At 42.4% G+C, this 111,849-nt stretch overlaps 2 protein-coding genes across 2 annotated transcripts; both read right to left on the reverse strand.

Annotated features, from left to right (window-relative positions):
• Positions 1 to 19,324: 19,324 nt before the first annotated feature.
• Positions 19,325 to 108,669, reverse strand: ITGB7 (integrin subunit beta 7). Its single transcript, XM_040340677.1, has 16 exons — positions 108,538 to 108,669; positions 96,444 to 96,528; positions 82,054 to 82,127; positions 61,869 to 62,070; positions 49,202 to 49,372; positions 48,089 to 48,330; positions 44,344 to 44,502; positions 40,848 to 40,943; positions 36,178 to 36,267; positions 35,254 to 35,391; positions 34,511 to 34,710; positions 28,975 to 29,186; positions 28,520 to 28,748; positions 26,368 to 26,576; positions 25,615 to 25,775; positions 19,325 to 19,799 (listed from the first exon to the last, which is right to left on the reverse strand). The coding sequence occupies exons 2-16, from the start codon at positions 96,523 to 96,525 to the stop codon at positions 19,734 to 19,736; spliced, it is 2,331 nt and encodes a 776-aa protein (XP_040196611.1). The 5' UTR covers positions 96,526 to 96,528; positions 108,538 to 108,669; the 3' UTR covers positions 19,325 to 19,733.
• On the reverse strand, positions 91,272 to 91,577 carry LOC120929313 (ribosomal biogenesis factor-like). The gene has a single exon (XM_040340678.1). The coding sequence runs from the start codon at positions 91,560 to 91,562 to the stop codon at positions 91,272 to 91,274; it is 291 nt and encodes a 96-aa protein (XP_040196612.1). The 5' UTR covers positions 91,563 to 91,577.
• Positions 108,670 to 111,849: the final 3,180 nt, after the last annotated feature.

Genomic DNA, 111,849 nt, shown 5'->3' on the forward strand with positions numbered 1-111,849 from the left:
CTGTACCGGCATCGTCATCTTCCTGACAGATGACAACACTCCGGGGAGCATTGACAGCCACCTGAATTAAGTGGTGCCTTCCTAGAGCTGCCGTGTTCCTTCCTTTTAGCCTGGCCGGAGCCCCCTTGGCACTTCTGAGTCCTGGAGTGGATTGCAGATATCACGGCAGCCTGTGTCCTGCTACACATGCCTGCCCTTTCATTGTTTTGTGAGTGTATTTTATATATTCTTTATGGTTGCATTTTAGTACTACACTATGAGCTCCTCTGCACTGAATTTTTTTTTTTTTTTTTTTTTTTTTGAGGACTAGGTGTGACCAGATGTGAATTAGCAGTAACTGTTCCATTAACCACATGCCTGCTACATCTTTTCATTTTACTGTAGTTCAACCACATAAGGCTACATTAAGTGGACTTCACTGGCAGGGTCAGCAGGTATTTTGAGACTTTGCAGGAGGCCTAAAAGAAAGCTGATAGTGCTGCAAAACACACACATTATATATATATATATATATATAATGTGTGTGTTAACTTTTTAAAGCATAAGAGGTTAGGTGCCTATCAAAAGGAGGTCAAATGTACATGTCCATGAATGGTGCGTGGTCCCAGAATAGTCTTGAACTGATATCAAATGTGAGCGAGATGGGGGTGATTGCAAGCTGCTTATCGTCAGAAGTCCAAATCTGAATTACTAAAAGGTGCAGTTGGAATAGAAGGGGTGGGGTGGAAGAACCAGGACTGTTTTGGTGATATAGGAAGCAGATTGGCAATTGAACTCACTAGTTTCTACTTAAAACTGAAATACTGTATCAGTTTTTAGTGGACCCATTTAATATATAAGCTTTATCTGTTAACTTGTTTAATGAGCCTGTTATGTGTTACTAAAACAACTCCGCCTTCTCTAAATAATGGTCATTGATGAAGAACACGACTTATAGCATGTTTCACTTATCGCACATCATCAGATGTGGCTGCAAAAACGCATTATTTTTTATGTTTTTACTGTGTAATGATTACTGTATTTATTTTGACAAATACAACTTTAGCTCATTGCCTTACTGCATTTCTAAAGCTGAAAGAGAATGTTGCTTCATTAGTGGCAGACAGTAATATTCATATGCCAAATGTATAACATGGATCATTTAAAGTTGAATTCAATTTGATGGGGATATAATTTGTTTTAAATTTGCGCTCAGACAAGTGTCTTAGGTGCTTTTGATTGTAGTGGTTCCAGATTACCTTTACCTGGCATATAGCAGAAGTTGAATACATTAATACTCTTGCACCGAACCTGTATAGAATTTTTTGTTCATGGACACTGAATCATTTGTGTTTTTTTTTTTTTTCATGTAATACAAAGTGGATACATTTGTAGCCTTATTTCAGTTCAGTTTTTGAGACAACTTTCTCACGTTGCTAACTCGTTTAGTATATTTTTCCCTTTGTTGGTTAGAAAATGCATCACATCTTTGTAAAATGTACTGCGCTGCTTGGACCTTGAAGAATGGGGTATCTCCTCGAAGCTTAGGTTGTTGGTGCAGATAAAAAAAAAGTATCATGGACAGAACTCAATTGTTTTTGTAGAAAATATAAAACCAGCTGCACCTGATGGAAGAAAATAAATTGTAATGGTGACATGTAGTATAATTGTAGTAAATATATCCAGGAATAATCCAGATGGATCCAGGGTCACCAGTCTATGGTGGGGTGTAAATCGTTGCGCCTTTATTGATAACTCTCCCCAGTTAATGCAGGAATGTGACTGATTCTTTAAGGTTTTTCATTTTTTTTTTCTTTTGGGGGTAGGGGGGGGGGGGTATCAAACAAGCGTATTGAAATATAGAAAAAAATTATTGTAGAAAGACTTATTTTTTTGTAGAATACTAATGAAAGTAATTTTTTTTTTTTTTTTATATATATATATATATAAAATCTGACTACTTTTGGCTAAAGGGGACTTCTTGTTTGTACACATTAGTCAGCCATTTTATTTAGAGAATCCAGCCTACCAATTCACTAAGAAAACGTCTCTAAGTTGTGGTAAACCAGTAGACTGTCTGGTACACCCCACAAAATGGCTGCCTTTTTGTAAACAAATAACTGGTACACTTAAATGTCTGCTTATCTGTATTATGTCATTTATTTCTTTTATTGCAGTATTGTGTGTTGTAAATTTTGTATGCCTGTTTTTTTAAATTCATTTTAAATATTAATCATGTATGATATTTTGTAAAAAAAAATAAAAAATTTAAAGTGCCATGACATTTCACAATAAAATTAACTTATGCTTTAGATTGGACAGCAAATACATCAACTGTGACCCTTTTTAATCAGCACTTCTGAATGAGGTACAATGCGAAGGCTTACCGTTTAATGTGCTTTTCTCCAGTGAGTTGAGGGCCACACTCCCCCTTGTTGCTCTGTTGCTGCTGCCATCCTGCCCTGGTCCTCTCCTGGGTCTGAGGACTTTTCCATTGGTCAACCACAGATGCAATATTATTTACTTTGTCCTGCCACCTGGTTCTTACTCCCCAGCATCTGTTGGCTACCAGGATTGTACACTGAGCTGTGCATGAACTAGTTGGTGTACAATTGGAAGAAAAATTGTTAGTAAGCTAGGAAAGGCATTTTGGAACAAATAGTCTCTCCTGCTATAAAACCTATCTGCTACCAGTTTTATCAAATTGAACTTTAATAACAAATCTAAATGGTAACTGTCACTTTAAACACAACGTTGTTTGCAGGATTTAGTAAGCTTCACGGCTGCTTGAAAGTGATTGAAGCCTGCTATCAGCTTGTTTAAATTGACAGCCAATTATATTTGTTTAAACATCCTCAGCGTGGAGCAGAAGGGTGCTTTAAGAGCTTCAACAAAGCTGCCTAAAGCAAGTGCTTTATAAAAGCTAAGGCCCCTTTCACACAGGCAGACTGATTGGGTACGCCTGTCAGGTTTTTAGGTAGACCAGATTGAACCATCCATTTCCCTCTTTGGAACAGCAGATGTAAACTGATGTCTTTTTGCACCCGCCAACATCCAATCCTGTCTGCTAAAAACAGAAGGACGGGGGGTCGGATGGTAACGGAAAGGCAGTCCGTTTTGCATCCGACCACCCATAGACGAAAGAAGGCTGTGTCCATTCTGCATAAGCAGAGCGGAGACGGACTTGTCATCCGACTGATCAGTGGGGATCACTGGATAGATTCCCTGCTGAGCATGCAGGGTGTGCCCGTGTGAAAGATCTTACTGTAAAAACTGCTCCTAGGTCTTTAGAGTGCACCTTTCTTTAGAAAAGCATGTAGGCTTCAAATGTGGTGCTCTTCCTTAAATGCTTGTTGCCTGCTTATTATGTAGACACTGGTTTCAGCATGTTTTTGAGCTGATCTGGAAGTATGGAGATCATGAAGGTCAGAGTAAATTCAAAGCAACTTATCTGCTTATTTGTTCTGGGTTAGCGACTTGACTACACACAGGTAGCGCATGACAGACGGATATTCAGAATTTGCAGAAGTCAGTACTGGAAGCCTCCATGTATTTTCCAGGAAGATTTAACTTAACATGTTCTAATTATTGCAAGCCATGCTCATGATTAGTAGCCACAGATTTTGGCGAGCATTTTAATCTTAAGCCTAGGTTCACACTGATGCGGGTTTGAAATGGTGCAAGTTCAGGTGAATCGCCCACAGTCGCCAAAAGTTGGTACAGGAACAACTTTTGGGAATCGGTGCTGCACCGCAAAGTCTGCTTCGGACGGTGCCATTACCAGCAATCGCCCCAATGTGAGCATGGGCTTAAGGTCAGTTTTTTTTTTTTTAGGTGACTTATGTGCACCGTGCAGTTGGATGGTGGTTAATGTTGGCCATTCACTTTACAATTTCATTTTAAAATCTCCTTTAGATTACCGATAGTTGGTACTGCAGAACCTGTCTGGATACAAAATTAATGCATTGTTTAGGTTGGCTCTCTCTGTTGCACATATGGTAAATCAAAAGGGAGATCATAACGAGCATGGGGCAGCTTACATCCCAAGTGAACTTTCAGATCAAATCAACCTAATTTTTTGTGCTTCAAAACAAAACGTGTTCAAAGTCTTGTAGTCCCTTTTCTTTAAAAAAAAAAAGCAACCACAATAGAAATACCATTCTCCTGCTGGAAAAAGTCCCTTGCTCTCTGTATGCAAGCAGTAGTCTTTCTGCAGTGGGCCGACAAGCCTATTACAAATTTAGAGCTGCATGGAGAACTGTAGCTGTGACTAAGACCACTGCTTATTTATTATATTATACAAAGTGCAAAGGTTGGTCTCTACAGCATACTAGTGGGAGGCAGACTGCTTTTCAGGCTGTAGCTTTCTAAGGAAATCAAACTGTTAGGGCTCTTTCTCACGGAGCGGATACGTATTGATCCGCTCCGTTAGCCCGTTTGGCTCAGCGGGGATTCCTCCGTAAATCCCCGTTGAGCTGTCGGCGGACAGGGTGGTCCCCTGTCCGCCCTGTCTCTCCTCCGCTCTCCCCTATGGGGAATCGGATGAATACGGACCGTATGTCCTTGTTCATCCGTTCCGCCGGACGGAAGAAAAATAGGGGTTTTCTTCCGTCCGCAAAAGCGGATCTTTGCGGATGGTTGCGGACGTTAGCGGATGCATCATCCGCTAATGTCTGCAATCCCATAGGGATACATTACAAGTCCGTAAACGGACTTGTAATAAACGGACCTTTTGTCCGTACGTGTGAAAGGGCCCTAAAGCTTTGAGCAGCTTTTTAAATTGTTACACCTGGATTATTTAGCAGATTTAAACTGAAAGCTCTAGGTGTAGAGGTCTTCATCTTTTATTGTTGCAGAATGTGACCGTAGCTTCTGGTAGGCTATAGTTGGTGCACTGCTAGGCTGTGGAAGCAAATTTCATGTGGATTACAGTAGACTCGGTCCATTTCAAGCTCCCATTATGGTATTTCAAGAGCAATGGTTTTATATGCTTCTCATAACTGATACAAAATGTAAAGGTGACTTTTGTGCTCTTTGCCTACTCTGTTGCTAGCATGTGCTCATTTCGGATGATTGCCCCTTGAATACGTTCATTTTATGTCCAGTTTTTTAAATCTGCTGTTGTAACCCTCCCCCAACAGTATTGCTACATTTATATGTACATATGTATATTGAGAGCATAATAATAAAAATAAATAAATTGATACCTTGATCTAGGCAAGGCTCTGCTTCTGTAGCCAGTGGTTTAGTCCAAGGCTTATATAGACTTATTTCTAAAACGAATTCTCTATCAGTTTATTTTTACATGTATTTTACTACAATTAGCGGATTCTTGTTTTGTAACACTGTGCAGTCTGTTGTACTTTATTTTTTTACTGCCAGTGTGTTTAGAATATTTAAATAAAGTTGTGTTTTTTTAATAAATATTTTGTGTATTTTTATTTTGATTTACTATTTTATGTACAGTGTGTGTATAATATGCATATATTATTTGTAACCAAAAACAAAAGCCGCGTACTCTGATACTTGTTTTAATATGCACCCTTGAGCATATGTAAAATTAAAACAAATTATTACATCTCTGCATGGCCATTTTCCCATTTATGTTCCATTTGACATAACACAGCTTTGAATTCCTAAGTATATGGTGTCAGCCCTGCCTACTGAGGTCACAGACCCATCATCCTCTCCACAACCCATACTTCTGCACAGGCAGAAAGCGCCAGTAGTTATCAGCACACGTTTTCAGGCAAAATGAACAGGTATTTGTTGCACTTCTTCTAAACACGAATAAAACAAAACACTTATTAGGCAGACCAAAAGGGAGCAAATGAGAGATTTATGGTGGGGATTTATATACACTGAGTTTTCACATCAAATTATGTTGAGGACTGAAAATGACTATATATGAGTATTCATATGTTCATCAGGCTGACCAAATGCCAGAGAATTAAATTGCCCAAAAAATTCCTATGGCTCTGTGGGACTTTATTGTTAAAAAATCTATGTCCTGAGGTTGGATACCTGCTCTAATTGCAACATGTTTTATTTGAGAATGGGGGGGGGATGCATACCAGCACCTTATGATATTGTCTTGCAGGGTGACTTTTTTTTTTTTAACAAAGTTTACTACCACTTTAAGAACCTATATACTACCCCTATAAGATCTTGCTGGCACACACCAAGAATACTTGGGGGATACATTTTATTTAGCAAGGTTGTCATAGAAAATATAGGGGCCGCTCCTCCAGACCTAGGTCATGCTGATCCTATAGAATCAATACTTTGATTCACTGACCATGTAAGAGATGTAAAGAAAAAACCTCATCTATGGACTTATTTTGGGTCAATTAATCATTGTTGAAACCTCAGCAACCATCAAAACGAATGCCAAAAACCTAATTTAAAGCATTCAAAGCTATGAGAAATATAATGTATGCTAAGGGTTACAGCAATATTATTGAATATAGAGATAAGCAACCTTTGGCAGCTATTCCTGTCACCTGCTGAGTTCTCTGGATTCTGTCATACAAAACCGGTACTGAGAACAATGAATCAATATATATACAATTGGTTTTACAGGCTTCATTTGTAATTCATAGTGCACCTCATTCAAATAATTGCAGGGTATAACAAGCCGGCAAAAAAGTAAGCAATTTACAAGAAGATGGCCTCACTGGCTGACCTGACCACAGCTAATGCAGCGTTTAGCAACTCCAGTTTACTGCATCCCTATCTAAATCCTACATGTATACTATGCAAGAATGGGTCCTGCTATAGAGAGTGATATACAGTGTTTACAGGGAAAAAATATGAAAATCTGTGTCTGGTGCATGCACGGGGTATGAAAAGGGAAGCAGCGGGCTTCAAATAATACTATTCTGTGCTGTAAATGGAGGCATCCAATGAAATTTACCTATAGTAACCAATATCCAATCCCAACACCCAAACCAAAAGGGGATTGGAAGAGGTATAAAAAAATTGTGACTTTAAATGTACCTTACAAAAACAATAGACATTGTAAAAATATAATACCAAATTTTATTACAAAGTTTAACAAATGCTTAATGCATATACAGTGTGACCACCAATCAAATCATCAATTATATCATTCTATAATGTACAATAGTTTAGATGTGGCACACATGATCAACGTTGGCAATCAATGTGCTTCCTCCAGGATCCATTTCATAGACTGTGTATAGATGATGGTATTCTCATAGAGCCTTCAGAGTATAGAGGACTGCTTTTTAGAAGATGTAATAAAAGGGGGAAAGATATCTCAACATCAGAGCCCCATAAGTTAGAGAATGAATGTAACCCCAAAGAAAAGTGGGATGATATAAGCATGCCCATGCTTCACACAGTACTTCCTAACCTGATGTAACTTTCCCTTGCGTCCGCAAGCAGCGTAACTCTAGAGCATGGAATCTAAATTCAAAAAGACATCTACAGTCTACTGGAAAAAGATAGTGTCCTGGCTTTTTTTTTTTTTTATTTATATATTATTTAGAGAGAACTGGGGGGGAGGAGGGAAAAGGCCAAGGACGATTAAAAAAATCTCATGTTTAGTATTACAAAATTGGCAAATTCTTACTTTTAATCCTGTAAATATACAGTACATTTTTAATATTTTTAATTTATCACTTGGAACGTAGCCCTAGATCCTGAAGTTAATGCAAATTCATGAATCTAATACCAGTTGAAGTCTCCCTGTAGTCCTCTACTGTTATATGTTATTAATTTACAGGATTTATTTAGCGCCAACAGTTTACACAAACGGCTCTACAAAATGAAGGCAGACAGTACAATTCAATACAGGAGTCGTTGGCTTTGGCCTAAATATTGGCCATAACCATCATCAAAAGTGTACTCGTGCAAACTTGCCAAGCTAAGGAAGAGAGGCCTGTTAGAATGTGGAGTGCACAGAATAATGCAGTAAATCTGTGGTGTCTATATATTGTGTGCACAATTATTAGGCAAGTGAGTATTTTGACCAAATCATATTTATGCATATTGTCCAACGCTAAGCTGTATAAACTTAAATGTTAACTGGATTTAAGCATATCAGGTTATATGTGTAATGAGGGTGGGTGTGGCCTAAGGAGATTGACACACTATAAAGATGTGCATAATTATTAGGCAGATTCTTTTCCTCTGGAAAATGGACCAAAAAATTGATATTTAACTGACTCTGAAAAGTTAAATTCTTTCAGAGGGATGCAGCACTCTTGAAATTGCTAAGATATTGGAACATGATCACAGAACCATCAAACGTTTTGTTGCAAATAGTCAACATGGTCACAAACGTGTTGAGGAAAAAAGACACGTTAAATTGGATGTAAACCCTCTCTTATACCCGGTGAAGTGAGCAGTCTCAGGTGATACACAGATTAAACAAATCTCCCTTCATACGTTTTACATGTATATCTGCTGCCTTCAGTTTGCTATATTCTTTAGCATTCTTACATCGTAGGAGTGGATTCTTGGCATACACTGTGTGACAGCTGATTGGAGGAAAGGCATTCACTCACACACATCACTGCCCCTCCTCTTTATAGGTAGAGGACCGAAGATACTTTAAGGCCAGGTTCACACCTATGCGAATTGAGTGCGGTTTAAACCGCATCTAATTCGCAGGACATTTCAAAATACATTGTTTTCAATGAGGCTGGTTCACATATGTGCGATGCATCCGCACTGCGTATTGCCTCCAAACCGCATGCGGTTTTTATGTCTTGCGGTGCAGCTCAGGTGCGAATTCAGTCCCATTATCTTCTATGGGTATGCATCTAATTTGCACATGTGTTCAGTTCTCTGCAGGAATTTCTCTCATTCAGCTCAATACAATTCTCCCCCACTCTCCTCTCACCCGGAACTTCTCCCAGGTCTCCAAATTCGCACCTGATCTGCAGCTAAACCGCAGTTGATCTGCAGAACACCCTCTAGAGAAATTTGCAACGACAACGCAGCTCAAAAAAGCAACACTAGTGTGATTCCGGCCTCAAAGCTGTACTATGACAAGTCAAGCTTTCTGCTAAGCTATTTATAGCACCCATCTCGACACAAATTTAAGGCTGGTTTTATCTCCCGTCTCGGGTAACTTGTCAGAAGTTATACAGATTACAGAGGAACGCAACAGAAAGACATGGGACTCTGGGCTTACACGATATGTGCTGAGGTCAAATTTCTTGAATCGGGTTTACATTCACTTTAACTCAACCAAAGATTTGAGAAGCAACAACCATGAAGCTACCAATAACCCAATGCTATATTCCTGAACTGCAACCTACCTGGAGTGCCTAGAAGTACAAGGTGTTTAGTGCTCAGAGATATGGCCAAGGTAAGGAAGGCTGAAACCTGGCCACCACTGAACAAGTTACACATAAGTTGAAACGTCAAGACTGGGCCAAGAAATATCTGTAGATGGATTTTTCAAAGGTTTCATGGACTGATGAGATGAGAGTGACTTGACGGACCAGATGGAAGGGCCTGTGTCTGGATCAGTAACGGACACAGAGCTCTACTTTGATTCGGACGCCAGTAAGGTGCAGGTGGGGTACTGGTTTAGGCTGGTTATATCAAAGATGAGCTAGTCAGACCTTTTCGAATTTAAGATGGAATCAAAATGAACTTCCAAACCTACTGCCAGTTTTTAGAAGACACTTCAAGCAGTGGTACAGGAAAAAGTCTGCATTTTTTCAAGAAGACCATAATATTTATGCATAACAATGCTCCATCGCATGCATCAAAGTACGCCACTGCGTAGCTAGCCAGTAAAGATCTTAAAGATGGAAAAAATGACGACATGGCTTCTTCCTCACCTGACCTAAACCCTATTAAGAACTTGTGGGCCCTTCTTAATTGGGAGATTTACGGTGAAGGAAAACAGTACACCTCTCTGAACAGTGTCTGGGAGGCTGTGGTTGCTGCTGCACATAACGTTGATTGTCAACAAATCAAGAAACTGACATGAATGGAAGACTTATGAGTCTTATTGAAAAGTAGGGTGCCCTATATTGGTCACTGATTTCTTTTTTGAAACGTCAGAAATCTTTATTTTTAAATTTTGAGTTAATTATTCTCAAGTGAGATGGGAAAAGTAACATTTTTCATTCAGTTGTATAATAATTCTCCACACTAATAGTTGCCCAATAATTGTGCTCCCATAGATATTCTCCTAGAAAAGCCAAAACCTCACTTTTTTACTTTCTTGAATATTCAGGTTTGAGGTTTATTAACATTTTGAATTAATCCTCAAAAATACAACTTGACTAATAATTGTGCACACAGTGTAGAATTATACAGTCATCTTTAGACACCGCACAACTGTTGTAGTAGAAAAGTGAAGGTATCTCTTGCTTGCAGCTGCTTTGCACTAAAAAAAAGAAAAAATCAACAAAGCATATGACCCTCCATCTCTGCAAGCAAAAACAGTAATATCCTCGCTAGTAGATTGCATGGACTGCCAGGAAAGCATCAGACAGTTCTGAGCTTTCTTACTGGAAGTCATGCTTTTCAGACTGGGTTGGCAGCACCATATTTTATACCTTAAAGGGGTTGTAAAGGTTCATTTTTTATTTTCTAAATAGGTTACTTTAAGCTAGTGCATTGTTGGTTCACTTACCTTTTTTCTTCGATTTCCCTTCTAAATGTTTTTTTTTCTTTGAATTTCTCACTTCCGGTTCTTCCTCAGTAAGCTGTTCTAAATGACTTTCCACTGCTCGGATGATGGTGGAAAGCTTACTGAGGAGAAACATGAAGTGAGAAATTCAAACAAAGAAAAAAACATTTAGAAGTGAAATCGAAGAAAAAGGTAAGTGAACCAACAATGCACTAGCTTAAAGGAACCAATTTAGAAAATAAAAGACGAACCTTTACAGCCCCTTTAATTTGTAAAATATACATTATTTCCTAACCTTTTATACATTAAAATTTGAACAAACTTTTTTTTCGTTTCCCTCAAGTGTACTTACTATTTAAATAACAGGTGAACCCAAAGTGGGAGACGTACTAAAACTTATTCACACAGAATCTCATGAAACTGTGCATAGTAACCAATCATCTTTTAACTTCAGCTTGTTCAATTAAAGCGGAGGTCCGGTAAAAAAAAGGTTGAAGAGGATAAAGTAAAAGGGAGAGAGGGATACATAAAGTATAGATTAAATGTCAGATTAAATTGTATGGATGTATAAAATAAGGTATGTGTTATACCTGTACATTTGTAATATTCAGACGTGGAGTTCTTTTTCTTTTTGATGGCATATGTATTCTGTTATGTATGTTTCTCCTTTTGATAAAATAAAAATGTAAGATATAAAAAAAAATTTAAAGTCAGCAGCTACTAAGGACACTTACCTGTCCTTATCGCCAGCGATGTTGGCCCCCGACGAGGCCGATCCTGGCAGCTCCAGGCGCCACCATCCACAGTAAGGGAAACAGGCAGTGAAGCCACGCGGCTTCACTGCCCGTTTTCCTACTGTGCGAGCAGCTGCTTTCTGGGATACACACAGTTCCCAGAATGCAGGGCGCCCCATTCACAAAAAGAAACCGAGTGTAGGAGGAGGAAAAGGATCCACCGTGGAGGATGAAGAGGCAGATTAGGGACTTCCGCATAGCAACAGCTATTTCGGGTAAGTAAAACCTTTTTTTTTTTTGTGTTTTTTTTTTTTTTTTTTTTTAGATTTTTGGAGTAACATTTTTTTTTCAGGGTGGAACTCCACTTTAAGCTTTGACAATAAAACCTATAAGCTGGCGTGGCCTAACTCCGGACCAAGATGGACGTGTGAATCCCGTCCTCCGGCACACAGGAGCGGCTAACTTGTGCTTTACAGCCAAGAAAAGCAGCACCACGGATGGGTAAGGGGGACCGCAGCACTCCGACCTCCCGCGGATCACAGGACGCGACTAAGCCGCAAAACGGCACCGTCCCCGCGATGTTCCGTCCCTCGCAGGGAGAAGGCCTCACAGCCGCGGCCTCAAGTAAGCAGCCTACGCCGCTCAGCGGCTCCAGCCCCATCGCCGACGGAGGCGCGCAGGGATCGTGCTTTAATACGATCCCCGCGATGTTCAGACAGTCACAGGGAGAAGGACACACTACAGCTGCACCCAAGCCACACATCCCACTCGGAGGCTCCTGCCCCATAATGGATGGCTCACATAGCCTACCTCATGGCACTCAAGGGATGCAGGCCCAGCCATTGCAGGTGAATCACCCCCCTCCTCAGCCTTCACAGCCTTTGTGCCTAGCTGATCTACAGGCAGTTGCTTGTGATATAAAATCTGCCATATCTGATCTTAAAATGGACATCCAGAATATAGCAGGACGTATGGGGGCAGTAGTGCAATTCACAGCAAGGCATGCAGATGCCATTAAGCAGGTCCAGAAATCCTCGGACCTCCATCTCTCCCATCTAATTGATATTACCCGCCATTTGGAGGACCTAGACAATCGCGGAAGAAGACACAATGTTAGAATAAGGGGTGTCCCTGAAAACGCTGACCAGAACCCAGTAGAACAAACTGCGACTCAGATATTTAATGATCTTCTGGAAAGACCCCCTGACTCCCCCATTGAATTCGAGAGAATACACAGGGCCCTCAGACCCAGGGGAAGAGACAACGACCCTCCCAGAGATATTGTATGTTGTCTTGTGAACTTTCCACTAAAAGAAGCCATACTTAAGAAGGCAAGAGAGAAAAACAGGATCCTTTTTAACGGCGTAGAGGTCAAACTCTACCAAGACCTCTCTAACATCACTCTACAGCAGCGCCGAGCCCTAAAACCACTCTTGGAACAACTAAGATCTAGAAACATCCCATATAGATGGAAGTTTCCGTTCTGTCTCTCTGCTACCTGGAGAGGACACACGGCACTGCTTCGCACGCCAGATGAACTTCGTTCGTTCTGTGAAGCCCTGAATGTCCCGCTTGTGGATGTCCCTGATTGGTACAATTCCTTCATGTTAAATGAAAGCTGGATCGAAGTGACCAACGCTTACAATCCGAGAACACAGAGGACCGGAGATCGACGCCGTAGACCCTCTTCGCCCCAGCGCAACAGAGGAAGAGCAGCCCGAGGAAGTCCCGACCTATCCCCACCGAGACGCAGAGACTGTCTAGATCGTCCTGATCAGATGGACACTTAACCACTCTACCCCCTTGCTAAAGCACAGACTGGTATGTTACCTGTGACCACTGTTTCATGAGCTGGAGAACATTCCACCTTCTGAAGGGAGGAAAAAGCTCTACGTTACTCTTGTGATTTTGTCCGAGCTAGGATGAAAAATACAACTCAGACATACTGTTGAATTGTTTTTTTTTTTTTTTTGTGGTCTGTGTCCCCCTCTTGCCGCTTGCTCCCCCCTCCCCCCTGGCTCTCAGATTTTTTCTGTTTCCCCTTATTTCTTTTATTTTCTTTTTTTTTCTCCTTCTTTCTGTTTCTCTATTTGCCCCTGCAGGTAAATACCGAGCTCTGTGAAATGAAGATTGCCTGACCTCCATGACTTCTTAGTCTTCTGCAATTTTGGAATCCACTAATTGACTATCAGGATTCTGTCTGCTAGCTACCAGACGGGGCGACCAACTAGTTGTAAGTAGCTCGTTTTGCCTCTGAGTTGCATTTTATACACCCGCACAGAAATTGCGTTACGCAAATTAATTCCCTGAGTGATTAACTCTGAGTAGTCTTACATTGCAGATATATGCCCTTCTACCACTGGGGGCCAATCTTGTCTAGTTGTTTACTTTTGTCTCGTAGTTTTCTATATATGTTTATTGAATATACACCTGCCTTAGGGGGCTTTGTTATAGAGGGGGGGGGAGATGGTGGGGGGGGGGGGCGCTGGCCTACCTAAATCTATTTACTATTGATGCACTCACCACATCCTAGACTAGCTTACATCGGATTGCATTACGATATTCATATAACCATACGGTAGAGAATGTCTAGTCCAGTTATAGATCTTATCGTTCTGCCATACTCCCGTAGTTTCACCAGTATGGTTGCTTATACTACTAAATAGACACAACCTATCTTCAACCCCTGAAGAGTGTTGTCTTCTGGGGGGTAGAAAATAGCGATACCCTGCGCAGAGGAGGGTGCCATGCACGCTTTCTCTCCCTCTCTAGTAAACTTCTTTAACGCAGCGGGAGTCTCGTGGTACTATTTACAAAACAACATCTCCCCTTTAGCCACACCACAAACAGTAAGATAGACTCTGAATCTCTATGTGAACATTGAAAACTATTCAAATTGTCACTAATGTCACAGGGAAAAGTTACATTACAAGTTAATTAACCAGTCTGAGACCTAGGTTTTATCTCACAATGAATAGCTGACAGGAAGTTGGTAGGCCTGGAGAAGCAAAAGAGATGGGAAGGGTGGTACTATATCATTTTGAGGTTCTGCTACTGTTAAAAGTTGTTTGTCTTCAATACGTTGTCAGTTTTCTGTTCACAAGGGTTGTCTACCTGTATTCTACTTAGTGATGCACACTAATGTCCTCTGAATATAACTCATATACTGTAAATGTTTGACATGTCAAAGGAGTAAAATGTCTGTAAACTGCAGTTGTCCTTGTGTGGCAGAACATGTCATGTACCTTTGCCAGAGTGATTTCTCCCTGCATACGTACTGTACTAAGGAACCTGAAGCGAACTTGAAGCCCCTCCCCCTGTTACTGATCAGCCCTTAACCTGAGCTTGATATATGCCACAATTTGATAGCCGCTCCACAGTGCCCATACATATAGTACTTTCTGAGGTGCAGAGAGACCTATTTTACTGGTCTTTATTGTTCTTCACAACTTTTACCAGTATTGCACTCCGTCTAATCTATCTTGGTCCGCCTAGACACTGTACCCACACAAGGGGTGTAACTTGTTGCACCCTTTGACACTGCCGGATTGTATTATTAGAGTAGACCTTCAGGTTTAAGGTCTACTCCCGGAAGTCCTTGACCCATTCCCCTCCCCCCCTCCCGTTCCCCCCCTTTTTTTTTTTTTTTTTTTATTCTCTTTCTTTTCTTCTTCTCTGCAGAGATTTTGTTAGATTACAAACATGTCACCAGATAGTCATCACTCCACTCCTTTGTCGCTGAAGCTGCTCTCTATAAACGCGAAAGGACTAAATATTCCTGAAAAAAGAACTAAACTCCTTAATAATTGCCATAAACAGAAAGCCGACATTATATGCGCCCAAGAAACCCACTTTAAAAAAGACATGATCCCGAAATTTAATGATAAACGATTCCCTCTAGCTTTTCATGCATCCAACCCTGACGGTAAAACAAAAGGAGTCTCGATACTAATAGCAAAGCACACCCCATTTCAAATACTGGACACTATGTTAGACCCGGAAGGGAGATACATATTTCTAAAAGGAAAACTTAGATCACATCCGATCACTATTGCAAACATATATGCCCCTAACACAAAACAGGTAACATTCTTTCGTAAGATTAAACACCTACTGACCACCTTTGCCTCGGGTATGCTCATTCTGGGAGGGGACTTCAATGTACCCCTCAACCCTATCTTAGATACGTCGAACGGAGCGTCGAGCCTCCCCTATAGCGCGTTGAAACAAATCAAACTTCAACTGCACGGATTAATGCTACATGACGCCTGGAGAACTTTAAATCCGCAAACTAGAGATTATACATTCTTCTCGGCAGTCTGCCAAAAGTACTCTAGGATAGACCATTTTTTTTTATCTCAAACAGACCTAAAAGTACTAAACAGTGCCACGATTGAACCTATGTTGCTTTCTGATCATCACCCAATCACTATGACGTTAGTATTTCCAGACCGAATCACTACCACAAAAACGTGGAGACTCAACTCATCTATCTTGAAAGACCAGATGCAGGTACATATATTTAACGATATATTGACTGACTACTTCGCACGGAATGAAAATGAAGATACTTCTCTTCTGACCCAGTGGGAAGCACATAAATGTGTCATGAGGAGTGAATTCATCGCCACACTGGCCAAACAGAAAAAAGACCAGCAGTCGAGGATTACATCCTTGATCGCCCGAATAAAGACGTTAGAGACAGCACACAAACAAACTATTGCAGCAAATACCCTGGAAGAACTGACGAACGCTAGGCTGTCCCTGTCTGAAGAATTAAGCATAAAGACTAAAAGACAATACATATTACGCCATAAAATATTTTACGAACAAGGCAACAAGAGCGGTAGATTATTAGCGAAAGCGGTCCAAGATAAAAAGGCTGCTGCCACTATCCATCAAATTAGAGACAATAGAGGCAACATACACTCTTCTAATGAAGATATAGCCAAGCAATTTGAATTGTACTATCAATCCCTGTATAATCTACCCTCCAACCCAAAATGCCCCCATAATACGGTTAAAAGATCTCAAATTATCGAAGACTTCCTACAAAAATACAGCCCACCTAAGATAGCAGAGAACGTAGCACAAGATCTTGATGCGCCCATATCGGAATGTGAATTCGACAAGGCCATTAAAGACATGAAAGTGGGAAAAGCCCGGGACCAGATGGTCTGCCTCTATTATACTATAAGACCTTCAAAGATGTATTGAAGCCCAGGTGTCTGAAAACCTTCCGGGCCCTCCACTCTGTACAAAACCCACCAGCTCAGCTCTTAGAAGCCCATATATCTGTAATACCCAAGGAAGGAAAGGATCTTACCCAGGTTACAAACTACAGGCCAATATCCCTGATTAACGTAGACGTTAAAATATACGCAAAAATACTAGCAAATAGACTTATCCTATTGCTATCATCCCTCATTTCCCTTGATCAGGTAGGGTTTATCCCAGGTAGGGAGGGGCGCGACAACACAATTAAAGCTTTAAATATACATCATTGGCTTACCTCTAACAAATCTAAAGGTTTTTTTTTGTCTCTAGACGCTGAGAAGGCGTTCGACAGGGTGGCCTGGGACTATATGGATGCGGTACTGGACCATGTTGGTATCCCATCCTTAATGAGATCATATATTCGAGCCCTCTATGCAGACCCAGTTGCAAAAGTACGCGTCAATGGCCACCTGTCGGGCGCCTTCAAATTGCGTAATGGTACAAGACAAGGTTGTCCCCTCTCCCCTCTATTGTACGTACTAACGCTGGAACCCTTGTTAAATAAAATAAGGGAAAACCCAGATATCAAGGGAATCCAAATAAATGAAAAAATGTACAAGATAGCCGCATTCGCGGATGATATGCTTCTTTTCCTTTCAGAGCCCCATATATCCTTACCTAACCTACTGAAAGACTTGGAACAATTCCAGGCCATATCTAACCTAAAAATCAATCATTCAAAGTCGACAGCGCTGAACATTACGTTATCTCCAGGCGAGATTGATCTCTCTAAAAAAAACTTTCCCTTCACTTGGGCAGACAACTCCTTTACCTACTTGGGAATTGAAATTCCTAAAAACCTGTCAGATCTGTTTAGATTAAACTTCACCCCAATTTTAAAAGAATCTAAAGATGATCTCAAGAGATGGAACTCCTTAAATGTATCTTGGTTTGGAAGGGCCTCGTTGATTAAGATGACAATTCTACCCCGCTTCCTCTACGTTATGCAAACGATCCCTATCAAACTTCCCCCCGCCTTTTTTGTCTCTTTTAGGCAAGCCTGCTCCTCTTTTATTTGGAGAGGCAAATCTCCAAGAATACGCTTCATGAAGCTGAATTTACCCAAACACAAGGGAGGGATTGCACTCCCTGACCTGCGTAAATACCACCAAGCGGCCCTTTTAGCGAGAATAGTTGATTGGAACAATCACCACTTAGTAAAGGACTGGGTCACATTAGAACACTCACAATTTATCCTACCAGTCAGAAATCTTCCGTGGATCCACCCGAAACATCACCCTCCAGCTGCTAAATGTCACCCTCTCATTGGCCCCACCTTAGAAATATTCCGTACCACATATAAGACGTCCTGCCCATCACCATGGCTAGGCCCTCTCACCCCGCTAAACAACAATCCTGACTTCCCTCCTGGGTTAGAACGAAACTTCTTCCCCAAAACTTGGCCTCACAGAGACAAATTGTTTTTGCACTTCTTTAAATCTGGTACCTTGCTAACTAGAGAGGACTTAAATAGAAAATTGAAGTCGAATGTATTTTCACACTGGCAATACTTGCAAATCAAGCACTTTTTGAATGCGAAAGAACATATCCGTATATGGTCAAGACGCCCCACGGCTCTAGAAACCTTAGCCTCGCAAAACCAGCCTCAGAGGCACACTATCTCTATACTGTATAACTCACTGTTTGAGACCGTTGCTGACTTCTCCAGTGCGTCATGTCTGGCTTGGGAAAAAGATCTTAACCTTAACTTATCACGAGCGGAGTGGGAAACCATCTTTATGCATACCCACAAGGGATCTCTAAATGTTGCCACCCAAGAGTGTGGCTTTAAAATTGTAACCAGGTGGTACAGGACTCCCACCTTGCTCCATAAGTTTTCATCCCAAATTTCTAACAAATGCTGGAGATGCGGTGACGGGGAAGGCTCGATGCTCCACATATGGTGGTCATGCCCAGAGATCCAGTCCTTCTGGAAAATGGTACATGAGACTATCACTGCAATCACCTCAGACGATCTCAGACTTGAACCGGCACAATACCTGCTACACCACAGCTCAATCCCCAGAAGGAGATACTTGAAATCCCTCACAATGTTCATGATAAACGCTGCTAGGCACTGTATCCCATGCCACTGGCGTTCAACTATTACGCCAACAAAGATAGAGTGGTTTCGCAGACTTATCAACATAGAGAGAATCGAAGAACTCATTAGCATTGCTCAAGAACGGATTATTACATTCAATGCGACTTGGTGCAAATGGCTTGAGTTCAAAAACACCCCAGAATTCAAAGCCTATAACTTGTAAATCCCCGACCTTTAGATCTGAGTGCTTCACGATAGATGGCTTTGCTGTTTTTTTTTTTATCTTACACAAACATATGTCCTTTCTAATCGCTTAGCCTTTTTTTTTTTTTCCCTCTCCCCCCCCCTTCTATCTCAATCCTCTCCCTCCCCATATCCTTAATACTGGTACACAAATTAAAGAAGCTATGTCTCATACCAACACATCAAGCGAGCTTCAAACTGTTCCATATGCATAACGTTTGCACCATTCTTATTGTACTGTTCAGACCTTTGAAAGTTTCTATACTATAGAGTTCAATATTCTTTTTGTACACAAAATGTATATTTACATTGTCTTTTGCAATATTTATGCCTAATAAAACTTTATGAAACAAAAAAAAAAAAAACCTATAAGCTGATTGGTTACTTTGCACAGCTGCACCAGATTCTGTGTGCTCACGTTTTGGTAAACCTAGAGTTTTACAGGCTCCCGCAGTGGATGGTACCCTTTGCCCACATCCAAATGCCAGAGTCTCATGCTCCAGGGCTAAACTATAAGGGTGCAGTGGGCCTTGGGATAAAGGACATAAGGCGAGGTCCTTTCACATAAAAAATAACCTTAAAGTAGAGGAGATAGATTAACACACAGATATAAAATACCTGTCTTCCCTAAATGAAAATACTGAAGTCCTTTGATAATAGTCGCATACATACCAGATACTTGGTTTTGCTCCTAAAGTATTTTGGGTACTTTTAGGTTTATAGGTAAAAACTATGTATTTTGCTTTCTTAAATATGTACATCATTGGGTCATATGAACAATCAATCTGTATCGTTTACTGGATTGATCAACTGGCTCCATATGTAATCCATATTAATCCTGGTGAAAATTTGGGTTCATCACAGTGGTAGTTGCACTTTGGTAGAGTGGGTTTTGTGCCTGCCATCAGAAAACAATGTTTGAGTAAAGTCATAACTGCAACAAATGAAGCAGGAAATTTGCAAATAGGCTTGTATTACATAAGGTTTAAAATTAATGTTTTTGACTAATTATTGTGACTAATAATTGTGCACACGGTGTAGAATTATACAGTCATCTTTAGACACCGCACAACTGCTGTAGTAGAAAAGTGAAGGTATCTCTTGCTTGCAGCTGCTTTGCACTAAAGAAAAAAAAATCAACAAAGCATATGACCCTCCATCTCTGCAAGCAAAAACAGTAATATCCTCGCTAGTAGATTGCATGGACTGCCAGAAAAGCATCAGACAGTTCTGAGCTTTCTTACTGGAAGTCATGCTTTTCAGACTGGGTTGGCAGCACCAATTTTTTTTTTTTACCTTAAAGGGGTTGTAAAGGTTAATTTGTTATTGTACATATTGTGATTGTTGGGTATTTGCACACGGACCTTTCATTCAGTTCTAAAAATCAGAAAAAGGGTCCTAGTACAGGTATACATTTCTATAGTATGTTGAGATTCTGACTCATAACATGCTAGCTTAATCGTACAGTACAGGATATAGTAATTCATTCTTGGACCATGGGCTATATGCTGCTTCCTTCAGATGACACTGGCAAAATCCTGTGTATTGATATTACCTGCCCCCTCCATGAGGTTCCACTTTTTACTAGTTTCCTTTCGTGATGTACCCCTTCTCCTGTAGCAGTTTTTTTTTCTATTTTTTTTTTTTTCTTATTTAACTATCAAGATAGGACCATTGACGTAGACATAGTACAGGGAAATCCTGTTTTACAATTTCATACCGGTTCCTGGTGTGCATAGCCTATTGCATTACATGAGGGAAGCAGCACCACACAGCGTGATTAGGGTGTGCCCAGGCTCACCTGGCACCCCCCCTGTGCACACCTATGATTATAGCGTGTAAATACTGTATTTAGATTTGGTGGTCCTTTTATTTCCACCTCACTATTCGAAGTTCCTCTCTGGTTAGTGATGTAGTGCCTTTAAAGCGGAGGTTCACCCGCACAGGACACTTTTTCCCCTTAGATGGATGCTCGTTTTGTCTAGGGGAATCGGCTAGTTGTTTTAAAATATGAGCTGTACTTACCGTTTCCGGGTATGGGTCTTCGGGAGTGGGCGTTCCTTCTTGATTGACAGTCTTCCGAGAGGCTTCCGATGGTCGCATCCATCGCGTCACGGTTTTCCGAAAGAAGCCGAACATCGGTGCGCAGTATAGAGCTGCACCGACGTTCGGCTTCTTTCGGCTACTAGTGACGCGATGGATGCGACCGTCGGAAGCCTCTAGGAAAACTGTCAATCAAGAAGAAACGCCCGCTCCCGAAGACCCATACCCGGAAGCGACGGAGAAGATGCATCTCGAAAACGGTAAGTACGGCTCATATTTTAAAACAACTAGCCGATTCCCCTAGACAAAACAAGCATTCATCTAAGGGGAAAAGAAAAAAAAAAACATAATTGGGTGAACTCCCGCTTTAAGACTGCTTACTGCGCATTTCCGCACAACATCTTTCACCAGCAATGCAAGCTGATCATTAGCTGTCTCACATATTGTGAAAAAAATATATATTCTATATATATATACTCGTGCTACAAGTCAAAAAAATTGTGAACAAGATAATGAATAATAAATTATATGAATTGCAGCTGATGTACACAAGGTGCTATTCACTTGGCAAATGTTAAAAATAGATATATTACAGCGCTCGCAATAGTGCAAAACAATGATCTAAATAAAACCAAATAATAACAATTAATAAATGGGACAATGTCCGTATATAAGTGAAAGATGTGCTCCAATCCATAAATTGAAAAAGTGCTCCAAAATTCGAGGTGCGTCACACCCACTCACTGGATGGAATGGACCCCTAGCTTTTCAGTCTAGGGGTCGTTCAGGCTAAGAATGTTGGCCAGGGATGGCAAATTCAAATCAGTTTGCAAAGTAGATCTTGCATGATCACAGTAGTCATACGTGGATAATAGTGCCCAAAATGAGATAAAAGAAGGGGACTGTAGTGAAGTACTGCTTGGCAATGTATTTATTGTGCAAATAAAAATGGGTACTTACAAAATGTATGTTAAAAACAAGCATGTACAGTGGAACCTTGGATAATCCGTTCCAGGAGAATGCCTGTAATACAAAGCACTCGCATAGAAAAGTGAGTTTTCCCATAGAAGTCAATGGAAACAAAGATAATTTGTTACGCATTGACTTCTACTGCATGTGGCCAAAGATGGGGTGAGAGCCGGAGACTTGGAAATACTCAGACTGTTCAGATGCAGTCGGAAAGACTCTGGAACTGAGTATTACCGAACAGCTCAGAGTGTCACCGGCGCCCCCCACACCTCTGGCCAAATGTGGTACTGCACACCGCAGAGGCTTGAATCCTGCTCATTTTGCGAGACAACACTCACAAATTGAGCCAGGGTTTAGAAAAAAAAGCTTGTATTGAAAACGCTTGTTAACCATGTTACTCGCAATCTGAGGTTCCACTGTATCGGCAAGAGATTGCAAATCGGAATCGCCCTTGTTGGGGTGTGTTCCATTGACAACCGGCAGTGACGTCGTCTGGACTCGAAACCGGAATTTGTGTCAACGCATATCACCCTCCCACAGGGTGTCATCAAGGACCTCACCTATTGCCTGATACCTCAGAGACACAGTCGTAGGAACTCAGTTGGTGACTGAGTTATTGCGATTTCCTCATACTGGACACAGTTTGCATCCATTCCATGATTATTCTTACTCAGCAATGGAGGACTACAGGCACTTGGGAGCAGGAGCACATGGGATTAAAACCAAGTATATTGATGCAGGCCCCCAAAGAAACTCCAAGTTCCTCTCAGGTTGATACAGTGGAGAAAATAATTATTTGATCCTCTGCAGATTTTGTATGTTTTCCAACTTACAAAGAAATAAAGGGTCTATAATTGTTATCAAAGGTGTATTTTAAATGATAGAGACCGAATATCAACCAAAAATCCAGAAAAAAACGCATGATACAAATGCTATAAATTGAGTTGCAGTAAAATAAGTATTTGATCCCCTATCAACCACTAATAGTCCTGGCTCCCACAGACTGGCTACAGTATGTTCTAATGTGGTACACAGATTAGTCCTGTCAATTTAGGAAGGTATTCCTAACAACAACTTGTTATGTGTATAAAAGATACCGGTCCACAGAATGTCTTTCTTCTATTCAAAGCTCAGCATCATGGGAAAGAACAAAGAGCTGTCAAAGGACATCAGGAACAAGCTTGTAGACCTGCACAAGGCTGGAATGGGCTACAAGACTATCAGCAAGAAGCTTGGTAAGAAGGAGACAACTGTCTGAAGAGATTATTTGCAAATGGATGAAATACAAAATAACCATCAATCGCCCTCGATCTGGAGCTCCATGCAGGATTTAGCCTTATAGGGTAAGGATGATTATGAGAAAAGTGATGGATCAGCCCAGAACTATATGGGAGGAGCTTGTAAATCATCTCAAGGCAGTTGGTACCACAGTCACCAAACAAACCATTGGCAACACAATAGGCCACCATGGATTTAAATCCTGCTGCGCCCGCAAGGTCCCCCTCCTCAAGAAGGCACATGTACAGGCCCGTTTGAAGTTTGCCAATGAACATCTAAATGATTCAGTGAAGGATTGGTAGAAAGCTCTGTGGTCAGATGAGACCAAAATTGAGCTCTTTGGCATGAACTCAACTCGCTGTGTTTGGAGGAAGAAAAATGCTGACTATGACCCTAAGAACACCATCCCTACAGTCCTGCAGCACCCTCAAAGGTCCTCCTCAAGAAGTCACATGTACAGCCCATCTGAAGCTTGCCAATGAACATCTAAATCAGGGATATGCAATTAGTGGACCTCCAGCTGTTGCAAAACTACAAGTCCCATAATACCTCTGCCTCTCGGTGTCATGCTTGTGGCTGTCAGAGTCTTGCTATGCCTCATGGGACTTGAAGTTCTGCAACAGCTGGTCCACTAATTGCTTATCCCAGATATAAATGATTCAGAGAAGGATTGGGAGAACATGCTGTGGTCAGATGAGACCAAAATTGAGCTCTTTGTCATTACCTGGACTCGGCACCCATTGTTGCCAAAAAGAATGTCAAATTTCAATTTGTCTGACCATAGAACAGTTTTTGCTCTGCAGCAGATCAATGAGCTTTGGCCCAGAGAATGCACCGGCGTTTTTGGATAATGTTCATATATTACTTCTTCTTTGCATGATAGAGCTTTACCTTGCATTTTTGGATGGCACAGCAAACTGTGGGCCAAATCCACAAAAGGGATACGACGGCGTAACTGCTGTTACTCCGTCGTATCCCTGGTCCTAACTATGGAACTGATCCACAGAATCAGTTTTCCATAGTTAGGGAGAAGATCCGGCATGTGTAATTGAATTACACTGCCGGATCTTAGGATGCAGTACCGCATCCGCCGCTGGGGGCATTTCGTGTCGAAATGCCGCCTCGGGTATGCAAATTAGCACTTACGGAGATCCACGAAGCTTTTCAGCTTCGTTTTTTCTCCGTAAGTTTTAGTTTGCATACGCAAAATTAGGGCTGCTTTTACAAGGTGTAAAGTTATTACACCATGTAAAAGCAGACCTTTCTGTCCAGTGACGCGATTTTTTTTGAATTTTTTTTTCCCGCCGTATCTTTTTTTTTTCCCAACGCAACTTTATTGACCCGTCGCAATCCACAAAGCTCGACGTAACGTAATTTCGCGCTATGCACGTCGGGAAAATGACGTCACGAGTATGCGCAGTATGGCCGGCGCGGAAGCGCGCCTCATTTAAATGGGAATCGCCCCCATTTGAAGAGGAACGCCTTGCGACGGCGGAATTTAAGTTACACAGCCCAAAATTTCTAGGTAAGTGCTTTGTGGATCGGGCACTTAGGTAGAAATTTTAAGGCAGTGTAACTTAAATGGAAAAATTTACGTTAGGCACGATCTTTGTGGATTTGGCCCTGTGTTCACAGACTGATTTTTGGAAGTATTCCTGAGCCCATGCAGTGATGTGCATCACAGAATCATGCCTGTTTGCTGTCTGAGGGCCTGAAGATCATGGACATCCGATATTGCATGTCGGTCTTGTCCTCAGAGATTTCTCCAGATTCTCTGAAGCTTTTGATGATATTATTTATTGTAGATGATTTATTTAAAGTCTTTGCAATTTCATTCTAAAATTTTAGATGCCGCTTTTCTCAGGTTGGTGAACCTCTGACTATCTTTACTTCTGAGACACTCTGAAATGCTCTTTTTATACTCAAACATGTTCCTGACCTGTTACTAACTTTTTTGAAATGTGTTGCTGCCATCAATGTCACAATTCACTTTTTTTTTTTCTCAGTTCAAACACTTTATTTGTCTCTATTTTCCAACTTTTTTTGAATTAGGGTTGTAGATTGATGTCAAAATTGTCGGTAAGAGGGTGAACGAGTGAGCACATTTCCCTCAATATGGCCACCTAATGCCAGGCACAAGGTCTCAATACAAAAGTTATAGGGTGGAACCCCTTTCTTTGCTGCTCACTCACTCTAATGTACTATGTATATTATACTGGCTTTATTTATTGTATGCTTCTATACTAGAATGCATTAAATGCACATTTTCATTTATTACGTGCTAGTCCTATGCTTATCTTATAGTTATTACATTTAGGGATTTTTAGGATTGTATCCCTGTTTAGGATTGTAGCGCCTGATTTTGCTAATATCTCTTAAGGTGTGCTAAAATGTATTCATCTGTTAGTTTTTACGTTTCTAACCTCATTCCATTGCTCAGAACTCCGTGCTTTCAGGAACCGGTTGTATTCCTGCCGGTCATACATCTCCACGATGATTCGATACAAAACAATTAGGAGGAGGCCAAAGAACGCAATTCCCAAAACCAATCCCAGTATTAGACTTTTTGTCTGATCTTTAATCTCTGTAACAAGACAAAAATGATTTTCATTGTAATGCTAAAATATAGGCCTTTGATACTTTGTGATAAAAACGATATTCTTACAATTATGTATTACAGAAGCCAATAACCATATTACTTCTTGTATATTACATTCCATCAGAAGAACATATTTGCACTGGGTAATAAAATATAACTACAGGGCAGAAATATAGAGTTTGCTTTAGTGAGATTTACCCAACTCCCCACTTATGTATAAACTCGTCAATAGTATGTAAGCAGGACTAAAACTAAAATCCCAGTTCATCTTCTGACTGTATGTTGGCACTGAATTCATGAAGCTTGATGATGCCAAGATACCTATGCTATACTGTCCTAGCATTCTGTTATACTTTGATGGTACCCCACATTTCAGGAACAAGCTGGCCAGCATGTAAGGACAGCACAAACTGAGATGTATGGTTTGCATAGATTTTGGCTACTGCTTGTTGTGCTGTGTTTGGACAGTTAGAACAAAATGTCACCCTGTTTCTTTGCCATTGCCAATTTGAGTAAGTATTGTTTTGGCCTCAGGCTTTTAGAATTATATTTTTCAATATACACTTTTCGTTATCACCTTCTCTTTTCTTCACAAGAATATGTATGCGTCCGGCCTCATCGGTATGGGTCACAGCAAATGTGATGTCTTTCTCTGAACACCAGTCCTTGGTTTCCTTCCTTCCAGACGCTGAGTCTTCTTCAAAGGTGATGACAACATGAGAGCAGGAGACGGTGCAGTTATCTATCATTGGTCCTGAATTGAATGCCTTGCATTCTGCGCAGTCTCTACAAGAAGAGATCCACATGAGATGAACATATTTGTTAAACATAAAACCAGTAATAGATATTTTTGTATATATACCATGAAACATATTGTAATTTCCAATTTTTTTTTTATTACATTTTTACAGTTCAAAAGTACAAAATGCAGAAGTGCAATGGTAAAGTAAGGGAGCACCATAGTAAAAAAAAAAACAAGCTGTGGAAACCACACATTAGTGCTACAATAAGGTGACCAGATTTTTTAAATTAAATCTGGGGACATATTTTTTTTACTAGTAATGACAGTAATCAGTGACTCTCTGCCCGTCCCCGCTGCTGCCCACCTCACAGCCTGTCAAGTCTTATGCTCCGGGCCCCGGCTACTACTGGGTGGGGAGCGGAGGAAAATCACTCCGCCAGGGAAGGCAAGGAAATAAGCAGGCAGGCGGCTGGCTGGGACTTGAGCCAAGGCAGAAGAATATGCGAGTGGAGCTGAATAGACATGCACCCGAAACTGAAGAAATATTTCCTCCGCTCCGACCAGCACATGATCATCAGAAAGGGGCACAGATAATGGAAAAAATACACCCCCTAAGCTAGAAGGAGCGGCAGAGCAGGGGGGTGCAATTAAGATTTTTATTTTTATTTTATTCTACACTGACTGTCTTTGAAATGCCCCAGTCCCTATTCAAATCCAATCCGGGGACAAAAACAAGGGACATACTTGGTCCGGGGACAGTGTCCTCAATCCAGGGACTGTCCCCGGAAACTGGGGATGTCTGGTCACCCTATGCTACAATCCAATTAAATGTACAAACAGAAGTATTTTTCCTGAGTTTTGCCAAACACAATATTCAAAAAGAATCAGCAGCACATGGTTACCCCTCTTGGTAGTCTCCCAGTGCCCTCATTCCTGTGAGCAGGTATATAATGTGATTATCCAAAATAATCGTCTACTGTGAAATATATTATAAAGTCCACTGTGATTCCCATTTCTCACACTGATGAGAAGATCTCTAAGGTATAAGGAGGTCACATCTGTTACATGCATACTCTGCAGCAAGGTGACAGAAGTTTGCTTCTGCAGAAAACCACACACAGAGTGTCTAACCAACACAGGAAATGAATTGTTTCATACAACCATTAAACAAACAAAGTTTAATCTTTGCGCAAGCAACACATTTGTTCTCTCAGCTAAATTAAATCTGATTATGAGACAGTCTCTCTTGACATTATTGTTGCAACAAACACAAGGCACCACATACACTATATTACCAAAAGTATTGAAACACCTGCCTTTACACGCACATGAACTTTAATGGCATTCCAGTCTCAGTCCGTGGTGTTCAATATTGAGTTGGCCCACCCTTTGCAGCTATAACAGCTTCAACTCTATTGGTAAGGCTGTCCACAAGGTTAAGAAGTGTGTCTATGGGAATGTTTGACCATTCTTCCAAAAGCGCATTTGTGAGGTCAGGCACTGATGTGGACGAGAAGGCCTGGCTCACAGTCTCCACTCTTAATTCATCCTGAAGGTGTTATATCGGGTTGAGGTCAGGACTCTGTGCAGGCCAGTCAAGTTCCTCCACCCCAAACTCACTCATCCATGTTTTTATGGACCTTGCTTTGTGAACTGATGCGCAGTCATGTTGGAACAGGAAGGGGCCGTCCCCAAACTGTTCCCACAATGTAAGGAACATGAAATTGTCCAAAATGTCTTGGTATGCTAACTTAAGAGTTCCCTTCACTGAAACTAAGGGGCCAAGCCCAACACCTGAAAAACAACCCCACACTATAATCCTCCCTCCACCAATTGATTTAAGCCAGTGCACAAAGCAAGGTCCAAAAAACATGGGTGGGTGACAAAATAAGCACTAAGGCAGAAACGTCAGAAAGAACACCAAAAAATAGGGGGGACGGGTAACAAACCCCAGTTTGTCACTAGATTACCTTCACCACAATCTTACCTGTATATCTGACATGGGGTCTTACACTGAAAGCATTCACTACACTTGTCGCTTGATTGGTATCCACTTTCACAGACACATTTGTTACATATACAGGTTCCATGACCACTGCATATCTTTCCACCTGGTGTCTCACATTCTTTGGTCTCCAAACTGCATTCACAAGCATTGCCCGTATAATTTGAGTTGCATGTGCAGTTTCCACAGTTGCAGACCCCTCTGGAAAGACCTGAACATAAAATTACAAATAATAGTTATTGATTTCCATATCTAATAATGTCTGTGATTAGGCTGAATTAATTATGTTGGCTTGCATTAACAAGCTCTAAAAAGTGTATTTTTACCACGCTACTGCAATGCATGGCTCTATATATCTTGCTAACGCACTTACGTCTTGATTGAATTTCTAATTTTCACTATCTTTTTTTAAAATCTGTTTTTGCATTTTTAAATACCTCCACAAAGCTGGCCGTCATGTCTTTCACAGCTGGTATCATCACACTCGCAAAACGTTCCCCGGAAATGTTTATCACATGTGCAGAGTCCGCATTCACACCTTCCATGCCCATTACAAGGCAGCAATGAGCCGGGCATAATGCAGTCTTCCTCTGAATCATACTTGTTTTTTGGACATTCGCAATGCTTTCCTCTATACCCTTCAATGCAGCTGCAAAAAAAAACAAAGTATTTAATCATGGAACTGCAGCAACACAAAAATGGCTGTAATAGTGGAATATTTTCTTTGCATTTCATATTTTGCACACTTTGAATTATATCCTTCTCTTATGATACTGAACATGAGCATAGCAGTTCAATACTTTTTCCCAGCTAATTGTATTAATGATGTGATGTTTACAAACCATGAGATCCTGGATTCAGAACATTAATGCTGGAAGTACTGGTTCAGAATGGGAATTAATTTGTTATCAGTGCAGAGGGCCCTGGAGAAGGAAAGGTGAGTATGCAATAAAGGGGTTGGTTTACGGGGTGAAAGGTGTTGTGACTGTGAGCGTTACAGCGACAGGGTGTGTAAAGGCCCATACACACTGTAATGCCCCTCACTACATGTGACTGAGGTGTATTCGGGCACACAGTTAACTCCTCTCATACCAATGCATTCCAGTAGGCGCAGAATCCTTTTGAACTTTTATTGATACAAGACAGAGTAAAACTGTAACAGATACAAACAAAATGCAATTAATAATCACACAATTAGTGCCTCCCTATCTATCTAGCTGAATACAGGCATACCCCGCTTTAAGTACACTCACTTTACATACACTCGCGAGTAAGGACATACCCGCGAGTGTATGTAAAGTGCCTTACAGACATTTTACAACCGCAGTAGAAGGAGCTGAAGCTCCGAGAGCATAGCCCGCTCTGTTCCAGTGTGCCCCTGACACCCCCACTAAAGCCGATGAGACCTCAACTACAGCTCCTGACAACCCCACTACAGCCCCTGACCCCCCACTACACCCTAGAAGTGAAAAAAGGTATTGTTTCACTTTAAGTACATTTTCGTTTTACATACATGCTCTGGTCCCATTGTGTACTTAAAAGTGGGGTATGCCTGTACACAAATGATAGACATACCGAAGATGAATCTGAATGGGTAGCGTAGAATTCAGCAGTCCATGTGCTTGCTTCCAGGGTGAAAGGGGAAAAGGAAAGACTGAAGAGGATGATGCAAGGCCTGATGGGATTGAAAGTACGGAGGCTTGCATGTACCAAATCTAATAAGCTATTCTAAATGACTGCAATGAAATAGAAATGGCGCAGTTATACAAAATGGCCATTAGATGGCAGCATAGATTTAATTAACCAAAAGACAATGAGAAGATTATGAGCCTTATTAAAGAAGGCATGACACTCCCTGCTTGGTTTCCCACAGATACCACATATCATGGCACTCCGGAGGAGAGTAACAAAATAAGTTCGGAAACAGGTTTGAGGAAAAGTTTAGGCTGGCCTTGCCTAATGCCTTTGAGTTCAACTTTCCTGACGTGTCCATCTTCACTGGGTTATTACACCCAAAGGCCACTCGTTCCTCCTTGATTGCGAGTCTTTCATGAGAACAATGGCACCAGGCATTAAGTTGGGCTTGCTGTCTTGCCATTTGTTCCTGGTCTGTAGTTTAGACAAGTATTGTTTCTTCCACTTGTTCCAAAAGGTGTCAGCTAACACTTGTACTCTTTTCCATTGACATCTGTATAAGTCCTTTGGGTCCAGATTGACTGAAGGAGCTGTGATCACCTCAACTTTCTGAGTGAGCAAAGTGGAAGGTGTAAGCAAGAAAGGATCTTCGGGATCATTGGGTATAGATGTCAAGGGTCTGGCATTCATTATAGCTGATACTTCAGCCATGAAGGTTGTCAGAGTCTCATGTGTGGGTTTTGAAGTTCCCAATTGTAGAAACATTGAATCTAGGATTCTTCAAGCTATACCAATCATACGCTCCCAGGCACCTCCCATGTGAGAAGAGTGTGGGGGGTTAAATGTCCATGTACAACCCTGTTCTGAAAGATATCTCTCTACATGTTCTGTGTCAAGGTTTGAAGTGATATTCAATTCTTTGCAAGCTCCAACAAAGTTGGTTCCTCTATCAGAGCGTATGTGCTTGACAGGGCCTCTAATAGAGATGAAACGTCTCAGGGCATTGATGAAGCTGGATGTGTCTAAGGACTCAGTTACTTCTATGTGTACAGCTCTGATGCACATGCAAGTAAACATGACAGCCCAGCGTTTGCTGTTGGCACTGCCTCCTCTGGTTTGTCGTGTTATGACAGCCCAAGGCCCAAAAACAACAAGAACAACGTTTGTGAAAGGGGGTTCTGTACTGAGTCGGTCTGCAGGAAGGTTGGCCATTTTCTGGGTTTGGAACATACCACGAAGCTTACGACAGGTGATACATTTGAAAATGGTTTTACTCACAAGTCTCTTGGCTCCCACTATCCAGAGTCCAGCCGCACGCAAGGCTCCTTCCGTGAACAAACGTCCTTGGTGTTTTGTCTCTGTGTGGTAGTGTTCCACAAGTAAAGAAGCAACATGGTTATTTGGTATTATGACAGGATTGCTCTTTGACCACTATCAAGTCCTGCATTTGAGATACGCCCTCCAACTCTTAATAGTCCTTCATTGTCTATAAAGGGGTTGAGTTTCCTTAGAGAACAGTTCTTTGGAATGCTCTTGTAATTTTGAAGACATTCTAGTGCTAATGCATAAGTCTCTTGTTGGATACAGCGGAGGATTACATTTTTCGCTTCTGTGAGCTCATCTACTGTATATGGCTTGTGACAATAATGCCAACCTTTACCACAACTTGGTCTTGTAGGGGTGCCTCTAAAGGATCTGGCTATGTGAACCAAGCAAGCTGTAGCTCTTTGTAAGTACTTCCAAGTGGAGAACTTATGGAAGCGCTTGGATCCCAACAGTTGGTTAGAAATTGTTGTATGTAGTGTGGAAACCTGAGGACGGATATGGGAGTCAGATTCAGGTTCTAACTGTACATATGCCTAATTTTCTGGAGTGGTAGGCACTGGCTTGTACAGAAAGGGTGATCCTGTGAGCCATGTAGTGTCTTTGAGACGGGATGCTGGCACAGACCTTGTGGCATGACCTGCTGGGTTATGATCAGTTGAGACATAACGCCACTGGGTGGGCTGTGTAGACTTCCTTATTCTTAGGACTCTGTTGTGTACATAGACATAGAATCTCCTTATTCCGTTGTAAATGTAGCCCAACACTAAAACTCGGTGTCCTCGGGTTCTAGATCCATCTTAGATGTAATAAGTTCTGCTAGTTCTACTGCTAGAACAGCAGCACACAGTTCCAATCTTGGAATGGTGGTTTCAGGACATGGTGCTAGGTTGGCCTTCCCCATAACGAACCCAATGTGAATTTGGCCCTTGATGTCTACTGACTTGAGGTAGGTTACTGCTCCTATTGCCTTGACTGAAGCATCACAGAATACACATAACTTTCTAGACTGAACCCTTGTAGGAGGAAAGTGGGTGTATGGTCTGTGTATGTGTAGGTTGGATAAAGTCTTTAAAGAGTCTCTCCATGTTACCCATAATGTCTCTTTCTCAGGAGGTAGTGGAGAATGTCTGTAGTAAGCTCTCTAAGCAGAATCTTACCTTGGACGGTCACCGGTGCTGCAAACCCGAGTGGATCATACAGGCTGTTGATGGTGGATAAGACACCTCGCCGAGTGAAGGGTTTTGGCTCTTGGTCAACCTGAAAGGTAAGGGTGTCAGTCTTGAGGTCCCAGTTGAGTCCTAGGCTGCGTTGCATAGGAAGGGAGTCTGTAGCTAAGCCAAGATCTTTGAAGTCACTGGCATAATCTTGAGAAGGGAAGGCCTCCATGACGACCTTGCTGTTTGATGCTATCTTATACAGTCTAAGATTTGAAGAGGCAAGTGTGTTTGAGTCCTCTTGAGTAGACTTATTGCAGCTTCAAGTGAAGAAAGTGATTTCAGACCACCATCTACATAAAAGTCTCTTTCAATAAACTGTGTAACGTCTTTCTCACCTTCTTGGGCAGATAGCTTAAGTCCATAGATGGCAACAGCAGGGGATGGACTGTTACCAAAAACGTGCACTTTCATGCGGTATTCTGTAATGTCTTTAGTAGGGTTATTGTCTTTGAACCATAGGAATCTCAAGAAGTTCCTGTGTTCTTCCTTGACTTGGAAGCTGTGAAACATCTGCTGTATGTCTGCAACTATGGCAACTGCTTCCTTGCGGAACCTGATGAGAACACCAAGAAGTGTGTTGTTGAGATCTGGTCCCTTTCGAAGGACATCATTTAGTGAGACCCCTTTGTGCTAAGAGCTGAAGTCAAACACTACCCGGATTTTTTTCTTGTGAAAAAAAAAAACACTACCCGGATTTTACCTGGCTTCTTGGGGTGGTAGATGCCGAAGATTGGTAGGTACCAGCACTCTTCATTGTCTTTTAGAGGTGGGGCTATCTCAGCATGGTCATCCTCAAACATCTTACTCATGAATGAGAAGAAATGCCCTTTCATTTCTGGCTTCTTTTGAAAATTGCGTTTAAGGGAAGAAAAGCACTTCAAAGCTTGTTCTCTGTTGTTAGCAAGACAGGGTCTCTGTGCTTTAAAAGACAGGGGTGCTACCCAGCTGTTTTCATTGTTTTTGTGGAATCCCGGTCTCATTATTTCCAAGAAGATATGATCTTCAATAGATGGGGCAATTTTGTGATCTTCTTTAGTCTTTTGGAAAACTGAGCATCCTAAATGATCTCTGTCTTCATCACAAAGAAGATTAGCAGTGTAAGGGTTGGAATGAATTGCACTGGCAGGCTTCTCTCTTATGAGGAATCTGTTGGTGCAAGTCTGAAATAAGGATGGACGCCCACCCTCTAGTGTCTTTGTAAAGAGAGAGTTCACGCTGGTTGGTTTGTGAACACTCCCTAGGCATACGTTGCCTATGATGACCCATCCGAGATCTAGCTTCTGGGCATAGGGGGAGTTGTGGGGACCATTGATTTTTTTTCTCACCTTGTGAACTCTGATGATGTCCCTCCCAAGGAGAAGCGCTATCTCAGCCTGGGGATCCAGTTCAGGGATAAGGTGTGCTATGCCCTTCAGATGTCTGTGATGAAGTGCCACCTCTGGTGTAGGGATCTCCTCTCTGTCAGTTGGGAACTGATTGCACTCGACTACAGTTGGCAGAGGCAGGGTTGTCTGACCATCAAAGGATTCAATTTAGTAACCAATGATAATATATAGATGTTCTGCTGGTGTTTTTATATCCGAAGGTAACAAATATCTAAAGTTGTGGTGTGTCTAGGCAGTATGCCTCTCAATCTCACTATCTAAAATTCATGCTGAGAGACCCACTACTTCTGCATTCCTATTGTGTTTGGCTGAGCTTACAGCACAAATAAATGTGTGAACATTAATGTATCATGTCAGTTAGAATTTAGTACATAGTCATGCATCTAAGGAGAGTAAGAATTCCTAATTACCTGCAAACTCCACAGCTGTAGTTACCAAGTCCTTGACTGCAGTGGCTGGATAAAATCTCTTCGTCATTACAGTTACAGTCACATACTGGCTCAATGTCCACACTCAGTTCCTCGCTGAATCCAAGCACCCTTAGATGGAAGCTCTGTCTTCCGTCCTGGCAGATCTTCTCATCTATCCATAATGTCACATCAAAATCTACCTGCAAGGAAATACACGGTATACATGGTACATGACTTATAGAATGTATCTTTAGATGATATGTTCTTACGCACAGGAAAATGTCAGTCTACCCATAGGTGATAATGTTATAGATTTTAGTGGGCTGTACCAAACACCGGTACTATAGATCTTTGGAGGAGTAGGATTGCTGCCAAATTCCCAGATACAAGCGCCTATCACTTTCTAACACAAGGAGTCTCATTTTTAAAGCTTAATTGTAAGACACCTGGGCATGGAGGAGGAGGGAACCAGGCTTCATTGCAGAGATATGGAAAAATACTACACTGGGAGATCTGCCCACGAATATTCACCCATAAGTGAAAAAATCTGATTGACATTTTAAATATTGAAAAGTCCACAATTTTCCATCCCACTTCCATCTAGACTTGACATGCTATTATCAGTCTCCCTGGCAGTGTATTAGATATGCTTGAGGTTTTTACACTTAGCATAACCCCCACATACTGGAATAAACCATTCAAGCTGCATAAAGTTATCATTGTTCCATCTAAAATTCACTTACCATTTGGTTAATTTTGACGCCAGAGCACTGCCCTCTTGGTTGTCCCTCACTAACAAGGGTAGGGCAGTGAGAATCATAAGAGATGTGAATTCCTTTTGGTAAATTTACATGTTCTAGGTTTACTGTGGAGGATAAACTCTGAAAAATAAGAAAAAATAAGAATCAAGGTAAAAAACAAAGTGCTGCAAATAATTAGAAATCATTCTGAATTTATAAAAGCTAAGATCAGATTGGTCACTGGTGCTAAGCATTTGAACAAATTACTGAGAATGGTCTTAAAGTGTAACCTTTGATACAGATATAATTATTAAGAATGTTAAGAGAGGAGGTTTGTAAACGAATCACAATATCCGCTGTATGAAAAATGGCCACTAGTATATGAACAAGGGAGATGTTGGGCGTCTTTTGTCATTATGGCAGATTGCCAGTGCAAAATTTATGCTGAAATGACAGTTTACAGAGACATAATAGTTAACTATTAAAAATAGATAAAAATCAATCATATAATGTACCTGTAGTTTCTAGTTTCGTTTTTGCATGTTGTTTCCTGCCTCTCTGCCTTACAGAGCATACAGAGCCATAGAGCAGTGATGGTTTGGAAAACGAAACTAGAAACTAGACACACAGTAATCACACCTCCTTGAAGTTAGTGACCACAGAGAGAAAGCTCCCAGCACTGTGTTCATCAGGAAACAGACAACCAGGAAGTGTGGAGATCAGAGAAGAATTACAGCAACTTGAGAGCAAAAACGTACAATGAGGACATGAAAACAGCACTGCATTAAGGTAAAGGAAGCTATTAAGATAAAAAAAAAATTCCTTTACAAACCGTTTAATCTAAAAATACATTACTACAGATGATCAGTAACTGTATGTTTTTTATGCTGTTTGGAGATGAGCTTTAACAAATTACAAACTGCTTACGTTATATGCTTGAGATATTAAATTAACCACATTACTGGAATCCTCGGTCAGTTCTCCAACTGCAGATTTAGGGATCAAATCACTCAGCTCCTACAAAGATATAATAAATAAAAAAGGAGAAAATAACCCTCCTATGTACCATGATGATATTTTCTTACTAAGCCCACAAAGCTATTATCCCACAATCCTACTCTCTTTGGGATCCTCCACATCTGATTTTTAATCCCACAGTGTTCCTGCAAACCTCCGTAGCCATGAGAACTTGTGAGTAAGTCAATGGAATCATTATAGAGTTACAGGGAGGAGAGGTCTTGAAACAACAATTTGTGCTCATGATTTTTTTTGTGGCAAGGTGTTGGACTTTCTTACTTACTTAAAGCGGGGGTTCACCCAAATTTTTTTTTTCTAAATTACATCTATCAGAGCCTGCATAGTAAGGACATTACATTTTGGCAGGTCATTTTTTATTTTTCTCTGTACATACCTTTGTATCCTGATGTTGTCCAGGGCTTCCGGGTTCCGATGACTGCGGGACTGGGCGTTCCTATTCTTCCGTTCGATGATTGACGGCTTGTGAAACAGGTGACCTGTCGCACAACAGCTCGTCAATTTCCGGAAATCTGGTGACGCGCGTTGTGCGACAGGTCACCTGTTTCACAAGCCGTCAATCATCGAACGGAAGAATAGGAACGCCCAGTCCCGCAGTCTTCGGAACCCTGGGGCTGTGAAAGGAACGCCCAGTCCCGGAGACATCAGAACGCGGAAGCCCTGGACAAAATCAGGATATAAAGGTAAGTGAAAAAAAAAAAACATGCCGAAATGAAATGTTCTTACTATGCTGGCTCTATCGTAAAAAAAATCGTTTTTCGGGTGAACCTCCATGTGACGGTATCGGTATGATATCCCCGTCAACGTTCCCTTCTTCCCATAACGAAAATCACCCCAATATTCCACGAGGAGGGATATCCCTGGAATCGCCCAGAAAGCCACACATGAGTCCAGGCTTACTGCTTGAACAACACAGACCTTAATGTTATATCACACAGCTTATATGTCATTTCCAAAACTGTTACAATGACAAATCTCCGCCCCCCTCACACTGGGGCTTCCATACAGATGAGTAGGTAGACACGACGGGGCCGATGCTGAAACACATTTTCTTTAGACAATGACATCAATGACGCTGAGCACTAGCTGTACTGAATACATCAACCAGACCGCTCGACCCCGCATATAGAGAGATAATTACCACAATGAAGCAATCAGAATAATTAACACAAGCCACTTAAACCCAGCTCTCCTTCACACAACACAATAGATCAATTAACCTTTAGAAATAGTGAGGGGACATTAGCACATCAATAACCTGGCTAGCAGGGAGCAGTAAACTGAGACATATAGGCAAATGTATCACAATGGCCCCCCTTTTGCTCCCTGCTTCCGGCAAACCCGGTTGGACCTTCCCTGGTCCAGTAGGGTTGACGGGTTCAGAGCTATTAGTCAGAGGTTAACTCCGTTTGGCATGACTGACCTCCCTTGGCAACTGCTTCAGACTCAGGTATGTCACCGGGTCGTCAGATCACACGCCGGTCAGTCCCCAAGTCTTTGTGCGATCTGCAAAGTCACCAGAAGTCAGTGTGAAGACAGCGAATGGGTCTGTGCGCCGCCGTCTAGGTGTCCCGCTATGGGAGGGGGCAGGTTATGGCTCTGAAGTGACAATCCCAGGAGATTCATAAAAAGAAAAAGTTATATTTGTTGAAATGCTGTAGCACTGGTGCTCAGAGTCCGGGGGGGGGGGGGGAATCAGAGCCCCATAAGGTCAGCCACCCCCTGCTCCCTCCGCAGCCGCCGGTTCTCCTCTTGGAGCTTCTCCAGCTCCATCTCCAGTTCATGCTGCTGTGACCTCAGGTGGTTGTTCTCCTCCTCCATGCGGCTTATGCACTCCTCCAGCTCTATGTACTCACGGATCAGCTCCTGCTTGCTCATGTCCTGCAGGCTCTCCACGTGGTCCTTCATCATCAGGAACTGGGTGGTGGTGTAAGGGGCCACCGGTGGGCCCTTGGCGAACATCTCGGCACGCATCTGGGACGCCCGCTGCGACTCCCTCTCCTCCAGTCGCTTCTTCTCCTCCCAGGTCAGCTTGTTATACGGCTTCCAGGACCTCTTCTTCTTGAAGGGTGGCCGGCGGTGCCTCTTTCTGCCCAGCTCCCTCCAGGGCCCCTCCGGCTCAGGGCTGTCGCCCATGACCAGCTGACAATGGTGTTCCCTGTTGTCCGTAATAACAGATTGTACCATGAGGGCTTCGTAAGGGGTGGCCAATGGTTCTTCCTGACCCAGCTCCTGGAGATCCCAAGCTGAGTCTACACAATGGGCTGCTGCTGGTGGGCGGTACCCAGGTTGAGACCAATTTGACCTGGTGTTGTCATTCATGGGGCAATTCTGCTTGAAGTGACCCAACTGTTTGCACCGGAAGCAGCGTTGTTCGTTGCCCTCCTGGCGATGATAGCGAGGGCTAGATGTCACCGGTCTGTTAGGAGGTTGGTATCTAGCGGTTGGTGGGTGTGAGGGCACCGTTTGTGGTGGAGGTTGTTCCTGTGGTGTGACCTGGTTCGTCTTGCGAGTATCTGCATATTCATCCGCCAACTTCGCGGCCTCTGGTAGAGTCATGGGCCTGCGATCTCTCACCCAATCTTTGACGTCCGTCTGGATGTGATTGTAAAATTGCTCCAGGAGCATTAGTTGCAAAATGTCCTCTGCGGTGGTGGCCTGGCTGCTGTTAGCCCAGTTAGAGGCCGACCGGGACAATTGGCATGCCCATTCCGCATAAGAGTCTTTCGTGGTTTTGCGTGAGTCCCTGAACTTCTGTCGGTGGGACTCTGGGGTTACTGCATAACGAGCCAGGAGCACTTCTTTAACCCGGGCGTAGCTATGGATATCCTGATCTGGCACGGTCCGGAAAGCATCAGAAGCTTTGCCTGACAGTTTGCCTGACAATATTGCAACCCAGTCTCCTCTAGCTATTCGGTGCAGGTTACATTGTCGCTCAAAATCCGCCAGGAAGTTATCAATCTCACAGTCCTTTTCATCAAAAGCTTTAAAAGCGCTAAACGGAATCTTCCTTGCGTCTGCTGTGCTGTACTCACTGTTTGGAGAATGTGCGGCTGCTTGTTGGACTGCTGCCAGTTTTAACTGTAGCTCTGCGTCTCTTATTTGTTTATCCTTCTGTAGTTCTGCGTCTCTTATTTGTTTAGCCTCCTGTAGCTCTGCGTCTCTTATTTGTTTATCCTCCTGTAGCTCTGCGTCTCTTATTTGTTTATCCTTCTGTAGTTCTGCGTCCCTTATTTGTTTATCCTTCTGTAGCTCCGCGTCTCTTATTTCTTTAGCCTCCTTCGCTAACAGGTCCATCACTTTCAGTACCACATCTGGCGTTGGGTTCGGGCCGAACCACGCTAGCTTCTCTCTCATTAGCTTGTTGGCTGGCGATTCCTCCTCCTGAATCACTGGTGTCTCCATCTCTTGTACTGCTGGCGTTGCTGCAATCCCGTCCTCCTGGTCTAGCTCCATTGATTCTGCTATGATGACCCGCTTGGTTTTGTTGCTAGCAATCCTTCCACGAACTTCCAGTAGTTCTTCCAGTGTCTGCTTGGAATCCGGGTGTGAAGGGGAATAGAAGGGAAAAATCCCACTGCTACCAACCAATTGTGACGGTATCGGTATGATATCCCCGTCAACGTTCCCTTCTTCCCATAACGAAAATCACCCCAATATTCCACGAGGAGGGATATCCCTGGAATCGCCCAGAAAGCCACACATGAGTCCAGGCTTACTGCTTGAACAACACAGACCTTAATGTTATATCACACAGCTTATATGTCATTTCCAAAACTGTTACAATGACAAATCTCCGCCCCCCTCACACTGGGGCTTCCATACAGATGAGTAGGTAGACACGGCGGGGCCGATGCTGAAACACATTTTCTTTAGACAATGACATCAATGACGCTGAGCACTAGCTGTACTGAATACATCAATCAGACCGCTCGACCCCGCATATAGAGAGATAATTACCACAATGAAGCAATCAGAATAATTAACACAAGCCACTTAAACCCAGCTCTCCTTCACACAACACAATAGATCAATTAACCTTTAGAAATAGTGAGGGGACATTAGCACATCAATAACCTGGCTAGCAGGGAGCAGTAAACTGAGACATATAGGCAAATGTATCACACTCCACTTTAAGGTTTCTTTCAGACAGCTGTGCCATGGTTTTACTGCCCCCCCGCCCAGCCACAGCTTTTTTAACTTGGGGTGTACAGTTGGACCAGCAGCACCGCCTGTCAGACTCGTTTATAAAGTTCAACACACCACAACCACCAGCCAAACGTGTAGCTTTTAGTTGCAAGACATTCCCCACTGTAAAATTGACATTCAGCAATTTAAAGTCCAAAAACAAAAAGAGCAAGTGTTCAGGTGCTCCTCCTGAATGCCTGCCAGCTGCTGCTATACCACCCTACACTTTTCAGAAGGCAGTAAGCAGTACCACTAATGTCAATGAAGCCCTTACACTTCTGTTCTGCTACCACTAAGCTCTACTTTTACTGATCTGGCTATTCAAAGAATAGTAAAGGCTAAGCCCACAGTATTAATGAAAAACATGTATTTACCTGATAGGTGGAGAGGACAGTGCTGGTAACTGCAAATATAGGCTGAATGTTGGCAGCTGAGAGTATCTGGGAAAGATGTCCCACAGATGGATAATCCTGAAAAATAAACATATTTAGACATTAAAAAAATGGAAAACAAGTATATACCATCAAGGCTTACATACTCTTCTCCCCACTTGGGTGATAGCTAACTTTCAGGCAGAGCATAATAAAATGTAGAGTTAAACACAGAGCCACATTAAAACAAACCTTTATTTTCCTTGTAGCACCAAAACTATGGGCAATAATAAATGCAGGCATCTAACAGGTACATACTTGTGCAGTTTTGCTGGGGCAGAGGTGCCCCAGTATCCCAAGAGGATACTGAGAGGGAAATTGTGACCTTCTCCAGAAACGTAACCACTTCAATACCGGGCACTTTTACCCCCTTCCTACCCAGACCAATTTTCAGCTTTCAGCGCTGTCACATCACAGCTCCCAACTATAGAACGCTACTATCCCGGAAGGACGGGCGGATAGTTGAAAGCCGGCCGGCTTGAAATTTTGATACGCGCATATGCTACATACATGTTTGTAAGTGCAATCTTTTTATTTTAATAAACCACAGTACTTCACCATGGCAGTATTTTATATATTTTTATGGGGACTATCTATACGGGAGAAGCATTGAGGACTCCTGAGATGTTGAAGGGATAGGTGCCTGACATCCAGCAGTGAGAGACCCCGGGTGGGGAAAACTAGCCACATGCTGTTACAATCTCTTACAGGAGATCAGTGAAGTCGGAGACATTATATCAGGGGTGGATGAACCTTTCCTGTAGGACCACATCATTTTCCTTGGGTGTTCTACCGTTTTCAGTCACCTTCTCATATTCACTGAAGGACATTTATGTATTGTGACCTTTGGAACAGCTTTCTATCTTCTTTTTTTCTATTATGGCTTGCTTTATTGTTATTCACATGTGAACTAGGTTGTTCCACATATAGATCTTTTTTTAGCACAAATTAATGGTATCTATCTATACAATTTTTTGCTGATTGATTTTGGGTCTACTACGTATCACTTGTCACTTAGGAGATATATTATTATTGCAGCGCAGCTATACAGCTTCCAACTGTCCCTGATTTAAAGGGACTGTCCCTGTTTTGGAACAATGTCCCTCATTCCACCTCATTTGTCCCTCATTTTAGTCTGATCTATATAGATGCATATAAAATGCACTTTTTATCTATCAAAAAGTGTTTCCCAGTCCTAAACCTTTCATCAAAAATTCTAAATAGCTGCATTTGTTAATTCAAAAGCCAAAATAAAGGAATAGTAGTGGTAAAAAAAAAGCCCTTGTGGGTTTAACCAATCTTGTCTTTTTGTACAATTCTCCTTTAAGGGGTGTGGCAAGGGGTGTGTCATATGCCTGCATGCTTTTGCTGATAGGTGTCCCTCATTTCCATCTCAAAAAGTTGGGAGGTATGTCACATTTTGAATGACAATTGTGCGGTCATAACACTGCACCCAAACTTAGTTTTTATAATTTTGTTCATACAACTAGAGCTTTCTTTTGGTGGTATTTAATCAGCACTGGGGTTTTTTTTTATTGCTAAATAAGCGGAAAAAAAGACTAAAAATGTTGAAAAAAAAAAAAGTTTTTCTTTGTTTCTGTTTTGCAAATAAATTATCTTTCTTCATACATTTTGAATATTCTGCTACATTTCTTTGGTGAAAATAACCCAAATCAGTGTATATTATTTAGTCTGTAGGAAAGTCCACAAACTATGGTATATATCTGAAAATTGATCAATCCCTATGTTCTGATGGCTAAAATGTTCTAAAATGGCTTGACAGTACAAATGCCCCCCAAAGGATCCCTTTTAGGAATCTAGACAGTCCAAGGTATTTAGTAGGAGGCATGGCAGGTTTTTTGAAGTTGTAATTTTTTTGAAAGTGAAGAAATGGAAAAAAAAAATTTCTTTTACATACTGCCACCAGTGCAGTACAGCGTCAACATATAACTGGCGATGATTCTTTTTTTTTTTTATTTATATATATATATATATATATATATATATATATATATATATATATATATATATATATACATATAAATATAAATATATAATATATATATACACACATATATATATATATATATATATATATATATTTTATATATATATATATATATATATATATATTTTTATATGATTTTTTTTTAAACCCACTGTAACATTGTACTACTCTGGGGAAGTGATCAGTATTTTTATTTATTTTTTACACATATATGAATTTCATTGCTATAAAGAAGCATTTTACAGAATTAAATTGATTCATTCAGTTCGTTTGTTTTGTTGTGATTAGCTGTGACTGGCCACAGCTGATCACAAAGAACAGATGGGCTGTGATTGGCCCAGTCTGTACCATGTGATCACTCACAGCTAGCTTGAAAGGAAGCCATCCATTGTTTAAAACTGTCATGTGACCTGCTGTGATTGGTTACAGTGGTCACATGGTACCAGCAGCATCCCAGTGCAGTGATCAGTCATCGGTTGTTTCCGGTGGAAAAAAAATAGCAAATGAAAAAAATATATTATGTAGCATATAAAATTGCTACACAAGACATATTGTGACCTTTCCTTTTCAATCTGCAGCCATTGTAATTTTCTGTAAGATCCTATGTAATATTGCAACCTGTAGGCGTTCTATGCACTGTTGGTGTACAGACCCTGCAACGTTTCTCATCAGATTGCTGAGAGTGCACCAGCTAAATATAATGAACCCATCAGTATCCAAAGGTAATAGAGAAGCAAACAACTTATTTGGGCTTTGGGGCTCCCATAGCTTAAAATCTACTGTAAGGTATTTACAGGCACCTGAAAAAGCCTGAGCATTTTTTATGGTGACAGTTTGGGTAATGTGGCTACAAGGAAAATAAATGTTTAAATGTGGTAAATATTCAGGGCTGGTACACAAGCTACATTTCCCCCCCCCCCCAACTAACAAAATGCTTTACCAAATATCTGTTCTTTTGCAAGCACTTCTTAGCTGATGCACTTTACATACTTGTAAGTTACATTATTTATCCAGAACAATACAATACAAGGGTGGGGTAGTGAAGGGTGGCTGTGCAGAACTGTATCTGGCAAATACAGGTTTAGCAGCCTAGAACAGTGTTTTTCAACTCCGGTCCTCAAGGCACACCAACAGGTCATGTTTTCAGGCTTTCCATTATTTTGCACAGGTGATTTGATCAGTTTAACTGCCTTAGTAATCACCACAGCCGTTTCATCTAAAGGAAATCCTGAAAACATGACCTGTTGGTGTGCCTTGAGGACTGGTGTTGAAAAACACTGGCCTAGAAGGTTTGTGAAAGATAACACTCTTATCTTGCCTTACATCTATCAATTGACAGTCATCTAATCCCACAATATTTCTGGCTGTGCTAGGAAAAAGCAGTGAATAAAGTGAATGCTTAGCTGTACTCACGTATAGGATTATACTCACATACATATTGCTTTGGTAATATTCCCCATTTTCATTTAGGTGGCAGTGGCCATCTGTTGGCATGTATATGCCAGCTAATTTCCCATCTCCAGCCATATGAAAGACATCATCTGAGGCATATACTAAGAGACGTGTAACATTCCTCCAACCAACGTGGTCCTGTGATACAGATATAGATGGTGGAGAGTATCATCAAGTAAGTTATCACAATTTATAAAATGTGGGTAAGGTACATCGATTTCTACTCCTGTTGTTCGGGGGAAGAGAGAACAAAGCAAAAAAGAAGAGAAAAGAAAGAAAAGGGAGGACAATCTTCACCATTCTTCTCCCCCCGTTCCCCTCAAACCCTACTTGGTAGTTACTGTCCATTTGGGCCAATTTGCCCTCTTTATTCCTAACTTGGACAGGCCTGATGATCAGATATAGATATATGGAAAGGACCCGCACTCTGGAATCCATCCAAAATTCTTTATTCGATAATCACCAAGTACAGAGTAACTGCTAACATTTTTCGGCGAAGAGCCTTGATGACAGCAATGCTGTCAACAAGGCTCTTTGCCGAAACATGTTAGCAGGTACTCTGTACTTGGTGATTATCGAATAAAGAATTTGGATGGATTCCGGAGTGCAGGTTCTTTCCATATATCCATATTCCGAGTTTGTGATGAGTGGGAGGTCATCTGAACCTCGCACCCGGAGAGAAGGTACCAGTAACCAACATGCATATTTGGAAGTTTTCACAGTTAGAGCGGTGCTACCCTGCGAGATGATCAGATATGGACTCCTGTAGCTAATTTACCATGTCTGGAATGTTTATATAATATTTGAGCCCAGGCGTAAGTTATGAACACTGTGGTTCTAATTGGTTCAGGGGGTGTTCCTGAACCTGTGCTATGTATCTTTATGCTCCTTATTTTCATAACTTATATCTTGTTGAACTGTACCATATACTACATATTTTATTGATTTAATGTTTGCTGCTATGCCTGTCTTATCCTACAGATTTCCTATTCTTACTTTAAAATACCAATAAAACATTTCTGAAGGAAAAGAGGGAGATGGAGGCAGAGGTATGTTTACGGTCTTGGAGGGTGTAATTAAATAATTCTCACTTTTGCTGCAATTGCAAGTGACCAGAACTGTTAGATTACTGGACGATTCTGCCAGATGTGGATCAAGGAACCGATATTTGGGCATGAGAAAAAGACTTTCGTGCTCAACCCTGGTGAATCTGATACAAATGTGTGAGTGACGGTGCTGCGGCTAAGGCTCCCGTGTGCCTTTCAATTAAACTGTATGCAAGAGCCAGCACTTGTCCTTGAGCTGTACAATCCACTTTATTAACTGCAGGGTAAAACCACAGACATCACAGTGCTAACGTGTTTCAGCCAGAAACAGGTTAGCACCGTGATAACTACAGTTTTACCCTGACCGTACAGCTCAAGGATGAGTGCCGACATTTACATACAATATCTGGGCAGCCTCTAAAACAATCAGGGAAATAACCTAAAAGAGCTCAAGCTATATGGGCAGGAACGTTGTTCTACTGCATTATACGTTTATAATAAGTTTATAATTTGTTTCTGTAGCAATTACATTATTTAAACTCTTAAGCTGACCATAGATGATTTTTTTTTTTTGATCAGACACAGGGCTGATTAAAAAAAAAAGAACAAATTCCCCCATCCACACAGGTAAGGTGAATAGAAGAATCCTCCAGGAGAGACGGCTCCAGCTCTGCAGCCACTGATCAAATGAAAATTTTCCAACATTCTGATTAATCTAATGATCAACTTTTGTCAAGCGAAAAACACACATTTCATGGCCAGCTTTAGACAAGGCTAACCTAGATATTTTTCCACTTGCCATTCAATAGGGATTTACTGAAATTTTACTCCTAATCGGGGAGGTAATTATGTGTTGTGGAAAATGTAGAGAACTTTATTAAATCTACTGGATGTCAGTTTAAAAGAAGTGACGTAGTCCTTCAGCTTTAGATCTCGGAAAATTCAATTTGTCACTTCCCCAACTCATCCACTCAGAAAATGCAATGCATTCATTGAGAAAATTCAAAGCTTTCTCTGAATAGAGCCAATGCAGAGTGGGCACCCTTCTGTGTTTACAATTCAGCAGACCAGTTGCTCAGCACGGGACATGGAAACTAGTGGAGCCAGAGATCACTGAAGTAGTGGTGTCTACTATAGGGAATTCCAACAAAAAGCAAAAGAATACAGGGCGTAAATCAAAGCAATATGTCCAATCTAACTCATGCCAGTAAGGTTAGGTCACTTAGCCTATATAGCATATACAAAAAAAGTATTCCCATAGTGCGGAGAGACAAGTAGACTCAATAAGTGACAAAGAGTATGGACTGCTGAATAATCAAAAATAATATTTATTTTAAATACACAAGGTAAATAGGAGTTGGTAATGCAATCTTCTTTCCCAGATAATGATAGTTACATTTAAGGGAACCATTGGAAAAACAATCCTGGATTGTTATAAACTTACAGGAATGAGGAATGTACTTTGCCATGGAACCCGTTCTAAAAAGCCTTGTGTTTTATGTATCTTTGTTAGTTTTATTTCAAGTGGAGAAAAAAAAGTGAGTTCTGGAAAGAGGCTACAAGTAAATACACTGAATGATTTGTTAAAAAAAAAAAAAATCACCTAAGGGATTTCCAGCTTCTATTGGGAACCAACATGTAGGCAGGTGCATACAAAAGGGCTGTTATATATTTACTTTTTGATAACTGTAAAAACGACATTATGTATGGCTTTGTAAGTACAGTGTGTGACTGCCCCTGGGACTTAAAGATATAATAAGTATTTTCTTCCTGCTTAGTCATGCTGGTCTAAAATGTTCACGTATTCCTGCTTAGGAACATACAAATACAGGAGATCAGCATTGGAAAGGACTGTCAGTCTGTGTGTGTAAGGAGAACAACTTGCGCAGGATGTAGAGACTTTCATTCTACAGGAGACCTTCGGGACAAGCCCAGTCAGGGCTCCAGAGTATGGACTGAGCCACTCATAGATCCTATGCTTATGGGCGCAAATATCTTAAGGTGTGATGCCAGATTTAAGGGTAGGGGCACCAGGGGCAGCACAGTCATGTGTATAATGCAGAACTGTTAAGACAAGTTCATGTTCTGGAAAGACTATTTACCTATTGCAGATGTAATGAAGATTTCCTTAAGTACATTCTAAATTTTTTGCAGAATCACTGCCTGGTTTGAATCTTAGGGACCTGCCCTGAGAGTTACGGAAGAAAGAGAGAGAGAGGCCTTGAGGATTCAAAGCACGGAATTTGGCTTCCTGAAGTATATATAAGTGGAGCTAAAGCAGAGAAGAGACAAGTGAATGACAACTAGGTCACAGGAAACATGACGAGTTATGGCTGGTGAAGTCCTGATAGACGCTTAGCACCACTGGCTTGGGAATCTTTACTCAGTCGGAGTGTCATAACAAAAAGAACAGAAAGAACAGAGAAGATATCTGTAAGGTACAAGAGTATTGTTCATCAAGGGAGAGATCCGCCTTAACACCACTTTATTTGTTTAGGCGTATTTGCCAGACTCTAGAGGCAGACTCTGTCAGACTCTAGGGGCAGGAGTGTGCACTTTCCCATGTCCCCACCTGAACCTGCTCACACACAGGTATGGTAAATATACACACCTGGAATTCTCCATTAACATTTATTTGGAACATCTATGATTGTACGGTAATTTTTTTAAACACCTACTGTGCATACAGCAGCCTGAAACATTGCATCGAGCCCTCCTTCAGGTGAGTCCAGGTTTCCAGAAATGTTTTCTGCACTGACACGCTCTTGAAACAAAGTGAGGTTTGAAGTTAAGGGTAGAACATTACGATAGCTGAAGGGTGGTTGGCAGTGTTCAGTCCGTGTTGGGCATGGGTTCCTCAGCTGGGATTGTACTGTGTTCACATATGGTAACACTGTCTTATCCACAAATGAGCCAAAGCCTATAACAATCAAATGAAATATAAGATAATAAAAAAAAAAATGGTCAACAATCAAGCTAATCTTCACAGCTCTCTACTATTATGTAATAAGTTATAAACAATAAAATAGCAGTTATGCAGCATCCACATTTTTTGTAACTTGTTAGAGATTTATTGGTTATTTATTTTATTGTACTGTTTGTAGTTAAAGAATAATCAACTATAAAACTATAAGTATAAACATATGCATATGAAATTATACAAATCTGCTTAATGGAATATGCAGAATTATTAGATAAAGGCACGAGAATGCGTATCATTCCTGTACTGTAACTGCTTTATTTAGTATTAGTCACATTCCATTTTTCATTGGCCACCTAGGTATGGTGGCCAAATTTGCTAGCTTACTTAAGGCCCCATTCTAACCCATATTTACCCCAACATTTTATAATTCTGATATCTGTCTGTTGTCTTTGTATTTCCTTTTGTATTTCCTTCCCTTTGTGTGAAATACCTGGTGTAACTGCCAATCCCCTTACTTTTCTATTATCCAAGAACTAAATGATATCTTAAACTCCCGCAGAAATTATGCACATAGTCGCATGCACAATCTATTCACACAATCAACCTATTCACACAGTCTATGCACACATCAGATGCCACAACTACTAATGTCCTGGGATCCTCACTTATTTACCATATTCATGTCAATAGACATTTCCCATTGAGGGCTGATGGTAAGAGGTGCCAACAAATGATGAAATACTATAGACATCACAACAGTTACCCCATTCTGTGAAAATCAGCCAGAATGTATAGTGAACCTTTCATGGCCATACTTTTCTCTCATACTCATTTTCCTCATAGTTCAAGCTTGTCATCTTGGTCATACCTATGCGCACGGACTTGGTAAAATTGTATAACACCTGCTGAATGTCACTTCCCAGCTTCTTTACATTCTCCAGATCATCCTTCATTGAATACGACAAGTCCATGAGGTAGTAGAGGTCTATGGGGTAACCCTCTGCACGCTTGAAACGCACTTGAAACTTCTCCTTCTTTCCTGGAATAAAAATAAAAACAAGAAGTGAAAATGCTAAATAATTTCTGTAGATAAGATGGAACTAGAACAATAAAGATGCAAATAAGGATACCCCTTCTGTTTTTAACTAGAAATGTTTTCATTTGTTCTTTCTGTATGGGACATTAGTCATGTGATGCACGTCTCAAAATTGTTAAAAACATCTAGGGGAATTTGAAGACATTGAGGGGAATGGGACAGAGAGAACCTGGAGCAGCTGTACATGGCAACTAATCAGGTAATACCTTTCATTTCCAAAGTTTAAAGTGATTGTAAAGGTTTGCTAATAATAACAAACATGTCATACTTACCTCCTCTGTGCAAGGGTTTTGCACAGAGCGTCCCCGATTCTCCTTTTCTGGGGTCCCCCTGTGGTGCTCCTGGCTCCTCCTCTTCTCAAAAACCCGCACAGAGAGCTGCATTCCATTAGGGCACGCATGCAGGCACCCTCCCGAACCCTGCTGCTGTGTCCATTGACACAGACAGCAGGACTCGGCCCCGCCACTGCCCCTAGTGTCACTGGATTCAGAGCAGTGGGAGCTAATTGCTCCTGCTGCAATCAATCTATCCAATGAGGACCCGAGAAAGTGTCTGGAGCTACTGTGCTTGTCCCCATCGCTGGAAGGGGGGCTCTGGGGGGGGGGGGTGCTGCAGCACAAAAGGTTTTTCACCTTAACGCATAGAATGGATTAAGGTGAAAAACCATGAGGGTTTACAACTCCTTTAACTGAACATGCTAAAGTTCAAAGCACAGCTACTCCAGATTCTGTCTGCTCCAGTCTTGGTAAATTCCCCTGGATGTATTTAAAAATACCTTCTAAATGTCATTTTGAAACCTCTGTTTGTCCTCCAACAATTGTTTATTCTTTATTACTGATGCACGGGTCAGTCTAGATAAACATGCTATCTATATCTAGTTTGTGTGCCTTAAAGTGGTTCTAAAGGTATAAGGTCTTTATCTAAATGTATTCCTAAATTAAAGTTAAAAAAACCTTCCATGAATAGAATAGATTAGCAGTCAGCTTGCCGTCTAGCAACAGACCTCTTCACATTCCTTTCTTCCTTTGCCTATGAGGAGAAGGGGTGTGTGCCTTTCCTCCAATCAGCTGTCTTGGTTGTATGATAATAATTCACTCCTAGTGCTAACCAGGAAGAGAAAAACTTTAACACGAAGAGAACTTTCTAAAGGATATACCAGGCCTGCCCACAGTACACAATGGGATTTATTTACTAAAGCTGGAAGGTGCAAAATCAGGCTCACTTCTGCACAAAAAACAATGAGCTTCCAGGTTTTATTACCAGGCTTAATTGAACAAGCTGGGGTTAGGAGCTCATTGGTTTCTGTGCAGAAGTGAGCCTGATTTTGCACTCTCCAGCTTTAGTAAATAAACCCCATTGTGTACTTAAAAGTGGGGTATGCCTGTATACAGATGAAGACAGTAGATATACATGTAAAACTTATATAGGGAGATTTGTTTAATCTCTGTGTATCATCTGAGACTGTTCACATGACTGAATATATGGAGGATTTACATCCACTTTAAATCTGGGCTCTGAGTAAGCAATGTAAGGACATTCACCTATTTCTCCTTCAACCACTGTGTGGTTATTTTTGCTGTGTGCTTTGGGTCATTGTCATGTTGGAAGGTAAACCTTCTTCTTCCTATTGACAACTTTTTGGCAAAGAGCAGCAGATTTTCCTCAAGAATTTGATGGTATTTTGCCACATCCATTTTCCTTCTATCTTGATAAATGTTCCAGCCCCTGCTGCAGAGAAACACCCCCATAACAGGATATTACCACCCCCATGCTTTACTGTAGGAATGGTGTTATTTGGATGGTGAGCTGTATTGGATTTTCACCAGATATATTGTTTTGGTGTTGAGGCCAAATAAATTAATTTTAGTTCGGTGGCCTCTCCCAAGAAAGCTGTCAATGGGAAGAAGGTTTACCTTCCAACATGACAGTGACCCAAAGCAAACAGCAAAAATGAGTCCTTGCATGGGGTCATACACACTATTACATACAAATTGAAACTCTTAGGCCCTGTACACACGATCAGTCCAAACTGATGAAAACGGAACGGAAGTTCAGTTTCATCGGTCCAAACCGACCGTGTGTAGGCCCCATCAGTCTGTTGTCCTTCGGTCCAAAAATTTAGAACTTGCTTTAAAATCGAACCGATGGACGCCTAACCGATCGGTCAAAACCGATGGTTAGTACGCAAAAGCATCGGTTCCAAACCCGCGCATGCTCAGAATCAAGTCGACGTATGCTTGGAAGCATTGAACTTTGAACTTCATTTTTTTCAGCACGTTGTTGTGTTTTACGTCACCGCGTTGGACTCGGTCGGTTTTTGAACTGATGGTGTGTTTGCACATCAGACCATCAGTCTGCTTCGGTGAACCGATGAAACTGAACTTCAGTCCGTTTTCATCGGTTTGGACTGATCGTGTGTACGAGACCTTAAGGTTTGACCTCATATATCTGAAGACAAAAATCTGCAGAAAATCTAATAGTGCCCAGACTTAAACCCCATTGAAAATCTGTAGAATCCCTTGAAGACTGCAGAACAGAGCAAATAAAAAAACATAATGTAGTTTCTAACCTGATTTTAACCATTTTAAATGTTAGTAAATGAATAATAACGCACATTTTATACATGAAGAATTTGTGATATTCTTTTCCTAGAATGTTAATGCAAAAAGGCGTCCCTCTTTCCTAATTTAAAAAGTTGTAGGCATGTTTTATCCTTCAATAAATCAAAGTTACAGGGTATCATGATATTATGATATCAAGGACTGGGCACCCCAAAACTATGTTAGAAGGCACAGAGCAGCCTTGTTGTTTTAAAGTTCTAGCGTCAGCAATTACATTTTTTTTACAATAGGAGACATAGCGAAAACTTCTGTCCCCACAGCCAGCCATGGCCCCCCTTATAGTATATGGCTATAGACTTAGATGAATGGCCATTAAAGTGGTTCTAAAGTTAAGACTTTTTTTTACCTTAATGCGTTATCTGTATTAAGGTAAAACATTTCCTAGTAGTTATTGTACCTTCCATCTCCATAACCTTTACCTGAGTCCTTTCTCCATCCAGCACTGTGCCTGTCTAGAAGAACGCTATCCTATTCCTCTTCCCATAAGATACTGAGCCAACAGTGGGAGCTATTGGTCAGAGGGAGCAGAGAGCAGGGATGAGCCGGGCTTGGTTCGGGACTCGGAGCATGCCTGCACCAGTGCTCCATAGCAGCCGGCTTGCTATAGGGGGAATTCAGAGAAGGAGAGACCTAGCAGGGGACCCCAGAAGAGGAGGTAAGGGGCCCCTCTGTGCAATACCATTGCACATAAGAGGTCATTTTAGGCAAAAAAAAACAATCAGACTTTATAACCACTTCAACAATCATGCCATAACATTACTTAGCAGGCCACTAATAAATTGGAATCTGCTAATTAGGCCTATCACCCCATCCCAGCCTGTTTTTCCGGACCTGGGTTATACTGTACAACCCATTAAGGCATGTTGTAAATGGCTTAGCAAACGTTAGGCAATATACTGTATATCTTTGTTTGAGTGTTTCTCCTCACAGATGTAGGGTTTACAGCATACAATAATTGTTTTCACAAGCAGCGAAATGTTGAAAAATCCTGTCCGACACCAAAATAAAGTCTATACAATTCATAACCTCTGTAGGGATTAGATTAGGTCAAAAACAATTATTCTAGGCCTTAAGGCCCCTTGGTTTCGCTGATTTAGATCCTGTATTATATACAAAGTTGTATACAAGCATTCAGCAAAGTTATTCATTGATCTCGTCTGTTCCCTGTCTTTGGTATAAGCTCACTATGTGTTGTCTTATTGTATCCCTGATAAATTCTGTAAATGTGTTGAGACCAGTGGCGTAACCAGAGTTATGGGCGCCCGGGGCAAAAAAATAAATTCGCCCCCCCACCCTATATAAACATCCACTTTTTTTTATAGTTACTTATTTTTTTCCCTCTTTTTATGTTTTTTTACACTTTATGTCATTGCTATTACATAGGGGGATACAAATCCCCCTATATAATAGCAAGGGTACACTGACAGGTCCTCTTTATGGAGACATTAGGGGTCTCTAGGACCCCTAATGTCACCTGGGGACCCCAAAAGAAGCTGATGAAGCACAGATCTGCTTCTTCTCTCTGGCTATAGCAGCCAGATGACTGACAGGTGAATGCGGATGTAATACACATCACTTCTGCATTCACAGCCTGGAGGGAGATCAGCAAAGAGGAAGATGCTGGTCTCCCTCCCATCTTACCTCCTGACACCCTCCCGAGCCGGTCCCGGGCCGCAGATGGGGCAGCGGATCCCGGGATTGAAGGTGAGGGGTCAGGAGGGGGGGCGGCGGCAGTACTGGAGGGGGGTAGGGGGGCACGCAGCCAGCACATATACACAATTGGCAGGCTATAGAGCCGCCGATCGTGTATATGTGAAAGTTCAACCAGTAATGGTACTGACCCCCGACACCTGCACTGACCCGACACCTGCACTGACCCGACACCTGCACTGACCAGACACCTACAATGACACTGACCTTGACACTGACCATGATGACACTGACCATGACCATGACACTGACCATAATGACACTGACCATGATGACACTGACCATGATGACACTGACCATGACACTGACCATGATGACACTGACCATGATGACACTGACCATGACACTGACCATGATGACACTGACCATGACACTGACCATGATGACACTGACCATGACACTGACCATGATGACACTGACCATGATGACACTGACCATGATGACACTGACCATGATGACACTGACCATGACACTGACCATGATGACACTGACCATGATGACACTGACCATGATGACACTGACCATGACACTGACCATACTGACCATGATGACACTGCCCACGACACTGACCATGATGACACTGCCCATGACACTGACCATGACACTGACCATACTGACCATGATGACACTGACCATGACACTGACCATACTGACCATGATGACACTGACCATGATGACACTGACCATGACCATGACACTGACCATGATGACACTGACCATGATGACACTCACCATGATGACACTGACCATACTGACCATGATGACACTGACCATACTGACCATGATGACACTGACCATGATGACACTGACCATACTGACCATGATGACACTGACCATGATGACACTGACCATGACACTGACCATGATGACACTGACCATGATGACACTGACCATGATGACACTGACCATGATGACCATGATGACACTGACCATGATGACACTGACCATGATGACACTGACCATGACACTGACCATACTGACCATGCTGACCATGATAACACTGACCATGATGACACTGACCATGACACTGACCATACTGACCATGATGACACTGACCATACTGACCATGATGACACTGACCATGACACTGACCATACTGACCATGATGAAACTGACTATGACAGTAGAAGTCCTGCAATACTCGCAACCCCCCCCCCTCCCCCAGCTTGGTGAAAATCCATCCTCCTCAGAGTCCTCCTTACCTCTCTGTCTGACAGAATTGCTTCAGACTGAGTCCCGACTCTCTCCCCCGCCGGCCGCCAGCGCCATCCACCCGCAGCCCGCTCCATGCGCTCCCTCCACACAGACAGCGCCGTACCGCAGAGCACCAGAGCGGAGGGGAAGACGGCGGCTCACACTTTCAGCACCTGCCGTCTCCCGCCGCCATGTTCAGAGTTTCCCGGCGCTCTGTGATTGGGCGTATGGCGGTCATGTGCGGAGGCGGGACTTCCAGCCCCACTCCTCACATGACCCCCATATGCCCAATCACAGGGCGCTGGAGGACATTAAACATGGTGGCCGCTGGCCGGTCCGGAGTCCGGACATCCGTGTCGGTGACATGGACAATTAAAATTAGGAGGAGGCACGGAAAGTCGCCCCCCTAAATGGCGTGCCTGGGGCCACAGCACCCCCTGCCCCCCCCCCTTGCTACGCCAGTGGTTGAGACGACTTGACTTGTTGCATCTGAGAAGCTTTGCCATAATAAAATAATCAAAAAAAAATATTCTACTAAATGTGGAAGCTCACTGCTATAATTTTAAGACTAAACAGCCCCATTTCATGAAGTGCAGGGTGGGGGGCACATTAATTCTTCTAAGGAATGCTCCTTTTAAGGGTGGGTCATGAGTGGTCTTTTTCAAAATATAAATTTATGCTACACAATAAAATATTAATACTCAAAACATTAAGTCATTTTGAAAACTGTATCTGAAGGAGTGGCAACTGCATGATTGGTCAGATCATTTCTGTCAACACCCTTCCCAGGGTCCAGAAAAGAGGACCTGCATCAGCAGTCAAGAGCTCTCCTCCCACAACTTTTTTTTTTTGAGACCTTTGTCAGAACCAAATAACCCAGGACTTTTGTTACGCATTTTCATTCGTAATCCCCATTTGTTTTGCTGTTGTAATTGTCTTTTTTCTGTTATAAGATATTTTCTGTAAATATTCCAGCCGCTGCAGAGAGCTGCACAAGGCATCATTCTGCCACCGCACCGATCCTCCTCCCTGTCTGGGCCCCTCTGTGTGCCGTACCCCCTACAGGAGGACTGGTGGTCCCCAGTGGCCCTGCACATACCAATCAAGGAACTGGACAATAGTTATAAGAAACTTGGTTCAAACAGGGTGGAAACCCTCATGCAGCCTTTTGGCCCATCTCAAACATAATTTCCAGAGGAAAAAAAACAGACTGCACATTGCAGAAAGTAAACAATGGTTTAATGATTACATCATTGATCGGACGTTGATTGTGCACTTAGTATTCAGTATTTCCTCCTTGCTGAAAACACATCTCCTTGTTGGAGCTTTGACCTTTCAAGCACATGGACAGATATGGTTGAAAATTGCCCATAATGTCTAGCAATAAAGCAGATTTATGAAACAATTTCTGCATATTCATTTAGAAAGAACCCTTCACAGCCATAACATTTGGAGGGGCTCTAAGCGATGAAAGGGTTCAATAATTTTGGCTCTTTAAAACCAAGGTGTAGTGTTTTAAAGAAATCCTGTCGCCTGTCACTGATTGGTTAAAATGTTTAGGAGGAAACAATCAATCAAAAGAGAAAAGGCCAATTTAAAAGAGATCAAGGGATCTGTTCACGGAGGGGAGCTAACATTGTAGTCATCTAGAATTCTAGAAAAGTACCTGAATGAGTGCCCAGTGTAGGGGATGTTGCTAGACTCTGGTTTCCAGGGTACTGTAAGTATCTCAGTCATTTACTGAGTACACCTGGTTTCCTCTGCAATAAACATTTTCTACTAACATGAGTCAACGTTTTCTACAAAGTTGAGTTGCTATTTGTTGTGAGATTTTTTTTATCTTCTACATCTATTCTCACACCCACACTAGCATCTGAATTTTTTATTCTGTTCTTCATAATTACATTGTGTAGATTATTTAGTGAATTAGTATATCTGATGTTTTTCTAGAATGACTGGGTTTCCACCAGACTTACACAAAGTATATATATATATATTTCCCACCTAATTTGTCAATGCCTGTTAACAATAAGAGTATTTATTCTAAGTACACTCTTTTGAACATCGTGTAGTTTATCTTAATTTTTAAAGAAATGTATTACCATTTCTTTTTTTTTTAAAGCAATGATTATACTATTTATCAATTGAAGTGTGTATTGTCTCCACATACTTCAATTGTTTATTGTTCATTTTTATCCATTATTATTTTTTATTCACTCACACGCAGCCCTGTTTAATGTATTCAGACATCTGTGTCCCTCGGACCAACGGTGTGTGTTCACCCACGGCTCTATCCTATGCATTTACAGTAGCCTGGCAATTGATTTACCATGCCGTCAGGCGTACAGCATGTATCATTGCCGCATAGGTGTTCTGTGACCACAGGTGGCACTGTTGCACCAATGTCCCCTTCGACTGATTCACTATACATCTTGCTCAGTTCAAATATGAAATAAATGCCCCCTTCCTCATTGTCATAGTCCTATTCGCGCTAGTCCATTGTCCATTAGCCCGATTTCACATGTCATTCGGCGGTCTACTAGCCGTCACAGCGGCGACTGACACAACCGATGACTCAGGGAAAATGGCGCTGGACACGCTATACACCATCTCACATAGCCGACTTCAACAAAATGGCCGCCGTCATATTCAATTAGTGTGACCTTATTTAAACATAGACCAGCGCTCTAGTCACCATCCCCTGATGAAGTCACGTGACGTGATGAACACGTGTGGGACACTAAGCACTGGCAGCAGCACCTGACGGACGGTAAACGAGCGTGGCGCTCGTAGGATATGTAACCGATACCAGACTGCTATATGTGAGTCTTTTAAGATTGTTTTATGTTTTAATTCAATTGTTTTTATACGGAATCACGCGATGTGCCCCCTTTCTTCTCCTTCCTCCACCCCCTCTGCCTTCGCATGAGCCATTTGCTCCGCGGACATCTAGGGAAGAAAAGTTGTGCAGGAGAATCTAGGGAGACAAGCTCGGCCCTCGTGGAGACAAGCACTCCATCTCTACACAGCGTGTAAGTTGTGTGAGTTTCCATCCATCCTATATAGAGCTCCCCCTTTGTTTTATTTATGTGATACCAGCATCACGCCACATTATCTTTATTATTATATATTTTCCATACATGACCAACTACTGAGACTCACCAGGAAGATCCCCACCAAATGAAAGGCCAGAGCACCCATTTTTGGGGTTGTTGAATGATAACCAGGAGGTAAGCTGCTTGGATCACTAACGGTGTGGGCGCACTCGTTTGGATTTGATTTTCCCGCACATCTTCATTCATTTGGATTTGATTTTTCCGCACATCTTTATTCATCATTGGCTTTGGAACTTTATATTTGGAACTTTATTTTTGATTATTCACTCAGTATGCTTTCTTGCAACAGCACTTTTTGAATTTGATTTTGGTTCTTTTTTTTTTATCTAACTTGGGACTGTCACATATATGTACTGTAGTTTTTTCTCAGTCCTCTTCAGTGATATGCACAGTTTTGTTTAGTTTATGTTGATTTAATCACCACTTTACAACTGCACCTCTACCATTTTTGTGATTTCATTACTGCTCCAGAGACCCACCTGACTTCAACCCCCCCCCTCCCCCCTTTAACCTTAATCCTCCCCCCCCCCCCCTCACCTTCCTCTCTCCCCTGCCCACAGTGGTAATTATTCACAGCGCAGACATCATCACCTTTTGCAAATGATTATACTACATTTGTCTTTTCATTTTAGTCATGTCATAATCATGAAATTACACTTGTGACTGCTTGCTTAACGCGGTTGTAAAGGCAGAAGGTTTTTTACCTTATTGCATAGAATTTAGTAAGGTAAGAGCACCTTCTGCATGCAGCTCCCCACCAGAGCCCCCCTAAATGCATACCTGAGCCTGAGGCCCTCTCTACTCCCTGGCCCCTCTCTGGCTCTCGCTACTGTCAATCAGAGCCAGTGACAAGGCAGTGTGGGGGGGCAAGCAGAGCTCGGGAGCAAGCATGCTTGTGCGCCTCCATAGCAAGTGGCTTGCTATGGAGGCACTTAAGGGAGGCAAAGAGCCAGGAGTGCCAATGGGGGATCCGAGAAGAGGAGGATCAGGGGTGCTCTGTGCAAAACCATTACACATAGCAGATAAATATGACAGGTTCCTCAATTTTTACTTTTGAAAAGCCTCTACACTAGGGTTTTTATTACTAATGAGAAATGCATTCTGAAGTATGAGTTGACGTGTACACGGCTTAGTTACATATATGCAGTATAAGTTGTGATGTAAGTCACAAATTCGCAAGAAGTAATCTCTCATGTGAGTATGTGGCATGGGATTTCCTGGTGTGTGGAATCTAAACTCCAGCTGGTTTTCACTAGAGCCAGAGATGTTGGAGATGATTTTGGCTGTGTGCAAATGCCAAATCACAACCCTCAGTTTCACCATGCTTGAGGTGCAGAGATATAAATAATGTATGTATTTTTATTATTATATATCTAAATTGATAATAATAGAAAATAACAGTTTTTATGTTGTATATTTATGAATTTTAAATGGATAACTCTGATGGTATTTCTAACACTATCAACTGTATATGCTAGGGTTATTGTTAGCCCTGAAGAAAGGGGAAGAAATCTCTGAAATATATTGGACTGTAAATGTGCCCAAACCCTAATGAAGTCTATGATTGCTAAATCAATCTTGTTTTTCTGCCCTTTTTTTAAGGCTAATATGCAAGCCTTTTTGGTATGGATAGCTTGGCACCGTCATGGTGGACGTGTACCAGTGCAAAAAAAAAAATATATTCTTTTAAATGTGGTTCAGTAGGAAGCAGGTATTTAAAAAAAAAGGCAAACTCTACTTGTTACATGTTACACCCGTTCTTCTCTTGCAAATATATGTGCACTTATTATTTTTCTGTAAAGGGTGAACCTATCCTTTAAATAACATTCTAGAGGGGTGCCCTAAACCTGTATGTGAAGAGTTGTGAAAAAAACCTTTAGGCTGGGTTCACACTGTGTGCGGAGCGGCTCACAACAGGAGGTCCGGTGTGTCTCTGTTCACCGTTTCAGGTCTGAATTTTTGGCTGAATTCAGACCTGGAGAGAGTTCAGAGAAGGGCAACAAAACTAGTAAAGGGACTGGAGGACATTAGTTATGAGGAAAGTTTACGAGCACTGAACTTATTTTCTCTGGAGAAGCGAAGCTTGAGAGGGGATATAATATCAATGTACAAATAGCATACTGGTGAGCCCACAATAGGGATAAAACGTTTCTGTGAAAGGGAATTTAATAAGACACACCACCATTCACTAAAATTAGAAGAAAAGAGGTTTAACCTTAAAATGCGTAGAAGGTTCTATACTGTAAGAGCGGCAAGGATATCGAATTCTCTTCCACAGGCAGTGGTTTCAGCAGGGGGCATCGATAATTAAAAAAAACTATTAGATAAGCACCTGAACGACCACAAAATACGGGGATATACAAGGTAATACTGACATAAAATCACACACATAGGTTGGACTTGATGGACTTAATAATATCCACAGTCAAAGTAAAAAAAACAATCTTGTGACCTATAAGTGAATCTCCACCTCCAAATATGCTCAAATCATAAATCATTGGGTGCTCTATAATGTGTGTCTTTGTGATTCTCACCACTTCTAATCACACTGATACTCATCAGACATTAAGACTCAAGTATGGTGTGGATCAGCTTGCAGTAGACTTGTAGACAATGACAATCTCCGGGACTCCCCTTCTCTCCTTTCTATCTGAGCTCTTGGCATGCACTCAGGGAAAAAAAATATGCCCCTCATAGCGCAACTTGTTTTTATTCAAAATAAGTAAAAATCAAGGTACAGGAATAAACTTACAAAGTGCCCGAGCCGACACCCAGTGATTTTAGCCTTGTGTGTGTAGCCGGCTGCTTCCTGCCACATGGAGGTTCACCATGCGTTCTATCCGTCTAAAGTTCCGTCACACGGATGTGACGTCAGAGACCACATAATCTCTCATTTACGCGTTTCTCCATAATAGCGTCATCAGAACGCCTTCTGATTACATACAGGGGTGATCATATGGCCTAATCCCCACATCCCAGGCTCGGTGGATGTGGGGATCTGTAGGAAGGGACTTGTCGGAATCTGGAAATCCCTTTAAAAAAGGGGGCTCCCAGATATACCACATGAATAAGGGGAACATAGTAAATATATAGGAAATATACAGACACCATAATAAAAGTATTTTTTCTCATAAGGTAAATCCAAAGTAAATCACTATGTCCAATAATGTAGATCCCTTGTCAATCACCATGAACAATGCCCAGAAAACACAACCAGAATGGCCAGTGCACAACAATCCTCTCCCACTGGATTTCAATGTTACTGATAGTTCCCCAGCACTGCTAGAATAAAAACAACAGGGCCAGGGAACCTGGTTGATGTCAGTAACCATATGACCATATGGCCATGATTATATCTGGTCAGTGATGTCACTCAGAATGCCTGCCAGTGCGTTTACAATTACAAACAAGCCAGTGGGAAGCCACTAGCTTCATTTAGTGGCAGTAGTAATACTGCTAACTTCCATTTGTAGCAGCCAGAGATTTCAACAGGCGGGCGGGAAAACTACCCAAATCAGCTCAGATTCAGATGAAACTCATGCTTGGCTCGAACCCCAAGATCATCCCTATTTGTAATTGCTTCTCAGGTTTTTATTTCTGTCCATGTTCCTGTCAAAGAAATTTCCCCTCACTTTCCCTCTCACAGGCACCTATCAGCAGAAAAAATGAAAATGAAGACCTCCCGGTATAATTAAAACTAAGAAAAAAAAGTTTCAGGTAAAGTTAGGCTTTACATTGACTCTACACTTCACAAAGTTTTAAACTGCAAAAAGAGCTCTTTGACATGGTGAGTCTCACCTGGACGGAGTTCCAGATGTACTTTCTGGGGTGCAAGTTGTGTGATCATTCCTTGATCAGCATTGTCACTCAAGGGTGTGTCCTTCACAATTTTGATAAGTGTTTTGGGATCTATAATATGTCCTTCATCACATCCACGTTGGAGCAGCTCCAGACGGGTGGCACATCGAGAACTTTCGGACCCACCTCCTTTTGTGAAGTTCTGTGCATGGAAGACAAAAGACAATGGCATTTACGTTATAAGAAATAATTTTCTCATTACCTTACAAGAGATAAGACTTTTTGAACAATACTTTTTTTTTTTTAAGTTATGACCTTGTATAAAATACATTAAAGTGGAAGTAAACCCTTCATTTTGATAGTTACAAAAACAGATAACATACCCGGTGTGATGCAATTGCCTATATATGCTCCAGTTTAATTCTCCCTGCTAATTTAATGCTGTGGGTTACAGGTAACAGGTGTTTTCATGTGTGATTCATCTCTCTCTGTAAAGACTGTTCATATGTTAAATAAGGCTAGCTTTTGAAAGGCCTTTAATTGTGCCGACCTGTCTAGAATGTTTTAGTAATTAGCCTTAGGGGAGGTGGAGATTTCATTGTTGCTTCAATGTCTTGGACTGTATAAAAAGCTGAGAAGAAAACCATTAAAGTCTGTGTTGTTCCAGCAGTAAGCTTGTCTCATGTGTGGCTTTCTGGGCGACTCCAGGAATATTCCCCCTCGTGGAATATTGGGGTGATTTTCGTTATGGGAAGAAGGGAACGTTGACGGGGATATCATTCTAATACCGTCACACCCAGCATGCCGGAAATGCTAGCTGTCGCATTTGTTTGTGCTCACAACTAAACTGACAAACCATCCAATGGCTGGTTTCATAACAGGTCACATGTACAGCATCATGGCAGATGCAGATTAAACAGAGGTCAAGATGGCCGCTTCCTTGGCTGAAAATGATAGGAGGGTTTACTTCCACTTTAAGTAAAACTAAAGGTAAGTGAGGTACAGTCATAAAAAACATACTTTTATACAAGTCAAAGCAAAATGGCAATTTTGGCATGAACCACAAGGATTGATAATAATATGACTATTTATTGAAGAAGATAAACTCTTTCAGACTGCTTTAAAAAACAAAAAGGCAGAGGTAGCCAGCCTAAACACATTAGGCCAGATCCACAAAAATGGGCGTATATTTACGTGGGCGTAGCGCATCTCATATGCGTTACGCCGCCGTAAATAAGAGTGGCTCCTAGGGTACCCACAAAGAACTTGCTCCCATATGCGGGCCGGCGTAACGTAAATCTGCCGGCGTGAGCCCGCGTAATTCAAAGCAGGCTTGGAGTGGGCGTGTTGTATGGCAATCTGGTATGACCCCATGTAATTGACACTTTTTACGAACCTAAATATGCACCTAAGATCCGACAGCGTACTAAGACGTACGTCAGTCGGATCTAGCCCACATTCAGTTGTATCTTGTTTTGTGGATACAAAACAAAGATACGACGGCGCATCGTAGAACTTACGCGGCGTATCAATAGATACGCCGCCGTAAGTTCTTTGTGGATCTGGCCCTGTATGTGACATTGTTAGGAATTTATTATAATAGTAAATATAATAAATAAAACTTTTTTTGACCTGTACATAATAAATACATGCGCTGCACCATCTGTTGAAAGAGCACGGTCAGATTTTAATTGGAAGAACAATTTAGAGTAATTCAAATTGCTTGTGTATTGGATGGGTATAACAAAGCTTCTGGTAAAAATGTTCAATACAGTTCAGTTTATTTTTTTTGCTTTGGTAAATGTTCTTGTTCTCTTTCCACCTATGACCACACACACTGCATATATGTTAAGGGTTTTTTATTTGTCCATGCAATGTTTGTGTCTTAAATAAAAATGTGAAATTGAAATGGGGAAGATTTACTATAACTGGAAAGTGCAAAATCTGGTGCAGATGTGCATGGTAGCCAATCAGCTTTTAACTTCAGCTTGTTCAGTTAGGGCTCTTTCACACGGAGCGGACCGTTTCTGGGTCCGCTCCGTGTGTCCGCCAAAGCTCAGCGGGCATCCCCGCTGAGCTGTCGGCGAATAGGGCGGTCCCCGCACACAGTGCAGGGACCGCCCTGTCTCTGCTCCGCTGTCCCCTATGGGGGACCGGATGCAGACGGACCGTCTGTCCGTCTGCATCCGGTCCGCTCCGCCGAACAGAAGAAAAATAGGGTTTCTTCCGTTCGGAAAAGCGGATCCCGACTGACGCGGACGCTAGCGGATGCTCCATCCGCTAACGGACGCGTTCCCATAGGGATTCATTACAAGTCCGTTAATGGACTTGTAATGAACGGACGAACGGTCTGCTTGTGTGAAAGGACCCTTAAGCTTTGCCAATGAAACCCGGAAGCTGATTGGTTACCATGCACAGCTGCACCAGATTCTGTGTGCACCATTTTTAGTAAATCTCCCCGTGTTTTGCTAAATTTATATTCCTACTTCAACATTACAGTACATAAACAGGACATTTTACAAGATATTAAAGATAGGGGGAGATCTGTCACCTCCCATAATTTTTTTATGTCCTATGCTCTCTACTGGCCTGTACAGTATATCATCTTGGAGCCTCTAACAGCTATACCAATGCAGAAGAACAAGACTACAAGAGTAGCTTATTGCTCAATCCTCTCTGTTTAGTTGTAATGTACTTTGTCTGTCATGAATGATGTTACAACGTTGGGATGGGGACAAACCTATTATAACTCCCATGTAGTCCAAACGGTCCTCAAATAGGATAGTACCACCTGCCAAATAATCTTGGGTGTCTTATTTAGAAGGTCCAATATTCTGAATATTAGCAGCCCTCTCTGCATCAGAAACTGAGACGAAACTAAGGCCTTGTTCCCACTGGCATGTATGTATTTAGCTTTTCTGAAGACAAGACATCTGGAGAGTATAAATATAAGTACCGTATGTATATCTCCCAGATCATTTTATCTTACGTTTAGGCTCAGTTTGCACTGATGCGGTGCGAATTGATGCGATTTACAACACACTGGGTGTAGAATCTGCTGCGATTGTCAATGTAATCCTAACCCCACCACAAGTACAGATTGCACCAGATGGCGTGGTACCACAGTACCATGCCATCCAGTTGCAATGGGGTCGATTTACTAAGGCTACAAATTGCAGAATTTGGTGCAGTTGTATATGGAAGCCAAGGAGCTTCTAACTTCAGCTTGTTCAATAAAGCTTTGACCAAAAAAAAACAACTTGAAGCTGATTGGTTTCTATGCAGCGCTGCACCAGACTTTCCAGTTTTAGCAAATCAACCCCTGTGTGTAAAAAGTAGTGTATGTACTACTTTTGGTGTAATCCAGTGCAATTTCAGACCATTCAAATAACTGGGCTGAAAACTGGCATTTCACTGAATCGCATTTGTTAAAGCAGTTGTAAACCCGCATGAAAAAAAATATATAAATTTCCTCCTGTAAGGGAAAAGTCATAATGAGCTAATATGCACTGCATATTAGCTCATTATGAAGTACTTACCTCGGAACGAGGTGCGTAGCACTTACCTGGTTCACACCGAGCAAGATTTCATCTTGCCTTGGCGTGTCTTCCGGGTATCGCCGCTCCAGCGCTGTGATTGGCTGGAGCGGCAATGATGTCACTTGCTGGAGCGGCAATGATGTGCGCGCGGGAGATTTAAAACTCGGCAAGGTCCGGCGGCTGTCGGTCCTTTCGCCGTAGATCCCCCCTGCGCATGCGCAGCGGCGCATTGCGAGGGGAATATCTCCTAAACTGTGCAGGTTTAGGAGATATTCTCCTTACCTACAGGTAAGCCTTGTTATAGGCTTACCTGTAGGTAAAAGTACAAAAAGTGGGTTTACAACCACTTTAAGCTACATTTAGAGTTTCTAATCAGATCCTGGATGCACAGAATTCTTTTTACTTCAAATACAGCTAAACTGTATGCACATTAATACAGGTAAACACTCAGTGAAAGCCACCATTGAAAATTCATTACATGCAGTGATATGTGATATAAATGCATATAAACACAGATTTGACAGTGGCAGTGTGAATAAGGACGTAAAGTGGTTGTAAACCCTTACATATACCCAGTTAACCACTTAAGGACCGGACCAATATGCTGCTAAATGACCCAAGGGGTTTTTACAATTCGGCACTGCGTCGCTTTAACAGACAATTGCGCAGTCGTGCGACGTGGCTCCCAAACAAAATTGGCGCCCTTTTTTCCCCCACAAATAGAGCTTTCTTTTGGTGGTATTTGATCACCTCTGCGGTTTTTATTTTTTGCGCTATAAACAAAAATAAAGCGACAATTTTTAAAAAAATTCAATATTTTTTACTTTTTGCTATAATAAATATCCCCCAAAAACATATAAAAAATTTTTTTCCCTCAGTTTAGGCCAATACGTATTCTTCTACCTATTTTTGGTAAAAAAAAACGCAATAAGCGTTTATCGTTTGGTTTGCGCAAAATTTATAGCGTTTACAAAATAGGGGATAGTTTTATTTTTATTTCTTTACTACTAATGGCAGCGATCAGTGATTTTTTTCGTGACTGCGACATTATGGCGGACACTTCGGACAATTTTGACACATTTTTGGGACCATTGTCATTTTCACAGCAAAAAATGCATTTAAATTGCATTGTTTATTGTGAAAATGACAGTTGCAGTTTGGGAGTTAACCACAGGGGGCGCTGTAGGAGTTAGTGTGTGTTTACAACTGTAGGGGGGTGTGGCTGTAGGTCTGACGTCATCGATCGAGTCTCCCTTATATCAGGGATCACTCAATCGATGCAGCCGCCACAGTGAAGCACGGGGAAGCCGTGTTTACATACGGCTCTCCCCGTTCTTCAGCTCCCGGGAGCGATCGCGATGGGGCGGCTATAAACGAATAGCCGCGCCGTCGTCCCGGATCGCTCCCCGCGGGAATCCGACCGCCGCATGTAGCGGGGGGGTCCCGATCGGACCCCCGACCCACGTCTAGGCAGGGACGTACAGGGACGTCCTACATAAATTGTACCTGTTTATCTGCAGTCTTCTCCTCTCTACATCCGTTCAAAGTGCTGAATTTATAAAGCTTGTCTGAGAGTTCATCAAAAAGGGGGAAACGAGCTGAAGTTACAGACTGCTCTGCAGAGCTTAGTGGGGAGAGCTCTGAGATCTGATTGGAGGGAATTGACACCCTCTTCCCCCCTTCTCTTCACACAGTACACATGGACAGAGCTCAGGCTGTCAATCTGCAGGAGATCTCTCCATTGTCACTTTTTTTCTCTTGATGTCAGGAAAACTTTTCTGAAGTGATTTAAGCTGATAGAGGAATGAAGCAGCAGACAGAAATGACACTTACGTAGTGCTCCTAATTGAGACAAGTACACACTATAGAGGGATATGCTTTGTTCATATTTTATGTCTGAGGTTTACAACCACTTTAAGGCCCTTTAATTAATGTACTTCTTAGGCTGGATTTATGTAGGCTATAAAAGGAGGTGCTTGGGCACTTGTTCTAACCTCTGCTAATAGTCAGCCATCCTTTATTAACTCCGGATAAATTAATTGGAAAGCACCCACTCCATTCCTAATAGTATAAAACTGAAGCATCTTTATTGGGGAAGACACATTTGCTGCTGGGGCTCTTTCTAGAAGTGGGGATATTTTTATAGGTGGGAGCACTTCCGACTCTGCACTTCAGCGAATGCACAAAGCGAAAGTACATAAGAAAATACTTTCAAAAACACCATACAGAACGCAGGTGACATTGCATACCCCTCCAGCTCTCCATCCACTCTGTAAAATGTGCTCTTTAACGCTCCTTCTGACAGTTGTTTCCTCCCCCCTTAAACTCTCTTTCCTTCACCCCCTCTTCTTCACCCTACAACTTATATATTACCCTCACTTCTGTCCTCTACTTATTACTGCACTCACCAACACATGCTCATTCTAAATACGCACACTAATAATAACTTATCCCTTCATATAAATCACGCTCCCATTATACCTCCTTCTCCCTACACCTTCTCCTAACCTCTGGAGATATATTCCCAAACCCTGGTCCTCCATTATTTAACTTTACCCAACGCACACATCACCCTCTGGCAGCAGCTGCAATCCACACAATTTAGTTCCAATTCCTCTTCTTCCCAAGATTAGACTCCCCTTCTCTTGCGTTGCACCCTTTGGAATGCCCGCTCTGTTTGTAACAAACTCGCCTCACTCTGACCTCTTTATCGCTAACTCATTTTATCTATTCGCCGGTACTGTAACCTGGCTTAATGAATCTGACACTGCATCTTCTGCTGCCCTCTCCTATGGTGACCTTCTCTGGACTCACTCCCCCAGATCCAGTGGATGCAAGGGAGGGGGGGTGGCAATCCTTCTATCCCCACATAGCACCTTTCAGGAACTTCACCCACCTCCCTCTCTGCCTTTCTCCTCATTTGAGGCACACTGCATTTGTTTGTCCTCTCTAGTTTCTCTAAGGATAGCTGTGATCTACTGACCCCTGTACTGGTATCAACTTTTCTTGATGACTTCTCTGCCTGGCTACCATACTTTCTCTCTTCTAAAATCCCAACAATCTCGGGGACTTCAACACACCTGTTAATACTAACACTCCTGCTACTTCCAAACTTCTCAGTCTAGCTTCCTCCTTTGACCTGAAGCAATGGATACATGCTTCTACTAACTCTGCAAGCAATACCCGCAAAAACTCTATGCCTTTGGTCTCCATGACTGCACACTTTGCTGGTTCTCTTTCCTATCCAACTGCACCCTCGCTGTTACTCACAATTCTACTTCCTCCTCTCCTCTTCTTTTCTCTGTTGGAGTCCCCCAAGGTTCTGTTCTTCCATCTACACCTCCTCCCTGGGTCAGCTGATAGCCTCCCATGGCTTCCAATACCATCTTCATGCCTACGACACCCAAATTAATCTCTCTACCTTTCAGCTCACTCCTTCAGTCTCTTCACGTATCACTAATTTACTAACAGACATATCAGATTGGATATCACACCACTTGCTCAAACTCAATATATCCAAAACCGAGCTTATAATATTTTCTCCCCCACTCTGCCTCTGCCCCTGGATCTCTCTGTCAAGTTTGATGGCATAACTATCAGCCAAACCCTTTATGTCAAGGTTCTAGGTGTATTCCTGGACTCTGATCTATCCTTTAGGCTCCACATCAAATCACTGTCCAAATCTTGCCGCCTCAACCTCTGCAACATCTCCAAAATACGCCCCTTTCTAACCAAAGACACCACAAAGCTCCTAGTTCACTCCCTGGTCATCTCTTGCCTTAACTATTGCAACTCCCTTCTCATTGGCATACCTTTACATTTGCTATCCCCCATTCAGTCGATCATGAATGCTGTTGCCAGCCTCATCCACCTTATCAATCGCTCCATGTCTGCTACTCCTCTCTGCCAATCCAATTGACTTCCGCTCACCCAGCGAATTCAATTCAAAATACTAGGGTTGTCCCGATACCGATAATAGTATCGGTATCGGGACCGATACAGAGCATTTGCGCGAGTACTTGTACTCGCAAAAATGCTCCCGTTGCTTCCCCGATACTTTTTTTTTTTTGGCCGGAGCGGAGTCAGTGTCTGGGGAAGGCAGGAGAGGGCAGGGGGAGTGCAGGCGGAGTTTTGCTGTAGAGGGGGCGGGCAGCACACGCTGGGGGGGTGTCGGGCCGGTGCGACTGAAGAGGACAGCGCCATGGAGACAGCGGGCGGCATGGCGGTGACAGGGAGGCAGTGACACACAGGCTGAAGCCTGGCTTTCCGGGGGGGGGGGTCCGTCGTCACAGCCGCGTTGGACTGACTCGGGGGGGTCCGTCGTCACACCCGGGTCCCAGCCGCTGCTCTGACAAATCTCGGCTGTGACTGTCTCACAGCCGAGCATACCACAGCTGCCTTCCCCTCCTCTGTGTATACTACAAGTGCTGTGCACGGCGCACAGCACTTGTAGTATACACAGATGAGGGGGAGACGCCTGCGGTCTGCTCGGCTGTGTGACTGTGAGACAGTCACAGCCAAGATTTGTCAGAGCAGCGGCTGGGTCCCGGGTGTGACGACAGACCCCCCGAGTCAGTCCAGCGCGGCTGTGATCTCCTACCCTAAAGAAGCTATACCTCTCACCTGTCATCTAATAAGTTTAGGTTGTCCCTCTGGGATCTTCACTAGCTACCAAGGCAGCCGCAGTTGGTGGGTAGGGTCGGAGGTGTGGCTGCCTCCTCCACTCCTCCCACAGACTCCTTTACTCAGGTTGATCTGGCAGCTGAAGAAGGGAAAAGGGGAGGAGTGCACACAGCAGCCCAGAAGTCTTCATCACTATCCCTAGCTATATCACCCTAACCTTCCACTATACTGCTTTAACCAACCACTATATTGCCCCATTCTGCCACTATCCAAAACTGCCACTATACTGCTTTAAACTGCCACTATATTTCCCCAGACTGACACTATCCAAACCTGCCACTATACTGCCTCAGCCTGCCACTATACTGCTTTAAACTGGCACTATATTGCCCCAGACTGCCACTATCCTAACCTGCCACTATACTGCCTCAGCCTGCCACTATCCTAACCTGCCACTATACTGCCCTAGCCTGCCACTATACTGCCCTAACCTGCCACTATACTGCCTTAGCCAGCCACTAAACTGCTGTAGCCAACCACTATACTGCACTAGCCTGCCAATATGTGACTGTCACAAAGCCGAGCAGACCGCAGCTGCCTCCCCCTCCTCTGTGTATACTACAAGTGCTGTGCACGGCGCACAGCACTCATAGTATAGACAGAGGAGGGGGAGGCGGCTGCGGTCTGCTCGGCTGTGTGACTGTGAGACAGTCACAGCCGAGATTTGTCAGAGCCGCGGCTGGGTCCCAGGTGTGACGACGGACCCCCCCCCCCCCCCGCAAAGCCAGGCTTCAGCCTGTGTGTCACTGCCTCCCTGTCACCGCCATGCCACCTGCTGGTCATCTGAGCAGCCGAGGTGCACAACATTACGGGTCTGAAGTAGGGGGGATCTGTATTGTAGGAGGGGGGGTGTCTTTATTGTAGGGGGGGGTCTGTATTGTAAGGGGGGGTCTATATTGTAAGGAGGAGGTCTGTTTTGTAGGGGGAGGGGGGGTCTGCACTGTAGGGGAGGGAGGGGTCTGTGTAACATGTCAGCAGCTGAACGTCCCTACACTCATGTTGGTACCCCCTGCACTCCGCTGCAGTAAGCAGCAGCAGACATCTTGTCTATATAGGCTGGGTGTAACAAGATGTATGCTGCTGCTTGCTGCAGCGGAGTGCAGGATGTACCAAGATAGGCGTTGCAGCATTTTTTTTTTTTTTATAAATTCAGTGTAATTTTTCGCAGTATTTCAGTGCCAGCCACCTGTCAGTGCAATTAGTGCCCACAAGTGCCACCTATCAGTGCAATTAGTGCCATCTATCAGTGCCCACAAGTGCCACCTATCAGTGCAATTAGTGCCATCTCTCAGTGCCCACAAGTGCCACCTATCAGTGCCAGCCACCTATTAGTGCCTATCAGTGCCAGCCACCTGTCAGTGCCACCTATCAGTCCCCATCTGTCAAACTGCCACATGACATTGAAAAAAAAGTATCGGTATTCGGTATCGGCGAGTACTTGGAAAACAGTATCGGTACTTGTACTCGGTCTTAAAAAAGTGGTATCGGGACAACCCTACAAAATACTAACAGCAACTTACAAAGCTATCCACAACTCAGTCCTCACCTACATCACTAGTCTGGTCTCAAAATATCAACCTAATTATTCTCTTCATTCCTCTCAAGACCACCTGCCGTCTAGCTCCCTCGTCACCTCCTCCTATGCTCGCCTCTAGGACTTTTCCAGAGCCTCTCCTATCCTATGGAATTTCCAACCCCAATCTGTCAGATTATCTCCAACTCCCTCCTCTTCAGAGAAGCTTATTCTGCCCACACCTTCCAACTGTACTTAATTTTTTTCCATCAGCTCACTCCCCACAGCTATTACCTTTTGTATCATTTGACCCTCCCTTCTAGATTGTAAGCTCTAATGAGCAGGGCCCTCTGATTCCTCCTGTATTGAATTGTACTGTAACTGTACTGTCTGACCTCATGTTGTAAAGCTCTGTGCAAAATGTTGGCGCTATATAAATCCTGTACAGTAATAATAATAAAAATCTTAGCCTCTTGCTTTACAGGGACAGTTCCGTGGACTGTTCAGAGTGGTCCAAGACAGTGTGGCTAAGCTGTCCAAATGTTATTTGCAGTATTTGAGCACATCAGTACATTTACATTTAAAATGCTCAGCCACCTTGAGGGCTGTTAGACGACAGTGGCGCGTCACCTGAACATGGTGCCTTGAATGGTCTTCTGCATCTAGCGCATGAATTCTTTATCTCTATTGGTGTGCCTCCTGGCACAGTACTGACAGACAGCAGAAGGAAATGATTATTGTGCGAACTTCCGCTGTGAAAACCTCAAAGCTTTTGTAATTGATCATAAAAGACACTGGCAGACGCATGAAACGTCCCCACTGCCAGACATCGAAATGCCAGGTAGAAAAAAATATCTTGTGGTTTATTTTGACTCTAAAACCGAAACAAAGCTTTTTCCCTAAAAGGGAATTTACTTATACTGTACAATACAGTAGACCTATGCAATATGTTAAGAAGACTAAAAAAATACTCGTCTAAGGGTCCTACAGATTATGGTGGAAATGGGCCATTATCAGACAACCAGACTATTTTTCTTCTCCTCATCACAAATAAGTACAGAGATGTTAAAGTGGATGTAAACCTGATTCATGAAATTTGAGCTGGGAACATATATCTGCAGTATTTTGTTATCTCTCTTCAATGAGCTAAGTCCCGTAGCTCTCTCCTGAACGGTTCCTATGTTATTAGCCTGATAACTCCTGACAAATTTTCAGACTTTGTAGACAAAAACAGCCTGAATCTTCTGTCTGGGGAGGTTGCTAAAATAGATTAGTAGAGAGCAGGTCCCATTACAAAACACCTCTGATGCTGCGTACACACGATCGGACATTCCGTCAACAACACCGTGGAATTTTTTCAGACGAAATGTTGGCTCAAATTTGTCTTGCATGCACATGGTCACACAAATGTCGGAAATTCCGAACGTCAAGAACGCGGTCTCATACAACACTACGACGAGCCGAGAAAAATAAAGTTCAATGATTCAGAGCATGTGTAGGATTTTTGTGCGTCGAATTGCATGCAGACGATCGGAATTTTCGACAAGAACTTTTGTTGTTGGAAAAATTGAGAACCAGCTCTCAAACATTTGTTGTCGGATATTCCGACAGCAAATGTCCGATGGAGCCTACACACGGTCGGAATATCCGACCAAAAGCTCACATCGAACATTTGTTATTGGAAATTCCGACCGTGTGTACGCAACATGAGAGTCTCTGACTATGATGAGAGGGGGTGTGTGCCTTTCCTCCAATAAGCAATGTTAGCTATCTTGGCTGTATGCCCAGACATCACACTCTGTGTTAACCAGGAAGAGAAAATCTCTGAATCTGAACGTTCTAAGGTATGTAAATGTGAAGACAGCAGATATAAATGTAAAACCTATGTAGGGAGATTGGTTTCATCCCTGTGTATCATCTGAGGCTGTTCACTTCACTGGGTGTATGGAGGGTTTACATCCACTTTAAGGACAAACGCTGCTCATTGTAATGCATTAGAAAATATTGTGTACCAAAAACTTGCTGGGCATGTTAGACCCTTCAAATTCACTGGTTCATTTGCTAATTCTTATATCAAAGTCAGTAATGCAAATGTAATGAACCTTGCAGGTCTGATGATCAAGTGAAGACAAACTGCGTTCTGAGCTATGCATCTTACCTGCAGGAATGTACACACTTGAGGTCCATGCAGGTCAGTGCAGCCACCCACCTGTCATTGATTAACATGCTGCTTGCACACCCCTGCACAGAACACCTTTGTGTCTTTGACGGCTGAAGACGACTCTTCATACGGGCACATAGATCAGTACACCCATGTAAATAAGGCCTAGTGTACGCCAATTACATTTAGAAATCAAATAGTTACATAGTCACATAGTAGGTGAGGTTGAAAAAAGACACTCAAGTCCAACCTATGTATGGTTGAACTTGATGGACAGGGCTTCTGTTTCATCTGAGCTTCTTTTCTTCTCCATCCAAGTCAAAGTGAATGCAAAACTCAACACAATTTGTAACTCAAAAGAAGCTTAATTCAATATAGAAGCAAAAAAAAGGGGGCGAGTGGGGGGCGAGGGACCAGTAGCTGAAGTTGGACCCCGCGCCACCCATTCAATGGTTTGGGAGGGACTATCTCGGTACTGATGGAATTACATAAAACATAATAATGTAAAAAGTTTATTAATGTATAAAAATTGCAAAACAAATAAAAACACTTCAATGATTGGTCAAACGTCGACTAGTTTCGCGGGGTTGCCGCTTCGTCAGGACTGCCAATCTATAGAGTAATGCAATAAAAATTTGTAACAAACATCAGCTATACAATAAACAAATAATAAAAACATAAATAATCGCTTACCAAATGAGTCAATTGATAATATGCGGAAACTAGGCGTCCCAGGGGGTTCCCCCCGCGGCGGACAAGGGGGGAACCCCCTGGGCCGCCTAGTTTCCGCATATTATCAATTGACTCATTTGGTAAGCGATTATTTATGTTTTTATTATTTGTTTATTGTATAGCTGATGTTTGTTACAAATTTTTATTGCATTACTCTATAGATTGGCAGTCCTGACGAAGCGGCAACCCCGCGAAACTAGTCGACGTTTGACCAATCATTGAAGTGTTTTTATTTGTTTTGCAATTTTTATACATTAATAAACTTTTTACATTATTATGTTTTATGTAATTCCATCAGTACCGAGATAGTCCCTCCCAAACCATTGAATGGGTGGCGCGGGGTCCAACTTCAGCTACTGGTCCCTCGCCCCCCACTCGCCCCCTTTTTTTATTCATAATCGGGATGAAAAGGTACTATTTTTAATCTATACACTTGAGGCAATACTCCCCATTTTGTTCAATATAGAAGCAGTTTGATGTACATCAGAAGCAGCTTGAAGCTACTTCCTGTGCAACTGAAAGTCGAATTATAGCAACCCAAATGTAAGTCAAAGCATCTAAGAAGCACCTGAAAGTATACTTTATACAGTTTTCCTTTGTACTGAAGACAAAACATAGGTTGTACTGCTCACATGCAGGAAAATGTAATTACAAGAGAAGAGCTCAGATGACTACTAGCATGTAAAGATTCAACCTGTACAATGTGGAACTAATATTGAAATTTGCACCATTACCCTTTTGAAGAGTAGTTTTTTAACCTTCAAGGGTAGCTGTACTTTATGGTCAAAATACATTTTCTTTTCTGAAGTGCTTCTAACTTTCTATTTGTCACGTTTCTTTTCAAAAACATCTTTATTTATTGGACCAGATTCTGTATAGAGTGGCCATTAACAGCCCAATCTTCCTCTAAATTTGACCTAGTGCAAGGCTTGGGCACGGATGGCACAGTTAAAGTGTACGTAAACCCAAAACAAAACTTAAATAGGCCGTTTCCTGTATTTTCATATGGTAATATTTTGAACATCACACTTCCTATCCTACTGTGGTTAAGCTCACTCACACAAAACGATTGCAGCCACCACATTTTAGGACTGGTAAACAGTAGGGGTGCGCATCTTTACTGGCCTCATGATTATCATGTCAACGATTCAATTCGATTTGATCACGATGCATCACGATTGCAGCGCAAGTGCGCATGGCTTTCATCAAAAAATATTTAAGTACTCCATTTTTTTTTCTATCTGTTCTTTAAAAAAAAAAAAAAAACACACAATAACACTTCCTGCATGTAGCAAAGTCTAAACACAGCATCCAACTTAAAGGAGATGATCAGAGACTGCGGACATGTTACAGGAGATGATCAGAGACAGCAGACATGCTACAGGAGATGATCAGAGACTGCGAATATGCTACAGGAGATGATCAGAGACTGCGGACATGCTACAGGAGATAGTCAGAGACTGCGGACATGCTACAGGAGATGGTCAGAGACTGTGGACATGCTACAGGAGATGGTCAGAGACTGCAGACATGCTACAGGAGATGATCAGAGACTGCGGACATGCTACAGGAGATGATCAGAGACTGCGGACATGCTACAGGAGATTATCAGAGACTGCAGACATGCTACAGGAGATGATCAGAGACAGCAGACATGCTACAGGAGGTGGTCAGAGACTGCGGACATGCTACATGATATGGTCAGAGACTGCGGACATGCTACAGGAGATGGTCAGAGACTGCGGACATAGTACAGGAGATGGTCTATATTTCTCCTCCATACAGTCCCTGCCTGCAGTGAAAATGACTTATCACAGGTGACAGTACATCAGATTTCACGACATGCCCGTACCCGTGTCCCCGGATCACAGCACCCCCCTCCTCCTCTGTACTTACATGCTGCTCTGCGCACAGAGGATGATTGGAGGGAACTTACTTGTGTCATTGCAGCCTTGTAATGAGATGGGCGATCTGCCTGCTCACCACCCCCCGATCTCCATTCCAGCTCTCGTCCATTCTCTCGTCAGCAGGGAATTCTCAGTATTTGTATATGCCGCGCTAATGTGACTGACTGACTGCCCGGGCCCGCCTCTCTCCTCTCTCCACTCTGCTCTCACTTATGACACCAATCCTGGCGTCAGCCCCTCCTGACTTTCTGCTGATCTGATATTTATAGTCAGTGGGCGGGGCTGACGCCAGGAGAGACGTGAGACGTGAGAGCAGAGTGGAGAGAGGAGAGAGGCGGACCGGGCAGTCAGTCACATTAGCGCGGCATATACAAACACTACCCTCCCGCCTTTCTATGATCTGATAGTTACAGTCAGTGGGCGGGGCTGACGCCAGGAGAGACGGCGGCGGCCCCGCCCACTAACTGTAACTATCAGATCATAGAAAGGCGGGAGGGTAGTGTTTGTATATGCCGCGCTAATGTGACAGACGCTAATGTGACAGACGACGGCGGCGTAACGTAAATCAGATCCGCTGACCTATCTGAATCTGGCCCCCTATTTCTATGGTAGGACACATTAAGTTAATCAAGATGATTTGGATGCCTCAATTATTATATTATTTGCATAACTCTCCCTGCTGGATCCCCCTTAAATTTTGTTAATTACCTAATGGTATTTTTAGAGATCTTATTTTGAAAAGAAATCTCTTAGAATCAGGTTAGTATTTCTTCAGTACCCAAAAGATGAGGGAGGTCTCGCACCACTGAACCTTTATTTGCTTACTCCTCCTCAAAGATCTCTTATAAGCTGATCAGATGACTGTTTAACGGACTATGTCCACTTTATGCCCTGGAGTTCTCTGCATACTCTTATGCCGCGTACACACGATCATTTTTCGGGTTGTAAAAAACGACGTTTTTCAGGCTCTAACCAAGGATTCCCTCACGTTAGAGGAATTTCCTCTCATTTTGCATTTTGGCTATGGGACAGGAAGTAAAGGGTAATCTCCCCAATGGGGCACCAATTGTGAAAAAAATTACTGTTATAGGGTTATAACCCTCCCTTGCTCCATTCAAAATGAGAAAAAAATGTTTTGCCTTTGGTTACACTTTAATACTGTATATACATATAAAACATGCATGGATTGCTTCTGTTCATTGGCATGCAGGCTGGTCCCAGTGATATTGAGGATTCGCTGTTGAAACACTGATCCTCAATCAAGTCAATCGCAAGCGGGTGTGAGACCCGTTTTCCGATTGGCAGAATAGAGAAGACTCCTGATTGGCTGCCGAGGAGGAGGGAGGAGACGGGAGCAGCCTTGATGACACAGAGAACGAGAGGCCACAGGAGAACGGGAGGCCGCCAAGCAGGGGAAGATATTTCCCTGACTCTTTTCTGAGGAACACACTTGTCTGTCTATGGTCTCTTCAAGGCTACACAAAGACATAGATTACCCATGATCCATCTGAATCATTGATAATCCTTTGTTCAAAAATTTGATACACATGGAAAAAAAAAACATATTCATGTTTTAACAACAAATGTGTGAGGGTTCCAACTATCTCAACAGATCAATCTATCTAGCGACGGTTACCTAAAAAATATTTATTGTATCAACAAGCTTTCTTAGAAGAATAATTTGGCTGGTTTCAGGTCTGTCTTACGTCAGTGAGAAGCTCAACTCTCATGAGACGTTTCCCCACAAACCATGGTAGACAAATGAGTCATCTTTGAGATTGCTACACTGATTAACTAGCTGTCAGTGAGAAAAGAGATACAATAAATATTCCTCTTCATTTACAATGTACTAACTTATATTGGACTTAGCAAATAATTATATGATTGATAAATCAGCAAGTATTAATATAGACATCACCACTGGACAATGACCTTGTCTTTCAGAGAGAAGACACATTGGCCGGGATTCAGAAAGGACTTACGACGACGTATCTCCAGATACGCCATCGTAAGTCCAAATGAGCGCCGTCGTATCTATGCGCTTATTTAGAAAGGCAGTTACGCCTGAATTTGGCCAAGATACGACCAACGTAAGTCTCTTACGCCGTCGTATCTTGGGTGCATATTTACGCTGGCCGCTAGGGGCGCTTCCGTAGATTTACGCGTCGAATATGCAAATGACCTAGAAACGCCGATTCACAAACGTACTTGTGCCCGTCGGATTTAACTACGCTGTTTACGTAAGGCGTATGTCCGGCGTAAGTTTACCCCTCATAAAGCAGGGGTAAGTCATGTTAAGGTATGGACGTCGGAAACGTCGGAACAGCGTCGTATTTTACGTTGTTTGCGTAAGTCGTACGTGAATGGGGCTGGGCGTAGGTTACATTCACGTCGACAAAGCATTGAGCCGACGTATCTTAGGGAGTATTTGCGACGTGATTCTGAGCATGCGTCATTCGATCGGACATGCATTTACATGGGTCACGCTTCATTACAATACAACACGCCCACTGCCTTGCTACTTTGAATTACGCGGGCTTACGCCGACCCATTTACGATACGCCGACGTAACTTTGGGAGCAAGTGCTTTCTGAATACAGTACTTGCCTCTCAATGTTACGTCAGCGTAGCGCATAGGAGATGCGTTACGCCCGCTCAAAGATACGACAATGTATCTGAATTGTGGCCATTAACTTTAATCAGGGGGGGATTGGATCTAAACTAGTACATAGGAATTTAGGATCCCGGATAGCAAGGATAACCTGCCACAAATTTGTGGCAGTGTTGAATTGTAGGTCTGTTAGCTTGCTGCACATTTTCACTGCCAAGTTGTACACTTGCAGAGCCCTTGAAGCACAAGTTCTAGTTGACACTACATGCTTTGCTAGCAAATTTATCTATAGCAAGACCAAAGTTGCAGTGGTGAGTCTACAGCAAGACCTCTTCAAGTCCACAGCATGAAAATTTAGCCACAGTGACCCCTGTGGTGGGATGACTACTGCACAACATATGAACCAGAACTTGCAGCAGACTTGCAGAATGTTTGCTAAGAAAGTTGATCTGGAGTCATGCAATGCAGACTTGCTGCATATGTTCAACACATTTGTGAAGCTTGGCAAGTCTAGCAATAGCTTAGCAAGTCATTTTCAAAGTTGCAGCACAATTGCTTGCTATCTGGGATGGTTTGTGTATGCAACAGTTCCATCTTTGCTTCATGTACTACAAACATGTCTAAAACAAAAAGTAATATAAATATACAATAAAATATATAGAGCCCTGCCCATATGAACCTACCATGTAGAGTGACCAAGGTACAGAACAATCTGTTTATTAGTGGGAATGCTTAATAAGCATTCCCAGTATTGATATTCGTTTTTTATTATTATTATTCCGTACGTTTTTTGGCTCTGCGTAACTTCGGCATACTTTCAGCTATTGAGACCATTCAACTATTAAAATGTTCGTCTCATTCAGCTAACGATGGGACTTCTTCAAGTTTTTTTGTACTATTTATACTTTTTAAAATATTAAGCTTTTAGACACTTTTTTTTAACATTGAAGTCAATGAGAACATCCTTTTTCCCTTTGAAATCACATGCCCTGCCAAAAGTTTCAGCTCCTTCATACTTTCACTTACAGACACCAAACAAACTTTAAAGCGGTCACAAAATATTCAGGTATCCGGCCATGACTTTTCAGATTGATATCTTTTACGTTTTTTGTGAAAACGCAATTTACGTTTAGCGATTTTTTCAGAAAATATAATCGGTTATAATGTAACCCTATGGAAGGGATTTAGAGTGTGTCATGTGACCTTTAGAGTGGAGATGATTGAAAAAAAAGTTATCTTTAAAAAAAGGGGGAACAAATTGCTCTCACGCCCACAAGATCTACTTGTCATACACAATTTATATATCAAAACATAGCTATGCTTGTCTGGTTTCAGGCAATGTTATCAGTTTTGTGATACGTATTTTATTTTTAGTTCCAGGAGCTTCTAAAGGACAAGAGGGACAAATAAACTCTCAGGCCCCGTACACACGACAGAGTTTCTCGGCAGAATTCACCGAGAAACTCGGTCAAAACCCGGATTCTGCCGAGAAACTCTGTCGTCTGTACAGTTTTGGCTCGATGGAGCCGCCGAGGAACTCGACGAGAAAATAGAGAACATGTTCTCTATTTTCTCGTTGTTCTATGGGAGAAGGCGGCCCGCCGAGCTCCTCGACGGCTTCATCCCAAAACTCGACGAGGAACTCGACGTGCCAAGCACGTCGAGTTCCTCTGTCGTGTGTACGGGGCCTCATTGACACTCATGTTAAAAAGACTTTAAAATGTTTCTGCAAAACACACAAAGACGCTCTTTTCTAAATCGCTGACATGCCCACATTTTTAAGTTTATCAACATAAATTTTATACCAATTTGTTCACAAAAGCCTTGTGTTTCAAACGGTGAAGTCGCTGTATCGATCGCATGTACGGTTGTGAATTTATTAAGTTTTGTTTGAAGGCTTCACTAACTGAATTTGCGTGTGGATGAAAGCGTTTCTAATGGTATGTTGATTCCCTAAATAGCTTTCCTTAACTCAGTGCAGTCCTCCTCCCCCACCTCATGTGGAGAAAGCCTCTTGAGGGGGGAGGGGCGACCAGGCAAGTCAGGACACTCTCTATATTGCAGATAGAGAAAGGAGCTGTGTGATATTAGGCTTTATAAGTACTGAAGGAACACTGCTTGTATGTCCTAAAGATACTGTAGTGGTTATAGTGAATGGCTTTTGTGCGGGCTCAGCAATTCAGCTATTCAGCATTCCCACTCGCATTTTCCTCAGGAAATGCATTGTCTAGTTATGTGATAGTGCCTCTGGAGGAGGAGAAGGAAACAACGCTGGATCAGTAACAAATGTATTTGCTCATATGTAATGTTTGTCTGCAGAGGAACATTTTACAGATGCATTGAGGGATAAGCTAAGCTATTGTCTCAATACAGGAGTCGTCTATTCTTACTTGAATCTTGCTGTGTATTATGTGTATTCCTTCCAGATCTGTGCAATAATCCATTTGAAACTTTGCCTCTGTGCAGAAGCTTCCTGTTATAAAGACCAATCACTGTTGGGCACTCAGCAGGGAAGAATAGCCAGGAACACAGACAGGGGACCAGAGTAGAGGAGGATCGGGCTGTTCTGTACAGAACCATTGCACAGAGTAGGTACAGTAAATGTTTGTTATTTCAAATAAATAAATATGGATTTACAATCACTTTAATAGCAAATCACAAGGTGAGAGGATACAGCAGGGGCTGACTTTTGTCAAATATTTGTGAACTTTACAGTCACCAGAATTTAGATCATTGTGTGATCTTTAAGCCAACATCTTATTTGCGGAAAAAAGATGGCAACTCTGGATGATGCCTAAACAAAAAGTGTACAATTTTTCTTGAAAGGGAAGACTGCACGGAAGTGAGATTGAGTGGCAACAGATATATTTAAGTATTATCTGCATATAAGCGATATTGGAATCCAACCAATAAAGAATATATAATATTGGAATGTTCATTACACAATATAATACTTGCTGATGACAGCCTAAACATCTGACAGATTCATAAAAGGGTGTGTATGTCATCACTGATTGATGTGGGTTTGAAGATATTCACCTTAGCAGAGCACCACAGACACCTGGGATGAGATCTGATACATTCCGAGCAGGATAATGTGTGTACACAGCCATCTGCAATATGACAAAAAGGCACACACATCAGTTATTTGACACAGGTTGTACCTGATTCAAAGTAGATCTAAAGGCTAAATACTTACCTGAGCCCAAACTCAGGCCAGTGCTGTGCATGAGAGCAGCGCCCCTGCTCTATCTCTCCCTCTTCACTGGACTCTGTGGTGCCATTTCTGTCAATCAAATCCAATCAAGAGCCACACTATGTTTGTCAATAGATGCACACAGTGCTGCTGGGGATCAGGCCCACACAAGTACCCCCTAGCGGCTTGCTGGAGGGGGTACTCAAAGAGGGGAGGAGCCAGAAACACCAGCAGGAGACTCCAGAAGAGGAGGATTGGGACCGCTCTGTGCAAAACCATTACACAAAGCAGGTAATTATAACATATTTGTTATTTTAGACATATAAAAACTGAACCTTATAACTTTAAACATCAGCTCCCTGTGCTATTCCTGTGCTAGATACTGAATGCCACATCTAAAAGTGCTTTAGGCTGCAATATCCAAATCAGCAGCTGCAGCAAAAGTATAACCACAGAGAGTGTTGGCCCACTTGCCATATGACTTCGCCCTCCAATGTTCTACGGTTCTCTGTGAGTATAATTGATGATACTGAAATATTCGGAGCCAGTGCTGTACAGCAGCTTTGCATTTTCACGTACCCTGCTGGTCTTCTAAGTAAAACTCAAACCACATTTTTTGTTGGAAGTGGGAATGCTTAATTAAACACCTGCTAGACTCGTATTGCTGTCTTTGTACCATTGAGTGAGTGAGTGAGTAACTTATATAGCGCTACAAATGCGAACTAAATCGCCTCAAGGCGCTTGGCATCCACTTTCGTTCTGTTTAACCCTCAGAATAGGTGGGTCTTGAGTTTTTTTCTGAAGGCCAGGTGATCAATTTCCGTTCAGATATTAGTTGGTAATGTGTTCCACAGTCGAGGTCCTTGGACTGCAAAACGACGTTCTCCTTTGGTCTTATACCGGGCTTTGGGGATTTGTAGTAATTTTTGGTTAGTTAATCGAAGAACTCGATTGGGGTTTTGGTGTTTTATTGGGGAAGTTTCTCTTCACTTCCTGTCCCACAGACATAACTGGCAGTGGGTAGAAGTTTCTCCAAAGTCATGGTCAACCCTGCAATGGGAGTTGTCACCAGGACATGGATTCCCGCTAGGAAATTCTCTACTCCTGCTCCAGTGAAAACCATAAAATGCTAATTTCCTTTTACTTTCTGACCCAGTGATAATGCTAACCATGGCAGTTGGTGAGGGTAAATCTCCCCTGTAGTGGCACAGACAGCAATACAAATTTTCCAACCAAGCTGCTTACAGAAAGTATGCAGATAATCATACTGGAAGAAATATACATTGGTGTTTTCGGGCCCCCAAAACGCATTAGCTGTGCCTTTGATTGTCTCCCTGATCCAATAGGAATAAAGTCATATCTAGACCTTTTAGCAATGGCGTGGTGCTTCAATTTACTATTTTGGTTTTATTATGCTACAAGCCGAGGAAACTGTGGAGATCCTCTGAAGTGCCACCTGCCCGGAAACCAGATCACCAACATCAACGTCATTACATTAAGATAGGATAGCAATACCAATAAGATAACTTCACGGGTCCAGCACTATCTTTACACTCTCAGCAATTCTTACCCGCTCTCCCTTTGTCCAAAACTAAAAAAAAGTTTTGCCTGGTGATGCACTCAAGGAAATAGAGATTCTGCTTCTTTACAATACAGACCACAGGTTTAGAGGAATAATTGCAAGTCCAGTAAAATATTCCCATTGGACAGGTTCCTGGAAATGGCTTTGTAATATGTGGGTGCTGTAGCAACCACCAGCTGGGAGCCGGTATCAACACAAGGTTAAGGCATGTATCTCCAGCACACCATGGATCTTTGAAAAAGCATCCAGAAGTTTCTTGAAGAAATCGCATTATAGCAAACGATTGCAATTTTTTTGCTGTCATGTGATCGCTTTAAAAACTTTTGGACGTTGTTTCAAAAGATTCATGGTGTGCTGGCGATACATGCATAATAGCAACACTCTGACAGAAGGAAACTTTTGTATAAGACATTTGATCCTGTTTTACTAAAAGAAAATGCAAATTAGTAGGGAAATAATGCTATGAAGATAAATGGCAAGCTTACGTTGTAGAGTCATATAAGCGCAAGGATTTAATTTGTTAAGATTGTATATAAACAAAATTTAATGTGACAAGCACAGCCAATACTCACTGAGGTATGAAAGGGACATGTGCTGAAAGAACAGTTCCAAAACACCAGTGTTCTCCGAGCAAGTAAGGCAGGGTAGGTATGGGTATTTGTAATTATACCAAACATGTACATGTGAACCATCTGTACGTTGTGGTGTACTATGTTGAAATAAATGGTGCATGGTGTGCAGGCAACAAACTCAAAATGAATGGACTACTGCAGTGTTTCTCAACTGGGGTGCCACAAGCACAGGACCCAGTTTGCACACTGGATCAATGTCATGAGTTGCCATATTGCAGGCAGCCCAGCCAACCAACACCATAACGACCCATGATGCTCAAGGGCAGTATGCATGGGGTAATTTGTTGCTATGGTGTTGGTGGTCTGTAGGCAGGTGGTGCAAGAGTTGACAGATTTTTCTGTAGTGCACTTCCTCCTGTCTGGATGACTTCCTGTCTAGTCATGTAAACAAGAAGAAGCAGGGTGAGGGAAAGTTTTTTTTGAGGCTTGAATACTACACACGCCAGGATGTAGTTAGCGAAGTACTGGATGATGTTCCCCTAGGAGGGACCCTTGAATGGGTGAAGGATTTGGAGTATTTCCTGTATAGACTGTATGGGACATCAAAGTTTAAGCTGGAAGAGTGTACCACAACAACTAGATAGAAGGCTTATCAAGAATGTTCTACAATATATTTGTATACCATTATTTGGAATGAAGAACTGTTCTGTAATTCTAGTATAGTTTTCATGGTTTGTGTTCAATAGATGAAGAAGTGTGAGTACTGTATGTGAAGGAGGAGCAGCCAACTCAGGTTGGGCGTAGCGGTGGCCAGGAAATAGAGAGTCTGCTGCACCCACCTGGGCAGATTGTGGGCATGACCACCCGTTTGCGCTAGAGAAGCCCACTACTCACTTCATGGGGCCCACCTAGCACACGGAGGTAACCCAGGTTCACTCAACGGCCATGAGTAACAACTAGAGCCCTCGTAGATTTGTGCATCTGCTGCCATCCGCACACATGCTGTGCCAGAAACATGGAGCTGAAATGTAAAGCTCACTTATCACGCTCCTGGTCTGTCTACCTCTCTGCTCAAAATGTGCACCTCACTGTCCTCAAAAGAATGTCCCCTTTTCTTTATGGTGTAGGTAAACCGCTGAGTTTACCCTCCTATGTTGGGCCTTAAAGGGGTTGTAAAGGTTTGTTTTTTATTTTCTAAATAGGTTCTTTTAAGCTAGTGCATTGTGCATCACTAACCTTTTCCTTCGATTTCCCTTCTAAATGTTTTTTTTCTTTGTTTTCTTTGTCTGAATTTCTCACTTCCTGTTCCTCCTCAGTAAGCTGTTCTGGCTGACTAACCCCCATGGATGACGAGGGCAAGCTTACTGAGGAGAAACAGGAAGTGATAAATTCAGACAAAGAAAAAAAAACATTTAGAAGGGAAATTGAAGGAAAAGGTAAGTGAACCAACAATGCACTAGCTTAAAGCAGGGCTGTCAAACTCAATTTGAGATGGGTAAGGGGGGGGGGGGCAGAGAAGAGCCTCTCTGCGGTTGCAAAGAGAAGTGCAGGATCTGGCGAAGGAGTTCTGTCTTCCTCTCTTCTGCTTAGACAAGATGGGGCAGAGAGGAAGGGGTTGCTGCAGCTGCAGGAGAGAAGCGTGAGGGCCACATAAAAGAGCCTGGAGGGCCCGGATTCGGCCCGCCGGCCTTGTGTTTGACATCTGTGGCCTAAAGGTTGTAAAACTGATGATTATAAGTGAAGATAGAGGGTGCTAGATACCATACATAATTAGCAATTAATTAGTGTAAAGTGCCAAAACAACTGATCAACCACCTGATTAGAAAAATGGATGATACTTAAACAAACATGTGCGAAGATATGTAACAATAAAGTTAAATAACAATAAAAATTAAAGTCCCAAAATATTGCAGACAGCGCTGCGCATTTAGTGATAAATGTGATTCAATGCGATCAAATATAAAGAGTCTTTATAGTCCCAATATTATAAAGAAAATTTTCCAATCATCTTCAGTTAAAGTGATCTTCTTAAAGAGAAAAAGTGCCACCACCACACTTATAATCTTCAATTCGCTTCAATTCAGGACGCCCCCCTGAAGACGTTCTAATAACGAAACATACGTCGGAGGCGGTCCTGGTCACGTGACGTCCCCCCGCTCTGTGGTGTCGACAGCGAGGTTTCTATGGTGGTGTGACGGCGGCAGCTTCCTCCCCCTGAGCCTGAAATTTGAACCGCAGATTGGCGGTAGCAGGTCTACAGCCTCAGTGCCGGGTGGGCACCCTTTGAAGTAAGAGGCCATTTGGCTGTTTCCATGTTTTTAATGATTTTTTAATTAAAACGTTATCACGCTATTGGCATCTTCCTGGCTTTCTTCTTTTGCATATACATCCCATTTGGAGCTCCTGGATCTATTATCGTTTTGTCCATATCTTCATGTGCGCAGGCACAATCCTGCATAAGCTTGTATGACTATCTTTTTCATTAAAGTGGTCAACAGGCTCTGGTAAGAGCATTATATTTACAAAGCACCTTGGGTGGAATTGAAGATTATAAGTGTGGTGGTGGCACTTTTTCTCTTTAAGAAGATCACTTTAACTGAAGATGATTGGAAATTTTTCTTTATAATATTGGGACTATAAAGACTCTTTATATTTGATCGCATTGAATCACATTTATCACTAAATGCGCAGCGCTGTCTGCAATATTTTGGGACTTTAATTTTTATTGTTATTTAACTTTATTGTTACATATCTTCGCACATGTTTGTTTAAGTATCATCCATTTTCTAATCAGGTGGTTGATCAGTTGTTTTGGCACTTTACACTAATTAATTGCTAATTATGTATGGTATCTAGCGCTCTCTATCTTCATTTATAACGTTCACAATCCAGCATTGTCTATGAGGAGCAGCTTTTTTGCTATTTTATATATTTTTTATGTATTCTTTAGGTAAATAGGCGCGGAATTTTTTGATATTTTACACTGTAAAACTGATGAAGCTAAAGTCTGAGAAAGTGAAAAAGGTTGATTTGAACCAGGGGCGGACTGACAACTCATGGGGCCCCCGGGCAATAGGAGATTATGGGGCCCCCAGGCAATAGGACATTATGGGGCCCCCAGGCAATAGATTATGGGGCCACACAGTATACACACACACACATACAGTATGCATACACAGTATACACACACAGACACACAATACAGACACACAGTAAACACACACACACACACACAGTATACATACACACACTGAGAAGGTACTGTAGAGGTCGGGCAGCTATAATCTTGGGATTTTTAGACCAAAAGAATGTCGGTAAGTTACATTTCAGGGACAGATGTAAAAAAACACAGATTTTCACATACTGTCCCTGGTTTTATTGAGGCTGGCAATCCTGATGGGGCCTCTTAGTGGCATGGGGCCCTCGAGCAGTGCCCGAATGGTCAGTCCGCCCCTGATCGGAACTGATGTCATTGAGATCTGTGGCACAACCATTAATTGTATCCCAAGTATTCATTAGCTCAAATCACATTCATTAAAAAAAAAAAATACATGTTCTTTTCCATTCTGCCATTTAAAGTAGGTGTAAACCTCACTGAATGAAACTTAGTGTAGTTTTATAAAGCAAATGCAAAGAATATGTATAGCTGGGGGGAAGGGGACAGTAAAAGCTCCTCCTTTGCTCAGTGGATTTTCTGGTACCACATCCTCTAATGCTACATTTGCACACATTTTATAGGGAGTTTTATAATGCACTGTGCTCTCTGCAGAAATTTAGCTTTTCAAGGCTAATTTGGTGGAATTGAAGCCATGCAAAGGAGAACAAGGAGGAGAAGAAGAAAAGTAGTCACAATCTGCAAACACTTTTTTAAAGAGTACGCATTAGGCCTCGTACACACGACCGAACATGTCTGCTGAAACTAGTCCGCGGACCAGTTTCCGCGGACATGTTCGGTCGTCTGTACGGCTGACCGGACCGTATTCCCGACCGAGCGGACAGGTTTCCAGCGGACAAATGTTTCTTAGCATGCTATGAAACATGTCCGCTGGAAGCCTGTGCGTCGGACATGTTCGGTCGTCTGTACGACTCACCGGACATGTCCGCTCGGCCGAAAGCCCTTGCATGCGTCAAAGTGATTCGACGCATGCGTGGAAGCATTGACCTTCCAGTGTCGCGCACATCGCCGCGTCATTGTCTCTGCGACGGCGCGGCCACGTCACCGCGTTCGCTGTCCGCGGGGAATTTGGTCTAATGGTTTGTACAGCCATCAGACCAAAATCCGGCAGCGGACATGTCCGATGAAAACGGTCCGGCGGACCGTTTTCATCGGACAGTCCGACCGTGTGTACAAGGCCTTTCTTGATAATTTTACTGGAGTAAACATGCTGAAGAAATTTCGCCAGTCCAGGGAACTAATTATGGCACTGTATATAGAACTGAATATTTTTCTTTTGAGCCTATCACACAGCGCAGTCATGTGATTCCAGCCCACAGGATATGACATCATGCAATAAAATGCAGACGGCTTTCATTAGATAAATACCGTACATTTTATAGTAATAAAGCATGCTTTATTTTACAAACTTTTTTTGATGAATTGCAAAAAAAAATCTGAAAAATGCAATACGTATCGTATCAAATTCTAAAGTGGTAAATATTGTTTAGTGAATTGAGCCCTGTATCTCATAACACATTCACATCTTGACGCTGTGGCTTACTACAATTAATGTCTCAGCAAACCTTTTTGTCTCAGCAAACCTTATTTTTTACTTAAATGTTAAAGTACTATGTGACCCATATGGAAATCCTCCACATACCAAAACTGAGACGCCGCTTTGTCATACACTGCTCTCAACACCTGTGTCTTCCTCATTCTCACACATATCTCTACCCACTCTGTCTCACACACGGACATCAATGTCTCATGCGGTTAAAGCTACAGCAGATAATAAAGATTATTTCCCCTTTTCAAAAGGGGAAACAAGTATTGTTCACATACTGCTAAGCAACCAACGCTTTTGGCAACTGTTTCAAAAATAAGTTTCCCACAGGCTCAAAAAAGATGTAGTAACGTGTAGTCTAGCCACAAGTTTTACAGTGCCACAAAAGCTGGACTAACTTCAGCTTAAAGCTGAATTCTAGGTTTGGATTTTTTTTTGCATAGCTACTTTGGTTTAGTTTGGACCAATGTGAATATGCATATTCCATACCTAGCTGATTCCTATGGAAGTGGAGAATGTCTGTTGCGGTCTCTGCTACTATAGCAATCTTCGCTGTCTTTTGGGTCCGCTGCCAAGTGGCTGTCCTGCTGCATAGTAACCCCAGAAGGTTGCTAACTCGGCATGGGTGCCATTTAAAGAACGCTTTGCATTTTCTCAGTGTATGCAAAGCATTCTCTGATAGGACAAAGTGGTGGTGACATTACATTCTCCCGCTTTCCAATTAGAGAACACCTTGTATTCACTGAGAAAAATGCAAGGCGTCCTCTTAACCACTTAAAGGGTCACTAAAGGAAAAAACATTTTTGGCTGAAATGACTGTTTATTGGGTATAGAGACATAAAAGTTAACTGATTCCTTTTAAAAATGATTAAAAATTGAATTTAATCTATCATATAATGTGCCTCTAGTTGACTTTCGGTTTTAAAAGGTACATACATGAAGTTCCGGGTGAGAGGTGAGTCGGGAAGACTAACAGAACAAAAACAAACAAATCCAGGGCAGTGTTTTGTTTTTAAAATGAATCTGATTGGTTTTGAGGACACAGTAATGACAGCTTAACCACCGTGAAAATCTCCCAGTATGATGGTTATAAGGAAACAGGCAACCAGGAAGTGTGGAGATCACAGCAGAATTACAGCTACTAAAACAAACAATGAGGACATGAAACCAGTAAGGTAAAGGAAGCTATTTAGCTTAAAAAATGTTTTCCTTTAGTGACCCTTTAAGGACCAGAAGGATTTGCTCCCTTAACCACTTGCCGACCAGCCACCGCAGTTTTACTGTAGCAGAATGGCACGGCTGGGCGAAACGACGTTACCTAACGTCGTTTCGCTTTTTGGCAACTAGGGGTGTGCGCCCGCATCATGTACACGGAGTCGATGTGGGCGCAATGATCGCCGGGCACCTGCGATCGCTCGTGACCTGTTTTTGCAAGGGCGGACAGAATTGGAATTTTAACTTTCTTGCTTTTGCATAAATATCCCCTTGAAGGGGCAAGCAGGAGAGTCAGGACGCTCTCTACGTTGCAGATAGAGAAAGGAGCTGTGTGTTAGTGGGTGTCCTGACTCTCCTGCTCGAGAGTCAGGACAATGAAAAACTGTGATGCCAGAATACAGTGTCACTGACACTGTTTGTGAAAATCATACTGTTCTGCAACAGTATATAGAGCTTAGAGTGAGGCCTTGTACACACGACCGAACATGTCCGCTGAAACTGGTCCGCGGACCAGTTTCCGCGGACATGTCCGACCGTGTGTAGGGCCTAGCGGACAGTTTTCCGGCCTATTGGACAGGTTTCCAGCGGACAAAAGTTTCTTAGCACGCTAAGAAACTTGTCCGCTGGAAACCTGTCCGTCGGACATTTCCGCTGGTTAGTACGTCTAACCAGCGGACCAAAATCCCGCGCATGCGTCAAATTGATTTGATGCATGCGTGGAAGCATTGCACTTCCGTGTTTGAGAACGTCGGTGTCTTCTACGTCACCGCGTTCTCTGTCTGTGGTGTGTACACACATCAGACCAAAAGCTCCCAGCAGACATGTCCGATGAAAACAGTCCGCGGACCGTTTTCATCAGACATGTTCGGTCGTGTGTACAAGGCCTGACTCTAAACTCTGGTTAAAAAAAAAAGGAACATTTTCAAGTAAGCTTCTTCTTTTTTTTTTTAACTGATTTATTATAAATAGGTCTATAGCTGTGGAAATAGATCTGCAGCATTGTCAACATCTGCTTCTGGTGTTGGCTTGGAAATCTGGTTTGGCTTTGCTTTTGATGCAGTCATCTTTTTTAGCTGGGCAACACCTTTGTGCAGTTCTGTGAAAGCTTTGTTGACTTTGCTCACTTTGTCATTGTTGGAGACATTGATTTTCTTTAGTGTGGACTTTACTGGTTTGGCTTTGCTTTTGGATTTTATACTCCTACCGTTTGTGACATGAAATACATTACTTAGTTTCTGTAATTTTCCTTTGCTTTTGGCCATTGTTTACAAGTTCTTCTAGCATGTGGACTCTCAAGTAAGCATTCTTAACTTAAATCAGTGGTGACCCATCCATAAGGGGCACACGGGTGCCTCCCCCCATCCATGCGTCCAGCCCCTAATCTACATGCAGGGGGCATGGATTCCAATGGGGGGGGTTTGATGCACATGATTAGAGCCGGAGGCTCTAATAGGCTTCAAAATTGTGACACTAGCAAATTATTATTCGCTAGTGTCACACTACTTATTTTCCCGGCCAATCATTACCCGATTGGCCGAAATCTAAAGCTACACTGGTCCGTCAGGAGGAGGAGGGAGAGGACGCGAGGAGACGAAGGGGAAGCTTGCCGGGCACCCGTCCGTCGCCCAGAGGGAAGCCCGAGGAGAAGCTATGCTGGCTGGCGGGAGGAAGAGGGAGGAGATGTGAGGAGAGGAGATGCAGCGGAACACGGTTGCCCAGAGGGAAGCCTGGGGTAAGTGTTGCGGTCTGGTGACCGACCAACCGGGGGGGGGGTGGCTGGCTGTGTACTGTTACCCCCCCCCCAAAAGTACCATCTATTACCGTCTACTGCTCTTAGACTCCTCCAATTCTCCATTTTAGTTTGCTTTTGTGATCTGACTTCCTGTTGGAGGGTGGCAATGTTCTTTCTTTAGGATTCCATTGTATGTAGGAACATTACCACCCTCTCTTGGTTGCTCCTAAGATGGATTAAGACTATGAGTTAAGAAATTCTGCTCTTTAATGTATTTACAACTTTATTTACTAAATGTTATTGGGTAGCAGGTCTGTGACAAAATATTTCAATAACACTCAAATAATTCCTGATGTGATATCACATGGAAAGCAAAATTGGAACTTCATAAATGTGATAACTGATGTCAATGGAGAGGACACATCGACCCTAAACAATATAATTTTTGATGTACACACACATACACACACTGAGGCTACCACAAGTTTACAAAATAGTCAAAAAAGTGGCAAACAGTACTAATCAAGGCAGGCTTATGGCTGCTGTAAGTTTATTGCACTTGGTTCATGTACATGAAAAGCCTCCATCTTCAGTTTGTCTGGGCTTTTCATGTGCAAGTACCAGGGCCGCCTATAAGGCCTTGTACACACGACCGGATTATCCTATGAAAACGGTCCGCCGGACCGTTTCCATTGGACATATCCGCTGCCGGATTTTGGTCTGATGGTTGTACACACCATCAGACCAAAATCCCAGCGGAAAACATACGCGGTGACGTGTCCGCGATGATGACGCGGCGACGTGCGTGACCCTGGAAGGTAAATACTTCCACGCATGCGTCAAATCACTTCGACGCATGCGAGGGATGGCGGCCGGTCGGACAAGTCCGGTGAGTCTGTACAGACGACTGGATTTGTCCGACGGACAGGTTTCCAGCGGACAGATTTCTTAGCATGCTAAGAAATTTTTGTCCGCTGGAAAACGGTCGGCTGGACAAATGTCCGCCGGAAAACTGTCCGATAGGCCGTACACACGACCGGATTTGTCTGCTGGAACTGGTCCGCGGACAAATCTCAGCAGACAGATCCGGTCGTGTGTACGGGGCCTCAGGCAGTACAGCCACCCCTCCTGTACTGGGCCAGGGCCCCATCAGTTCAAAAGAAGGGCCCAGGCCTCTGTTGAGCAGAAGGTTCGGCTGTACTGTCTTATTGCCGGCACTGATCCTCTTCTACCTCCCCCTGCAGCACTACCAGCTTCTTCTCTTACTTTACCCTTTCAGCTGCACTGCAGGGGGATTGGTTCTAACACATGCACCCCTTCTACCTACTTTATGGGCCCCCCTGCGTGTCCCATTTTTCCACAGTGCTGCCGGCTTCCCTCCTCTCCTGCTGGCAGCTGCTGTGGGCACACAAGGTGGTGTTTTATGATGGAGAATGGTGGGAAGGGACTGGTAAATATGTAATTTACCGGCCCATTCCTTTCTTGAATGAACACAGTGAGCGCTCAGTACCACTCACTTCTCTGTTCATTCATCATTGAAGCATAGGTAACTGTGTTTACTTTGCTTCAGTTTGTGAATGAGCAGGAAGCCTCAGAGGGCTTCCTATTAATTCACCTGTGCAGCTGAGGCTACAGAGAAAGGGACTGACAAATGTATGTCCTCAGTCACTTTTGGACGGGGGAAGGGGTCCCTGTCAGGTAGGCTGTATGGGGCAGCCCTGGCAAGTACCATAGGGAGTCTTGAGGTCAGCTGTTGTCAGTTCATTTAATGGTTATATGGGTTCCACGTTCTGTGCTCTCAATGTGTACACTAGGATTGAACATTGTGGAGATGTATAAGAAGGGCTTATATGGTTCTTTGGTATGTCCAGAGACATGCAGGGCAGTTTGTTTGGAGTGCAGTATTTTGCCCTTTTTAACTATAAAATTTACATTGGTGTTCAGTGGCTTGGGGAAGCACTCTGGTCTATAGAGGCCACTGAAAGCACAACGGGAATAGCTTCAGCCCCAGGCTCTAAGAAGTCTAAAAAAAAGTGGGCTAATTATTACTTTTGTGTTATCTGCCTAAAACTTGTTCTCTTTTTTTCTCGTCAAGTTCCTCGACAGTTTCCTCGATGAAAAACATACACACGACCGTTTTCCTCGGCAAAAAAAGCTCTGCCACCAATTTTCTTGATGGATTCTGTCGAGGAAAACGGTTGTGTGTATGAGGCCTAAGGCTACGTTTTACACTAGCCTGCGTGTTAAAATGCAATGTTTTACCGGGCAGGCTAGTACAGTGCTGGCTCCATGTTTCAGTGTGTTTTCTTTTGTTATTGGAAGTGTCATAGTGATAAGTTATTCATTTCACAGAACAGCAGTGTTGTGCGTTGCGTTGCATTCGGTGCCATCCAGTGCGCTGCACAGCGCCGCGTATCACACCAGCAGTTGTTTCAAATGCGTTGTGACCTGGGCTTATCCAGGGTGGAAAAACGCAGGTCACGACAAATAGTGTCAACAAGCCCTTAAGGGGTGTAAAGTATGGAAAATGTAGCAGAAAACTAATTTCATTCTTTGTAACGTTCACTTTATCTCATCTCTATATATGACAGCCCCATCAGAAACATACAGGTGTTTGTGGTTACCCTCAATCCGAAGAATAAAAACAGATACCGTTTTTTGTTAACACGTTGCATTCAGAGCGACTTTTTGCGTAATTTCCTTTAGACTTGGAGCACAATGCAGAGGGTTTAGTTTGTTTCATGTCTGCCCAGTTGGTAATAAACCACAATAATCATAGTTTTTAATTAAATTTAAAGCAAAATGCTTTTAATGAAATAAGAACTTTCAGTAGCCTAATAATAAGATTTACATAATTCTCTGACAGCTAAACATAGTTTTATTCCACATCATTGAAAATGTGGAGCTACCTGGAGACCTTCTGTACACTACCCAAGCTATACCAAAGTAATATGACCCTATAACCACTTCAGCCCCTGAATATTTGGCTGCTCAATGACCAGGCCATTTTTTGCGATACGGCACTAAGTCGCTTTAAATGACAAATGCGCGGCCGTGCGACGCTGTCCCCAAACAAAATTGACATCCTTTTTTCCCCCACAAATAGAGCTTTCTTTTAATGGTATTTGATCACCTCTGCGGTGTTTATTTTTTTGCGCTATAAACAAAAAAAGAGCGACAATATCTTTTACTAGATATACCACTCTAATTTGTTCATGGAAGAAGTGGATGATTTTTGCATATTGTTGATTTGCTATTTGCTATATTGTAGGACTAACCATTTCATTTACAGATCCTGCTGCTATTCTGAGAGAGCACCACTAGTACTGTTTTATAATTATTACATGCTTACAATGCTGTATCCAAGGCCCAGGCCTAGGGCAGCACTTTGCAGGGGGGCAGCACGGAAAGAGTCCCCGCCGGCTTGTGCTACACCAGGGATAAGCAATTATCGGACCTCCAGCTGTTGCAAAATTACAAGTCCCATCATGCCTCTGCCTCTGGGTGTCATGCTTGTAACTGTCAGTCTTGCTTTGCCTCATGGGATTTGTAGTTCTGCAACAGCTGGAGGTCCGCTAATTACATATCCCTGTGCTACACTGTTAGTGTAGTGCCAGTCTAATGGGGCTGACTGGGCTGAAAGGCAAATTAGTCTAGCGCCCCCATAAAGCGACCACGCTGCTTCCAGTATGCGGGCAGCCGGCATTACGCAACTGTGGGGGGGGGTGCTGCTTCTAATTTTGACTCTCCTATCATCCTGGACCACAAACCTTCCTCACTGTGCTATATGTTTTTTGCTGCCCCATTAGTTAAAACTTCTTAGTCCACTCCATAAAATTATCAGAAATTTGTGCTTAAAGTAGAACTATAGGCAACACTTTTTTTTTTCATTTTGGATAGAGTAAGGGAGGGTTATAGCCCCTGTCGATTTACTTTTTACCATCCCTGTCCTATTGCAGAGATTTCCCTTCACTTCCTGCCCCATAGGCAAACAGGAAGTGAGAGGAAATCTTTGCAAATTAAGGGAATCCATTGCCTTGCTAACCATCATCGTTTCTCTTCTTCTTCTTCAGTGACCCAGACCCAGCAGCATGCATAGACCTCCTTGGTCTCCCCACCACAAAACGTGCCCTTTTTTCTCCACATACTCTCCCACTTTTTTTTCTTCCCCCTCTTTTCTCACACTCCTTCTCTGCCACCTCCATTTCCCACCCTTTTTTCCGTTTTCCCCCTACCTTACACCATCCTCTACTTTTATAAATCCATTTCTTCTCCTTTAGTACATCAGCCCCACTGTGTTACCCATAAGTAAAAAGGCATTATGATTAAATGCATCCATTCCACATAGCTTTGGCAGCTACGGCACTTGGCCTCCATTTCTTATATATATTTATGCATTGAATTATATTACCTGCTTGAGTTTCTGTCTCCTGCATTCCAGATGTCCCAAGGATCAGCAACAAACCACCATAAATTAAAGCCACAAACTTCATGTTCTGGAAGAACAAAATATTTAACATATGTAAACATATTTAATTTAATTGTGCTTAAAAAAAATTAATTCTTGTGAATATTGCATAAATATGACAACTATGGATGTGAATTTGAACATTTAAAATATCCCGTAGTGTCGAGAGAACTATTAGATACAGACATTGGAAGAGATCACCTCAGAGACTGCCATGATTCATGGATTACCAACCATGAGGGTATGGACCACATCTAAGCAACTTGAAAAGGATGTCACTGTGTTGTCTATTGCAACAAACCAGACTCTTAATTTTCTTACCTGCTACATAAGGTAATGTGTGTTTTGTAACCTCATATTCTAATTGTAGCGCCCTGCTCCTGATGACCAGGCGCTATGTTAAATTTAGTGGGTGTCTGAGCTGGTAGTTAACTCAGACTCTGGTGATTAAGGCTAAATCAGCCTCGGTTTCGGCTATGGCTGTGCTTGGAGGATTTTTCCCATTGTTTGCCTGTAGGTGGCGTTACCACCACAGGTCAATGTTGGAACACAGGCAAGCCAGAGTAGCCCAGTGGGAGTGGTCTCCCCGCTGGGGAAGGATACTTAAGGGGCAGACGCCATCTTCTGAGGTCCCTTTTTGCCTCATGGCCCTCCTGGTTCGAGGCATGTGATGGTCCATTTTTCAGCCCTGGGACCACGTTAGCCCAAGGCTGCATTACTGCCAGGTAGGCCCAGTCGTCTTGACTGGGGCCTACACTTTAAAGGTGATCCTGTGCTGTCTGTCCTGCGGGAGGAAGCCACTCAATGGAGGAAACCAGAGGAAAACCTGTCCTGGAGAGGGCCAAGCGGAAGGCTGGTGTTTTGGGAGGGGCCTGGTAACTTTATTTGGAGGATGCACCGTATTCTATGATGCCTTGTAGTGTTGCCGGGTCAGCTTAAAGGCTCTATACTGTACGGCTGGAGATCCGGGTACTAAATCCTGTGGCAGAGGATTCTTGAACACTTTGTTTCTACTCTGAAAGAAAGGTCTGTGGCAGAGACTGTATTCTTTCGTGCATCATTCTGGCTGTTAGGCCAGTGAGAGAGGCCTATCCGGGTGAGCAATACCCACTCTGAGGAAAGTGGTGAGTTGACTTTGGAAACCATAGAAGTTCCCCAGTGATCTGCATTGTGTGCGTGAACCTTCCCCTAACCCTCCATCCCTCTACCTAATCAAGTTTGTGTGAAATAAAAACCTGACAGAAAAGGGATTTGCTACTTGTGTGGACATTGAAGTTTCTTAGGCTCTTATCTCATCCCCTAGACAACGAAGAGCGAGGTAACGTGCAAAGGCCCAAAACGAAACCAGCAGCCCCTAAGGGGGTAGTGCTACATATCTATAATAGATAATAAATATACTAAATAGTAACAATTTAAGTCTGTACACATTTTCATGCCACTTTGTAACACCAGTGCTCTTGATTCTGTTGACCATAGACTTTATTTGAAGGAATCATATACTACATACTAAATGCATACATGCAGGGCTTTTTTTCAGCTGGAACTTGGCGGAACTCAGTTCCACCACCTCTGGCCCTCTGCTCCCTGCCTACCACCATTGTAAACATTGAAGTCCAGCTTCTCTGTTTACAAGGGAAAGCTTGTTTTTTGATGCTCCCCCATATGGATGGGGGATGCAGAGGTAATCAGCTGCGGAAGAAGGCTGAACTCTGCAATCTGTGTGTAGTTTACCCCTGAACTCTGCACACTGTATGCAGCGCACTCCTGAACTATGCACTGTGTACATAGCACAACTGCAAACTCTGCACGTAGCACACCCTGGAACTCTGCACTTTGTGTGTAGTGTACCTCTGAACTTTTCACTGTGCGTAGTGCACCCCTGGAACTATGCACTCTGTGTGTAACCTCCCCCCAAATTCTGCACTTGTATTTAATGCCCCTTTAAGACCCTTGCACAGTTAGTGAAATTATTTACACTCACTATTTGATAGGGTTAGGAGGGTGTGTGTGTGTGGGGGGGAGGTGGCGGTTGGTTTTGGGGGGGGGGTCGTGGTTGAGTTCCTGCACCTATTTTCTGAGAAAAAAATCCCTGCATACAAGTGACAGTTGTGTTGCTTTAATACATGTATTGTGGCTTTCTTAAATATAATGTCCCACTACCACAAAGCTTTATGCATTTTCAAAGACTATATATATTTCCTGACACACCTAGTGATACCTCAAGCATTGCTTTCATTTCATTATCTTATATTATACCTTCAGCAGGGAAGGAGGAAAATGCAAACTACAATTAATACAAGCATATGCACAAAGATAGTAGTCACTGGTGACTTTCAGATATAATGCTTTATAAAAGTATATTCTTAATTACCAAGCAGCCCTCAAAAATATGGATCATAAGCTTGCCAAAGGGATTGAGAAAACTCAACAAAGGAGAGGACAAATGGAAGGACTCTTTCCCAAGACCCATTATCACTACCCCTGAGTGGGCTTTCATGACAATAGTTTCTCAAATGTATTTAGTTATTTATCCTGTTTCTGTATATGGTCCTGCCATTTTTTCTACTTCACAAAGAATTCTGAACCGATCAATCCCTGCCATATTATATAATTACCCTACTACAGTCAACCACACACTCTTGAGCCAATTTACATAACATGCTTTGGAACAAAATAGGAGCAAAAGAACCCACAAAAAAGCCTGCAAACCTTCCATTAACTCAGAGCCACAGTGCTGTAGGGTAGAATGCTAAAGGACACTGCCCTGATCCTGTATGACAGATAAGCTGACCAGAGGGTTCACATTTTATCTGATTCCTTTTGAATCTGTCAAAAATCAAGCTGTGGTTGGCCCTGTTGGCACCACCTGGCTTAATAAATATCAATCCCAAAATTAAAGGAGCTGTGGGGTTCTCAACCTGGGGGTCAGGACCCCCTCGGGGGTTGAGTAACAATTTGGCAGGGGTCACCGAATCCTGGGCTATTCCTGAAGCCCGCAATGCTCTCCCAGCCCAGCTGGGCTGTTCCTGGAGCTCTCGGCCGCCCGCTCAGCCTCTTTTACAGCTGCCCATTCAGTTCACGGCATGGCTGGGGGGGGTAGAGACTAGAAGTCAGCTGACTGGTGAGAAATGTGAAGTGGGAGGGGCTGAAAGGAGACCCTATCTCCTGATTTCAGCACAGGTGTCACTGCTTACACAGTGAGTAACACTACCTGTGATTATAGTTGCCATTAAAAGTCCTCACTACAGTTTTCAGATCAGCAGATGACCTTGATCAAGAGCACCTAAGTTGGCTGATCAGAACTCCCCCCAGAACTACCACTCACCCCACCCATCCACCAGCACTGCCACTCATCCCATTACCCCCCCCCCCCCCCACCAAGGAGTAAGCGAAGGAGTAAAGATAAAGAATACATGGAAGGGAGAGAAAAAGAAGGGGAGGAATTAAGAAAAATGGAGAAAAAGAATAAGAGAAAGAACAATAAAGAGGGCTAGAGAGAGAAGGGGGACAAAAAAACATGGAATTAGTATAGAGAGAGATAAAAGGGAAAGAAAGAAGAACAAAGAGAAAGAGTGGTACATCCTAAAATGTACCATAAGGGGTTTTAATACTGTACGAGTGGAAGGGACTCAGGGAGCCCTAAATGTCCACAAATTACTTGTCTTGCCTTGGGTGCTGACAATCCACACTACGAAAATAATTTTACTGTTAGGGGACCCCACAACTTGGGAAATTTTATCAAGGGGTCACGGCACTAGGAAGGTTGAGAACCACTGGATTAAATGCAGTTATTGTTCGGGCATTCAGACAGTTGCTTGTGCTCAATAGTCAGCAGCAGATTTCTCCATCCACAATGTTTAGCATTAATAGGGAAAATCAAATGATTCCTCAAATCTAAGCTTGTATAGATAGCCTTAGGCCCCGTACACACGACCGAGTTTCTCGGCAGAATTCAGCCAGAAACTCGGTCGGAGCTGGATTCTGCCGAGAAACTTGGTCGTGTGTACACTTTTCAGCGAGGAACCCGTCGAGGAACTCGTCGGGCCGAAAAGAGAACATGTTCTCTATTTTCTCGTTAGTCAATGGGAAAAGTCGGCCCGCCGAGTTCCTCGGCGGCTTCTACACTGAACTCGACGAGGAACTTGATGTGTTTGGCACATCGAGTTCCTCGGTCGTGTGTATGGGGCCTCAGAAGCACCTCCAGATATCAGGTCTTTGAAACAGTCATGTCATGTCCAAACCAGGCACTTCTGGTGGAAATGTCCTGCGTTGATTTACAGGGATTTACAACAATGCTGCTATAGGCAAGCTTTAAGCCCTGGTTCACATGTCAAATCGCACGCTAAAACCGGCAGCTATTGCCGGCAATGGCACCGTCTGAATCGGTGCAACGCCACACTGATTCCCAAAAGTAGTTTTTGTACTACTTTTGGCGACTTTGGGGTGCGATTTCAATAGACATCCGTGCAGAAACCTGCACAGATGTCTCTGAAATCGCTCCCGAAGTCAGGACTGACAGGCGGGAATGATGTAGTGCAACTTGCAAGTTCAGCTGTCAGTGTAAACCTAGGTTAAAACACAGAAATGTATCACTGTTGACATCATGGCAATGAAATTATGACATTATGGCAATGGTATGATAACACTATGGCAATGGTATAAAAACATTATGGCAATAGTATGATAACTTTATAGCCATGGTATGATGACATTATGGCAATGGTATGAAATCATTATGGCAATGGTATAATAACATTATGGCAATGGTATGGTAACAATATGGCAATGGTATGATAACATTATGGCAATGATATGATGGCATTATGGCAATGGAATGATGACATTATGGCAATGGTATGATGACATTATGGCAATGGTATGATAACAATATGGCAATGGTATGATGACATTATGGCAATGCTTTTCATTGCTGCTCAGCAACTGCTGTCACATTGTTACTCCATGTGGAGAGTTCAGTATTGGTTCTAATATAGATCTTTGAAGTCTATGGCCCGGATTCACGTAGGAGATACGACGGCATCTTCCACATTTGAATTAGGTGGGCTTACGCCGGCCTATTTACGCTACGCCGCCGCAACTTTGGTTTGTGAATACTGCACTTGCCTGTCAAAGTTGCGGAGGCGTAACGTAAATAGGATATGTTACGCCCGCACAAATATGCGCTCTCCTACGTGAATCTGGGCCTATGTTTTCTCTGAATTCACCCAAGTGTACCCTGTGTTGAACCCTGGTGAAGGAGGGGTGGTGTTGCCCCAAAATTCATTGGTTATTTTATAATATTTTTTACCAACTTTTTTTAATTATCTTGGACTCTTTCATTTGTTTTTTGGTCTGCTGCACCTTTCTGTCTTTCTATGGTTACAGCAAAAAGGTGTTTGCTAAATATGATATGTGCAGATATATAAGCTGACACTCTGTGAATAAAAACATTTGATTAAACATATTCCTCCATAGCCACAAAGGATATACATCTTTTGTATTAAATGCCTTTACAAACCAAGATATTACTGCACCAGACATGTACCATTACTGTGCTGTACGTGCCCTGTGCAGAGAGCAAAGCTGTGGGAGGAATTTACCATAGCTTCCTACTACAAGCTGCCTGCAGAAAACTACGGGGGGGGGGGGGGGCAGATTCCAGACCCTGGATACCAGTCACCCTGCATGTGGAAAGAGAGCAGCGGTAATTGGTCTTTATTCAAATATACGTCCCTTTCGTGGGGTGGACCGCATATTTGTGTGCATTAGTGCAAATGCAGCTGTACCAAATGCGCAAACCCTGCGTGCTGCCGGCACAGATACCGCTTGCTAAAAACTCTTCTAAGCAGCATTGTAAGAAAAGTTTACCCAGCTGGAACTTGGTGGACAAATATAATTGTTTTCAACAAAATTGCTGTAGTTTTTCCATTTTCAATTTAATCTGTCAAAAAACTGTAAAAAAGTTGCCAATTTATTGCCCAGTTTACAGAATTCTGGCCATTGCTTGAACTTGTGGATGGTAGAGTGCTTTGTTTCTTGTTTTTACAAAATTGACTGAAACTTGATAGCTTTAAGCAGGTTATACACGCATCAAAATTCCTGCTGAACCGCCTGACCTTCTCTGCCGCTGTCTATTCAACGGAATTTAACAACCAGCTTATCTCAAACAGTCATGCTGAAAAACCAACATTAAATTATTGCTTTCAGCCAATGGCTGCAGTGCTGATCAGTGTATTCTGACGGGATGGGGATGAAGTTCCCCCTGTCAGAATACAATGTCTCAGCAGGAGAGATCCCTGCATCCACAATGTTTGTGTGGATGCAGGGATCTGCCAGTTTTTCTTTTCCTTCAACCCTCTTGTTGAAGGAGAAAAAAACTGAATGTGTATACACAGCTTAAAGTGTATCTGATGTCCCACAGCACACAAAACATGGTACTGCAATTATTTTAGTGAATATAAACTGCTAAGTAAATACTTTTACTCTCATCAGCAGTATATAGCAGTCTTGTGACTTCTATCAGTTTCTGGTTAAAGCTTGCAGGAGGAATTTTCATTCTCCCACGATTGTCCTATGAGAATGCAAGACCACTGACCCTCTTGTCTGGACAGTGCTGATCACATGCACTCTCCCAAGAAAGAAAAAAAACTCTCTAGCAATATGCGCCAAACTGAGCATGGGCAACCTGTCCCCAAAGCTCTGTAAATATCAGGAGATATATTGGAGACAGTGGAAGAAGGATTGGTGGCTGCAATAAGGCAGTACAGCCAGCCCTCCTGCTCAGCAGGTGCATGGGCCCCCCTTTTGAACTGATGGTGCTCGGGCCCAGTACAGTACTGTCACATTTTAAAATCTGATATCCAAGCATTATGTCACTGGGCCTATTGGCTGCCTTTATGATTAATGCTCTCCTTGCCCTGCCCGTCAGTTTAGGTGGATGGCCATGTCTTGGTAGGTTTTCAGTTGTGCCATACTCTTTCCATTTTCGGATGATGGATTGAACAGTGCTCTGTGAGACGTTCAAAGCTTGGGAGATTTTTATATAACCTAACCCTGCTTTAAATATCTCCACAACGTTATCCCTGATCTGTCTGGTGTGTTCCTTGGCCTTCATGATGCTGTCTGTTCACCAAGGTTCTCTAACAAACCTCTGAGGCTTCACAGAACAGCTGTATTTATACTGAGATTCAATTACACACAGGTTAGTTGCAAAACAGTAAATTTTTATTATTTTTTTTGCCTGGAGTTCAGCTTGAGTTTTCTAAAGCCCTGTACACACGATCGTTTTTTTCTGATGAAAACGGACTGATGGACCGTTTTCATCGAACAATACGATCGTGTGTGGGCCCCATCGGTGAAAATAAATAGAACACGTTTTATAATTTTCCTATGGATAAAACAACGATAGAAAAAAACAATCATCTGTGTGGAAGTCCATCGGTCAAAATTCCACGCATGCTTAGAATCAAATGAGAGAGTGGGTAACCGCTCAAAGAGAACCAGGTAATCTGATTCCTGTAGTCCGAGCCAAGGGTGCAGGCAGTGCAATCAAAATGCAGGTTAGGATGAAGGAAAAAAGCTGGGACAGCCGCACTCCAAAAAAACTCCTCCTTTAATTAAAAATCACAAAATACATGCCACAGCAAAAAACAGCACAACAAAAGAAAAGCTGACGTTTCGCACTATGCCTTAGTGCTTCTTCATACTTCATGCTTTTTTGGAGTGCGGCTGTCCCAGCTTTTTTCCTTCATCCTACCATGCTTAGAATCAAGTCGACGCATGCTCGGAAGCATTGAACTTAATTTTTCTCAGCACATCGTAGTGTTTTACGTCACCGCGTTTGGACACGGTCGGATTTTTGACCGATAGTGTGTAGGCAAGACTGATGAAAGTCAGCTTCATCGGATATCCGATGAAAAAATCCATCGGATTAGATTCCATCAGATAGCCAATCGTGTGTACAGGGCTTAATTGTATGAGTTAGTTTGGGTGACCGAGACTTTATGTGATAAATTCTTAAAATGGTCTCTAAAGCAAAAGGAAAACCAAGAAACCATAGCACTTCAATGCTTGACGTTTTTTACATGCTTGACTCTATAGTCTGTGGGAAAAAAACAGATACAAGTATTGTGGTCATTTGTTTGTAGAGCGAGGTGTGGGGGGGGGGGGCATAACGTGACATGCAGCACATTAAAGGTTTAACCACAGTTAAGACAACATACTGTACCGATAATATTGCTTAGAGCATCCCTTCTTTGAAAAGCCAATGCTAACCCATGAATTACAGTGATGATAATGTGATAGAAGTGCACCATTAGGTATAAAAGAACTACATGTTTTAAAGTGGTTCTCCACTTATAAATAAAAGTGTACCCTGGCTAGAGACCCCTCAATATAACTATACCCATAGGTGTGTGCAGCCTATTGCATTAGGGTGTGCACCCCAAAGCTCAGACACACACTACCGATCACTCACCACGTTCATTCAGAAAGGGAAGGGGCTGATAAATACATATTTAACGGCCCCTTCCCTCACTCATCCTAAAACATCTCCTCAGTAACAGCCGGAAGGAGAGGAGAGAAGGGAAGCCGGAGGTGCTGCAAAGGAAAAGAGTGGGGAGCCAGGGCGGTAGGGGGTATCTGTGCTGCACAGAATGATTAGGGTGTGCCTGGGCACATCCGGCACACCCTGTGCGCACGCCTATGACTATACCAAAAAGTCTATGGCCCTTGTTAATTACACCAAGTGCAATCGCTGTAGATTGCTGTAGATCTGAGGGGAAGCTCTGAAATGAGGGGAAGCTCTGAAATGAGGGGAAGCTCTGCTTATTTTATCATCCAATCATATGCAAGCAAAAATTATGTTTTTTTTTTTATTTGCATGTCCCCCTTAGATCTACAGCGACTGCACTTGAAAGTGCACTTATAGTGCAAAGTAGATTTGCCTTTAGTAAATAACCCCCAGTATTGGCTCACGCACTGCAACCCACTCTGCCTTCTTCTGTCTGCTCCCAGCAGAACAATTCAATTTGCCTTGGACCCTCTCACCATCAGCATTTTCCTTATCTCATAAATTCAGTCATATAAAACAGTGCCATCTTTCTTAATAGTCCTTGCTCAACAAAAATTTGCCAACTGAAAAATTAAAAAGTATCCCAAAAATATGTCACAAATAATTGAAAATACATCCCTAACCTGTTCTTTTCATAAACAAGCTCATATTTTGTACAGTAAATAAGAATTTATAATTCTGATTTTTTATCGACCAACATTCACTTTCTTTTTTTTAAAAAACTACCATCTAAATTCACCTTTTCTAGTGATTTTTTAAAGATTTTCTTTTTTTTACCTCTTGCCCCCCGAGAAAAGATAGGATTTTGTCGCAAACCCGTGTCTCTCACCCTACCATATACCCAATTTGCCCTGTGTACCAACATGGACACTTATGTTAGTAGTACTAAAAAGTGAGTTTGTATTTCCATTTTGCTGCTGGAAGACTAAACCAGTAAGATCCCATCCATAGAACACACATTAGCACTTGTATCTGGCCCCTAGCATGCACAACTTACTCCCCAGTGCCCATTGAGATGTCCCCTCCAGTAAGAGTACTAGCCAGTTTTCACACCAATGGTGCATTATAATCCTCAGTGACCAGTTTTCAGTATGTGTTGGTGAATGATTCAGTGATCAGTCTCCATAAAATGTACTTTAATGCCTCGTTTCCACTGAACGGAACGGTTCGGGTCAGTAAATTTGGAACGGTTAGAATGGTCCAGTCTATTCTCGTGAGTGTTTCCACTGCAAATCGGACCGTCAGGGACCATACAGGATTTAGAAAAAATGCCTAGCGCGTCCACCAATTAGTGGAATGTATTGCATCTCCGCCCTAATGGAACCGTTCCATTTTCTATGGCCCCACATCTGAAGCAGGACCCAGAATGGTCCGGTATGGTTCGGTTTTATGGCACGCTTTCATAATGGAAACACCCAAAATAGCGTACCGTACCGAACCTTACTGAACCGATCCGATCAGTGGAAACGAGGCATAAGTGGCCAGACTTCGTTGCATATATATATATATATATATATATATATATATATATATATATATATATATTTTTTTTTATTAACCTGACCTGGCCTTATAGAACTGTAAGTGCATAAACCCCTCAATGACCGGATCTCCAGTGCATGTTAATGAACACCTCAGTGACCAGTCTACAGGGTAAATGTGTTAAGTCCTTCATGCCAGCTTCCAAAAAATCTGCATTAAACCATTAGCAAGCAGAATACTGGCTATATTATTTTGTTAACCCTTCGGTGACTATTTTCTAAAATAGACGAGTTAACCCTCACTGACCTGTCTAATGTTTTAGACACCAATCTTCAGATTATGTGCAATAATCCCTAAGCATTCAGTCACCAGAGTGAATATATTAAAACATATTTAACCAGTCTTCAGTGTGTGTGTTAACCAACCATTAGATGTGATAAAATGCTGAAATTCTGCGCTGTGTTAAATAACTCAGATTAGAGGCAACCAGAGCTTTTTCTCAGAAAATAGGTGCAGGAACTCAACCACGACCCTCGTTCAAATTTCACAAACAGTAAAAGGGTCTTAAAGGGGCATTAAATACCAGGATTGTATTACATACAGAGTGCAGAGTTCAGGGGGGTTACACACAGAGTGCAGAGCTGTCACTTGTAAACACAGAAATCAGACTTCTGTGTTTACAAGTGATTGTGATGAGCAGGCACCAAAGGGTCTGAGCCAGAGGTGGTGGAACTGAGTTCCCCCAAGTTCCCCCTGAAAAAAAGCCCTGGAGGCAACTAACACAAAAGGTAGTATAGCATACCTAAATAGCATATGGATATAAAGTGTAGCACCAAAAAAAAATATTATAATCAAAATAGTAATATGAGTGAGCAGATGATCCCAATCTCATGAGAATATGCTACTGCATTGTGAAAGGAGATGTGGCTTTAGCAAGTAAGGAGATCTTGTATTTTCTAGCATAATTAATTTCAAAGAATTATGAGCAGAAATGCAATTATTACTGAAGATTGGATGTAAGTACAAGATATCAAACCATTTTATAATCTTAGTCCAGTAAATACTGATGTATGTTTGTCTCCAGGGATAGGAGATACTTGGGATGACAGCAATATCTACTGGAAAGTAGACCTGGAGCATTTAACAGCAGACCTGGCACCTGTGCCCGGGATGACTGGGTTTAGGAACACCACTGGCAATGTGTGACCAAAAACACAGCCTATGTAAGTTTTACTTTAATAGAAATTAATGGGAATGCAGCAAAAATCCATGTGTATTGTGTTTTAACACATTTGAATACAGTGTATTTCAATCAGCAGACATTAAAGTTTAATGTGCGTGTCAGTTCACAAAAAACACACATTATAAAACACATAATAAATACAAAACTGCAATTATTCGCACAATACCTGAATTCCGCCTAAATGACCTAAATTTGTGTTATAATAATTTCTCAACTACTTTTACCTAATTATTCTCTTTTATTATTATTATTTATATAGGTACAGCTGTTATATGATTATATGATTTACATAAGAAAATATCACAATTTAAAGAGGGCTAATGTAATTTATTCCTGAAAACAGTGTGCAAAGAAAAATTTGCTGAAGAGCAAAATTTTGGAGGATTAGAGGTATTCGTGTACTGATGGAAAAAAAAAACGATTTTCAGTACAAAATTAAAAACATGGTAATATGCATCAAAAAGTATTTAATGCTCCATGTGCAAAAAGCAATATACTGACAACAATAAAACATTTTACTAAATTGTCATAAAGTTTACACAAACAGCTCAGCTTAACGGAAGAATATGTATATTCTCAAAATTATTCAATGAAATATAGATTTCTTTTGTTTACAAACTTTTATTGAAAAAATAGATAGTGGTACAAATCTATAAAAACAGTGTCAATATAAAAATTGCGATTCGCTGAAACATAGATTTCAAAGTAATGAAGGAAAATATTGAATTAGTTTGACTTACAGTTTCAGGCAGAGTGTCCTCTGTGACAAATGAAGAAGTGAAATCTTCATGTGAGAAGCACTGTCTGTCAGATGTTGCATGACGTGGTTTTGTCTCCACCCAGAGACTATGACCTCAAACCTCCGCCTCGCACTTCTTCTATCCCTAATAGTAGAAAAGCACAACAGAGGCACAAAATGTCTGCAAATATGAAAGAGGAAAAAACATGAAAAGGCCTCCTCGAGTTCTATGTGTTTGTAATTTGATGATGACTCTCCACCATGTCAAGTTGAACATTTTTAAATAAATAACTAAAGGAAAAAAAGATGTAAAGATGGCTACCAAGAGAGCGGCTGGAAATAATTGGGTCCTCCTCAACGCTGTATCCTGGCCTAGGCCAACAAAGCCCAAGCCTAGGGCAGCACTTTGCAAGGGGGCAGCACGGATAGGATGACTGTCCTATTATCCTGGACCACAAACCTTCCTCACTGTGCTTTATGTTTTCTGCTGCTCCATTGGCATAGTTATATCTTCTTAGTCCTCTCCATAAAATTATCAGAAATTTGTGCTTAAAGTAGATCTATAGTCAACACTTTTTTTTCCATTTTGGATAGAGTAAGGGAGGGTTATAGCCCCTGTCAGATTATTTTTTACCATCCCTGTCCCATTGCAGAGATTTCCCTTCACTTCCTGCCCCATAGCCAAACAGGAAGTGAGAGGAAATATATTCAAATTAAGGGAATCCATTGCCCCCCCCCCCCCTAGGCCCTCAAACTAGTGTCCCCACTCGAAAATTGCAGGGTGGGTCTTAATAAGAAAGGGGTGTGGCCTTGACAGGAACGGGTGGGTCATATTTATAATAGGGGGTGCATGAATTTAGTCATGCCTAGGATAGCACAAAACCTAAATACCCTACTGGTCCTCCTGCCTATTCTGTGAGTAGCTGCATCTGGATCAAACAGCAAAAATCAGGCTCTAGTCGCTAGGGGTTACCATGTACAATCAACCTTAGACCTAACAAAACAATGTAATATGGGGGCCCACCTAAACCATCTAATTAATTTGTATTCAATCAGCCTAACCTATGTACTACATACTGTACCTGATGACAGATTTAAAAAAGATTGTAAAATCAGATTGTAGCATGTGTGGTGAACTTTGGGTCTTTTTACTATACAAGAGATAGGGTTTAGGGTTGTAGGATACTAAAACACACAAAATAGGAGGATAGATAACTGAATCAGCAAAATGTCCCATTAATATGATCTCTAAAAACAAATGCAGATAGGCAGAGGGCAGCCAGATAAATTGGTGACCCAATGTTTCCTTGAACTACAATATGACTTCCATGGGCAAAGATCCCTTGTCCAAAGTCCAGATGACAGCTTGCCTTCCAGCTCCTCTGAGACCCTTTTCAGGTAAGAGTATCTTTATCTAGTCTAGATCCTTTCAGGCATCTTCTCCAGCTCTAACTTGGTTTCCAAGGCCATAAGCACATGGTACACCATGAGGCCTGACTCTTAAACAGTGTCCCCACATTGCACCATGCCAGAGGGAGAGTCCCAGGGGAAAGAGTTCTGGAAAGGTGCTTCTAAACATATCATCTCCCCAAACCATGGCTCAGTGAGATAAATGTTCATATGATCCATCCCACACTGACTACTGGAACCTCCTTCCAGCAACAGGCTCAAGCAATCAACCCAACAGGGCAGGAACAAAGCACAGAAAAGTTAAAGTGTTACTTAACCCAGGACTATATCTGGTCTCCCACAGTACACAGAACACGGAAATGCAATAGTTTTAGTAAATATAAACGGGAATTTTTTTTATTTTTCATTTTTTCTTATCAGTAGTATATAGCAGTCTTGTGACTTCTATCAGTTCCTGGTAAAGATACTGCACTGAGCTGTCCTATCAGGATTCAGGACCCCTGACCCTCTGTCCTGTACTGATCACATGCACTCTCCCCAGAAAAAAAAACGTTCTAGCAATACACACCAAACTGAGCATGTGCAGCCTGACTCCAGTAACTCTATCTTATCCGGACCTGTTTTGGAGTCAGTGTAAGGAGGAGAATCTGTGCATACAAGATCAAACAGCCTTTTTACACAATGCAGAGGATTAAACCATTCGGTTTCACAGTGAGTATCACAAGCATGCTTTAATGCATATACAGACTGATTTTACTGTTGTGGGTTTAGTAACACTTTAAGCATTAGCTCAGGCTACTTACAGCATAGTAATAACATTGTCTAAATGTATTAGAGAGGCCATTGAATAAGCCAGAGTCGCTAAAAACAGTCTATGGAAATTATTACATTACTTCCATGTAAATGGAATTAATAGGAAGATATTTTCTGTACTGAACTCATAATGAAGGTGTCAGCTAACCTTATTAATTTAAAGTCATCGCTTACCAAGGCATTGTAATTATTTGTAGTATAGTATCTATGGTAAAAAAATGTAAAATAAGATATCAATTTCCAGATTCTATTTCAATTATTTCTAGTCTACGGCCCCATACACACGATAGAATCCATCCGCAGATAAATCCCAGCAAATGGGTTTCTGCGGATAGATCCTATGGTGTGTACACGCCAGCGGATCCGTTTCCGCGGAGAAATCTCCTCTGGGATGGATTCCAGCAGATCGGATATTTGCTGACATGCACAACAAATCCATCTGCTGGAATCCATTCCAACGGATGGATCCGCTCGTCTGTACAGACTTACCGGATCCATCCGTCCAAAGGGATTCCCCGCACGCGTCGTAATGATTTGACGCATGCGTGGAATTCCTTATATGACAGCGTCGTGCCGTCACCGCGTCATAATAGCGGCGACGGCGCGACACGTCATCGCCAGAGGATTTCAGCGCGGATTTCAATGCGATGGTGTGTACACGCCATCGCATAGAAATCTTCTGAAATCCTCGAGAGAATTTATCCGCGGATACGGTCCGCTGGACCGTATCTGCGGATAAATCCTCTCGTGTGTATGGGGCCTACTCCTTATGCCGCGTACACACCATCACTTTATGTGATGAAAAAAAATGACGTTTTTAAAAACGTCACTTTAATTGACTGTGTGTGGGGGAAAACGTCGTTTTATGTCTTGTAAAAAACTACCAAAAAAAATTGAAGCATGCTTCAATTTTATGTGTCGTTTTTCAAAAGTGCACTTTTTACTTCACAGAAATTGACCGTGTGTAGCAAAAAACGTTGTTTTCTAAGACGTTTTTTCATCCACGCATGCCCAGAAGCTACTTAGGCAGCAAGTTTCAATGGTAAAACGTGGTGGAACGTAACCTCACTTTGCAAGATCATTGTGAGAA

The sequence above is a fragment of the Rana temporaria genome, chromosome 2 (assembly GCF_905171775.1).
Source record: "Rana temporaria chromosome 2, aRanTem1.1, whole genome shotgun sequence".
Taxonomy (NCBI): domain Eukaryota; kingdom Metazoa; phylum Chordata; class Amphibia; order Anura; family Ranidae; genus Rana; species Rana temporaria.

Excerpts from the sequence above, each read along its gene's own strand:
- LOC120929313 (XM_040340678.1), bottom strand. The coding sequence starts at position 91,562 with ATGGCCAAAAGCAAAGGAAAATTACAGAAACTAAGTAATGTATTTCAT.
- ITGB7 (XM_040340677.1), bottom strand. The coding sequence starts at position 96,525 with ATGAAGTTTGTGGCTTTAATTTATGGTGGTTTGTTGCTGATCCTTGGG. Across the intron at positions 62,071-82,053 it reads GTCTGTGGTGCTCTGCTAAG|AACTTCACAAAAGGAGGTGG; the intron begins GTGAATATCTTC and ends TTCCATGCACAG. Across the intron at positions 34,711-35,253 it reads GCGTCAAAATTAACCAAATG|GTAGATTTTGATGTGACATT; the intron begins GTAAGTGAATTT and ends ATTTCCTTGCAG.